This window comes from Amphibalanus amphitrite, unplaced genomic scaffold (genome assembly GCF_019059575.1).
Source record: "Amphibalanus amphitrite isolate SeventyFive unplaced genomic scaffold, NRLGWU_Aamphi_draft 000203F_arrow, whole genome shotgun sequence".
In the NCBI taxonomy this organism is placed as follows: domain Eukaryota; kingdom Metazoa; phylum Arthropoda; class Thecostraca; order Balanomorpha; family Balanidae; genus Amphibalanus; species Amphibalanus amphitrite.
Window position 1 is genome coordinate 482,387 of NW_024881698.1, and position 144,179 is coordinate 626,565.

The 144,179-nt window shown below is 49.1% G+C and overlaps 2 protein-coding genes and 1 long non-coding RNA gene across 6 annotated transcripts in view; 1 reads left to right on the forward strand and 2 right to left on the reverse strand.

Moving 5' to 3' along the window:
* LOC122384931 overlaps positions 1 to 14,434 on the forward strand; it is a 14,688-nt gene extending 254 nt beyond the window's left edge. Inside the window, exons 2-3 of the long non-coding RNA XR_006257122.1 lie at positions 3,798 to 3,881; positions 12,817 to 14,434. This is a non-coding gene — a long non-coding RNA (uncharacterized LOC122384931). The remainder of the gene's footprint in view (positions 1 to 3,797; positions 3,882 to 12,816) is intronic.
* Positions 14,435 to 19,177: 4,743 nt separating this feature from the next.
* LOC122384927 (enhancer of mRNA-decapping protein 3-like) lies at positions 19,178 to 79,554 on the reverse strand. Of its 4 annotated transcripts, none has more exons than XM_043372763.1 (10): positions 79,503 to 79,554; positions 40,565 to 40,740; positions 33,870 to 33,965; positions 32,706 to 32,806; positions 25,915 to 26,045; positions 24,842 to 25,025; positions 23,871 to 24,024; positions 23,589 to 23,662; positions 22,987 to 23,130; positions 19,178 to 20,212 (listed from the first exon to the last, which is right to left on the reverse strand). In XM_043372763.1, the coding sequence occupies exons 2-10, from the start codon at positions 40,723 to 40,725 to the stop codon at positions 19,854 to 19,856; spliced, it is 1,404 nt and encodes a 467-aa protein (XP_043228698.1). In that variant the 5' UTR covers positions 40,726 to 40,740; positions 79,503 to 79,554; the 3' UTR covers positions 19,178 to 19,853. The 4 variants fall into 4 exon arrangements, with proteins under 4 accessions (XP_043228698.1, XP_043228696.1, XP_043228697.1 ...); XM_043372761.1 differs by lacking the exon at positions 79,503 to 79,554 and adding an exon at positions 43,054 to 43,136; XM_043372762.1 differs by lacking the exon at positions 79,503 to 79,554 and adding an exon at positions 43,016 to 43,034 and having other exon boundaries at positions 40,565 to 40,752.
* A 39,189-nt stretch (positions 79,555 to 118,743) lies between these two features.
* LOC122384910 lies at positions 118,744 to 137,607 on the reverse strand. The gene is made up of 5 exons (XM_043372721.1): positions 137,250 to 137,607; positions 123,202 to 123,342; positions 121,804 to 122,053; positions 121,254 to 121,485; positions 118,744 to 120,107 (listed from the first exon to the last, which is right to left on the reverse strand). The coding sequence occupies exons 1-5, from the start codon at positions 137,389 to 137,391 to the stop codon at positions 119,697 to 119,699; spliced, it is 1,176 nt and encodes a 391-aa protein (XP_043228656.1). The 5' UTR covers positions 137,392 to 137,607; the 3' UTR covers positions 118,744 to 119,696.
* Positions 137,608 to 144,179: the final 6,572 nt, after the last annotated feature.

Sequence of the window (144,179 nt, forward strand, 5' to 3'; positions counted from 1 at the left end):
CTTTGATTCCAAGTGGCCACAGTGCCAGTTGACGTGTATTATTTTTCGTTCTGAAGTCATCACTCATCAGCATTTTGAAAATAATAAATTTCAGGCCATATGAAGCATTACTTGAATAACGCTTTTGTAAATTATCATTTATGCATGCACAAAATAAAAATTATCCTTGGAACTGGAAACTATGTACAACCCTTTGCAAACTTCGTGGTAGGTATTCTTTTTTCGACAAAACCGAGAATAGCGCGAATACTCTGCAATCGGTCACTCGGAAATCGTAAGAGTAAGACGCGCGAGACTCCGCACCTTAGATTGGTATTATCATCGTATTCATTTTCCATCCAGTTTGGCAGCAAAACCCAAAATTTTATATTTGCCCCCAAAACAAACTTTTGCCTTTTGTTGCCACACAAGGCGCGTTAGGCGGCACGGGCGGACATCGATAGCAGCGCCTCTATCGGTCACTAGGGAAAGCTGGGCTGTAGGCGACGAAATACCGGCTGAGTTGTCACAAGTTAAATAGGTTTATAGACATCCGTCTTGTGAAAAAGTTGAACTTTTGCCTTCAATATTTTTACAGGCAATTTTAGTAGTGCCCTCACATAGATTACAAAACCGTTTAAATTATTTTATTCACTTCAAGCCTTCCCTATTGTTCTTGATGATGCGGGAACTATTTCTAATTAGTGTTTCTAGCTTAGTAAAAGAACATATTGTGCAAACGATGAAAAAAGCATAAATGGAAGATTTTAAATGCAATTTTCTGTAACAAATAATGGTAAATTCTCTACACATCAAGGAAAAGGTGCATGCTAACTGATAATTTAAAGTTCTTGGGGCCAGTTGGTTTCTTCTTTTCTTACGTCGCCCCAATGGCCGCGAATACACTTGTGATAACGCCTATCGGTATACCTACTTTGTTTAGTGATAGACCCAATCGAAGGGGTGGAGCATGGCGCTTCTATTTGCGGTGAGTTCCGACCGAATAATAACAGCCTTTTAGTTATTATCGGTTTTGTCGAAAAAAAGATACCTACCACGCAGTCTGCTGAGGGCTGTACACCATGCCACATTTAGGCGAACCGCTACCAATATACGGGCAGGTCACATCCCACTGACCGGGAGCATTACTCGGCGGTGACGCTGTCTATACATATTTGTCCTGTCCACAGGAATGTCTCGGCAGTGATGCTGTCTATGTCTGCTCCACGAATATATGTATGCACGAATGTATGAACTATGAAGGTATGAATGTCTCCTCAATGAATGTATCGATAGTGGTGCTGCCTATGTCTGTCTGCAGCACATAATGTATCGGTACTGCTGCTATCTATGTCCGCTCTGTGTACAGTTATATATCGGCAATGATGCTGCCTGTGTCTGCCGTGTCTGCAGGAATATGTCGGCAGTAAAGCTGCCTGTCTGTTCTGTAAAGAGGGAAGTACCGGCAGTGAAGTTGCCTGTCGGTTCTGTGTGCACGGTGCAGGACTGTCTCGGCAATAATGTTTATTATGTCTGCAAGACTGTCTCGGCAGTGCAGTGATGCTGTGCGTCTATCTCTGTCTGCAGGAATGTCCCGGCAGTGATGATGTGCGTCTATCTCTGTCTGCAGGAATGTCTCGGCAGTGATGCTGTGCGTCTATCTCTGTCTACAGGAATGTCCCGGCAGTGATGCTGTGCGTCTATCTCTGTCTGCAGGAATGTCCCGGCAGTGATGATGTGCGTCTATCTCTGTCTACAGGAATGTCTCGGCAGTGATGATGTGCGTCTATCTCTGTCTACAGGAATGTCCCGGCAGTGATGATGTGCGTCTATCTCTGTCTACAGGAATGTCCCGGCAGTGATGCTGTGCGTCTATCTCTGTCTACAGGAATGTCCCGGCAGTGATGCTGTGCGTCTATCTCTGTCTACAGGAATGTCCCGGCAGTGCAGTGATGCTGTGCGTCTATCTCTGTCTACAGGAATGTCCCGGCAGTGATGCTGTGCGTCTATCTCTGTCTACAGGAATGTCCCGGCAGTGCAGTGATGCTGTGCGTCTATCTCTGTCTACAGGAATGTCCCGGCAGTGATGCTGTGCGTCTATCTCTGTCTACAGGAATGTCCCGGCAGTGCAGTGATGCTGTGCGTCTATCTCTGTCTACAGGAATGTCCCGGCAGTGATGCTGTGCGTCTATCTCTGTCTACAGGAATGTCTCGGCAGTGATGATGTGCGTCTATCTCTGTCTACAGGAATGTCCCGGCACTCGGCAGTGATGCTGTGCGTCTATCTCTGTCTACAGGAATGTCCCGGCAGTGCAGTGATGCTGTGCTTCTATCTCTGTCTACAGGAATGTCTCGGCAGTGATGCTGTGCGTCTATCTCTGTCTACAGGAATGTCCCGGCAGTGATGCTGTGCGTCTATCTCTGTCTACAGGAATGTCTCGGCAGTGATGATGTGCGTCTATCTCTGTCTACAGGAATGTCCCGGCAGTGATGCTGTGCGTCTATCTCTGTCTACAGGAATGTCCCGGCAGTGATGCTGTGCGTCTATCTCTGTCTGCAGGAATGTCCCGGCAGTGATGATGTGCGTCTATCTCTGTCTGCAGGAATGTCTCGGCAGTGATGCTGTGCGTCTATCTCTGTCTACAGGAATGTCCCGGCAGTGATGCTGTGCGTCTATCTCTGTCTGCAGGAATGTCCCGGCAGTGATGATGTGCGTCTATCTCTGTCTACAGGAATGTCTCGGCAGTGATGATGTGCGTCTATCTCTGTCTACAGGAATGTCCCGGCAGTGATGATGTGCGTCTATCTCTGTCTACAGGAATGTCCCGGCAGTGATGCTGTGCGTCTATCTCTGTCTACAGGAATGTCCCGGCAGTGATGCTGTGCGTCTATCTCTGTCTACAGGAATGTCCCGGCAGTGCAGTGATGCTGTGCGTCTATCTCTGTCTACAGGAATGTCCCGGCAGTGATGCTGTGCGTCTATCTCTGTCTACAGGAATGTCCCGGCAGTGCAGTGATGCTGTGCGTCTATCTCTGTCTACAGGAATGTCCCGGCAGTGATGCTGTGCGTCTATCTCTGTCTACAGGAATGTCCCGGCAGTGCAGTGATGCTGTGCGTCTATCTCTGTCTACAGGAATGTCCCGGCAGTGATGCTGTGCGTCTATCTCTGTCTACAGGAATGTCTCGGCAGTGATGATGTGCGTCTATCTCTGTCTACAGGAATGTCCCGGCACTCGGCAGTGATGCTGTGCGTCTATCTCTGTCTACAGGAATGTCCCGGCAGTGCAGTGATGCTGTGCTTCTATCTCTGTCTACAGGAATGTCTCGGCAGTGATGCTGTGCGTCTATCTCTGTCTACAGGAATGTCCCGGCAGTGATGCTGTGCGTCTATCTCTGTCTACAGGAATGTCTCGGCAGTGATGATGTGCGTCTATCTCTGTCTACAGGAATGTCCCGGCAGTGATGCTGTGCGTCTATCTCTGTCTACAGGAATGTCCCGGCAGTGATGCTGTGCGTCTATCTCTGTCTACAGGAATGTCCCGGCAGTGCAGTGATGCTGTGCGTCTATCTCTGTCTACAGGAATGTCCCGGCAGTGATGCTGTGCGTCTATCTCTGTCTACAGGAATGTCCCGGCAGTGCAGTGATGCTGTGCGTCTATCTCTGTCTACAGGAATGTCCCGGCAGTGATGCTGTGCGTCTATCTCTGTCTACAGGAATGTCCCGGCAGGATTCGGCTATCTCTGTCTATCTCTATCTCTGTCTGCAGGAATGTCTCGGCACTCGGCAGTGATGCTGTGCGTCTGTCTCTGTCTACAGGAATGTCCCGGCAGGATTCGGCCATGGTGGTGGGCGTGCCCGGCGCCCAAGGTGACCTGATCACACCGTACCAGCAGGCCACAGGTGAGACGACTACACGACACTCAGCACCGCGCCCGGTGGTAACCCCTGCATCTGCTGCTTATGTAGAAATGCGCGTGCAATTGGTCTGGGTGTACTTGTTCCATGGGACGTTCCCAAAATGGTGATTCATTGATTCCAAATATAGCTGTAAGGCAACCAATGGTTTTTGTTGTCTATGAGTGCCTTGACCATTAACCCGTGACCCGTTGGGGGGGGGGGATGGGGGCAAAAGCCCCCGCCGTGGTTTTTCGCAGATAACTCACAAACGGCCGCCAATTTCGACTTAAAACTGTCAGTGCCTCTCCGGGCATCAATTCTACACCACTCCTGAAAAAATAAGGTCCAAGGTCATCTAAGGTCACGAGCTATAGAGGTAAAACTGAGGTCATGTTCATTTTTCGTCAAAAAGTCATTCACGAAGAAAAATCGCAGAAAATCAGAGCTTCAGAGACTTAAAAATCGGACTGTAGGTATAAAAAGCAAAGCATGGTAAACAACATGGCTGTCTCGAAATTTTCCAAATACAAAAATATCAAGATCTAGGGATTTTTAGATAATAATTTAGATTTCTTGAAATGATTTTAAAATTTGGGGAAATTTTCGAAAATATCGAAACGTCATGTCAGAGAACCCCTTAGAGAGAGAGAGAGAGAGAGAGAGAGAGAGAGAGAGAGAGAGAGAGAGAGAGAGAGAGAGAGAGAGAGAGAGAGAGAGAGAGAGAGAGAGAGAGAGAGAGAGAGAGAGAGAACTGTATTTACGGACTCATGGTCCAATTGTAAATGAGACAGAACCACTTTACACTGCCAACAGTGCCCGATTCCACACAGCCCTATATCTAGAGCGTATGCTCACATCACTGTTCACAAGAGCGCTCAAAACAGTGTTTTTGGTCAAACCGAGCCTTCGGAGAAATATCCATGATGACTTTCTGAACATAACATCAAAGCTATCAATGCCTTCGCGAACATGCATTGCAGAAGCACTACAGAATCTCTCGTAGCCAAAAAACATTCGAGCAGCATTATTCAGGCAAACCTTAAACTTGTTGATAACAGACACATTGAACACGTGCCAAAGGTGAAGGCAATATACAGTGGCACAATAGGACATATACAGAAACTTCTTTACCTGATACGAGCACATCGAGAATTTCCGAATCAGCGAGTTCGTTCGACAGCACAGTAAACGATATTGCTGCTGGATTTCCAAATTGTCAGTTGAGTCTTCAGAAATATTAAAACCTAAATATTTATAGCTATTCACATATTTCAGAGTTTCACCGCAAAGAGTAAGCTGTGGCAAACACATATTCTTGAACATTTTTGGGCGCAAGCACATACACACAGTCTTTTTCGTATTATAAACAATGTCATGTTCATTCGCATATTTTTCACATGTGTTTAGTAGGACCTGAAGGCCAAACGGCGTGGGTGACAAAAGAATCATATCATCAGCATATGCTATGTGGTTCATACTACCTAGGTAGCGACAGCCAACACCAGTGTTATCAAGGCTCACAGACAAAGAATCAACATACAGATTAAACAAAAATGGTGAAAGAATGCCCCCCTGTCTGACCCCATTGCAAACAGTGAAGCCACTTGTAACGTACTGTCCCCATTGCGTATGAAATGATTGTGTACCATACCATTCCACGAGAAGATTTACAAGGTGAGCATCCATTCCCCTACGCAAAAGCTTGTCAAACAATTTCCAATGATTAACTCGATCAAACGCCTTTTTAGCATCAAGGAAGCACAAGAACACTGGGCTATTGTTTCGCAAGTAGTACTCAGATAATTCCTTTACAGCATATATGGCCATGTTAGTAGAGTGTGACGGCTTAAAACCAAACTGATGGTCACTGGTACAAAAGACGTCACGGCTACGATTTAAAACGATTGACTCCAGCACTTTGGAGCTGACACTCGCTAAGGCAATCGGCCGGTAATTATCCTTATCAGAAATATTCCCAGTTTTGTCCTTCACTATGGGAACAATCACAACTTTGGTCAAACTTTTGGGCAGGTAGCCATGTTTTAACATCATGGTGAAACACAAGGACAAGTGGGTGAGACACATATGACCAGCATGCTTAAAGTGCTCTGCACTTAAGCCATCATGACCACTGCTCCGTCCTGACGCCAGGTCTCGCAAAGAGTTAGACACTTCCTGCACAGAAATGTTATGCACAACACCCATGTTCTCTCTCACTCGATGAAGTACAGATTCCTTTAACGTATCATCACAAACTGAATTCAGTATACCAGAAAAATGGTCTTTCCACATGTGTGCAATGTCTTTCGTCCCGCTCACAGCATTCACTGTTGTAGCAAGAGGAGGGGAGCTATTCAGATTTCTGACCTCCTTCCAAAAGGAAGCGGGATCACGTGGGTACCTTGCGAGCTTATCAGCTAAGTTCCTAGCCCGAAGATCCTTATCATTGCGAATGCACCATCGCAGGGAGTATTTGAAACGAGCCTTTGCTAAACGCAGCTGATCATAGATGTAGCCGGTCTTGGGCTTTCCGACAATAGCCCACAGACAATATATGTCACCAAGCGTCGAGTGAGCCTTCTGTACAAACTCACTCCAGCCCGGCACCGGCTTATGTCCGCCGCGCACCTCTCTAGCTATACTGTGGCGAGATGATTCATGCAAGCAAGATATTATTTCACTATAATATCTATCAATATCTGAACAGTGATCAACACAGTGCGTATCGTTACAATTTAGAACATTAAGAGGAGCATTTATCTCGTTTAGCCTTTCATTCACACCCGCAGTGTACAGTTCAAGGCGTGCACGATCGACCGTTGACCAGTCAACCACCCATTTGAAATCCTCTCTGTCTAGGGCATCTGGCGATACTGAAACCCCACTGGGGATCCTGAGCTCAGCAGTCATAGGGAAATGGTCAGAGCTAGAAATAGAGTAGCGAATATCGATTGCCTGAATTAGCCCATACGCACCTTTCGTGCACACAATATGATCCAACCAAGACTCTGTACCATGAGCGTCATTTACATGAGTCACAGATCCCCTTCCCAGGAACACTGGATCAGCAACAATAAGGTCAGACTCCTGGCAAAATGAATCTAGTTCTTTACCAAAAGAGGTCTGCCTCTCTATATCAGCATTGAAGTCACCGAAGACGAAAACGTAGGGCGAATCAAACTCATCAATAATTGACCTAATTTTACCGAGAGAAAATACAAACTCATCAAAATTATGAGTTGCGTTATGAGGCAAATACACTCCCAATAACAGCATTTTGATACCATTAAAACAACATTCCAGTCCAATTATTCTCCGATCATCAAAACTGATGGGTTTCACCTGAGATGTTAAGTCCTTTCTCCACATAACTGCTACACCACCGTACGGGCGTCCTAGCACAATACCATCGGATACATCAATGGATGAAGTTCCAAATGTCATGAAATCTTTGTGCAAGGTATTAAGGCTGGGAAGATCAAAAGGATAGAGCCAGTGCTCCTGCAGCAAAACTATATCTGAAACATCGCAAAGCAATTTGATTCCTCCAATGTTACGTTTAGAAGACTGGCAGTTATATGAACTTATCCGCATCTGATTGTAAAATATGTGGGACAGTACAGCATGAACCAGACAGATGGAGAGGACGCCAGAATAACAAGTCATCGAGAAGATACAGGTCTACGGGGCTCCGATGAATCGGGATCAGATCTTTTCACGAAATAACGGCGCACGAGAAGGCCCTGTGCCCATATCTCTGGCTCCAGGACGTCATCCACTGACGGATCGGTCACATCGAGACGATAGGATTCATAAGAGTCATACCTAGTCTCCAGTTTGGTTGCCACCACTTCTGACGCTCCTACCTGCTCCTTGGCACTACATGCACCTTAGGTACTACATGCCAAAAATTAACTAATATCTCTAAAACTGCGAAAGATATAGCCATTTGAATGACTGAAAAAGTAGCGATTGTTCTCATGACGTCACAATACTTTCAGTATTTGGCTTGAAATCAGCCAGAAATAATATTTGTTATAGGTACCTATTAACCCTCGCCCGCACATGGGGGGGGGGGGGTGGTTGCCACCCCCCCCAGGTAGTCTTTCTGCTCTGCACTCAACATTTTTTGAGCTAGAAGGCTGATTTTTCGTATAGTTGCTCCTCTATCCTTTCTTGATGTCCACTGAAAATTTCAAGTTTCCGTGATTTTTGGTTTCGGAGATATGACCTTGTTTTTCAGGTCATGTCATGACCCAAATGGCCAATTCTCAACATCTTGCGTTTGCCATGGGCCTTATGAGCTTTTGACAGCCTGATTTCGGCCTTTTTTGCCAGTCTTACCTCCTACCTATCATGGAACATGTTGTTCGACGATGTACAGGGGTCAAGGTCAGGGTCAAGGTCAACCTAGGTCACCTAAGATAATTGCGTTTTAGGCAAGCTGAATTTACTTTTTTTGAAGTTTTTTGACTGCATTTTTGGTAAAAGCTTCTCAGATCATGATTTCATGTAATATGGACCCAAAAACAATCGGAACACACATCAGTATTACACACAGACACACACAGACATACAAACACATATAATTGACCTTGACTAACTTGACCTGAAATGACCTCAGCAGCAAAATTCTGGTCGGGTAGTGTGACAAAGAGGTTCTAGCTGGCTTGGCACCAGAAAACAGCATCGTCATCGGTATTTGATAAGCAGCACACTTGATATCCAACGGTGACCCAAAACAGCAACATTTTTTAGTTTGACCTGACCTGGAAGGTCAATGACTGACCTGAGAAGGTAAAACTGGGTATCATTGGATTCGTCTCTTCCCAAAGAATCTTTTTGGTCTTTACTGCTAAGCTCTATCTCCAACAGGAACAAAATGGCGCGGGGGGGGTGGCAACCACCCCCCCCCCATGTGCGTTCTAGGATGGGAAAATGGCATGTGCGGGCGAGGGTTAACCTCTTCCTAACTGAATATGATCTTTTATACGTGATTAAAGTCACTTTTACGTAAGTAAACAATTATTTTTCGTTGAAAATCGGTATATTTTGACCTTTTTGACATTCCTGTGACGTCATAGGTCCAAGAAATATGGTCCAGGATGTTTCTGTGGCTGCATACATACCTACGACATGTCTTCACAAAGACTCTAATATTTACAATTTAACCCTATTCCTGGCGGGGGGGGGGGGCCCCTGAGGTTTTTTGGTTATATCTCCCAAACGCTTTGAGCTAGGAAGCTCAAATTTTCTGACTTTTTCTAAAAGGCTTTTACGCAACATTTCTGAAAATTTTGAGTTGATCTGACCTCAGGTCAGGTCACCAGAGGCGGTTTGGTGACCCTACCTCAGAAAAGTTTGCAATCACGCCAGAGCTAGAGTTTTTGACCATTCAATTTCTTCTCTTCAGGCTTTAGTTAGGGTACCAGTATGTGCAATTTGTATATCTCAGAATTTTCATATCTGTGACCTGAGGTCAGGCCAGACTCGTGACCTTTACATTGCAAGCCTATGGGGAAATATTGAAACGCCTCCTGCTTCGTGTAAACGAGTCAAAACCACCCAGTTCTTTCAGTATTATGGAAGATTATCTCATCGGTGATGATCCTGGTGCCGCTAATTGACAGGGGCACCGGCAAAGGTCATCTGAGGTCATGTGACGTCATAAATCGTTTTTCTGTCAATAAATCACGACAAGATGGTGCTAAAGACTTGTAAAGTGGTACCAAACTGCTCGCCTGATCAAGGCGCGTCGTTTGGTATGCAGCATGACCATATACCCCACAACCTCATTGATGAATGACCTGACCTTGACCTCAGGTCAAATTTTAAATTGACATACTTATTTCGCATCCCCTCGGTTTTATGTCTCTATGTTTCTTAGTTTAAAAGTTATATAGGTAACTAATTCCAAAACATTTTATCGTTGATGACCTCTGGTGACCTCAATATTGACCTGACCTGAAAATGTTTTATGTAAAAGTTGTAGATCTTTAAACGACCTATCAAACGCCGTTCGCCGTTTGTCGCTGCGATGTGTAGTTTTTGAGATCTGAAGGGGGGCCGAATCGGCCCCCCCCCGCCAGTTTCTTGTCCCGGCGGAGCCCGCCAGGAATAGGGTTAATGCCTTTCCTTGCGATTCACGTGATTTCTGATTCCTCGATTCCCTTGTTGTGACGTCGCAGGTCATCATCCATTCAGGTGACTATCCACATGCCAGATCTATCATGTGCATCATATCCAGACTCATGTTGGAAACCTAGATTTCTTTTTTATGACCGACTTCTCCTCATTGTAAATTGGACTGACATGACCTTGTTTGACCTCCCTGTGACGTCACAGGTCAAATATCAAGATCATTGCTATCCTTTCTTATGCAATATGCATCTCGATGAGCTCTATCGAATTCCGTTTGAGTTTTTCCGATCCGGCTATTGGATCCGGAGATATGAAGCTCTTAGCTACCCCCCTCCCCTCCCCCCAACAGGACGTGGAACCTGCCAGACCTCAACGGGGCGCGGGTTAATTTTTTGTACCTACATGTTTGCTACTTAGTGTGCATTAGCGTGATTTCATCTCGGCTGCAAAGTAAAATGTTCATGATTCTATTAGCGTTACCATCCAAAATCAAATTGTTCATCTACCTCTGATGAAAATATTTTTTTTGTGACTGTTAGTTTTATTTCCTTTCAAACAGGGTTAATGGTTATGCGTGTTTATTTTGCACTTGATGATTTGGCTCCGGTTAATTGTGTGTTTTCTGCACCTGATTGGCATGGCGGGTCCACTGTCGTTAGCTCGCGGGTTTAGTGTGTGCGTGTGCCGCAGTTCCGCAGGGAGGTCAGTACGGCGCGCCGCTCGGGCCCGGGTCGGCCAGCTACCCGCCGCTGGAGGTGGTCGGCCCCGCCGGTCCCGGCACCATCGGTACGACTGTCGACCGGCGACGGCGCTCGCCGTCCGCCCGGCTACCCGACCCCCCCCCCCCGCCGACATCACAGCCAGCCGACCCCCCCCCCCCCTCCCGACAGCAGACACACGCACACGGCGCCGGAGGCTGGCGTCCAACTATCCACTGCTCAATGCTAATCGTTTGTAAGCTGTATAATCAATTATCAATGATGTGCGATAAAACAAGACATGCAAGATTATAACTAAAACATTTTGCAAGCACTTGCTTGCCCATATAAATCGGTAGATGGCCGTCGTGTCTAAATCTCTAAATGCATGCTGCGCAGCACTGCATCATCTATACCTACCAGATAGGTAACTGCACTATTTCATCGAGCTCCGCCGCACACAGGAAGGAGGCAGGCAGACACCTGTAGGTAACTGATGAAAGCCACGCCACAACACACTGTTCGGCAGGATGAAAGGCATAGTTTGGCTAACTTGGCATAGCTTGCAGACATTCAGTTTGAATCGTGTGTAGAATCTTCGACCCCAGGTCACCTAAGGTCTGGTCACCATTAAGTTAGATAATCATGCCTCTCGTGAATAATGATATATGTTCAATCATTTCGCAACAGGAACCTTTAATTGTGCGCGTGCGGCCCACCGTTTTCCAACTACATATACTAGCGCGACGAAGAATGTGGGTCTCTAGCAACCACCCCTAGCAAGTCGCCGGTTAGTTACAACTTAGTTAATAAGGTGCCGATCTATTTCTATAGAAATACATGTGGATCGTGAAATGTATACATTACACGATCCACATGGCACATGTGTACATACTAACTACATACAACAGTCTGAAATGTGAGGAATGGAAAATCCTTGATTGACACACACTAACTACATACAGCAGTCTGAAATGTGAAGAATGAAAAATCCTTGATTGACACACATTATTGGCGTGGAGCAGTCAACTCAACTATCGCCCCACCCAGTGGGATGACCCAAGCATGGTGGCATATCTACCTTATGACGAGCAGTGGCAAATGCATCAGTGAACGAGCTAGGGAATTGCATGCAAGCATTAGTGAACTTTAAGATCATTAACAATACAAATAATCGAGTTAAGAGTTTTGTTTTACCTATCACAGGGAGGTAGGTATGTATGAATGAGTAGCAATATTGACATATGCTCCCACTGGCACAGCTCGCCAGTGCAGTGGATGCGGGCATGGGCACTGAGCAGTGTCGGAATATACGCTGGCAGGTCAACGCACTGGCGGCTGACAGCCAACGACCTCTCACAGGCCCAACGTAGCCAACCATGCTCTGCATGTGCATGAGCACGGCTTTGCTACCCAAGGCATGCCGTTCAACAGTGCACCCTCGATAGTGACCTGTTATGACCTCGGTCGACGATGTCATCAGCTTTCCGGTGGTCGTCGGATGTATGGCAGCCTGCGGCGATCTGGGCTCGTATTTGACCTTCTCTGAGCTTTATGTCACCACAACAATCACATAAAATAACTTCACTTTTGGATTACCTGGTTATATCTCTGTCAGCCTGTGTTCATTTATGCAGTCACGAGACCTCTACCGAGATATGTTCAGTCTGGTGACCTCTGGTGAACTGTTCTTTACATGCTGACCTCCGCTGACCTGTGCCCCACCCGGTGACCCCTACTTACATCTGGATAAGTTATGATCCTGGTGACAGCTGGATAACTTGTGCTCCCTCTGGCGACCTTTTTAGATCTGTGTTTCGTCTGGTGACCTCTGGTGACCTGAACCCATCAGGGGCCTTGTTTCACGGCACGCCGCTACGATGCGCTATAGTAATGGTGCGGCGTTTGAGACGAATTCGCCTCGACGCTTCAGCATTGCGAGCGTCCGAGTTTGTTGATGTTTTCATAGAAACCTAATACACCGATGCGCGTAGCGCGCTGTAGCGTCGTGCCGTGAAACAGGGCCTTGGCCCTTGGTGGCCTCTGGTGACCTGTGCTACCCTGGTTATCTCTGTGACCTGTTCTCGGCGCCGTTTCAGGTGTGTACACACTGCCTGCCAGTAACCATCCGGTGCAATACATCGGCGGCTCGCAGTGTCCCCTGCGCGAGTACGGGCCGCTGCAGCCGGCCTATCCGGGACGCCCCCTGCCGGGCGTCACAGAGGTCAGGTGATCACGTGACTCAGCCGCCGGCGCGCGGTCACCGATCACGTGACCGGCGGCGGTGGCGGCGCGCGGGCCACGTCGCCGGAACTGGCTGCCTTTGAGTGCCTTATCGCGCTGGCGTGGGAGCTAGACAACGCGGTACCTTCAGCTGTTGGATTGCTGCTCGACGGCTGCTGCACGGCTGTTGGATTGCTGCTGGACGGCTACTGCACGGCTGTTGGATTGCTGCTGCACGGCTGATGGACGGCTGATGGACGGTGTTAAACAGCTGACGGACGCCGTTATACGGCTGAAGGTCAGCGTTATACGGCTCAAGGTCAGCGTTATACGGCTGACAGACGGCGTTATACAGCTGAAGGTCAGCGTTATATAGCTGACGGACGGCGTTATACGACTGATGGGAGGCGTTATACGATGTACGGCTGACGAACGGCGTTATACAGCTGAAGGTCAGCGTTATACGGCTGATGGGCGGTGTTATGTACGGCTGACGGACGGCATTATACAGCTGAAGGTCAGCGTTATACGGCTGATGGTCGGCGTCAGCAGGCTAAAGGTAGCTTTGGGCGGCAGCTGAACGATTTTTGGACACTGTTTGAGACTGTTGGACAGCTTTGGGCGGCAGCCGGCCCCACTGGTGGCCCAATGCCCCCTGTTCGCGGCCTGCCTAGCTGACATCGGCCATCAGAAGTTGCTACAAAGCTGCATGGCTGTCGAGATCAGCCACCAGGCTGAGGCTGACCAGCGGAGCGCTGTGCTTGCACGTCGCGTGATATTACCCCATGTTAGGGTCGTTGTTGCAGACATACCTATATACAGGTCACATTTTCACAGGAACTGCCAAAGCGCCGTGGTAGTTTAAGTTTGAAATAGCGAAGACATCTGTAAGTAAATAAAACGCAAGGCTCATAGTCGTAGCCAGTAGGCATCAAGTGAGATAATGGATCAGTACCTATTGCTAACCTCTGTTGTGGACATCAATATCGCATATTCGTGAGTGCGGGAATATCAGACACTTACAATGCGTGTCATTGCTACATGATAGCAGACCGTGCAGCAGAACAACGTGGCAGAACAATGCAAGAACAATGTGTCCGCCATACCTTTACCATCCCGGACACACCGTCCGACATACAGGTGTGTACAAACCATTCGTTAGCGCCACTATGCATTTTCAGACTGAGGTGGCAATTATGACTATGTCATGCTATGTCAATTAATATATCCGACGATTCTGTCACCCATTCAGACACCTGTCCTAGAATTACCAGCTCTTAACGACAATGGATGATACAACTAGCTTCATTGTTTATAGGGATGTTGATGTAAAGTGCGTCTATACCTAAGTAATGCATACTGAATACCTAATATCTAGTCCCAGTGCAGTATCAGCTCTGCATTCTGCATGGGAGCAAACGTGTAGTGAACACAAAACTGTGATGTTAAGTGCTCTTCAATATCTAAATATATTCCTATTTGTTGTTGCTTGCATTTTATATCTTTATTACATGACCAGAGATATCGCTACGGAATTTGTGTGTGCGTGTGTGTGTGTCTAACCTTAACCCTGGTGGGATAGGAGTTTTTGGCCGCACTCCCAGTTTATTGAGCGTATAATGAAAATCACTGCGCGCAGTGCCTCAAGATTTGGTATGGTTTATACTACGTAATAATTGCATCGTGTGTGAGAATTTAGCCACAGGTCACCTAAGGTTAGCTCACAATGACAAGTTAACGTCGCCAGAAATGATCCCGGATATGCAATTTTGACATGCCATGCCATCGTGCGGTTGTCATGGTATACTGCACGTCGAAGGCTATACAACATACCTACATTCCCACTGTTGTTTGTTAGGTGAGGTAAATTACCAATGGTGTTGACATTGGGTCAAAGTCAGGTCAAAGCCACTCAGGTTGCGAAGTATGATCGAATGAAGTAACATTGCGTATCATTCGATTCGGCAGATGTTTCTGAGTCAATCCGTGGCTTCCCCGTCAATAACTCCCAGTTTGCTCGGGAGTTATTGACGAAAAACCCCTATGACCGTGAGGTTATAAATATGTCTTACAAGGTCAGCAATACAAAAATTAAGCAGCGGACCTTTCCAGGAGTGTATGAAATCACCACTCCATTCCATGTGTTTGACATGGGATGAGCCTTGGATCATGTCTGACGCCAAAATAACGGCTTCCATTTTTACCCATTGACTTATCATGGCGAGGTCACGTGACCGACCTGACCTCAGTTGACCTTTATGAAAACCCGAGACACAGTTACACCGTGCCGGCACCGGCGCTGCCATTTGGAGGTCGGCCTTCCTGGAACTGGCGGGCGGGAGGGGGGGAGGGAGGAACCCACGCGGTACACACGGCGCTGCGGCGGCACACAAAGACGGCGCCCGTGCACGGCAGCGCCGCTGATCGACCAGGCGCGTCACAACCGCCGCTAACGAGCCGCCGGCAGCCGCCGGTGGAGTACCAGGGTGCTTGGGTATAACACGCATGCATTGTAATATAGTGCGCACTGAACACGCCCGGACGTACGAAATCGGACATTTTATACATATGTTACAGGCAAAGTGAAAACTCGGGCATTTTGCAAAATGCCTAGGCAATTTGCAAAATGCCTGACCCGCCAGGCATTTTGCAAAATGCCCAGGCAGTTTGCAAACTGCCTGACCCACCAGACATTTTGCAAACTGCCTAGGCATTTTACAAAATGCCTGACCCGCCAGGCATTTTGCAAAATGCCTGGGAGTGGGTTTTCATATATTCCACCGTTTTTGTTGACTACAGGCGTTGATCATAAACGTTCCACTGTGACTGACCCCACAACACATTTCACATGTGTTGTGGGCACATGTGACACATTCCACGGTCACGAATACAGGGTGTCACGAAATTGTTGCGAGATGTTGTGCTTGTGTCCCGAAATGTATTGCATCGTAGTTGCGTTAGTGTTCTCCAGCACCTCGCTGACAAGTTATCAGCGGCCACATGGTCTGTCCCCGCGGCACCTGGTGAAGCTCAAATAGGCCTCTGTAGCCCATCATGCCCCAAACGAGAATCCCCAGTCACCAGTGCCCAGTGAGTGCTTCACCGTCTCGACGGTGCAGCGCGGCGCCTCTGAGCTGCTGTTGGCCCAGAACTGCTTGTCGGGACGGTTAGTGACTAAGAAGAGCTCTAATAGCCGTTTTCACGACGGGCTATCCGGTGAGTGCACCTAATTTGACCAAATCTGCACCTAATCTCTTTTACAGCAAATATATTTATTTTATGAATTTATTTCCGTGTTTTAACCGATGATGCTCTCTAATAGTATGACAAAGGAGGCATATAAGCAATTAGTAGGCCTACAACCCTAGCTGATAGCTACTAAGAGACACTGAAGTCTGAACCTCATTTGACCAAATATGCACTTAATCTGCACCAGATGTTAACTAAATGTGTAGGGGAGAGTGGGGCAAAGCGGCCACCCTAACGTTTCTCACGATGCCAACGCTTGATTTTTAAACTTGGAAAGATTATTTCTATACCAATGTGATCCCTAGTAAGTTGCCTTTTATTTCAACTGCGTTTTATTTCCAAAGGCGTTCACATATGAAAGATATTGACAAAACTTTAAACCTATGCATATTGGCCACTTTGCCCCATACCCTGGGGCAAAGCGGCCACCGGCGTCTTCTCAAGTCCCGATATGAGAAACAAAATAGTTGCCTCGTGTACGACTATTGTATTTGATGGTGACAAGGTTAATCGAGGATGGATGTTTACTTTATCATCTTCCACCTGTAGGTAAACAAAGAAAGGATTTTCATGAAAATAAACATTTAATTGCATTATTTGGTAACTCATGCAGCTGAAAAGTGGCCAAGATGAATGCATGACGACACATTTCAATATAAATAATGTTTTTTATCCAGATGGAAGCAACTTATGGCCAATTGGGGGGTGGCCACTTTGCCCCGGCCACTTTGCCCCGCGCATACCGTCCGAGACAAAAATATTCCAGCTTAGCTATTAGTGGGGTAAAAAACATTAGAATAGGTAGAATACATGTACGATAACCATGCAATGCATGGACAAGAACGCTTATAAAAATTCCAAAACGGTTATGGAATAACATAACATTTAAAAATTGTAAACATAGTTGGTAACCTGGCAAGAAAGGCTTTTCCGTGTTTCACAGAACAATGGTGATGGCCGATGGGCCTGAAACCCCGGTCTGGCTCATTCGAACGACCGTGAAGAGAAGTATAATTGGAAACCATAAATTGGAACTGACGCCAGCTATGAAGGGCTAAAACGATGGGTGGCCGCTTTGCCCCGGGTGGCCGCTTTGCCCCACTCTCCCCTACCAGATGGCCGTCGTGAAAACGGCTAATATCGCCTCACGGCCTCATCATTAAAAAGTCTGAATCTCTAGTCTTGAGTGGTCCAGATTTGGTGGGTTTTGTCGAAATCCAGCTGCACCACTAATGGATGACGATAAGTCAGGGTTGCAGCCTGATGTTGAGCGGCTTCAGCTTCATGGTAAAATCTTCAGATACCGGGGGATGGCCGATTTAGATGCCCTGGTGCCGGACCCGTTCAAATTACATCCATTCAGCACTCAGGAGGGGCATGGAGGGACAAGACCGCGTCAACCGCGTATCAAATTCGTGACACTCTGAATACCTACGTGTCGAGATGGAGCCAACGCTGAATGGACATGAGCCACCGTCTCCGTACCTTTCGTATAGGTATACGGAGTTGTAGCCGTGTGTATAAATGCTGCGATGTCCAGTATTCTGCCCTCGTGGGCAACTGTTCCGGCAGAGACGATTGATAATGTACGCAAACGTGTAACAATCAAATTTTCGCAAATTGGAAGAGTTGATCAATATCCAACCATAGTATTTTCAAAAAGCCACCAAGAGCTCTTAGAAACAGTACAATCATTGTACCGAGCGCGTGTTTACCCACGAAACCACGCCCGGTGCTCGGCACCCGACGGCCGCTGGGGCTCAGTGACCTGAACTCGGCTGCGCTACCCGGAGAACGCAGTGTCCCCACTCCCCTCGCTTGGTGCGCATTGACAGCAATGAACTTTTGTAAGCGGCAGTTACAAATGATGCTTACCTATACATCGTCGCTAGTGCGAGTTTGATGCCAGGCATTTTGCAAAATGCCTGGGAAAATATTTCAGGCAGTTTGCAAAATGCCTGGTGGGTCAGGCAGTTTGCAAACTGCCTGGGCATTTTGCAAAATGCCTGGCCGGTCAGGCATTTTGCAAATTGCCTAGGCATTTTGCAAAATGCCCGAGTTTTCACTTTGCCTGTAACACATACACAGAACACTATTGGGGACGGTTGTAATCACCTTTCCAAACAAATAAAGACACAGCTTTGCAGCAGTAAATAGCACTATTCTAAGCTCTTATTTCGAAAATCATTGATTAAAGTAGAACATCCAACATTTTACCTTTAGCGTTAAAAGAAAAAAAATACATTTTTAGACACCTTCATCTCCAGACAAGGCTGTGGAATCGCACTCGGAATCAGATGCCTACAAATGACCCGGATCTCGGGATCAAAATTTAACAACGGGATGCCAAATTTATGTTTATATCAACGTCAAACTTTATGGCGCTATGCGCCACGGTTTCCTATATGCGTGGAACGATAACGATTGAAAGACGTAAAATTGACTCCGTCGGCCCTCCCACAACAGGCCAGAGGACTGTTGTCATCACCGGCGGGCGACACTGACTCTGGCCGCCGGGTAATGACGCCGTCGTGTGACCCGCGGGCGCGCGGGCGCGGCCCCCTCAGTGGGGACCACAAGAGTAACGATCGGTGTGCACTGTGCCGCTCCGGTGAATGGCCCCGTGCCGCGGCAGAAGGTACGCCACCGACCACAGAGCCGGACTCGTGAAGACGGCGACAGGAAAAAGGCCCGGGGCCTAGGACTACTCCTCAGTCCGTGCTGTTGCATGCAGTGGCGGGACAATTGTCCGAGACTTTGTTCCACGTCGTCCCGGCTGTGGGCTGAGGTCGTCCTTCCCTGAACTAAGAGTTCAGTGGCAGCCCATGCCCGCCACTGCACTGGGCACTGGGCAGCTCATCTCCTGCAAAACATACTAAACACGCGCCGCGTGAAGATTTTCCCAGACCCTGCCTACCGTTAACGGGAGCAGTTCGTCTCCACCCCCACAATCTCGAAATGCTACCCAACAATTCTAAATAATCGAACTATGAGACATTATGTTTATTGTCTTTCGAGCAGCAATTTGACACAGATTCGGTCTGTATCACCGTCGACTGGCAAGAGTTCCGCACAGATCCATCGCCCCGCACAGGCGCGGCGATCCACTCACAGATCCATCGCCCCACAATGGGTGCGGAGATCCAATCGCAGACCTAGATACCTAGACATCTTGGTCCGACCGCACACACAACAGTACACAGGGCGGAACACTGAGCAATCGACCTGTCCGCTCCACGCCAATACAAAACTACAGCAACACAGATCAGAGCAGATACACTGAGAGCGGCCGGAGCCACAAAGGCCCATTCCCTCCCTAAAACAGCTATCCATTGCCCGCTCCCCGATAAGTCTCCAGGAGATTAGTCAGGAGGGAGGACCCGTCACCAGCTCTGCTGCTGACGTCCCGGCCGGACGTCCGCCACCCTTTCGTCCCCGGGCACGAACTCGGTGCCCCGTCTCAGTCGGGATCCCACCGACAGGACGCCACCGGGACTCTACTCCAGCTGCCGCACCCTGGGGTCCAGCGGCGGACGGTGGAACGGGACGGGGCGCTGGCCATCCCGACCCGGCGGCGCCTTCAGTCGACGCCAATAACAACGCCAGTCGACGTCAGTGTCCGGCGCCACCACGTCAGTCGACGTCAGTGTCCGGCGCCACCACGTCAGTCGACGTCGCGCGCGTGCAGCGGTATGACGATGCGCGGCCCGAACGGCGACACGTACTCGATGCGCTGGCTGCGGAACACCTCGGTGGGCACGTTCAGGTTGCAGAGGTAGACGGCGCCCTGCTGCGCGCCGTAGCCCAGCGGCAGCACGGCGCCCAGCGTGTACTTGCACTCGATGGCGGCGGGCGCGGCGGCGGCCGGCGGCGGCGGCGCCGGCGGGTCCAGCGCCAGCACCGGCGCCCGGCTGCCGTTGGCCCAGGCCACAGCCGACCGGTGCCACGGCTGGAAGGCCAGCTGCGAGCTCAGCTCGTGGTCGTCCAGCGTGCACACGATCAGGTCCACCGTCTCGGGCAGGTCTGCAGGGAACGGGGACGGGCGGGCGTCACTCCTCACCGGCCGCTGAGCGGGCACCGGGCAGCAATTACAGAAACCAAACCGAACTACCATAGGCGACAAGCAATAAGCACAACGATCAGCGATGGCATTGACCTGTACTTATGAATGTCACTGGTTTGCTGTTCAGTATTCGAAAGTAAAATAATGTGCAACGCAAATAAGACGACATACGGTGCAGCCAAAATGGAATCAGCCCTAGTGGCCAAAATGGAATCAGCCCTAGTGGCAGACTGACAGCGGACAGTGGACGGCGCACGAAGCGTGCGACGGGAGCCGGCGCGGTGTGCAGCGATCAAACTAGCACGTGCGTCACACCTGAACTTTACCGAGTCTTAACACACTTAGGCCACCAGTTTAGGACGGCGTTTCTACAAAACAAACCATCAGCGCTGGCCTAAATGCCGGACTGAACAGCGGCGTCATGTTATCGACCCGAGCGACACTCACAGTGAGGGCTCACTGGGTGCTGAAGGTCTAGCGGCCGTCAGTTCAGAAAGGAAATGTGCAGTAATCAAATAGTAACTAGCCGCAGCCGGTTGAGCACCTGGCAATGTCACGTCACGGTACATTTTTAATCAGCACTAAACAAACGGAGCCGCGCAGTGGTTGAATGGCACTTACATTTACGGGGTATGAAGCATGAATAATTTGCAATGCCATAAGAAGTAGCGCAAGGCCAAATGTCGAGCCGACACAAGGACGACCTCACGCAGGAGTTGAAGGCAACCAAAATTTCAACAGAAATAGAAAGGGTTCACTCATACGTCCTACTTCAGTACCCGGAACTTTTCAGCTGGTCTTTTGTTTATCACGCCTCTCCAGTACCTGTTATCCTATGAAGGTGCTCCTTTTTCTGTTACCTTTTCAAGCTGGAGGGGCATTCATTCTGGCCGTTGTTCACAATGTCCGGGGATCACATGGTCCAAATGTGGCCAACGGGCTGCAGATAGGGTATGTTCAAATTATCCCAAAGAGGCCGGTGCGTAACATTTAGGCCAGGGTTCATAATGTCCAGGGCACAGTGTGTCCAGTGTTCGAAATGGCCAGTGTCTTGAATAAGGGCGTATTATTTAGGCCAGGATTCATAATGCTCTGAGCACGATGTGTCCAGCGTTCGAAATGGCTAGTGCCTTGAGTGGGCCAAAGTTCACAATGTCCAGGGATTACATGGTCCAAATATGGCCATCTGGCTGCAGATTAAGTATATTCGAAGAGGCCAGTGTTCACTGTTCATGCTATCCAAAACAGGCCAAAGGAAGTAACCTAGCAACCCAACCTAACCTAACCTAACCTAACCGAACCTAGCCTAACTGACTCCCCTTGGCCTCTTATGGACAGCATGAACACTGGCCTCTTTGACTATACCCTATCTGCAGCCAGTTGGCCACATTTCGACTATGTAATCCCTGGACATTATGCCCATTCAAGGCACTGGCTATATCGAACACTGGACACTGGACACATCGTGCCCTGAACATTATGACTCCTGGCCTAAATAATACGCACCCGCTGAGCGCTGTGAGCGCACTGTTTCCCGGCTGCAGCACTGGCGCGGCCAATCACCCAGTCATAACACCGGTGGAATTGCGAGCCAGAGCAACGCAACAAACTACAGAGGGCATTTCAATAACAATTCCCTTGTTAATGAAAGCATAATGAGCAATGGAGTTAGAAAAACGTCAGCACGTAAGGTAACTATAGAGAGCCAAGCCAAGCCAATAAATCAATGCGTCAGGAACACTGTAAGCTTTATATATTTGCTCTGCCAACAGCAGACCACAAATGGAATTTCTGTCCGCACGGTAATAGCTGGATTGAGTCCCATTCTGACAGGCACCTGAGACAATATTGCCAGCGGCAGCCTCGCCGAGCCGATGGGTCGCGTCTCGGCTCCGACCCACCGGCGCGAGGCGCTGGTCAGCGCAGTCTTCGGGGTTTTGGAACGCGTAGACGGCAAGGTCCTTCAGCGCCCGTGGTTGGCTCATTTACCAACCTCCTAATCTAAATAAAGTCCTCAGCCAAGTTCACGAAGTATTTACCTGTATTGAGGGCACCATCTTTTCTTTACCACCATCCAAACTACGCCCCGCTCCCCTATTCCTGTCCCGCCCCCCATCGCCGTCATCCACGGCACCCAGCCGTAATTCTCTCTTCCTCGTCCCCATCGAAAGCCCAGACTTACCGGTGAATCTGAGAACAGGACCAGGCGGGACAGAATCTCCCGTGTGTCTGGAAAATATCTATCAGTGTGTAAAAGTGCATGTGTGTGGGGGAGGGGGGGGGTGAACACGAAACAGTCTGCCTGTTGCGTGTCTGGGGCAGTCCCCGTGGCTGGCTGGTGTGTGTTCCGGGGCAGTGCCCGTGGCTGGCTGGTAACTGTCTCGGGCAGTCCCCGTGGCTGGCTGGTAAGTGTCTGGGGCAATCCCTGTGATAGACTGGCTAGTAAGTGTCTGGGGCAGTTCCCGTGGCTGGCTGGTGTGTGTTCCGGGGCAGTCCCCGTGGCTGGCTGGTGTGTGTTCCGGGGCAGTCCCTGTGACAATCTGGCTGGTACGTGTCTGAGGCAGTCTCCGTGGCTGGCTGGTGTGTGTCTCGGGCAGTCCCTGTGATATAGTGGCGCCCTCCAAACCACCAACCCGAGACGCTGAGGTCAGCCGACAGCCGGGCTGTGTATCACCAGTATAACGTGTAGGAGTGTGTGTGTGTGTGTGTGTGGAGAGAGGCGTCTGTGACCCACCTGATACGGTGTGCGTCAGCCGACAGCCGGTGAGCCGGTACAGCTGCAGCTCGGTGCTCAGCGCGCGGCACGTCAGCGCCAGGTCCGGCAGGAACACAGTCACCTGCACGCCGTGGCCGGCCAGCTGGCGCGCCGCGTTCAGCCCTGCGCGCGGACACAGGCGGAGGGGCGTCAGAACAGGATGAAGCCGCCGCACAGCACGGCAACACAAGGAAGGGGTCCGTAACTACACTGTTTTTGGATTTGGGTCTATAATTTCCGCTGCCCTGAAGGTTCATTCACTACATCAGCCATGACATGAGCAATGAGCATACACGACGCTGAGGTAGGGAGTTCGCAGACTTCATGGTTCAGAGACTGAAACCTATGCTCTTTTGCATTCACACATTCATAGTCTTTGCTCCCCGGTGGCACCCCGAGAGTAGGGTTCGTAAACTGTACAGCACTGTATGTACACTCACACACTCTCCACTCACCGGCCGCTCCCTGAGAGTAGGGTTCACACACTCTACACTCTAAACTGTAAACTCACCGGCCGCTCCCTGAGAGTGGGGTCCACACATTCTACACCCTACACTCCACGCTCCACAATGTCCACTCACCGGCCGCTCCCTGAGAGTGGGGTCCGCACAGACAGGCTACCCGCGGCGCCTGGTGCAGGTTCTCCGGCATCAGCCTGCCGGAGATGGACGGAGCGGACGTCAGATGGGCACAGACATCTATGTCAGATGGGCACGTCAGAGTGAACGTCACGTCTGGGCACTGGACTGTCAGAGTGACTTGTCACTGGCCAGAAATGACAGACCCCATCACTGCCGCAGTTAACCATCGTTAGCGGCCATGGCCATTGTTGACTGAAGTAGCCCGGGGTGCAGTTGGCTCACCTGGCGTGACTGCCGACCAGCTGGAGCGCCATTTCCGTGCAGCCGCGGCCCAGCATCTCCTGCTGGCGGCCGATGGTGAGGCCGTGCCGCTGCGCCGCCTGCAGCAGCGTGTCTCGCGCCCGAGACGTCACCGAGGGCACCACCAGGCCGGTGTCTGGCGGTACAGGCGCGGCAGGTCAGAGCGGGCGGGGCACTACCAAACCCCAGTCTGCACGGTACAGGCGCAGCAGGTCAGAACAGGGCGGGTCACGGCAGGGCAAAGGCCCGTGCCTGGCACACACATGTCGGAGCAGGTCCCAGCTACCCTTCTGATAAACACTACCCGTACCCACTCAGGTCACAGAGCGCACCGTCCGACGGCGGAAAGGAGTACCGACGGCGGTTTCCGAGAGACCGCAGTCCCGTAACAGGCGACAAGCACGCTGTTTACAACTGGTCCTATCAACGACATTGTTCCACTCACTCAGTTACTCAGGCACGGCCCTCCAGCAATAGAGTGGTTGGTTAGCCGATGTGTTTTGGGTACAATAATTTTGAATGACAGAGCCAGTTCAGTAAAATGACTCGATAGAAATGAGAAGATGGCTCGTGCCAACACTTCGGCAATGGTTTGCAATAGCCATTAGATGTATTCATCAATACAGATCGATTATTGTGATGTTAGCAACCAACCACTTAATACCTGGAGGGCCGTACCTGGTATTTCACAAAAAGTATACTTGATAACACGCCAACGAAGGTGAGCCACGAGTGGAAATACTGGTCAATACCGGCGTGTTGTGAATGCCGGTGCGCTCAATCACCATCCACGTTCCCCGAAACGACATCAACGACATCAACACACATCAGCTATCCAGCCATTCGCCCACCTAACCGGCTGACGTAAGCCGTAAGTTCCGAGCCTGGAACTGCCCCTGCCCCTGCCCATGTCCCGTCCCCGCCGCCGCTGCCCCGCCCGGCCGGCCGCTCACCTGTGACATACTCGACCTCTGGCGTCTCCGGCACGGCGATGCGGTTGTAGCGCACTGGCGCCGAATGCAGCACGTTCTGGTCGTGCCGGTACTTGGCCTCTGTGCGGCCGCCGCGGCGCCGGTTCGTGTCTACCAGTCGCACCACGTCCGGCTGCTGGCTGCTGTCGATCTCCTCAAACACGGCCTGCGCGCGCCGCCGCCGTCAGTGATACAGGCACGGTACCGCCGTCAGTGATACAGGTCTGCCCGGCGCCGCCGTCAGTGATACACGCACGGTACCGCCGTCAGCGATACAGGTCTGCCCGGCGCCGCCGTCAGTGATACATGCCTACCCGGTGGCGCCGTCAGTGATACATGCCTACCTCTGCCGTGCAAATGCAAAAACCATTATGTCGGGTCAGAGGCCATTACCTCAGGTCAGAGGTCATCCGAACATAATGGGCTTTGCCTTTATACGGCAGACCTGGCACCGCCGTCAGTGATACACGCACGGTGCCGCCGTCAGTGATACATGCCTACCCGGCACCGCCGTCAGTGATACATGCCTACCAGCTGGCACCGCCGTCAGTGATACAGGCACGGTGCCGCCGTCAGTGATACATGCCTAACCGGTGGCGCCGTCAGTGATACAGGAATACCCGGCGCCATGGGCGTAGGAACGGCTGGAACATTGTGGGTGCATGGGTGCAGAAATTCGGTCAGTGCCGGTGAAGCGGGGGGGGGGGGGGCAGGGGTGGAAAGCGGTACTGGGTACCGTGTTTTCTCTCGATTTTGGTATTTATCGCAACCGATATTAGAAAACGGTTTCAGGCGTGAGGTATCGTCGGTATCGTTTTCTAATATCGGTTGGTATTTCAACCATAACGGTTTACTTTGAAATCAAACGTTATTGTGTTATCTTTAGTAACGCAAGTCTACGTTATTTGTTGCGGTTGTATACATAAACTCTACAATCTGTCAACGTACAATGAAAAAGTGTTAAAAGAGAGTAAATGAGGAGAGGTGGACCCCTCCCCCCCTTCCATACACACACATTGCTAGGTAGCAGATGCAAGAAAGGGCTGAAAACCAACCTGTTTATCAAACAGAGCCAAATTCTTCTCGAAGTCAAATTCTTCATTTTTGAACTTTTCAGCCGGCGTCGAAAAGCAGAGGTCGTTCTTGGACTGCTGCTGATTACGCCTGGATTTCACGTTGCTTCCACCTGGCAACAAGCATACACCCAATATATGTCTGACATAATGATAATATTCGTCTGTGATAATTTCCCTCTAGCAGGTATGTCGTGTATTTAGACTCCCGCGCCGTGCCGGGTTGGGGGCGTTTTTACGTCTTCCCCTCAAGGTTTTCGCGAAGCACCGCCATTTTTGGCTCATCTTATCATGCATCTTTTCTGAATATGTTGTGAACGTGTCAGGCCCCGGTCGTTTAAGGTCTAGCCACCATAGAAAAAGGTAGAATGCTCGTCATAGCTGAACCGACTGAGCGATCGCCTTGAAACATTCAGGGCGATAAACATAAAAAGAATTTAAAGATGCAGTATGTATAAACTATAAAATATATATCTCGGAATTTTGATGTAGGTATATGACCCAAGGTCAGATTAATTTTGCGACCTCTTCATTTTAACCCGCGCATGACTGGGGCATCTTCCATAACGCGAGTGACTGGGGTGGGGGGAGGCTCCCCAGAGTCCCCCCCCCCCCTATCTCCAAAACTACTGGGCCGATCGTCAAAATTTTCAAACGGCGTCTGATAGGCCTGGAAAAACTGTCAAGCGAAACCTATTTTCATTGAACTCGAGGTCAATGATGACGTCACAGGTCAGGTCAAAGAAAAAATTATCAGTATTTTTGCTTGTTCACAATTTAGGTACCGCCAGCTCTGACCGCCAGCTGACAAGTCCGATCAGGCTCATTTTTGGTTTACGCACTCCTTGATATATGCCTTAGATACCCTGAGGGTACCGAACATTTGCTTTGAATTTTTCAGGTCAATGCCAGGTCATCCTAGGTCACGAAAATTGTATATCATGTATCCGTCACGTGACGAATGTTTTATGGTCCATTTTACTCGCAGATTTCGAAAACAGTGTCGGCTGTGTCCTTTGAGGTCATTTTCAGCTGAACTTACCGGAGGTCAGGTTACTTTCAGGTCAGAAAAGGTCAAATTTTAAAAATGAATTTTTCAACAAAAAAGGTCCTTTCAGATGCAGTTTGAGCTCAGGAACACGACGGTGCCATTTATTTTGCTGTACAATGTAAAAAAAAAGGTTTTCAAAAATATATAATTGTAAAATTTTGACAATAATGCAAATAACTTGGCTGTTTTTGACGCTATTGGGCTAAAACTTGCTAGTGTAGTTCATCAGTGTGTGTTTTATCACAAATATTCCGGTTTTTGCGATGAATGAAAAACATTTTTTTATAATAAATAAAAATGTTTTTTAGTATTTGTCAAAACATTTTTTTTTAATGTTCAGAATTTTGAAAATTCCAGATAGTAGTTTGATAGCTACGTGTATTTGTAGTCCATTGATGCAAAGAAATTGGATCTAGCTTTAACACTAAGCTCTTGAGAGTGTTTGCCGTAATTCAATATTTTGCATCAAAATCGGCCGACATGACGTCACTCTGACGTCATTTCCGGCCAAACTACGGTAGCTAGAAAGTTGAAATTTTATCATACGATGTCAAATTAATGCTGCTGAGGGTACCGCAAGTTTCGTGTTAATCCGGCAAACGGTTAAGACGATATTGCAGAAAAACGGGAGGGGGCTCTGGAGAGCCCCCCCCCCCCCCCCCAGTCATGCGCGGGTTAACCCTCGCCGGACCTATTGGTTTTCTACATACACGCCGGCCGAGGGGGGGGGGGGGCGGGTACGACCCCCCCCCCTCGCCGTTTCGCCCCTGGTGGAGCTAGCGCGTCGCGGGAAAAACGAGCGTGTGCGCCGTTACGAGACGCAGAGATTGGTACCCGATTTTAAGGTCCTAGGTCAACCGGTGACCTCTGAGGTCAGGTCAAGTGCCCCAAGGTACGGTTCAGTTTTTGGTGAATAACTTCGCAAAAAACGGCCGCAGAGCCGCGATTTTGGCAGCATCGTGTTCGCCTCGCTCAGGCGCGTCGAATGGTATACTTTTTGTCCGGGTCAGGTCAACTTCGGGTGTTGACCTCAGGTCAAGGTCAGGTGAGCACCCCCAGGTCACGAAGCTGGTCGAAAGAGGTCATGTCGCATATCATTCGATTGGGCAGGTCTTCCTGAGTACATTGGTGGCTTTCCCGACTCGCTAGCTCAATTTGACCAAGAGTTATTGACGAAAAACTAATATGACCTTGATGACGTCATAAATGACGTCACGCAAGGTCAACATTGCAAAAGTGACGCACCCGACCTTGCAAGGAGTGCATCAAATCACGATTCTGTGTGCTTGAAATAGTTGGAGATCGTTCCCGGCGCCAGAATAGCAGTTTTCATTTTTCCCCATTGACTTATAATGGTGAGGTCACGAAAATGACCTGACCTCATATGACCTTTAGGAAAAATCCGAGATATCAAATTGTGAGACTCATAATGGATACTAGATCCTGCAAGTTTCATTTCCCTGTGACATTCCCTCTGGCAGTGAGGGCGTTGCGAAGTTGCGACATCTGAAGACCGTGCAGAGGTTCACTTATGACGTCATAGGTCAGTGACCTGACCTAACCCAAAAATGCGGTTGGTGTCAAAAGATCCGGCTTGAATCAAAGGTCAGGTATGCCAAGTTTCAGCTCTCTATCGTCAGCGTGTTCGGAGCTATCGCGAAAAAACCCTATGGGGGGGGGCGGCACCCCCCCCCCCCCTCGGCCGGCGAGGGTTAAGTCAATGGGAAAATTTGAAATGCGCTTCTTTTGCAGATGAACGTCGTTCTATACACTTTCAAACATCGGTTTCCATGTAAACATGACACACTGAATCGGAAAATTGTACCCGTGACTCCTCTTTGTGCCCCTGAGGTCGTCACAGGTCAGGAAAGGTCCCCAGCAATTTTTTGAAAATCACTTTTGGTAGACATGCTAGAGCAATGGAAATACCTCAGCTGTGATCAGCTCGACAATAAGGTACCAACTGATATGCCATATGATCTTTACCGATCAAGTCATGACCTTGACGTGAGATCAAATTTTCGAAATGACCTGTCAAGGTCAAATCATAGTTCATTCGACACGTCTCGGCGAGGGGTGCACGATGCTGGCAAAATACATGTCGTGTCTTTCTTCAGTCAACAAGTACTACAAAAAAGTTTTTCTTAAAAACGTCATTTTTAGTGTTTGGCCTCTGAAGGCTAAACCGTTGATCTTAGGTTCAATCTCAGGACACGGTTACGAATGAGCGTTAAAGGGACCCTCTCACCTTCAAAAAAGTTAATGAATTGGCATGAAAGTGATGTCACTCGGTTCAGAAAGAGCGAAAACGAAGATCCACTAAATTTCACCGAAAAATATTCACCGGTTTTCAAGATATTAGACTTTTACTTTTGTTTACTTTTTGGATCTCTCCTGTTTCTAGCGACTTTATTTGGAAACAATAATTTGGCAGCCTTGAAGTATGGCAGACGTTGCGCGCAAAGCAGCGTATACCACCACGTGTTAACGATGGTTTTCGTCTAAGATTTAAAAATCGTTAGATCTCCGCTGACGTCACAAATTCTATGGGGGCATTCCAATGCATTAGCCCCTTAGAATCCAAAAACTGCAAGTTTGAAATTCCATATCTCCGAATTAAAGCTTTTTCGATGTTGTTGAGTGCCCAAACCTGTATTTGCAGGCCATGGCCACCAATTTGGCTATCTCAACTCAAAACTAATGTTAAGGTGGGATGGTCACTTTAATAGAGCTATTGAATGCGCTTTTACGCGGCGCTGTAGCTCTATTGGTTCTCGAGTTATGCGCCAGTTTGTCGAAAAACATTGGAATAGGCAAAATTTGACCTTAAATGACCTCTGGTTACCTGACCTTTGCGCTCACCTGAAAAAAACGACTAGTTATTCCCTCATCATTCTAACGCTCTTTGAAATGCCTCTTACCGCGTGTCGCCCGCTAATCGAGGAACCGTTAGACGGGGGGGGGGCAGAAACGACATTGGAAAGTCAGACCACCAGCACGGCGCGGGATAACTCACTGCTAGAGAAAGAAGAAAAAACGCCCTGCGTCATCTCTCAATATTTCCTAAAGCAGTACCGATATCGCCAACTTGCAGTGTCCCTTTCCACATCAATCACAAATGCAAAAAAAGAGAGGATGTGAAAACATGCGTTTGAGTGCGTCGCAAGTCACAACTATTGATTCTGATCCCGCAACTCCCTTTATAGTAGACGAAGTTCCTGTTAACGGTCTGCTGAATAAATACAGATAGGTACAGTCCACAGCAAAAGTAATGTGCGGTTTCAGTCATGGGTATGTTCTGCTTCTGAAGCTTAGGAACGATTAGCCAGAGTACAGTGAAATTTTGAATGTAGCTTATATGTATCGTCACCCTTGCAGCTGCAACTTTAGCTATTGACATCTTCTTTTCGATCGCTCCGCATTAAACAATCGCCAGTCAAAGCCAACCGTTGAGATTGGTAAAACCCTACATTACTTTAGCGGTGGGCTGTACAAACCAGTAAAACGCCTTTTGGGCGAAGAACGAGCGAGCGAGATAGTGAGCCTTGCACGTGCAGAAGGGCGAGAGGGTACTTCCAACGGGCTTGTGCAAAGCACCCTTCTAACCGGTCGCTAGCGGTGTACCAAATTTGAACGCAATCGGCCCAGCCGTTCCTGAGATCTGGAAGCGGCATTCTGCACGTGCGCACGTGCAAACGGGGTCCAAAATGACTTTTGCACGGCACCCTACTAACCGGTCCCCAACCGTGTACCAAATTTTAGCGTAATCGGCCCAGCCGTTCTCGAGATCTGGAAACGCTCCCTGCACGTGCGCACGTGCAGTAGCACCCTAACCGCAACACATGGGAATGCATTGCCTGGTGGGTGCCTACCTGTATGCCAAGTTTCAGCGAAATCCCCCAGTAATTACCGAGTTACTGAAATGGGAACAAATTTGGCACCTCTTATTGTTGTATTTTGCACGTGCAGTGGGGGTCACTCACATAGATGAAGAGTATCCGACCTTTGGTAGAAGGGATGCAGCTACCCTATAAAAATGACCGCAAGACAATCGCTCAAGCCGCTGCTGAGATATGGGCCTCTCAAAATCATTACTTTTGCAAAACTGCTTGAACACCCTTGACTTTTCACGTGGCACGTGCCACGACGGTCAATGAGATGTATCAAAAGTATGTATTCAATTACGGGGTAGAAGGGATGGGGCTACCCAGCAAAAAAGACCGCAGGCCATTCGGTCCAGCGGTTGCTGAGATATAAGCCTCTCAAAAGCGTTACAGGCCGGGCCGGGCCGGGCCGCTCATACTGAGATTTTCCCGTTATATTGAAAAGACTTCGCTTCGCTCGCTGCGCTCGCTCGCTCGTAACAAGAACGGACATAACCCGGCAGGCGGTGGGCCTCCCGGCGACCTTCCGCGCGGGGGATTTTTTGCCCCTTCTCCCCCCGTATCTCCAAAACTACTGGACGGATCCGTAAAATTCAAACGACGTTCGATAGACCTGTCAAATCTGTCGAAAGAAATCCAATTTCATTGAACTCGGGGTCACCGATGACGTCACAGGTCAGGTCAGATAAAAGGTTTCACCGTTCACGGGTCTTCTAGGAAATGAGCTATAACATCGAGTAAAACGCATTTTGTAGAAAATCAGCGATGGGAAGTCAGTTGCCTAGTATACATATTGCTATTAGTGGTCACTGATAATACTAGGTCAGGTCACAGGTCAGGTCACCAAGGGTCAGCATATGAACTCAACTTTACTAGGGTTGTGCGATCAGCGATGCATGTTTTATTGACCAATTTTTTTTTTTCACTTCCAACTGAATGGTGTTGGTTATAAGACCATCAGTTACGATTAAAGTCACTTTCTGGTGGAGGTCAGGTCAATGTCAGGTCAAAGAAGGTCAAAATTCAAAGTTGACAGTTTTGCATAAAATGGGTATTGATTCGATGCAGCTCGTCACGGAGAGTCTAATGGTGGTCTTTGTTTTGCGCTACTTGATCTAGAATGGCTAAAACTTAAGTTTGAAAAGTTGATGTCATGAATTTTGAACAGTTCTTTTTCTATAGCTTAGCCAAAAAAGAAGTATCGACCTAAAATTTGGTGTGTGAATAGAAGTCAATAGAGGCTGTTGCATATATTCCGTTTTTTTCGGAAATCGAAAAAAAACCTTTGGGATTTTTGGCTATTACATCCATTTTTTAATTTTTGGGGGTTAAATTCCCAAATTTTCAAAATTTCGATATATCGGTATAATAGCCATGGTATTTCTACACATTTTATGACTTAAACATTTTTCTGTATCAGATAAATAAAAGAAGTTGACCTTTTCCTCGACATCAAAAATGTAAAAAGCCGAATAATATATTTTAATAATATATTTTAAATTTTTCTGTATCATCAAAGCTATATGCCTGACAGCTCTTCCCACGAAACCTTTTTTGGGTCGAAAATGGCAGAAATGACGTCACTCCGACGTTATTAGCGGCCGACCAATCATATCATAGCCTTTGGAAAAACTTTGGGCAAAAAGTGTAAAAGTGATGCACGGGAGGGCACTGAAAGTTTGGTGTCGACAGGCGCAGCGGTTCTGGAGATATGAGAAAAAAAATAAAGGGCGGGGGCAAAAAATACCCCTCCCCACCGCCTGGAAGGTTAACTTTCAGTTTCTCGGACCCAGTCAAAAGCTTCCAGCTGGTTCTCTGATATGTGCGGTATTGTCTACCTGCAACCTCTCGCTCGGATTTTTTCGGCGTCTGGAAGGCCTTCTTGGGAGAGCTTCTGGCGTCCGGCATCAGCTGAGTCTTCATCTGTTCCCCAATGTTTCTGAAAACGAGCATGCATGGATTGTTCACAATGGATCGCAGAGTTCAGAGTTCTGACCACTTACAGATTGAGTCAACATGGCTTTGTGACGCTAAGGGCAGTCTTAGGATGCACTGTTCACACATTTTGACCAAATGTTAACATTAGTGAAAAAGTGACAAATAAAATCTGCATAATTTTGCGAGAAAAAAAAGAGTCTATCACAATGATACAAAGGTTGTCGTCTCGTCCCAGAAGAAAATTGTCATCCTGGCAACTATAGCCGTTATCATGATTATCGTCATATAGAGTTGACCCGGCAGGCAGTGGGCCTCCCAGCCACCTTCTGCGCGGTGAGGGAGGGGGGGGGGGGCATTTTTTTGCCCTCCTCGTATCTCCGAAACTACATGACGAATCCGTACAATTCAAACGGCGTTCGATAGCCCTGTTAAATTTGTCAATAGCATTCCAATTCCATTGACCTCGACGTCACCGATGACGTCACAGGTCAGGTCAAAGATAATATGTTGGAAAACCGCCTGGAAGGTTATTATATCCATCGTTCTTAAATTCGTCATTGGGTTTACAATGCAGATATATTTTCATCTCGCACTACTCAGCGACGGAGATAATATTTCGCTATCTTTGCATCGAACTGAGATGCAAAGATAAAGTCGCGGGGCCTTTATCCAAAATCAAGTGTTCAAGTGATCAAAGGGCACAGTCGAAACATTGTTGGAAGTTGTTTGTAATGAGCTTTTGAAGTCAGATCACAGCTAGGATCCATTCCGTTGCATAAATAAATATATATTAATGCAATATTTTAATTACCTAGAAATATATACGATCCCGCATGGCTCACTCATGCAAGATCAGATATCTTCTCCGCGCGCGTTCCAAAAAACCACTTGGAAAAGACATCCTTATCTTCCACTCTGAGTCATGAAGAATCCTTCGTATCTTCTACGCCACAGTGAATCACAAGCCAGAATAAAATGCGAAAAATACTCATATTAACTAAATTATCAATACATAGACATATGAGACAATATATATGATTCATTTTTGCCTGTCACTCACTTACCTTGCTTTTTTGGGCAGGAGAGGAACGCTCGACTTCTGCACAACTACCGGGTCCGGAGTGAGGCTGATAATCTCCAGCTTTCTTACGTCTTGAGCACTGTAAACAGACAAGATCCGTAAGAGCTATACAACAGCACAGCACAACAAAACGACAAGCTTTCTAGTTAAAAATGCAGCAAAGAGTAAGAAGAGCACATTTAAAAACATGTGCTTGTTACCTCCAGAAGAAATAATAAAAACTAAAAGGCGATTATATTTCAATGAAAGGCAGATTAGCCCACGCCCCGTTGGGGAAGGATCCGAAACGGAATAACTCTCTTCAAGTGCCTAAGTAAAAGTGTCATTTCGGGTTTTTGAAAATGTTATATTTTGACCCCCCCCCAAAAAAAAAAAAGAAAAAAGGAAAGGAAAAAGGAAAAAAGGTGCGGAGTCTTGTTGAAACACGTAGGTAATCCACCCCTCCGGTGACCTGCTCTATCCACGGCTTCACCCTGTGCCCCAGAGCGTGCAGATAAACATCAGCAGTGACCTCTTCTCCGGAACCTAGGGCGGCATCACATGCCCATCGCTTCACACCGCTCTCAGAACCATCGTTTTTTTTTTCGCACGAAGGGTCAGAGAACTGTTTTTCCTGGTCTGTCTGCTTGTCTCCGCATCCCTAGTTACCCTGACAACCCATATAGCGATTTCGTTTTTCTTATACTGTACTTTTCGGCAAATTAAAAACTTGACAATATCGACAGGTCGTTGTCCGGCGCGAAGTGCAGAGAGCACTGCTGACCTCTGCTGGTACTCCCTGCCAGGAGGCGACATATTCGTAACAAAAATTGTGTCACATCATATCCGACGGACAGATCACTCAAGTGGATGACCTCATTCAGTCAATTTTCTTAGCACGTGTACGTGCGATGACCCAAAATTATTCCGGATTTCACTGCCCCACCTTGTACATCATATGGAACCTAAGGTCATCACATCACATCACATCAGGCGCGGATACAAGGGGGGGGGGCCATGGGGGCCATGGCCCCCCCTTGGCCGATTTTTTTCAAAAATAAAATAAAAAGTTAAAAAGTTAAAAAGCTGAAAAGGGGGCCTCCTGAAAATAAAGTGGCCGAAATCCGATGAGTTTTTTTTTAACCTACCCACTTAGTTATTTCTTAGAAGACTAGCTGAGAAGACTTCTTTGTTAGAAGATTGGTAAAGCTTTTCATAACTTGGAGGTCTCTTATACTCACAGAGATGACCACTTTTACAGGGCCTCCTAACCTGCACAGAGGGCCTCCAAGCCTGCACAGATGTTGAGATGTTGCCTGAACAGCTAGATAAGCTCAATAGACGCAGTTTTTTTTGGGGGGGGGGCCAACAAGTGGGAAGATGGGGCCTCCAACAGGTGGGATTATGGGGGGGGCCTCCTGGTTTCTAATGGCCCCTCCCTTGGAGATTTTCTGGATCCGCCCCTGCATCACATTCCAAATTTAAGATCGATAACTCCATTTTTGGCATCATATGACAGAAAACTACCCCAAATTGGTGACGTGCCACAAATTGGAGCACAATGAACTCAGCACGTCCGTGCGCATCGAATGGTATACTTCGTTACCAGTTTAAGTGAGCTTAAAATTTTCCTAACTTCTAAGTGAGCTAAAATTAATTAGGTACAAGTTAACCAAAGAGCATCATATCGCATATCATTCGATTCAGCTCTAGCCTCATTGTGTGCCAAGTTACTGGCAAAACGTAGTTTGACCTCATTTGACTAATTTATCCCTGAACAGATTGCTAATGAACACATTTATCCCTGATGTTCCATGATAGGTGGGAGGTAGGACTGGCAAAAAAGGCCGAAATCAAGGTGTCAAAAGCTCACAAGGCCCAAAGCCAACGCAAGATGTTGAGAATTGGTCATTTGAGTCATGGCATGACCTAAAAACACGGTCATATCTCCGAAACCAAAAACCACAGAAACTTGAAATTTTCAGTGGAAATCAAGAAAGGATAGAGGAGCAGCTATACGAAAAATCAGGCTTCTAGCTCTAAAAATGTTGAGTGCAGAGCATAAAGACTACGGGGGGGGGGGCAACCACCACTCCCCCCCCCCCATGTGCGGGCGAGGGTTATATCGTGAGTTATTGGCGAAAAATAGGTGGGGTTGGCGAAATCCGTCCCTTCCACCGCCCGTGCTACGTTGCACTACTTGTTGCTATATCATCCAAAGTTATCGTTGGCCCAATCTAATTTTCTCAGCACGTATGCCTTACGTGTAGTGGAAGACAATATCTAAATTTGAGCAAAATCGAAGGGTACCCATTTTTCACAAATTACATTTTAAGAAAAAAAATCAAAATAAAATAAATTCAAAATCACAAAAAATGTTAAAATTGCCATATTTAGCTAGCATAACTCCTAATGTACACGTTTCAGTTGGCTTGAAATCAATGACTTCAAAAATATTGAAGCTATAGATCTTTCAAAATTGCAATACACGTCCAACTCTGCTCAAAAAGCAGAAGCCAACCCAGCAGGCGTTGGGCCTCCCGGCCACCTTCCACGCAGTGGGGGGGGGGACATTATTTTGCCCCCCCCGTACCTCCGAAACTACTGGATGGATCCGTAAAATTAAAACAACGTTCGATAGTCCTGTCAAATTTGGCGAAGGAAACCAAATTTCATTGACCTCAGGGTCACCGATGACGTCACAGGTCAGGTCAAAGATGAAATGTTTCACCGTTCACGGGTATTCTTGGGAATGCGTTTAAACACCGAGGAAAACGCATTTTATCGAAAATCAGCGATAGGGCGTCAGTTGCGTAGTACATATGTTGCTATAAGAGGTCACTGACAATACCAGGTCAGGTCACAGGTCAGGTCACCAAGAGTCAGCACATGAACCCAACTTTACTAAGGTTGTGCGATGCATGTTATATGGCCAATTTTTCATTTCCAACTCAATGGTGTAGGTTATAAGACCATCAGGTACGGTTTAAGTCACTTTCTGGTGGAGGTCAGGTCAAGGTCAGGTCAAAAAAGGTCAAATTTCAAAGTTGATAGTTTTGCAAAAAAAAAATGGGTATTGATTCGATGCAGCTCGTCACGTGGAGTCTAATAATGGTCTTTGTTTTGCGCTACGACGTCTAGAACTGCTAACAATTGAGTTTGAAAATATGACGTCATCAATTTTGAACAGTTTCTTCGCTATAACTTGGCCAAAAAAAAAGAGGTATCGATCTCAAATTTGGTATCTGGATAGAAGGCGGTAAGGACTATCACATTAATTCCGTTTTTCGAAATTCAAATTTTTTTTTTTGGATTTTTCGGCTATTATATTAACAAATATATTGTTTTATTTTTGGGGGTCAAAATAAAAAAAAAATAAAAAATCCGAGATAGCAGTTTTGTAGCCCTGTTAATTCTGCACCTTTTATGTCTGAAACATTTTTTTGTATCTCTAAAGCTGTAGGCCTGACAGCTCTTCCCGCGAAACCTTTCTTGGGTCGAAAATGGCAGAAATGACGTCACTCCGACATCATTGGCGGCCAACCTATTGTCCTATTATAGCCTTCGGAAAAAAAAAAATTTTGGTCACAATGTGCAATAGCTATTCACGGGAGGGTACTGAAAGTTTGGTGACGATCGGCGCAGCGGTTCTGGAGATACATAAAAAACTAAAGGGGGCAAAAAATGCCCCCCCCCCCACCGCCTGGAAGGTTAACCTTCGCCCCAGTGGGGGGGGGCATATGTTACCACCCTGTCGCGTTTTTTGCGTGTGAATAAAAAACCGTGGCGCGTAGCGCCGCGCCGCTTGGGGTAGCTTTTGGTACATCAATTTTGGACAATGTATTAAATTTTTGACCCCAGGTCATGTCAGGTCAGGTCACCAGGTCAAGTTAACTGACCAAGCCTAAAAAAGTTTGCAGTCATGTCCAGCCTGCAGTGTTTGCCAGACAGGTTTTAAACTTGGTGGATTGCATGCTGTTATGGGCGCCTACAATTTGTATATCTCGGATTTTTATACCCGTGACCTAAGGTCAGGTCAGTGACGTGACCTCTCCATTACAAGTCAATGGAGAAAAATGGAAATGCCTCTAGATCCGTGTGTACGCATAGGAACAGTCCAAATATTTCAGAATCACAATGATTTGGACCACCCGTGATGATCTAGGTGTCATTTTTGCTGATAGCCTCTAGAAAGGTCATCCGAGGTCATTTGAGGCTACAAACAGATTGTTTGCCAATAACTCGCGATTGGTAAGAGATAGAACGCTAGGGATGGTCTCATTGTGTTTGTCTTGTTGAAACGCATCCACTGATATGCAACATGACCTTTTCCGGTCAGGTCATGACCTTGACCTGAGGTCAAATTTTCAAGTTGACCTTTCAAGGTCAAATTATAGTTCAATCGACGCGTCTCGGCGAGAGGTACACGATTCTGGCAATAGAAATATCGTGGCTTTTTGTAGTCAAAAGTTATTGTCGAAGAACACTTCGTAAAAACAGCTGTTTTGGAGTTTTTGCCCTCCGGAGGCTAAACCGTTGACCTGAGGCCAATTTTGATAATGACCTTATCAAAAGAAGAAATCAAAAGCTATCGATTGCTGTTCCATGCGTTTTTCTAGCTACCATAGTTCCTGAGATAACGGCATGTTTTCCGAAAAATATGACAATTGGCAAATTTTGACCTTTGATGACCTCTGGTGACCCCAATATTGCTCTAAGATGAAAAATGACCGAAATACTTTCAAACGTACGCATTGAGAGCTATCGACTGCTTTTTACCGCGTCTTTCTAGCCCTCTTAGTTTTTGAGTTAGAGGTGGGTGGTAACATATGCCCCCCTCCCCCACTAGGGCGAAGTTGGCTGAGACCGCCACCGGGGCGCGGGTTAAGCGACTTGTATCTCTGTAGCACGAGGCCGGCATGTGACAAAATCCATTCACCCTCAGAGGTTTCACGCAATAGCCAATAAGTACACTAAGTTTGAACAAAATCGCAGAGGTGGCCGATTTTGGCCGTCCCGGTTGACATGGAATTGGTGTTTTTCCAGCCGCGAGCGTATAAGCCCCCCCCCCCCCCTCCCTTGCCGCTTCGCCCCTGATCAGGGCTGCGGAGTCGGAGTCGGAGTCGGAGTCGGAGTCGGAGTCGGAGTCGGTCGGAGTCGACAGTTGTGACCGGAGTCGGAGTCGGAGTCGGAGTCGATTTTAGAAACCCGAGCCGGAGTCGGAGTCGGAGTCACCGAAAATCTGTCGACTCCGCAGCCCTGCTAGGTCTGCGGAGTTGGAGTCGGGAGTTGGAGTCGGTCGGAGTCGACAATTCTGCCCGGAGTCGGAGTCGGAGCTGGTTTTTGAAAGCCGGAGTCGGAGTCGGAGTCGGAGTCGCCGAAAATCCATCGACTCCGCAGCCCTGCGGCCCTGATCGAGCTAGAGTTCCGCGGAAAAAACGAGCGTTTTGCCCGTGAAGAGAGGAAGCCATTTATACCCAATTTTAAGGTCCTAGGTCATTGGTTGACCTTCCAGGTCAGGTTAATGACTCAGAAGTCGGGAAAATCGGGACCTGTTAGAAGGTCATAAAGTGTGGCTACTATGGGATGTTTCGGGGTGCTGATGACGAATATCACGTTAGTTTTGATCACAGATGATGTCTTCATGCATTTAGGCCAGGTCGGGTTAGGTAAGGTCACCCAGTAAGGGTCCTGCCGGGTATTCGTAGTAGGTGTCAACCAGGGGTGCGGAGCCGGAACCGAAGCTGGAGCCGGAGCCGGCATATTTTGCCCGGAGCCGGAGCCGTGAAACAATATAGTTCGGAGCCGGAGCCGTCAAAAAAGAGTCAAAGAGTCAAAAAAAGAGTCAAAAAAGACTTTCGAAGAGGAATAAATGGTTGACCTAGTTCGGTTTGACAGTACAAGGCAGTGGCAGTACCTACATGTGGTATTCAAAGTAGCCTTGTTATGCAAATACAGCAGAAGCAATGTGTACCAATCCCATCGTCTTTTTTGTTCCAACCGTATTTAATTGCATAGGGGATGTACTGAGCACTGGAGCCGGAGCCAGACCATTTTACTCGGAGCCGGAGCCGCCCTGACATTTCACCCGGAGCCGGAGCAGATTTTTTCTGCGGAGCCGGAGCCGTCTGAAATTTCCACGGCTCCGCATCCCTGGTGTCAACCACCTCTGACAGCTTCGTTACATGTTACGAAGGCACCAAAACTACTTCGTAAATGTTCATATGGTTGCTAGATTCGAATTCAGCTCCAAAAACTAGCCCAGAAACATGTAGAACTCGAAAAAGTGAACCGAGGTCATCAAAGGTCAATGACCTGACCTGACCTTCAGGTGACCTTGACACCCACCCTAATGCATGGGGGCAACATCATATCACATGTCTGAACACTTGAAACCACGAAAAGACTGCAAACGCGCGGCTAATGCGAGCCGACATACGCCGAATCGCGATTCCGACCAAACATCGTCTCGAAAAGTAGGTCACAGGTCAAAGGTCATTGGGGTCAGGGTTATGAAATTTTCAGGGTAGGTGTAAAATTGATCAACACGAGGGAACTGTAAGTTTTGTCGTGATCGGCCGCTTTTTACGCGAGTTATTCGCGAAAAACCGAGGGATGGGGTCCGTTCGACCCCCCCCCCCCCCCCCCGCCTATACGGGCGAGGGTTAACTTTGATAGCCTGTAACATCAAACCCTTACCTGAAAGTGAGCTCCGACATGGTGCACGGGACTCCATTTCTGAACGGCTTTGAGATAGTGAGGGTCTGGTCTTGATTGTTGATGGTGGACACCTCTCCTTGGTAATGACCCAGTGCCGGCCCACAGTCCAGGCTCACAATGGCTCCTATGTATTCTTCCATTCTCAGTCTGGGTTCCTGCAAGTCAAACTGCATCATAGATAGGTAGGTACCATTTTAAAGACTTTATTCCTCACATCAAAAAGAAATAATCACAACAATGGTAAATAGTATATTTTGAGCTGTGCTCAAAATTATCAGTAAACAAGTGCTTTGCTTAAGCTTTTTTAACTTACAGGATAAGGTCATTAAAATAAAATGTTTTAAATGTGAGCCTTGCACAAGCATAAAGAAACTTGAAAATATACATAGGCACCTACCAGTTAATTTATACTGAAATGGCAATAAAAATGATGGTAACAACTTGCAATTATTATAGGGACCCTCCTACCTTCAAAAAAGTAAATGAATTGGCATAAAAGTGGTGAAGCTTGGTTCAGAGTGAGTAAAACATCTACCTAAATCTGAGTAGGTATCTGCCATATTTCATTGAAAATATTAACTGATTTTTGAGATATCAGACAAAATTTTTCTGGGCCTTTGCTGTTCCTTTGATGTCATTTGGAAGCAATAATTTGGTATATTAAAAGTGCTGCAAATGTTGTGCACAAACAGCATATACCACCACAGCTTCACAACGATGCTAGCATAAGATTTTAGAATCGCTAGATCTGTGCTGACATCACAAATTCAGAGGGGTATTCAAATGCATTAGCCCCTCTGAATCCAATGTAAAGCCTTTCTCTATGTTGTGAGTGCCCAAACCAGTAAGTGCAAGCCAGGGATCCCAGTTTGGCTATCTGAACTTAAAAATAATGTTAAGGTGGTGGGATGGTCACTTTAAGTTGAGTTAGGGTCAATGAGTTGAATGTGGGCAGGCTCTATCAGGCCAATTACTCTAATCAAGCAAAAGCGTTGCCGGGCCTTGTTAACAACTGGATACTATCAGCTGGCTGGCCAAGTAGTGTCATACGATATCCATTAATATAGATATAAACATGGTAGTATATGGACCTTAACATGTAAAATGGCACAAATATGAAAAACTTTAAGTAGATATTTAGTCTTTTATATCAAGCAGTTTATAATGGCAAGCTCTGCTAACGCCAGCATACGGCGCCAGCTGGGAAAGTCCAGTTATTAGCACAGCCTGCTTCGCTTTGATAGTATGCTTGCCATGTCATACTCCGCTACTGTCTCAAACAAGGTCACATCCCGTCACCTCCCTTTAGCTCATAGGTGTTTACAGGGAAGTGTGACGCCTGCTTGACAACTGACAAAAAATTGCCAAAGAAGAATGCTTGTCCTGTAATGAGAATTTTCAATTTTATAAATAGGTATAAACTTGCACAGCATTCAACAGTAACTTAATCTTACAATGATAGCTCAGAGCAAGGCGGTATATACCGCTCAGAGATAAAAAAGCACTATAACAAAATGGTGTAAAGCAAGCATAGATACCAAGGCTATCAGTTGGGGAAACTACGAGGCGAATGTCAAAAAATGGATTGGTCAATAAATGGACTTTTGATGACCATATATGGGCATAAATGCAGCCCCCGCTACTAAGGGTGAAAAACGGTATAACAAGCCGGTACTTGCGGTATCGCGTCCACTTATTGGAGAGAAAAGGCTTCCATTTTTCACTAGGAATTAGTGTGATTCGATTAAATTCGGCGAATTTACTCGAAAATGGCGATAGGAAAACGGCTTTTCTGCAGGTTCTGGGCGTCACAATCAGCTGGCCATTCAATAAATGGATTGGTTTTATGAAAGAAAATTGTTAAAAGATTTAATTTAATTACAATAAACAAAAAGATTTAATTCTAAAATAATAACTTAACTACAATTAGAAAAACCATAAACAAAATAATAAAAATAATGACATTTTTTAACCACGGTACTGCTTACATTTTTTGGCGCGTCTGTTTCAATCCACCATATTTGCCAATCACGGATTGACCTTGCGTTGTAACTCTGCGATTTAGAGCCGCCTGTCAATTATGCACCGGGTGAGTGTAGGCCTTGTGTGGTTAAAACACATTCTTATGCCTTATTTTTTCATTTGAATGCTTAAATTCATTGAAAAGATGAAGTTGTCTGATTTTATGACCATATATGGTCATCGCCCCGCCCACTCCAGCCGCTGATTGGCTAATCCAATTTTTGTTTGGCTCCTCGTAGTTTCCCCAACTGCTATGTAAACCGTGTAAACCTAACCAAGGCTATGATAGGCCCAAGGCAGTATATTGATATCAAGGCCGGTTTTAGTTTGGGTTTTAGGGCCTTGGGTACCACGGCACATAGAGAACTTTGGTATCTGCATCTGTAATAATGATAATAATATATGTACTGTAAGAATTTTGGATTTGGCAGGCTTTGGCTACTTACTCGTGGTTACTTGTGGTGTAGGACGTATAGCCTCGTTGAGGCAGGCTTTACGGTCAGCATGCGTCGGTTTTATCTCAATCTCGTCACAAAGACAGCAGCAGAAAGCACTAATCTACTGCCACGTTTGTCAATTCAGCAGCAACGAATATCACCCTCACAGCAGCGTATTTCGGGCTGTCTCCGGCACGCAGGGCCTCCTCGATGCGCTGATTCCAAATATGTAACTCTAGGGGTTTGTATTTTGCACTGATAACGAATGGCACGTTAACATCAGCAGCATATATGCATTTCAGCAGCATATTGCGGGCCTTTCGACCTAAATGAAAATTGTTGTACAGGATGTCCTCGATGTGCTGCGGCTGATTCCGAAAATGTGCCGTTTTAGGGTGGCATTTTGCACTGTTAAGTGTTAACGAATTAACGGCCCGTTAATATTTCAACAACATATTACGGGGTCTTTCGATTTGGCTTGGCACGTTAACATCAGCAGCATATATACACATAGACCCGGGAACAGGGGGGGGGGGCAGCGGGGGCGCTTGCCCCCCCCCCCCAACTTGGGAGCCGAGGGGGCGGCGCCCCCTCAACATTGAGGCAGCGAGAAAGTATCTTTCCTCCCTTTTCCGGACTTCTTTCCTTCTTGTTTCCTTCATGCATCTAAACATCAACACACGGCCTTTTCCTTGCCATCTGAATGGTTTCTGCTGATTGGTACAGTATCGATTTGACAACATCTGCTATTGTCATCCCACTTTGGTTTAAGCCTGACCTTGGCCATAAGTTTGACAGGCCAGATTTTATAATGGACCATTTTGAGTCAACTTTGAGAAATACATATGACGTACATACAACGGTGGTAAAATCGTTGCTATTATAGGTACCTAAGTAACACAGTTTACCCGCTCCGGGTGTGAGGAAGGGGAGTAGGGCAATGAGTGCACTGACGTGGCGCCAGGGGCGCGGGAACTACTTTCAGACTGTGGGGGCACACCATGATAGAGATCAACCTAGGGTACCCCAAATTTAGTTTTCTCGCCGGTTTTCGGCCACTTATTTTTCATCCCTTGGCTTTTTCAACAAAAAAGGAAAACATTTGCAAAAAAAGTGCGGTATTCCGTCTCAAAGTTGTGGGGGCACCGCCCCCACGGCCATAGAGTTGGGGGGGCAAGCTGCCCCCACTGCCCCCCCCGGTTCCCGCGCCCATGCGTGGCGCCCTCGGAGGGCCGGTATGGGATTAAAGCTCAGTGACACTATAAGGGCTTGTGTGGTGCCTTCGTTTATCGGTAGCACCTTCAAAATCGCCGGCGCAGGGCCCTCAGAGCCGCCGGTAAGGGGCTTTAAGAGTTTAGAGGCACTGGTGTGGGGCCGTCATGCAGGTGCCGGCAGGGGCGGTCGCAGACTTGGAGTTTGGGGGGGGGGCCAACTTGGCAAAGGGGCCCCTGCGCTGACCCGGGGGGGCCCGGTGCTAGCTTAAAGGGGCCCACGGGCGTAGTGCACGGGTGCAGAAATCCAGGCCATGGCCGGTGAAGCGGGGGAAGGGGTAGGGAGCGGCACCCGAGCGGAGGCTCATTGCGAGCTTTGAGGATGTTCCATGTCGAAAAGGTACCGATAAGTGCATTTTAAAGCATTGATAATGCCAATAACTCACGCAAATGTGAATGGACTACCGCAAAAGTAAAGACGGCTAACTTTGCCATTTTCTGAGATCATCGTGCTAAAACTTTTGACAGTGGGTCATCGGTATCTGTTCACTGTTCAATCACACGTGTTCCGTTTCATTTTTGTTTTTTAGGTACTTGAGCACAAATGTAAGTTTTGAAGACCATTAGGGTAGACCGGGGCAAGTCGCCTCGCCGAGGTAAAACGCCTCACCGATGTTTCTCGGAACTGGCAAGGTTCTGGAAGAACATCATCTCTTCTATAAAACGTGCACTATATGATCATTATATGAGCAGACTGGAAAGAAATTGTGATGACTCTTTAGGGAGATATAGCCAAAAATGTGTTTTTGGAGTGATTTTTATGTTTTGTTGTCAGCTTATGCATCATGGCGTTCTTTTATGGTTCACATCAGTTTAACGAATTTTATGTATTTTGAACAACTTTATCTAACGCTTATAATACCGGCTTGGTTCGTGTTAAATTATGCCTTGCTGGAGTGCAAGGCGTTGTTCGCTGACCGAACTACGTGATGGGGTAAAACGCCCCAGTAGGTCGCGGGGCAAAACGCCCCATGGGGCGTTTTACCTCATGTGTTGTTCGGACTACCCACTTCCTAGTGTTCGGTAGCTGGCTAACAGTAAGTTTCCATGCATTTATATGTACTTTTCTCAGCAACTGGATGGCAAAGGAAGTATTTTGTTAAGATTTCCATTGCAATAATTTATTACTTGGCCTTATGAGGCAGGTGAAAAACCTGCTCATACAATAGTGTCATAGCTGAACACCTGATAGGGTGGAAGGAGCTAACTTCAGTGCCGTGCTTCCCAAAGTCTAACAGACCTCTCATATAAGATTTAAGTCAACTAGCATGTTTAATCTTTAATCTAGAGTATGGGGCTTCTTGCCCCAGGCCGTGGGGCGTTTTGCCCTGGGGTTGGGGCAAAATGCCCCATTTGCAGTTGCTTCACAAATCACTTCCTACCTAGGAGTCCGATCATAAGTGAATGAAGTTGAGGGGTGGAATTTATAGTAAAATGTCCAAAGAACGCATTGAGCACAAATTTGGCCTTCCAGGTGATGTGGGACAAAAGTTATGTAGCAAAATAAATTATCTGGGGCGTCTTGCCCCAGGCTACCCTACAGTAAAATGCTTCGAAAGATGGATAGTGGGCAAAATATCCTAAATTTGTCGTGCTGCATGGAAAGTAGTGTTGCTGAGAAAAGGGGGTTTGTTCCAGATTATTGTGGATGCAGAATACATTGTCTGCACCCTATGCAGAATTATTGTTGGTGCAACTGCGCCCACTGCACCCATGGTTCCTACACTTATGGGCCCATCGATAGCGCTTCGGCGATACCTATCGCCTAGATGCTGCAATGGGGCCCTTATAGTACGGTGTCAGACCCCCAGACGCCGGCGTTGGATCCAAGGGTTAGCGAAGGGCCTCAAAGGCCCCAGGTAGGGCCCCAGAGGCTGATGTGGGCCTTCAGAGGCAAGTGCGTGACGTCCAAAGGTAAGGCTTGAGCCCCCAGAGAACATAATAGGGCCATCAGTGGCCGGTGTAGAGACCTCATAGGCCAGTTTTGGGCCCCCTCAGAGGCTAGTGTGGGGCCTCAGGTGTCGGTATGAGGCACCGTTATGGGTCCTCAGAAACCGGCATCGATCCTTCAGAAGCCAGTACGGGGCCCTCAGAGGCACATAAGGGTCAGTTTGGGTCCCAGAGACAGAAATGGGACCATCAGAGGCCGGTGTGGGACCTTTAGAGACTGGTTTGGGCCCTTAGGGGCCAGTTTAGGGCCCTCAGAGACCAGTACAGGGCCTCCAAAGGGCAGTTTGAGACCATCAGAGACCGAATTGGGCACTCAGAGGCTAATCTAATGTGGGTCTTTACAGGCCAGCATGGAGCCCTCAGAGGTTAGCGTGGGGCCATAAAAGACCGACATGGGCCGGCGTTGGACCCCAGAGGCCAGTAGAGGGCCCTTAAAGGCCAAGATGGGCCCTCAGAGGCCGATGCGGGCCCTTAGAGGCCGGCATCAGGTCTTCAGAAGCCCGTGCGGGGCCCTCAGAGGCTAAGGTGGGTGTTTACAGGACAGCACGGGCCCTCAGAAGTCAGTGTGGGGCCCTAAAAGATCGGCATGGGCCGGCGTTGGACTCCAGAGGCCAACAGAAGGCCCTCAAAGACCAAGCCGATGCTGACCCTTAGAGGCCGGCATCGGGTCTTCAGATTCCAGTGCGGGGGGCCCTCAGAGGCTAATGTGGGCCTTTACAGGCCAGCATGGGGCCCTCAAAGGTCAGAATGGGACCCTAAAAGACTGGCATTGGCCGGCTTTGGACCCCAGAGGCCATCAGAGGGCCCTCAAAGGCCAAGATGGGCCCTCAGAGTCCGATGCGAACCCTTATAGGCCGGCATCGGGTCTTCAGAATCCAGTGCGGGGCCCATAGAGGCTAATGTGTGTCCTTACAGGCCAGCATGGGGCCCTCAGGTCAATGTGGGGCCCTAAAAGACCGGTATGGGCCGGCGTTGGACCCCAGAGGCCAGCGGAGGGCCCTCAAAGGCCAAGATGGGCCCTCAGACGCCGATGCGGGCCCTGAGCGGCCGGCATTGGGTCTTCAGAATCCAGTGCGGGGGCCCTTAGAGGCTAATGTGGGTCCTTACAGACCAGCATGGGGCCCTTAGAGGTCAGTGTAGGGCCCTAAAAGGCCGGCATGGGCCGGCGTTGGACCCCAGAGACCAGCGGAGGGCCCTCAACGGCCAAGATGGGCCCCAGAGGCCGATGCGGGCTCTCAGAGGCCGACATCGGGTCTTCAGAATCCAGTGCGGGGCCCTCAGAGACACTTAAAGGTTAGTCTTGGGACTCGAGAGACAGAAATGAGGCCACCAGAGGCCGGTTGGGCCCCTGAGGCCGGTTTAGGGACCCTCAAAGGCCAGCGGAGGGCCCTCAGAGGTCAATGTGGGTCCTCAGCGGTCAATGTGGACGCTTGACCGCCACTGAAGGGCCCTCAGAGGTCAGTGTAGGACCCTCAAAGACTGGTATGGGAGCTGTTAATGGCTGGCGTGGGTTTCTCGAGCCTCGTGACAATCGAATACGGGCCAGGGCCCCATACGGCCATGGGGGCCCATCGGTTGTTTGGGGGGGGCCAAATGATATGATGGCCCCCCTGATTTGCCTTTGGGAGGGGCCATGGCCCTGATGGCCCCCCCCCCCCCTGCGACCGCCACTGGGTGCCGGTGTGGGCACTCAGAGGTGCTAGTGTGATTCTCTCAGAGGCGCCGGTGAGGGTCCTTACAGGCGTTGCTGTAGGCCCTCATAGACGCTGGTGTGGAGCCGTTACAGACGGGTGTGGGACCTTAAGAGCTGCTGACGCGAGCTCTCTACAAGCCGGCAGGGGGTCTCAGTGACCGGCAAGGGGCCCTTAGGCCGACAGAAGAAGTCCTGTGGGGTCCTTAGAGACCGACATGGTACTGTCAGACGCCGGTGGGGCTCTCAGAGCCATCGGTGTGGGGCCCTCAAAAGTCACCAGTGGATGGCCTTTAGATGCGCAGGTGTTGGTTGGGTCCTCGGAGCCGCCAATATAGGGCTTTTAGGCACTGGTGTAGACTGTAGGCACTCAGAGTTGGGGGCGTGAAACCCTCAGAGACACCGATATGGCCGTGGGCCCTCATAGGCGCCGATGAGGGCCCCACAGTTGCCGTTATGGGGCCCTCAGAAAAATAAGTGCGGGACCATCACAGGCGGGAAATGCCCCTAGAAGTGGCCCCTCATAGGCCGGCAAGAACTCTCAAGAGGCCAGTAACGGGCCTTTAGAGATCCACCGAGGGGCCCCTAAAAGTCATAAGAGGCACTCAGAAGCCGGCGTGGGGCCCTTATGGAGATCTTAGTGTGGCTATTTGGGGTCCATGAGGTACTCTAACGAGCCCCATGGGGCCCTTCTAAGTCAAAATATGGCAATCGTTAGCCCTCAGCGGTTAAATGGCGCCGCCGGGCCCCTCGGACCCGAGGGTCCCTTTGAACCCGATGGGGGGGGGGGGGAGGGGTACGTGTCCCCTTAGTCCCCAGGCTACGCCACTGTTTCATATGCATCATGTCAGGTATTTTAGGCTCGCCCCCCCCCCCCAACTTGAAAATCGTTCCCGGCAGGGCCTCGTCTAAGGAATTTTCACTGGGGGGGCAGAGACTGAAGGAGCCAAACCTAGCCCGCGCCCGGCTGGGGGTCCTGGATTTCCACGCCCTGCTGGGGGGGGGGGTGTTTTGAACACCCCCCCCTTGTAACTCTGCTCCTGGGCCACGTAGCGATACGCGGAAGGCGGCGTTCGAAAGAGCGTCAAAAATAATGACGAAATCACTTCGGTCAATTTTTTGGTCAGGTCAAAGGTCAGGTCACCAGAGGTCATTGAAGGCAAAATTTCGCCGATTTCCAGGTCGAATAGCGAAAATTTCCAAGAAGCCAACGCATAACTCGGGAACCAATAGAGCTACAGCGCCGCGGAAAAGCGCATTCGATAGCCCTATTAACGCCCTTTCTGAGTAATTCTCTCAGATTTGACCTAACGTCAACGGTTTTGCCTGCAGGGGGCAAAAACTGCAAAAATAGCCGATTTTTTTCGGAAACAGTTTTTCTGCAATAACTTTTGACCCAAGCCCTGTACGAGCTTACTTTTACCGGCATCGTGTTCCTCTCGTCAAGACGCATCGAATGAACTATAACTTGACCTTGAAAGGTCAACTTGAAAATTTAACCTCAGGTCAAGGTCATGACCTGACCGGAAAGGGTCATGTTGCATATCAGTCGATCCGTATCGTCGAGCTGAACACATCTAAGGCGCTTTCATCGCTCTAGCATGCCTCTATCAAAAGTTATTTGCGAAAAACTGTTAGATACCATTCGTGACCTAAGATGACCTCAGGGCATAAACAAGGGTCACGGACACCATTTTCATGTTCAGTGTGTCTAAACCACTTGTAATTCGTTGTTTGGGAGTGTTTATAATGTCTTTCATCCAAAAGAGGCGCATTTCAATTTTCTCCCATTGACTTATAGGGGAAGTTGGGGGAACGCCGAATACTTTTTTTCTGACGCCCGTAGCACGCAAGGTAGACAACATAAGCTATTCTTGTTGGCGTCATTCGAGAGGCCAGTCTTTTGTCTTTCAAACATACCAGGCGCATTTGATGAATTCGCATACCGTTAAGCGCAAAAACTAAAAATATCAAAGAACTGACTTTTTCGGCGTTGCCCCGGACTGCGGGAAAAGCCGAAAATGGGATAAATGATCTACGAGGAATGCCGACATTGATGTTTTGCCAATTTATCTCAAACTTTATCCAAAATTCATCAAAGCTGACACGCGTTTTAAGAGCTTGAGGACGCTTGGTGCACACTGGAAGTTATAATTGTGTGATATAATAAGAAAATGCCAGGTAAATCATTCCTTATAGGTAACAGGCCGTTGTGCCGGCTGAAAGTGTAATTTGTTTGACTAAAAATACGCGTTGCTATTCTACAGCAGAAAAGTCCACGTAGCGTGCTTTAACGTGCGTAATTGCACGTTTTCGGCATTACCCCAGCCAGCCATACTTTCATTTGCAGGCCCATAACTTTTAAACGTGCTGTATAAATTTCAAATAGGCAGCACACTTATGCAAAGACATGCTGAAGATTACTTGACCGAATTGGCCAGACAAACGGTAGCATAATGAGAAAGAAATGCAGCTTCAAAGGCGCATGTAGTACAAGGGAAACGTACCTTGAAAACGCTTTTGGCGCCCTCACAGCCGAAGTATTCCAAATGACGATTCGTAACAAACATGCGATAATTGTAGTCACTTAAGCTTCAGAGCATCACTGAGACGTGGCATCCATGCTGTACGGTTTTAGAAATACCTCGAATTTCGGCTTTGCCCCAACTCCGGCATTGCCCCAACTTCCCCTAATGGGGAGGTCGCAAAATTGACCTGACCTTAGGTCATCGATATCAAAATTCTGAGATATACATTTTGTACATGCTATTGCTCTTAGCAATCGCTGAAAGTTTCAAAGCGATCGGTCACTCGGTGTAGCTATGACAGACATTGAAACTTTTTATGAGGTAAGGTCACTTCAAGTGACCTGGTGACCTGACCTAGAATGACCTTGGTCTGAAATTTTCACAACATGTGTAGAATTGATGTATGATAAGGTGTACCAAAAACGGCGGCGCTCCGCGCCGCCGTTTTTGAGATATTCGCGAAAAACCACAAGGGGGGGGGGGTGTTCAAACACCCCCCCCCCCAGCAGGGCGCGGGCTAGGGTACCCCCAAAACCTGTTTTCTCACCGGATTTAGGCCACTTGTTTTTCGTCACAGCCCTGAGACCATGATTTTTTTTTACAAAAAACAATAAAAAACAGGCAATCCGAGCCATGTGTAGGGAAGGGGAGGGGGATCGGACGGACCCCCCATAGGTTTTCGCAAAAAACTCGCGCAAAAAGCGGTTGACCGCGACCAAACTTTCAGTACCCTCGAGCTAATCAATTTTACACCCACTCTAAAAATTTTCATGGCCCTGACCAAAATGACTTTTGACCTGTGGCATATTTCTCGAGACCATGTTTGGCCGGAATCGCGATTTAGCGTGTCAGCTCACATTGTCCGCTTGTTTCCAGTCTTTTTGTGATTGTAAACGTCCAAACATGTGAAATGCTGTTCTTTCCATGCATTACAGTTGGTGTCAAGGTCACGTGAAGGTCAGGGCAAGGTCATTGACCTTTGATGAGCTTGGTTCACTTTTTCGAGTTTTACATGTTTCTAGAGTAGTTTTTAGGGCTGATTTCGAATTAAGCATCCATTTGAACATTTATAAAGTAGGTAGTTTTAGTGCCTTCGTAACATGTTACGACGCCGTCAGTTATAGTTAACACCTAGGTACTATTGATAGCCGGTAGGACGCCTACTTGTTGACCTGACCTGACCGACTGGGGGTGCTCGAGCTCTCCTAATTCCACGCCGGCTTGGCTTTGGAGCCGCAGCAGGCGGCGCGGGTCAAGGTCACCGCTAGGCGGTGGTGGATTTGCTGCGCCCGAGCACCCCCGGCTGAGCACAATGCTCCACCATATGACTGACCTGACCCGACCTGGCCTAAATGCATGAAGGAAGACATCATCTGTGATCAAAACTAACATGAAATAGTGATCACCACCCCGAAAAAACAACAGTTTCACTATATTAAGTTCTAGCAGGTCCCGAATTTCCCGACCTTTGGGTCATTGACCTGACCTGGAAGGTCAACCAATGACCCAGGACCTTAAAATTGGCTATTATCGTCTTCCTCTCGTCACGGGCAACACGCTCGTTTTTTCCGCGAAGCTCTAGCTCGATCAGGGGCAAACGGCAGGGGGGGGGGTCCAAACGACCCCTCCCCTACACGTTAGACGCTGGCGAACACCGCACACATGCGAGGGTTAACATTAGTGTGCTACGCCCTCACATTGCCCCACCAAACAGTGACAAACATACTTATCCGTGTTGGGCGTTTGATTGAGTGTGGGGAGGGGGCAAACACGAGTTTTTTTTTTATAAATTTAGCTCGAATGTTTGAATGGACGGATTGACAGAGCCGCAGCCCACGCTAAGCAGAGCTTGTTGCGTAGACCCCGACCCCTACCGTCCGATCGCGCAATTCCGGATAACGGGAGAATTTAGATGCCAAAGTTTAACGTGCCCTTCAAAGCCGGACACGGCCTGCCCCACTCAACTGACTTCAACTGGCTGCGGCTGCTCCCACCAACCGCAGACCATCCCCATCAGGAATCTCAAATAACGAGCGCCGGAGCGTCTCGAACCCGGGCTCTCACTACCGGGAGTCCAATGCTCTACCAACTGAGCTACGGGACAGGCAAAGTTGGTTCACTGGCCAGCTGCCAACTGACAATTTACTTCTTGGCGCTCTCAGCTCTGAAAATCACAAAACTCTGTTTTTCCCCGTAGCCATGAACAGTTACCTATTGAACAAATAATTGTTTGATATTTCCGTGAAATCCATGTAAGACTCCTAACAAAAACGTACCTATTGCAGAGAAGGTAATTTTGTTAGAAGTTCACGTTTTGACTGGGGGGGCAAATGGTGGTCACTGGGGGGGGGACAATCCGCTCGACTGGGGAGGCAATTGCCCCCCCCCCCAGTTAACATGTTAGACGAGGCCCTGGTTCCCGGGCCCCTGTATATACATTTCAGCAGCATATTCCGGGCCTTTCGACTTAAATGAAAATTGTTGTACAGGATCTCCTCGATGTGCTGCGGCTGATTCCGAAAATGTGCCGTTTTAGGGTGGCATTTTGCACTGTTAACGAATTAACGGCCCGTTAATATTTCAACAACATATTACGGGGTCTTTCGATTTGGCTGAACATCGGACGGAATACAGCCGGCTTCCTCGATGCACTGATTCCGAAAATGTAACTCTTTAGGGTGGTATTTTGCACCGTTAACGAGTTAACCCGGCAGGCGGTGGGCCTCCCAGCCACCTTCCGCGCGGTGGGGGGGGGGGCATTTTTTGCCCCCCCCCGTATCTCCGAAACTACTGGACGGGTCCGGAAAATTCAAATGGCGTTCGATAGCCCTGTCAAATTTGTCGAAGGAAACCAAATTTCATTGACCTCGGGGTCACCGATGACGTCACAGGTCAGGTCAAAGATAAAATGTTTCACCGTTCACGGGGCTTCTAGGGAAAGCGCTATAACACCAAGTAAAACGCATTTTGTCGAAAATCAGCGATAAGGCGTCAGTTGTCCAGTACATATTAGTGGTGTCAATCGGAACTTGAATCTTCGGAATTCCGATTTTGTCCAATGTCCAATTCGGAATTCGGTTGGACAATGACAACAGGCTTTGGACAACTTTGGACAATCGCTTGTTACACCTCAACATTTTTATAAAGTAATCGTGTTTAACATTGATTGGCAATTAGAAAGCTCAGCTTTCGATATGATTACCACTTTTGAGCTGGTAACGATGCATTAAAAGCAAATTAAATAACGGTGTTGAGTGTAAACTACTGCGTAGATGTCGGACATCTTTGGACAAATGGTTGGCTTGGACATTTTTGGACGGACGGTCGACGTAAGTCTTGGACATTGGACAGACATTGGACATATGTTTTCTGAAATTGACATCACTAGTACATATGTTGCTATTAGAGGTCACTGGTCATACCAGGTCAGGTCACAGGTCGGGTCACCAAAGGTCACCAAGGGTCACCACATGAGCCCAACTTTTCTAAGGTTATGCGATACATGTTTTATGGCCAGTTTTTCATTTCCAACTCAATGGTGTTGGAATCAAATGACGAAGCACTCTGGTGAACAGCATTATATGTAATATATTTAATGGAATAACCTTCTGTTCAAAATTCTAAAAATTGCCAAAAGTTACCAAAAACACTTGAATATATTTCGGAGGTGTTGCCTCCGAAATATATTCAATAGAAAATACATGTTGCCTCCCGGTAGCATCGTCTTCAGCGTGGACGTAACCAACTTGTACGGCAACATACCTTACAACGAGGCAATCGACAGCGCAAGAAAACTTCTGGAACTCCACCATCAAAACATAGACATGTTTGGCCTGGACTTGGATGCGCTAAGTCCCCTATATCCAATCGCTAAATATTTACCACGTGACATCCTAAACCAGATATACAGCACCTATATACTTCCAATATTTGACTACAGTGACATTGTATACGACGGACTAATAACGACCAAAGACAAACTACGACTAGAACGACTACACGCAAGGGCAGCACGTCTAGTGACGGGTGCGTTATTTAACACATCTCATAACAAGCTCCTTTTAGACCTAGGCTGGGACACCTTAGAAACACGACGAAAAAAACACCGACTGATATTTTACAACAAGCTGATAAATCATTTCGCTGACTTGCCGCAATACATAAGGGACATACTACCACAAACCAGACAAGACAACACGGGTCGTGCTCTTCGCAATGCCACCAATCTCACACTCCCAAACAACAGAACATCACTTTTTAAACAATCTTTTATTCCTAAGACGACCAGAGATTGGAACATTTTACCAGAATCCATCAGAACCGATCCCAGCCTCAAATCCTTCCAACGAGCGATAGAGACCAGACTTTGTGCAGGGACCGTCCCACCATATAATAATACTGGATCAAAGTTTGGAAACATTCAGCATGCAAGACTTAGGTTGAACGCAACTGTCCTAAAAGCTCATCTCTACCAAATCCAAAAATCTTCTTCTCCCTGCTGTGAGTGTGGGAGCCCAAAAGAGACTGTAGCACATTTCGTTCTAAATTGTCCCCGTTTCCAAGTGCTACGCTCTGAACTTTTCGGACAAGTTTCAATAATTATACCCATATTTAACAACTGTAACAGCGTATCTAAACTTAACCCGCGCACCGACGGGGGGGGGCGGATATCCGCCCCCCCTGAGGTTTTTCGCAGATAGCGGGAAAACCGCGGCGCGTAGCGCCGCGAAATTTGGTATGACTATTCTCTTATCAATTTTACACATGGTGTGCAAGTTTGAACCTCCTAACTTTTAAGGGCAGGTCACCAGGTCACTTTGAATGACCCAACCTCAAGTCACTTTTTTGCAAATTTGTCACCGTGCCAGAGCTACAGTAGATGTCGGAGGCCTTTGAAAGTCGCAGGATGTTATTAGGTCATTAGTAGCTACAATTTGTATATCTCGGAATTTTGATGTCGGTGACCTAAGGTCAGGTCAATTTCGCGACTTCCCCATTATAAGTCAATGGGGGAAAAATCAACTCCCTGTTTTTACCACTAAAACGGGTCGGAATGGCCCCATATACCATACATGACTTCACACACGATCAACCTTCACTACCTTGAGGTCTGTTTTGCTGTTGGGCAGCTGTAAGGTCATGTGACGTCATCAAAGGTCACCAAAGGTTTTTTGCCAATAACTCCTTACAGGAACAAGATACAGCCGCGCGGATGGTCTCATTGTGTTCAGCTCGTCAAGACGCATCGAATGATATACATGATGACCTCAAGGTCACGTGACCTGAGGTCAACCTTTGACCTTGACCTTTCGAGGTCAACATATATATCATTCGATGCGGATTGACGAGAGGATCACGATGATGCCCTTAGTTTGTTCCTATCTTGACTACTTCGAAAGCTATTCGAGAAAAACCCTCTCCATATCTAGCGCCGCCATTTTGACTTTTTCGACCCCTGTGACGTCATCTTTGACCTGACCTGAAAATGACCTCAGTAAAAATTGTAGACCTTGTCCGTGCGTATCCGATGCCGTTTATCGCTTGTCGCTATCTTGCTTCGTTCTCGAGATCTCAGGGGGGGGGGGCGGTCATCCGCCCCCCCCCCCCCCCGTCGGTACTAAGTTGGCGCAGACCCCCGTCGGTGCGCGGGTTAACTTATTGCTGTATGGTAGAGGCCTCAACAAAAACGATCAGATCAAAGTAGCGAAATTATTCCAAAATTATATTATCAAAACTAAAAGATTCCAGAACCAATAGCATCCAGCGGCGGACGGCGGGCCGGACGGTTCGTCGTGTCGCCTGGGGGTAGCAACTTTAATTTCAACCAGCGAGCGGTGGGTGTGGCGCGGCTTGGCGGTGGTCAAACAGACTTGTTTTCATATTATGTTGTGTTTTTTATGTAATACTCATGTTTATTTTATACTGATTGATTAAGAGAGGTGCTTTAATTTAAGAATTTTTATTCTTTTGCACCAATCTTATAATATTTTTGTGTATGTTTTGCTCATTTGTAATGTTGAAAATAAATGTGTATGTATGTATGTATGTATGTACGTCACCCGCCTCCTGCGCCACTGTCTGTCAAACAACTACCTTCGTTTTGGGGACAAGTACTACCGTCAAACAACCGGATTAGCCATGGGTAGCAGAGTTGCCCCTCCGCTCGCGATCATCTTCATGGACCAGCTCGAGCAGCGCTTCAACGCACTATGTTTTAACTCTGGACCAAAACTGGCCAGGGCTCGTAACTAAGAAACTATACGAAATACAGACGTGTTTTTGGGCTCAAACGAAACGTTGGAGACTAACGATCATTTAAAGTGCAAAATGTGTCGGACCAGATGCTTATGCACTTGTTTATGACGTCACAAGTATTACGAAACATATTAAAAAATATGGCTATGTTCTCAGTTCTAGCTATTATTGCACGAGCATTTAGGTATCTGTATATTTAAAATAATCGTAGGTCTGAGCAAGGCTCATCGATGAGGCAAGTCAAGGTTGAGGACATGACCTTGTTAATTAGCGTTGATGACCTCAGGTGACCTTGAATGCTCTTATATATGACTTATTCATATAGGCCCTACAATCTTTATATTTATTTCAAAAACATTTCAAACGTGTGTTTTGATATCAAATTGATGTTAACCCTGACCCCACTTAAGTAAGTCCAGAGTCTTGTATGTTTTACGTCACATGACGTCAGGGGCGGATCCAGCTTATCCGTTTGGAGAGGGCAAAAGTTCCCGAACCATTCGGTGACCCCGACCGACCGCCGCGCCGGTGACTTAACAACGCTACACGACATCTGCAATCTGCATGTGTGCAGTTCAGGGAGTTCCATCTGTTATCAGCATACCGACCTAAATCATAAGCAGCGAGCGGTCAGCTCCATCCTTCAGAATGGTTGTGACGGAAAGACCTGCTATTCGTCCAGGCAGGCATCGACGCTGTATTATATTTTCTCACATTCAAAAAAAGTGTTCACCCCCAACACCGGCGCACTCAGGCGCAGCTGAAATTTTTAGGACATGTAGACAACTTCTTGACCCACAGTGTGGTGGTAGTCCAAGACCGTACACTAGCGTACAATTTTTTGTAGCTCTATTAGAACATTGACATTTTTCAAAAAATTGTGCCAATGTAGGGGCTGACGGAAATCAATAAAAGTAACACCTATATGCATTGTAATTATATGAATTATGGCTCAGTACAAAGCTAAAAGTTCGCGCTATCGTTTGGTACCCGAATTATATAGTTTGGTCAATCCAAAGCTCGAAGATGTTGACGTGAAGTAAGGCGACTGTTTCTGCGTTTGTTCGCCGAAGTTTAGCTTTTGAGAGTTGTCCGACTTTGTTGTACATTCTCAACGTTTTCAAAAGTGAAGAGAATAAAAGTTTCCGTCGTTAAAGATGCTCTGATCATTTTTGAACATGATAGTGGCCAAATGAAAACGTTTAAAAATAGTCGATATTTCGCGTCCTGGCCAGTTTTTGGCCAGCGTTAAAACACGGTGCAACGGTTCAGCAGCGTCCAAGCCTGACATATAACTATATGCGGTACATTGATGATGTACTCGGAGTAGGGGAGAGCGGGGAGAGTTGTATCATGTCCAAGTTGTATCAGGGCGAATTGTGCCAAACTTATCCAATAGATAGCGCTCGTGACACGACCAGCCGACGAGGTTTTCCGGGCGCCATCTTTCCCTGTTTTGTCGTGTGGCTGGGTGGACGCGTCTCGAGGTGAGAGCCGATTTTATGTTTTTTTAATGTCATTCTAAAAAATTGAGTTGCAAGAAAATGTGTGTTTTGGGCATTTAGATGTGCACGAATTTCAAAGATCACCGTAGCGGTGGTGAGGGTAGGTTCTAAGGCTGCGTTAGTGAAAATGGATTTCTCCAGCTGTCCGCTGTTTTTGAGCACGAGGATGTTTTTTCTAAGATGGCGGCGAGGTACATGTTGTATCAGAGCCGGGTGGGGTATGTTGTAACATGTATGTATGTATGGGTATGTTGCTTTTGATCGCGAAAGCTAAGCCCTGTCTCGCGTTTGTAGGTAGCTAGTCAATACTCGTTCCATTTCAGCACAATGTGTTGGCTTCTTTGCTCTTAGCGGGCCACTTTTGCATCAAGTCTGTTGATGTTTCGTTCGCTTCGATGTTTCGTTCGGATTGCATTGACCTAAGTTTGGTCTCATAAAAGTGAAGCCTTTGAGCATATACATTGTATTAACCCCATTTAATGTTGTTGTTATGTTCAAAACCAGTAGCAAGCACACTCCCTGAAACGTGAAATACCTAGTGATACAAATTACCCCACCATGTGATACAACTCACCCAAGCCATGGGGCAAGTTGTATCAAAAACATTAATCTATTCGGCAGACCGTAGAAGAAAAACTGGTAGAGGTAGCGGAAAAGTTACTTTGCACAAAAAAGCAAAAGAATCAAGGAAGGAGATAGTATGGAAATAATGAGTTTATCACGGATAGTTACGAGGTTATGGGTCTCGGAGTAAAAACTGATACAACCCACCCCACTCTCCCCTATGGACGACTGGACCAGACAACCTCCAACAATACCTACAGCACATCAATGACGCACACCCAGCGATACGTTTCACTATCGAAACAACGGAGAAGAGTGGGACCATCCCGTTCCTGGACACTGCCATCACAGTAGACGACAGTGGAAGATACGTCACCGAACTCCACATCAAACCCACGTCCGCTGGCATCATCATCCATGCGGACTCCGCACAGCCATGGAAGGTCAAGAAATCAGTCATCTATGCTCAAATACGACGTGCTCTTAAACTCTCAAGCAGCGAAGACGCACGGCAGCGTAGCATCGCACGGATCACACACCTTTTCACCGACAATGGATACAAGCTCAAGACAATCAACAGAGCCATTGAGGACTGTATGAAATCCACAGACCAAAGGAAAAGGAACATCAATCACCCGACTAGTTCTCCCCTTCATCGACGACCAGCTGACAAGATCCGTACAGGCGGTGCCGGTGGTGAGGGGCAGCGGCCAGCAGGATCTGGGAGTGGCCTGGACGAACGATAACACCATCAAACAACATCTGGTACGGTCAGCCCTCAAACCCCCACCCTGCCCGGGAGGAGCTCGCTGTCATGCGTGCGCGGCGGGTCTTCGAGGACGATGTCACACATCCGGAGTCATCTACCAACTGACGTGTACCCTCTGTCAGAAGACATACATTGGGGAAACCGGCAGAATGGTGCGACTCCGGTACAATGAACATTTACGAGACGCGAAAAACCAACGCAGAGATTCACCTCTCGGGGACCATTTCCGGGAAGATCACCGTGGCATACAACCGAGCCCATCACACGTGACAGCTGCAATAATACAAGTGTGCAAGACTGAGCGCGAGAGAAATATTAGGATCGTCGTTCGGCCTCTTCCGCGTCCACACGCCAGGTCCGGTCACCAGATACTGTATTCCCAGCACACCGCGCCGCGCGCCCAGCCCCTTTGCACCAGGTCACCGCCCGCGGGCACGCCGCCACACAGGCGGATCCAGGGCGGCCCGCCGCGCCGGCCGCACGAGCGACTCCAGGCCGGCCGGGGAGGGGGGGGGGACACGGGGTCGCATACCGCAACCCCTAACATCCTTCCCCCCTCGAAATGTGCGAATGCGAACAAATGCAGAACAATGCAACCAACAAAACAGAACAGAACCTTTTGCTTACATAGCCCCCCTTCCCGGTTCCGCCCGCTCACCCGCTGCCCCTCCGTCAGCCACACCCCCGGACAGCCGCACCGGTCAGACGGCATCCAGTCTTCCTCAGAGACCGCAGCGCCATCCACCTCCGGGTGATGCAGCTCGAGTTCCGCTATCCGCTCACTCGGATGGCTGACGCAGCTCGGCCAGCCAGGACGGGAGGCCGCTCAGCACCCTCCGCCGTCCCAGGTGGGTCAGGTGAACGCCGTCAGCCGAAAAGTAGCCGCGGTCCTCGTTCACCCAGTGCTGGCGCTTCCCCTCCTCATCTCGCCGTCCCATAACGCAGAGGGACCGTCCCACCGAAAAGAACCCGACCCTCGGCCCCGCCAGGGAGCTCAGCCGGCGGTCGAGGTCATAGGCTGCAGTTCTCTTCCACGCTGACTGAGCATCAACCTGGGGGGCGTGGCATGGGTCCGAGGAGAGCCACGAAATGGCGCGAGGCCACCTCCCTGACGGCCGTCACTATCATTGACCATGGAGCGTCCCGTGCCTGCCCGTTCCGAGTGTAGACGTCGTTCTGGCCCAGCCAAAACACCGCCAGGCCAGTCGGCATCCCACGACGCTCCGCCGCCTCCTCCCATCGCTGGATCACGGCCGCGATGGCCGGGGCCTGGCGAGCCCAGGTGTTCCCACTCACGGCCATGTTCATTGCCCGCACGCTCCCGAACAGACTTTTGGCGTGAGAGTCGCCGATGATCACATGGTAGCCCCGGATGGGGACAGCACCGTCCCCCCTCGCCATCAGCTCCAGTAGCGGAGGCTCGGGCGCTCCCTGGTCCACGATCGGGGGCGGGCTGTACCCGGCGGTCGGCAGCGGCACGGCAGCCGACCCAGGAATGCCCCAGAGGTAGTCTCCTCCGTCGGTCGGCTCGGCCGCCTCCAGACCCCGGGCCAGGGGCAGGCTGTGCACCAACGCAGTCGCCGGCCCGGCCGCCTGTGTGCCGCTTCCACCGCCCGTCTCCTCCGACCGGCAGAACCACGGCACGCCATCCGAGGTGATCTCCCCGACGCGGCCTGCCTCCGTCTCAAGGCGCTGCACTCGGTCCTCGAGCTGCCGGATCCGCGCCAGCCAGGCCACCCTGTCGCCTCCGACCAGGTCCAGGTCGACGCCCAACTCCTCCATATAATATGCCATGCCTGGAAAAGGAAGAAAAACGGCAGAACACCTACATCTGAGCGGCGTATCTGTTACGCGGCGTTTCCGATTAATGGATTGATATTTCGGTGTGATGAGGTGTCGATGCTGAATTTGGTTGTGGCGTTTCCTTCCTGTTTCCTTTGGTTCTGGTCGTGATGCTCTCAACTAGTCTTCCTGTTTTCTTTGTTCGACATCATCGCCGCCGCGTAACGCCTCTCACGCTCGCCCGTCAGTTTGTCGGCAGATCATTAAGCAGTTTAGATTCCCAAAGCCCAAAATGCATAAAAGCAACAAGCTGTCGTGACTGACTAATTTTGTTAAAGTCTGAATTGTGTCAATTTGCACTCTCATATCTCGGTAAACGTTCAGTGCCTACGCATCATAGGTAAATTAAACCAAACAAAGCGCACCAATAATGCCAGGAAAACTCAATAGCCCCATTTACTGTTCCGCTACAAGCACGTTACGGAACTGTGAAGAGAGAGGGAGGGAGAGGGAGAGTGAAAGAGAGAGAATAAGAGTGAGTGAGTGAGTGAGTGAGTGAGTGAGTGAGAGAGAGAGAGAGAGAGAGAGAGAGAGAGAGAGAGAGAGAGAGAGAGAGAGTGGGAAAGAGAGAGAGAGAGAGAGAGAGAGAGAGAGAGAGAGGGAGAGAGAGAGAGGAGGCTGTTTAGTTTCGACAACTATCGATTCGACGTTTATGCCATAAAACGGCTGGCGGACACGACGAGTGATCACGGCCACACTTGTCCAAGTACCAGTTTCCTCTCGAAACTTGTCGGCTTTGGTGACCTGACGAGACTTTGTTAGACGCGCGGAGAGAACAGGCTAAAGGCAAGTTACTAATTCGTTCGTTCCGAGCCAAAGTTGTATCAGTCAAGTACGTGGTGGTGACGCTTGTCAATTCTGTACTGGGTGGAACGAGACAACAATCACAATAAAATGACGCCTCGCCGGTCTTGCGGCGCGCGCGGCTCGGCACGGCTGTAAAACGATTACCGATTTGAATTGTTACCAAGCGATGGGTGCAGTGGCACCTGCACACTGTCGGTCGGCTGTACTGAGAGCTGTGCTATTCTCTCTGGATTGAGTATCGATTTCACTGTTCAGCGTCATAAACGAGCAGCTGGTGATGCTGTGCGACTGATGGACACGCCCGGGCAATACAGGCCCACTCGGAGCGGTCACAAACAATATCGATCAAGAGTAGTTCATCTGACTTTTTGGCAAGTGTTAAATGGTCGGGGTGGGCAGCTAGCATCATTATCTCTGGGCTTCCGCAACTGACATTATTACATGTATTCACCTCTCGTTCATTATCCAGGTCATCCTGGAAGCAACCTATAGCCGAAATTGACCACAGAGTCGGCCTACTCTGAGGGCAATTAGGAGCTTCCGGAACGAGCTAGTAATAATCACATTCGCACGACAACCATACTTCGGAAGTGGATCCCAGAAATTAGTAGCCCCCTCCAAGCGGCTAATCATGGCACCACCATGTAGCCCCGTTACATGAGATATCCTTTTGTCGTGATTCCTTAGACTCACGGAACTCTAACCACCTCGGGGTACGTCCGGAAAACCACAGCGGACTACTCCCGGAAACCGTAACGGGGTACGTCTGGAATACCACAGCAGACTACACCCGGAAAACCACATCGGGACTGTCCGGAATACCACAGCGGACTTAACCCAGCAACATAACGGGGAACGTCTGGAATACCACAGCAGACTACACCCAGAAAACCACATCGGGACTGTCCGGAATACCACAGCGGACTTGACCCGGCAACATAACGGGGTACGTCTGGAATACCACAGCAGACTACACCCAGAAAACCACATCGGGACTGTCCGGAATACCACAGCGGACTTGACCCGGCAACATAACGGGGTACGTCTGGAATACCACAGCAGACTACACCCGGAAAACCACATCGGGACTGTCCGGAATACCACAGCGGACTTAACCCGGCAACATAACGGGGTACGTCTGGAATACCACAGCAGACTACACCCGGAAAACCACATCGGGACTGTCCGGAATACCACAGCGGACTTAACCCGGCAACATAACGGGGTACGTCTGGAATACCACAGCAGACTACACCCGGAAACCCACATCGGGACTGTCCGGAATACCACAGCGGACTTAACCCGGCAACATAACGGGGTACGTCTGGAATACCACAGCAGACTACACCCGGAAAACCACATCGGGACCGTCCGGAATACCACAGCGGACTTCACCCGGATATCTATCAACGGCGTCAGCGTGATGCATCACCCTACATCCGGGTTAGCTAATCAGGCACGCAACCTGCACCGCCGCTTCTCACCAGCGGCAGCACAGGCAATCGAACAACGACGCCTGCCCGTTTCACTGCCGGCTCACGACAGTACGGGCCCCCAAACTGGATCTGACCTTCAGCCAGCCAATGGCACGTCTCCAACCATTCGAAAATGTGTGGAGGCATGCAAGTGGTATCTCCATGCAACGACCAACACTGCCTTAAGTACAATTGCACTACCTTGACCAGAACAGGGAGGACAGCACTTATTTCTCATTCCCCGACAATTGAAAAAGTGTAATCCAGTCGATTGTGTATACCGTACCAACACGCTTCAGCTCGCTTCCATGGAGAGGTAATTACGGCCACGCATGGCCAGCCGTCGCTGTCTCATTTATGGGGGGCAGTAAACCCAGCGCTCACAGAGCAGTCGGGAGATCTGGGTTGGTGCTGTAGAAACTTTACAGTAAATAGGCGTCACACACCATTACATGTGTCCTAGAAGTGGACTCGTCGCAGCTCTCACTGGTGCAGGGCATGATGTCGACAATGGCAATAAGTAGTAATAATCTACCCCATTCGATATAATGGTAACGACTGGACTATTTTCCTGGTAAGGGCGGCTGGTGTAACGCCAGGCCGTATGTCTCTCTTAACCACTACAATTGTTGTCCCGTAAATTAGTCGCTGAATAGAGGAATGGAGCCAACTGACAATGATTGTTTATCTTATTGACTTGGTCCCAAAATCGTTCGGTTATCTGCTGCACTAACAATTTACATAAATTATAACGATGCGGCGTCCCCTACCAAATGGCTGACGCTAAATAGGCGAACCGGCGCGCCTGGAATTCTGTTGAGTTTGGCGGAGTGATATTGACGTAGTTTACCAAATGTGCCAGACGCACTGAATGTCAATTAGGTGAATAGTCCTTAAGCAAGTATAGGACATTACTAAATGATAATGATACGGCGTCCCCGGAACTAAGCGGCTGCGACTAATTGGGTGAACGGCGCGTCTGGAGTTTACTGAATTAGGCAAAGTTATATTGACGTAGTTAACCAAATCTACCAGTCACACTGAATGACCATAAGAGGGTTCTTCAACCAGAACAACTGAACAAATTGACAATAGAATAAATTGACATCTACGTAATGCCCCATTGGCATCAATTTCACTGCTGAGAGTCACTGCACCGAAGGTATAATTCATCACAAAATTAAAGCGGGCATCGCGATTACGTTTTGAGGGAAAGCTAACCAGTAATAAAACTAGACACTATATCCGTTCCTAATCATGCGTCTTCTATGCCTGGGTTTCATCTAGGAAACGTGCCTTTACCGAGAATTATAGTAAGGTTGAAAACCAACATGCTCCGCACTTAACAATGCCTTATTATATGAAATAGAATGCAAAACCTTCGGCCGCAAAGCATTGAATGCGTGTATAGGGCGTAATTGACTGGCAGCATTGCGTAATTTGCTTTGTAGGAAACATACAGTCTAATTGATAGAAAAATTAATTCAGCCAGAATTGTTCATTGTTTTACATCACTGCCCGTTCATACGATTGTATCTATGGAAGAGCAGCACCAGGAGGATTTTCAGTTAATGGCGGAGATTATTTAATAAGTTTACTTGAAGTTACGAAACTTCGTATAACAGAGGGTTATATGGTTTCAATGCCAATTCACAAGGTATTCTTGGTAAAATAGTTAGTAATCTGTAAGCTTGTCGTAACTTGTTTGTAACATGTTCAGAGGTTTCGTGAATTGAAATCACAATTGCTAATAATTACGGCCTGTAACTCAATGTTTCATTACTTTTCGTTATTTACTTCAGTTCTCTCAAAATCAACCTTTGATTTTTTAATTCATCAATAATGAACTTACTGCAAGTTTCTGAGTGCCACGCTACTTTAAGGTATGCTAGTACAAAATGGAATATGGCTCTCATCAATGTAGGAGGGAATGTGGCGAAACATGTTTAGTTCGAACCGCGGAAATCAGAAAATCAGTAGGGCCGGTTACTTGAACGATTTTATTGCAACCATGGTATACTGGTTTCGATTTGGCTCAGTGAATTATAGTTGTACACAATCCATTGAATGACTTGTTGCAGATTTGAGAACCCCAAATTACTCGACAATATACGTTAATCCGTTAATGAGTCATCTACGAAAAACAAAACAGAAAAATCGAACGCTCAATCATTGCTTCAAATCTGGAAAGGTGTTTCATTTTGGACCTATTTGAGCTGCAATTGATGAATAAGCGAACTGAGACCTACTAGCAAGTAACAACTATCCGGATAATTGCGACTGCATACAGGAGAACTACCGTCAAATGGCATGCTGAGCTCTGAAGATTTTTTTTTTATTTACAGGATGTTGATTACTGAAATTATCTGGTATTGTCAGTTGACGTCATCCAAGCGTTAATATGAGCTAATGACGGCAGGTTAATAGCAAAGTAATAAGAGGACACCCCCAGATCCTCAACGCTCAAATCGACCCACTCCCCTTGATATTTGACCAAGATATATCATTTGTTAGCCTTGCTACCCAATTATAGACCACAATTTCCGAACCCCGTTCTACTCTACTCATCTACCCGACCTTGTCAACCCATCGCTTCGATCATTCCCCTTTCGTTATAGCCCCTCATTCACCATCATAGTCTAGTTTCGTCAGTGGGTTATATTGTATGTTACGTGCTAATTTCAGGAGGAGGGAGTAGGGGTGGTAGTGGGAGCACGACATATTTGACATGCACAATCCGTGTCATACACACGTGAATGCACACAGACATAAACTAACTTCAGAGCAAGCAAAGGTGTTATAGTGGGTACGAGATTTGCACATCTCTTTATGACGACGTTAACAGTACGCACACAAAAATGATGCAGAAGTCTGAACTCCACGAGTAAGTGACCATTTACCGAGATATTTGAATCAATTGACAGATTCAGATTTTATGTTAGTGGGCCAAAAATAAAGCATTCGATAGGCTGGAGAATCTAATGCCGCCGAATGACCGGCGACGCGCTGCCGGACTTACATGATAGTTGTCGGTCGCAGGGGGGGTCAAGAAGCCGACCAGTCAGCCCAGTATCGACGGCGATTCTCACACCGAACGATCACGCACCGCGAATGACTGACAGTCCTCCAGCGTGAGTGAACGAATGCGTAGTGTCCCCGCGTCCGCGTCGCTGCTGCTTTTATAGGGAGCAGCGAAGCGCATCGATTGGAATCGATCGGCCCACACGGCTTCGAGATAGGGCAGCGTGTTACATGAAACTCGGTTCGAAAGAAAGTACGGTGTGTCACATATCGTGACGGGGGTCGTACAGCTCTCCCACTGCGAGTGTGATACGGGATATTCGGCTTTTTGCCCATCTGCCCCAGCCATAGACTTTCTTCGGCCCTCTGCTGTGCCGTTGGTAGCTTACTTTGCCCAGGGTAAAGTTCTCCCTGACCCTGATTGACTCGGTCGTCTGGTTGTATGGCGACTCTGTCGCCGCCTGGGTTTCGCCTACTTATGAATGGTTTCAGTCTATTGTGATGTAATATAACCTCACCCCTTCGCGGCAGCTGTACTCGATATACCACCCCTTCATCGCCTCCTATTTTCTCTATCACCGTCCCTGGACCGGCGTAGGGTAAACCCAATTTCGTTTTTCCCCCCACCGCGGCTGTCGGGTCGGTCACTAGAACCAGGTCTCCCGGTCTGTACTGGACCTCCCGAACACGCCCCCGGTGCCGAGCTTCCATCTTTTCGTTCGCAGATCGGATATTTTCGCGGACCTTGGCGAACGCGCCCTGGATTCCGCGCGATCTGTCTTCCAGGAAACTCTGGACTGGCATGACGGGAGTGGGTGGGGAGGGTAGTGCATCGCCAGGAAGCCGCACTTCTCTGCCGTAGACCAAGAAATAAGGGGTGGTTTCGTGATAATATAGTCTCGCGTTGTGTATATTTAGTCGTTTAACTTAGTCATTGATCTTACGGTAGTAGGTCTCACAAATCTTAAATCAATCATGAATCATAAATGCAAATCTTAGCTTTATATTCTTCGGTTCTTTGATTCACACTTAATTCACAACATTTCATTGCCAAGTTCCCCATTTCCTCCTCATCTTCGACTTGGCCTCATTTTTGGCTTAAGTCTTTTTTCTTGCGGAGGACGGCTCGCGCTATAGAGGCAAGAGTACCGCTAAATGCTCGTAAACATTCTCCCCCACCTTGACCTTCTGCACCATGAAGGTCAATATACACAATGAATAGGCACAGTTGCAACTTGCAAGTTCACTCGATCACACCGCATTGCAGTTCGATAGTGTCGACGCCACAGTATGTTTAAGCCGTCCGTTTCACGGGCAGCCTTACGCCGGGGCAGATTCTAGATGCACCAGCTTCACCACGGGTCTCGTGTAGACCTTCCCTTTGCATTGGACATCTACCACCCTCACATGTCCATCAGCTCCAGGGTGCACCTTGATCACTCTGGCCAGCGGCCACTGACCCCTGGTGACCGATGACTCTGCCATCAGTACCACGTCCCCTACTGCCAGGTCTTCATGGGACGTCCTCCACTTTGTACGAGCTTGTAGCGAAAGCACATATTCTCGCTGCCATCTTTTCCAAAACGCTGCGACCAACTGTTGAACCAGACGCCACCTCTTCAAGTGACCTCTCGCGCCCTCGAGCCCGGTATCCGCTTGCAGCTGAATATGTCCCACCAAGAAGTGTGCAGGAGTCAGAGGCGGCTGATCAGTCGGGTCGGCTGACAGCGGAGTCAGCGGACGCGAGTTCAGAAGAGCCTCAGCGCGACATAAGGCGGACTGTAGCTCTTCATCGGTGATGCTTGTGGTCCGCAGAGTGCTGTACATAGCACGTTTCACGGACTTGATGAGGGATTCATAAACTCCTCCAAAATGAGGCGCAGCGGGAGGGTTGAAGTGCCAGCGGATACCTCTCGTGACTCCTTGCTTGTGGATTTTACGCCTGTCCAGAGCATCTGACGTTTTCTTCAGCTCTTTTTCGGCACTGACAAAGTTCCGGCCATTGTCACTCCAGATGTCCTCAGGAACACCCCTTCTTGAGGTGAATCTGTCCAAGGTGCACAAAAACGAGTCGGTGTCTAAACCATACGCCATTTCCAGGTGCACTGCTCTAGTTTGAAAGCAGGTGAAAAGACAGATGTATCGCTTTGTCTTCACTCTTCCTCTTTCGTTTTTTGTTTCCACTGGCCCAGCGAAGTCTACACCGCAGTGGAAAAATGCTCTGTACGTCGGCTTCAGCTGCTCTTTCTTCATCGGGGCCATTATTTGCGCTCCAGTCTTCTCGCGCCTTCGTTTGCACTCAGGACACGTCCGAATGCATCTCTTGATTTCTTCTCTTGCGCTGACCAACCAAAATGTCTGCCTCAGCTCGGCCAGATTGTGTTCTACCCCGAGCTCGTGGTCGAACTTATCGTGGATATGTCGCACGATGAGCGCAGACACTGCATGCCTCTTCGGGAGAACGTAGGGATGTCTTGTGTTGTACGGTAGATCTGCATGGCCTATTCTGCCTCCCACTCGTATGAGACCACTTTCGTCTATGAACGGGTTCAATCTTTGTAGGCGGCTTTCTTTTCCTCTTCCATCTCGCCGCTTCTTAGCGCGCCCTTGCGTGGTTTCTTCGTTCCTGTGGATTTCGAGCCAGCGACGTTCATCCTCGAAAGCATCTGTCTGTGCTAAACGCACCCAAAATACCTCGGCTGCGGTCACTTCTTCAACAGTCAGCTCGAACGTGCTGGAAAGGCTGCTTTGTCCTCCACGTTTTCTGTTGTTCTTCTTCGGCCTGCACTGTTTTTCTGCTTCGAACTTGTGCCGATCCTTTCCTTTTTTCACCCTTTCTCTCAGAATTTGAATGAATCTTTGGATCCATGCTGTCACTCTGACCAGTCTTGTCCAGCTGGAATATCGTTCTGGGCGCAATCGATCCAGCGAGCCTGGTACTGAGCTGCTTGAGGCGAGTGTCTTGTGCTGCTGACGCTCAGAACAGAACTCAGAACTATCGAAGTCCATTCTCGCGAGGACTGGCTGGGGCGGCCAGTCTCCAGTGATAAGGAAGGCCGGGCCCTCCCACCACACTGCTTCGGACATCAGCACGTCCGTTGTGCACCCTCTGGATGCCAGGTCAGCAGGATTGGATGCTCCAGGCACGTGTCGCCACTGGGACGCATCCGTGTCGCTCCGGATCTCAGCAATACGGTTCGCCACGAAAGTCTTAAACCTTCTGGTTTCGTTGCTTATCCAGCACAGGACGTCCGTTGAGTCGGTCCAAAAGGTGACGCTCTTCAGAGGTATCTCCAGAGCTTTACATGTCTTTTTAGCCAGCCGAAGGCCCATAACCGCGCCAATCAGCTCAAGTCGGGGAATGGTTTGTGTTTTCTTCCGCGGAGCTACCCTTGCTTTTGCCATGACAAGTCTGGAAATAATCTGGTTCTTCGTCGTCGTGACCATGTAACACACAGCTCCATAGGCTTTCTCTGAAGCATCCGTGAAGACGTGAAGTCGACTTTCTTTCACCGGACTACCGGGTCCAGCGTCGTGCAAACATCTTGGCATGCACGCCAGACTGAGGTGCATGAGGCTTTTACACCAGTTCATCCACTGACGCCGTATTGTACCGGTGATCTCTTCATCCCACGTCAGCTTCAGATCCCATGTTGACTGAAAAAGAATCTTTGCGACTATGACAAATGGGACCAAAAATCCGAGGGGTTCGAAAACTGAGGCGAGCTTCTTCAGACATGATCGTTTGGAGCACATCTGGTTCGGTTGTGTATCGTCCGCTACACTGACGGAGAACACATCTGACTCAGCATTCCACACAACACCCAGCGTCTTGACGCTAGGTAGCTCGTCCTGTTGGAGGTGTACGTGGGCACCAGGTGCTCTCTGGTCCTCTGGGATGGCTTTGAGTACGGACTTGCTATTTGTCAGCCACTTTCTCATCGTCATTCCGGCACCTTGCATGAGTTCATTTAGTTCGCGCTGCGCTTCCAAAGCGATATCTTCGTCTGTAAATGACGCCAATGCATCATCCATATATACGTTGTCCAAGATCACTCGGGAGGCGATCGGGTACTGTTCTTCGTATTTCTTCGCGTGCTCTCTCATGACGTACTGGGTGCAGAACGGGGCCGCCGCGTTCCCGAACAGCCAGCGTTGTGCTTCGAAGATGTCTGGATGCCGGCTGACGTCGAAGTTTCTCCACAGGACGCGGTGGTACTGACGATCTTCGGGCGGGAGCTCTACTTGCAGAAACATTTCAGCTACGTCTCCCACAAGAGCCACCGAATGTTGTCTGAAGCGTAGCAGGATCTCTGTGAGGTCCGTGTACAGAGAGGGTCCTGGATATATCTCTGAGTTCAGACTTTTCCCCTGGTTCGTCGCAGCCGCGTCATAGACGATACGGAGTTTCGTGGTTGATTTATCTTCTCTCACTACTGGAAAGTGAGGCAGAAACCAACCGCCGCCGCCGCCAGCCATCCACTCTTCGTAACTGTATTTCTTCATGTAGCCCTTTCTCTCATAGTCCTCAAGTATTTGGTTGTATCTTTCGGCAAGGTCACCACCCTTTTTCTTCAGCGAGTTTTCGGTTTTCTCAAGCCGCGAGGCGGCTGTTTCATAGTTGCAGTGCAGAGCTGGCCTCCCTCTTCTCCACGGTACTCCGATCTGGTAGCGTCCATCGGAAAACTGCAGACTGGCAGCTGCCTTTTCTTCTGCCATCCTATCTTCGTGTGATGTCGGCGTGCCGTCTTCGTTGTTGCCACCCATCCAGTCTATATCTGACATTCTGTCAAATGCCTGAATGATGTCTTCTTTGTCCAGCTGTGCAGCTTTCGTCCTTAGTGTGCGAGCAAAGTTGGAGATGTTGTTGCCATTTTCTTCTGCATGTCTCATCGGTCCGAACGCCACCCAACCGAGAGGCGTCTTTAGAGCTGCTGGTTCGCCATCTCTACCTTTCCTCGTTTCTTCTGGAACGAACAGACTCAGAGTTTGTGGACTGACTCCTATTAGCATGTCCACGCCCTGCCTTCTGGACACATTTGGGAAACTTATATCGCTCAGGTGAGGCCACTTCGTTTTCAGAGCTGCCCAATCAAAGACTTCAGACGTGCTTGCCAGATCTTTCGTAATGAGTGCGGTTATGTCTGCTTTGAACCGGCCATCGGTGCCTTGTATGGACACATTCGTCTTCTTCATGTTTACTGGCTCCTGACCACGAACGGTCGTCAGGTTGAGCACGCACTCCTCACCAGTCTCACCAATTTCAGCGGCCGCTGCTTCACTCACGTATGATGCATCCGAGCATGGGTCAAGCAATGCATTTACCACCAGGCTGTGCTTTCCTGCTTGCAGCACCACTGGCACTGTCTGGAAAACCACGGACTGCGTCGGGGAAGATGTTGCCAGGGCTCGATTGCTGTGGGAAGTTTCTCTGGGCCCGGCTCCTCGCTGGGGAGAGTTGATGACAGGATCGATCGCTTCTTCTTGCTTGGTGGTGTCTCGATAAGCTGCGTGCAACAAAGAGTGGTGGTTTCCTCTGCAGTCGCCCACTTCGCAGTTCTTAGATGCGGTGCAAGCTCGAGACATGTGCCGTTGTCCTAAACACCGGTAACAGAGACCTTTTTCTCTGCAGACGGCCAGCCTCTGAGGTAAGTTCATGGCATGGAACGTCTGACACTTCTCATGAGTATGCTGGCCACCACATACAGCACACAACAGCTCTGCTCCTCTCGCCTGATATGTTGCTGCTCGTCTTTGGGGAGCTCCAGCTCTTGGCGGTCGTCTTCCTCTCGTCTCAGATGCTTTCAACGTTTTAACTTCATCCGATAAGAATTTTCTCAAGTCGTCCAGCACCATTGTTTTTCGTCCTAGGTAACGAACGAGATTCTCCTTGGCTTTTACCGGCAGTTTCTCCATCATGACTGGGCACAGCATCCTTTCATATTCGCTGGCATGGACTTCCAGAGCCTCCAGTTCTCTAACATGAGCCTCCAGCTCAGTGCGGAATTCTTCGAGATCGCAGCATGAGTAGGCACCGCACTTCAGGTCCACAAAGGCTAGCATGTGGGCATCAATGATGACGTCTGTGTTTCCATATTTTTCCAGAAGAATATCTACTGCCACAGGATAGTTGTCTGCTGCCACTCTGAGCCCGGTTATGGTCTTCAATGCCGCTCCTTTTAGTTGTGCTCTCAAGTACTGGAACTTCTCTGCGTTGGTTATGTCGTGTCTGTCGTGGACAGCAGATTTAAAAAGGTCCCAGAAGGTGTAGAAATCCATGACATCACCCGAGAATGTTGGAAGCTCCAGCTTTGGCAAATTACTTAGCTGGCGATGTTGTGTTTCTTTGTTGGGGTTGGTGTTCGTAGGCGGCTGGGGGCTGCTATCGAAACTGGGTTCGCATGCTTTTTTAACTTGCAGCAGCACAAAGTCGTATCGTGCTATACACTCGCCAGCGTCTTGGATCTCTTCAAGTAAATCATCTTCAGCTGCCAACCCCTCGATCTCGTCGTCCAACGTCTTGATTTTTTCTCTCTGTTGCTCTAAACTGGCTGCCTTGACGAGCAGGGTGTCCCTGTCCAGCGACGCCTCACTTAAAAGGCCATCGATATCATCAATAATTCTCTGGCAGTAGGCTCGATGTCCTTGGCGGACTCTCTTCTTTCTTCGGGAAATATCAGCATTCATTGTGCGCTATTACGTTAATGACTCTTACGTTAATTTGAACTCAATATTAACTAAATATTGAACCCCGCATCCGGGTCACGGCACCAAATGGTTTCGTGATAATATAGTCTCGCGTTGTGTATATTTAGTCGTTTAACTTAGTCATTGATCTTACGGTAGTAGGTCTCACAAATCTTAAATCAATCATGAATCATAAATGCAAATCTTAGCTTTATATTCTTCGGTTCTTTGATTCACACTTAATTCACAACATTTCATTGCCAAGTTCCCCATTTCCTCCTCATCTTCGACTTGGCCTCATTTTTGGCTTAAGTCTTTTTTCTTGCGGAGGACGGCTCGCGCTATAGAGGCAAGAGTACCGCTAAATGCTCGTAAACAAGGGGTATAGCCTGTTGTGCTATGAGTGGATGAGTTGTAGGCCAGCATCAGAGCTCCGACGTCACGGTCCCAGTTTGAACCTTGGGGGTCGATATATTTTGAAATCATTGCCTTCAAAGTCCGGTTGAAACGTTCGACCATCCCGTCCCCTTCAGGATGGTAGGGAGTTGTGCGGTTTTTTTCCACTCCCAATCTACGGCACAGTTCCTTGAAAACAGTGGACTCAAACTGCCGTCCCTGATCGGAATGAATTCTCTCAGGCACTCCGTGCTCATAGACCCAACACAGAAGTTTGTCTGCTACCGTCTCCGCCTTCTTGTCGGGCATGGGGTACACTCGGACGAATTTTGAAAAATAATCCATAACTACTAAGGCACATCTATTCCCGCTGCTTGTGAGACTCATTTCGGTGATGTCCATTGCCACCCTTTCGAACGGCCCCCCGTATTGGTCTGTCTGAAGTGGGGCGCTCATCGCCGGTGCTGGTGAGTGACGCCTCTGGCGGTTCTGCGACACCTGAGCGAATGTCATTTCAGCGAACGACATTTGAGCGATACATTTTCAGCGATTATCAATTTAAGCGATTGGCTTTTTCAGCGATTGTCAAGTCGGCGAATTCAGTCGCAGCGATTATCAACTTAAGCGAGGACCAGAATCAGCGAAACCAGATTGAGCGAATATATGGTGGTCAGTGGGAGACCAACTGAGCGATGCAGTTACATCGAATGACCGAACGCGACGAAAGTCAATCATTTGCTACTTTTCGGAAATTATTGCACCTCTTTACGCATCATTTGAATTTTGAAGCACATAACTATGTATGTACATCGGACGACCAACAAGGGGTGCATGGGAGGGAAAGGAGGCGGGCAAAATTTGAATTGAAAATGCGGAACGTGAGAGATAGGGCGACGGAAGGAATGCCAAGGACCAATAATAAACTAGAGAGATGGCACAGGGGAATCCAGTCTATGTTTCAGGGACCTCACCCAAATATCTGGACATTCGTACGGTGCTTGGGGCAAGAACAAATTTACAACATGGGGAACTGATCCAAATTCAAGCGGGGCAATTTCGCGAAAAAAGCAAAAGCAATATTGATCTCTGAACAAACGTTTGGTCACCATTATTCACAAAGAGCAGGGTGGGTGGGGGTGGGGGGGGGGGTGAAATTGAACCGTTGGGAATTTTTGACAAATGTAGCATTAAATTTGGAGCTCAATCTCTGACCTTTGAACGCGCGACATCCGCCATCCAGTTCCGGATAACCATGAGAAATTCCGGAAACGGATACGCTCGCAAAAGAAAAAAAATCCACCGTTACAGGACGATGAAATGTTCCGCTGAACTGACAAACGCTCAAATTGTAGTCGACGAAATAGATGTCGCTGAAACATAGCTTTCGCTAAAACTGATAATCGCTATATTTGATAATCGATTAACTTGATAATCGCTGAATTGCCATTCGCTGAAAATGGTTCGCTCAAATGACGTTCGCTCAAATGACACTCGCTAAAGTCGCTCGCGTTTCGCACGACCTGCAATAGGCCTTAACGTCACCGAACATGCCCGGCCAGTAGCAACGCTTCGTGACTCGGTCCAATGTTCTGTGCGTCCCCAGGTGCCCAGCCGTGCTGTGGTCGTGGAACATCTCCAATATGACGGGCTGTTTCGACGAAGGAACCAGGGGTAGAAAGCTACACCCTCTGTCGTTCTTCCTCTTCAATCCCACTACTCCTTCCATTTCGGCTAAATCGTCGAAATTCCGTGCCATAATTCGTTCCCTCCAGTCTAATCGTCTACGAGCGTGCCCTGCTGGTGGCCTGCCCTGTTGAAGCCACTTGCGAATCTCGCCCGTCAGTGAATCATCCTTCTGAGCCGCCTTCAACCCCGCCTCCTGGTACCAGACCCCGCTCTCATTCCCCACCGAAGTCCCTGTTCCACAATGATGTTCATCTTGGCCCTGCTCGGGGAACAATGACTGAGACTGAGCCTGAGCAGACTGAAAATGATTGTGGCTGCTTGCCGGATCTGCTTCGGGGGACTGTGCTCTTACAGAGCGCCTACTCTGGGCTGCCGCGTGAGCTGCATCAGGGTTTGCCGACAGTTCCTGGATTCGGGTCTCGCTGACCGGCGATATGATCAGGGCCGGTTTGTCGGTGCCTGAGCCAAGAGACAGGTTTTTTTCTGCATTACCCGTCTGTGCAGGCAGCCTGGACAAAGCATCAGCGTTGCTGTGTTCGGCTCCCTTTTTGTAATGGGTCCTGAACTCGTAGGAACTCAGCTCCACTGCCCATCGACCCCGACGCCCCGTCGCGTCGTTCTCGACGACGATTGAATTCGGCAGATTCAAGAGAGGGCGATGGTCAGTCACCACATCGAATTCCGCTCCTACCAAGTACTGTCTGAAATGTCGCACCGACCATACGACCGCCCAAAGTTCCTTATCGTATGTCGGCCAGCGTCGCTCCGCCTTTGACAAGACTTTACTCGCGTAGGCCACCACCCGTTCTTGGTCTCCAACTGCCTCGACGAGGACCGACCCGACAGAACTGTTACATGCGTCAGTATACAGCCTGAATCGACCGCACATTGCCGGCAGTTTCAGGACCGGGGGAGAGATCAGCTTCTCCTTCAGCTCATGGAACGCTGTTCTCATGGCTTCCGACCACACCAGTGTGCCCTTTCCTGATGCGGCCTCCCTCAGAGGTTTGGAGACCTCTGCGTATCCCGGCACAAAACGCATATAGTACCCGCACAAACCGAGGAAGCTCAGCATCTCCGCGGCTGTTTGGGGTTCCGGCCACTGTCTCACTTTCTCTGTGTTTGATGGATCGGGAGCGATACCTTCCGCAGACACTCGATGCCCCAGGAAGGTCACTTCTCTCTTTCCCAGGTGGCATTTTTGTGGTTTCAGTTTCATCCGGGCCTGCCTGACTCTGGAGAAAACCTCTCTCAGGGTTGCGATGTGCTCGTCCTCTGAACGTCCGAACAATATAATATCGTCAATATAAACCAGACACTGTTTTGGGTCAACCCCTGCCAGCACCAGTTCCATGAGTTTTTGGAAAGAAGCCCCCGCATTTTTCAACCCAAAGCACATCAGTCTGAACTGGTCAAGCTGGTTGCCAGTGGAGAAAGCGGTTTTTTCTCGGTCTTTGGGTGCTAGCTCCACCTGCCAATATCCGGAGGCCATATCGAGAGTAGAGAAGTATTTTGCTCCGGCGAGCGAATCAAGCGCATCATCTACTCTGGGAAGGGGGTAGGCCATGCCCTTAGTGACTTTGTTAACCGCCCTCAGGTCCACACAAAATCTATAGGAACCGTCTTTCTTTTTGGCTAGCACAATGGGGGAGCACCACGGACTCGTGCTCGGCTCGATCACGCCGTCCCGCAGCATTTGCTGCCTTTGCTCCTCCACCTGCTCTCGCAGACGCAGCGGAACCCGCCGCGGTCTCTGCTTCACGGGCGGTGCATCCCCCGTCTCGATCTCATGTTGCATCAGGTGAGTTAGTCCCAAGTCGCCAGGGTGGCGGCTAAAAATATCGCTGAATTCCCTAACCAACGCACGCACCTGGTTCAGTCCCTTTTCACTCATCCCGGAATCAGATAAATCTACTGTGTTCACCGGGTCAACCGCCTCGTCTCCCGAACAGAGTGGGGGAGAATCCCCGCCGTCCTCTCCGTCGCTGACGTCGTAAATCCCCATGCCATCGTCCCGAATAGTGTACAGGGTTCCGATGTCAGTGTTCGCCAGGAGGCGTGCCTCACTGGTCGAGATATTTATGATCCTGACTGGTATCTGACCCCTTCCGTCAACGTCCGCGACGGCCCGAGACACTAGGAGATTATTAGAACAACCCTTTTCGTTTGGCTCCAGTACCCCCTCCAGCCTAACCCCCGGCCGCCACCTGTCATCCCCGTCTACTGCTTCAACAACGGCAGCGATCACAGTTTCACTGCGGGGCGGGACTGACACCGCAGCTCCCAGTCGGACCCGGCACCTGGATGGGCGGATGTCGTCGTATGTGGGTAAAGGTATCTCCATGTCTCCCAGCTTCAGGATCCCTCGCCTGTCGTCCAGGACCGTGCCGTACCGGCACGCAAAATCCCTGCCAAGTACCACGTCATAGATGAGGTGTTCCACTACCGCCATGGCGACGCTAAATTGTCTCTGTTCGATAAGCATCGGTATGTCGGCTACTGCTAGGATATGCAGCGGCTCGCCGCTGGCCCCCACCAAAGTACCCCTGGGACCTGACTCTTGTGCACTGACCCCCGCTCCCACGAAGCTGCGCGCCACCTTCGCTCTGACGAGTGAGAAATCTGCCCCGGAGTCAACCAGCGCCCATACCATTTGACCTCCGATGCTCACTCTTATCATGGCGGCCCTTTGTGGTGCGAGTGCACCACCCCTAGTCGATTCCTGCCGCGTGGAACCGACTCCGTCTAGTTTTCCGAATTCCTGGCGGAAACTCCTTCCACTGGAGCTGCGAAGTCGCGCACCCTCGCTGGATGTTGGGGACAGTGGGCCATCCAATGGCCCTCGGCTCCACAGCAATAGCAAAACGCCGGCCTACCAGCCTCGGCGTGCCGGAACTCTGTATTGGTGGGTCCCCGCCCGGGCCCTGTGCGTCTCCCCGCACTCAGCGGGCACCGCGCCATCCAGTGGCCCTCCACGCCACATAGATGGCACGCTGATGTGCCCGCTGATGTGGCCCGCCCTGCCCCCGAGGCTCGAGTCAGTTGCGGACAGTTCACACGGATGTGTCCGGGCGCCCCGCATTTCCAGCATCTCACAGGTCGACTGGGACCTGCACCTGTTGTAAACGATGCAGTGCCCATTTGCGAAAGAGATGTCTGAATGGCATCCACCTGCCTCTGGATCTGATCTAAACGCTCGTCTGCTCCCGGAGACGACCGGGATTCGAACCCTGCTGGAGATAACCGCAGCCCCTGCTCCTCGGTAGCGGGTCGACTGCGCACAGGAAGAGCGGCGCCATCACTGCCCCGCGCCCCCATAGCCTCCAATGCAGCGTGCTGACGCTGAATGTCACGGGCGTGGCTGAGTGCCTCATCCAGGGATGAGTGACCCTTCCCGAGGAGCCTCGCTTGTAAACCTGGTTCATTTAAGCCGCACACAAATTGTTGCAGGCTATTCGCCTCCGCACTGATTCGATCCGGATAAGCCTTACGGGCCAACTTTCGAACCCTTTCTGCAAAATCCTGAACCGCCTCCCCCGGTTCGCGAGAAGCCCGCGTGAACTCGGAATATGCGTGTGACTCGTTGACTTTTGTGTCGAATCTGTCGACAAGATGCTGTTTTATCTGCTTATAATCCTTGATGACCTTTTCTGGTAACCCAGCGCAGTATTCGAACGCTTTGCCTCCCAGTAGACCCAGCAAGAATCTAGCCTTCTCCCCATCCTTGCCATCCCTGTCCACCAATAATTCAAAACGGCTCAGCCAAGACTGCAAATCTTGCCCACCCTCACCCGTAAAAATCTCCAGGCGTGACAACAAGATTGTGCTCAATTGATCCATTTTGCTCTTGGTGCAAATATGCAATGATGTACAGAAAGAAAAATTGATGCTATTCCGTAATACAGAATGTGTTTTGAAGAGTCACCGGCTAACAGGTATAACACCATACACTACAGCGAAAGTAAATCAAATAATAAACCAGCCCAAAGAATACAGCAAAATAACAACTCACGTTCAGTAGAAGTACCGACCGACCGCGCCAGTATTAGGATCGTCGTTCGGCCTCTTCCGCGTCCACACGCCAGGTCCGGTCACCAGATACTGTATTCCCAGCACACCGCGCCGCGCGCCCAGCCCCTTTGCACCAGGTCACCACCCGCGGGCACGCCGCCACACAGGCGGATCCAGGGCGGCCCGCCGCGCCGGCCGCACGAGCGACTCCAGGCCGGCCGGGGAGGGGGGGGGGGACACGGGGTCGCATACCGCAACCCCTAACAGAAAGATTTATTTTATTCATTTATTTATTTATTTCAAAAGATCGCCGACGGGATAACCCATTGAGTGACGAAGTCAATATTTAAAACAGTTATAAAAGAACACATTTACAAGACCTTCACACTCATGCACCCTTGTGCGCGCGTGCTCACAGATCTTAAAAGTGTGATGAAAAGGTGATAAAGGTATAAACATAAAATGAGATGGCAATGCATGAAATACATAAAAAATAAAAAAAAATAAAAAAATAAACAAAAATAAAAATAAAAACATGAACAAATTAAAAATAAACATAAACAAAAACAAAAATAAACAAAAAAAAATAAAAATAAAATAAATTAAAAATAAAATAAAATTGCTGAATCTCTTCATATTAGAGACGAGCGACCAGCACTCAACACAAACGTGGCATCATGGACGATCGTGTAAACCGTCAAGTAGTGGTGTCCGTTACGGGTCCCCGGTAGGAGCTAGAATACCACACGGTTATTGATCATAGGCTCTGGTATAAGACGTGTTTCGATTTGTTGAACGACCCCCCCCCCCCCCCTCCCACACAGACACACTTCTTATGTGAAGCGATTATTATTGTGTGTATTTCTCTCTCTCTCTCTCTCTCTCTCTCTCTCTCTCTCTCTCTCTCTCTCCTCTCTCTCTCTCTCTCTCTCTCTCTCTCTCTCTCTCTCTCTCTCTCTCTCTCTCTCTCTCTCTCTCCTCTCTCTCTCTCTCTCTCTCTCTCTCTCTCTCTCTCCTCTCTCTCTCTCTCTCTCTCTCTCTCTCTCTCTCTCTCTCTCTCTCCTCTCTCTCTCTCTCTCTCTCTCTCTCTCTCTCTCTCTCTCTCTCTCTCTCTCTCTCTCTCCTCTCTCTCTCTCTCTCTCTCTCTCTCTCTCTCTCTCTCTCCTCTCTCTCTCTCTCTCTCTCTCTCTCTCTCTCTCTCTCTCTCTCTCTCTCTCTCTCTCTCTCTCTCTCTCTCTCTCTCTCTCTCTCTCTCTCTCTCTCTCTCTCTCTCTCTCTCTCTCTCTCTCTCTCTCTCTCTCTCTCTCTCTCTCTCTCTCTCTCTCTCTCTCTCTCTCTCTCTCTCTCTCTCTCTCTCTCTCTCTCTCTCTCTCTCTCTCTCTCTCTCTCTCTCTCTCTCTCTCTCTCTCTCTCTCTCTCTCTCTCTCTCTCTCTCTCTCTCTCTCTCTCTCTCTCTCTCTCTCTCTCTCTCTCTCTCTCTCTCTCTCTCTCTCTCTCTCTCTCTCTCTCTCTCTCTCTCTCTCTTATTCGACTGCTCACCTATAATATGCTTATGCCCCTCTCTTTCATACTTCATTCATTCGTGCATTCATTCAAGTCATTCATTCGTTTGCATACTTATTCATCCTGTCAGGCAGCGGTGTTTACTTTTGGTAGGCATAGTACTGATGTGACCTGCCTAGAATTCTCCCCCCCCCCTCATCCCTGCCCGCTTTCTCTCCCCCTATATTGTAACCTATTAACATTGTAAGTGTGAATAGTATCAACATTATGACCTATTAGCCTGTTAAGTGTAGGAGCTAATTTTGTTCGTACGCTGTATGTAAAGGTAATTCTGTCGATGTAAATTAGAAGACACATCTCAACCTAGACGCGAGATTTATATTTAAAAAACATGGATCAGATATGTTAACGGCAAATGTGGCGCTATAAATGTTTATCACTTGAACCGATGAAGGAACGCCTCCGAAATATATTCAAGTGTTTTTGGTAACTTTTGGCAATTTTTAGAATTTTGAACAGAAGATTATTCCATTAAATATATTACATCAATGGTGTTGGTTATAAGACCATCAGGTACGGTTTAGGTCACTTTCTGGTGGAGGTCAGGTCAAGGTCAGGTCAAAAAAGGTCAAATTTCAAAGTTGATATTTTTGCATAAAATGGGTATTGATTCGATGCAGCTCGTCACGGGGAGTCTAATAGTGGTCTTTGTTTTGCGCTACAAGGTCTAGAATTGCTAAAAATTGCGTTTGAAAATTTGACGTCATCAATTTTGAAGTTTTTTCGCTATAACTTGGCCAAAAAAAGAGGTATCGATCTCAAATTTGGTATGTAGATAGAAGGCGGTAGGGACTATCACATATATTCCGGTTTTTTCGAAATTCAAAAAACTTTTTGGATTTTTTGGCTATTATATTCATTTTTTTTATTTTTAGGGTCAAAATCCAAAAAAAATCGAAAAACCGAAATAGCAGTTTTGTAGCCCTTTTGATTCCACATCTTTTATGTCTCAAACATTTTTCTGTATCTCTAAAGCTGTAGGCCTGACAGCTCTTCCCGCGAAACCTTTTTTGGGTCGAAAATGGCAAAAATGACGTCACTCTGACGTCATTAGCGGCCAACCTATCATAGCCTTTGGAAAAAATTTGGTCACCATGTGCGCTAGCTGCTCCCGGGAGGGGACTGAAAGTTTTGTGACGATCGGCGCAGCGATTCTCGAGATATATTGAAAAAACTAAGGGGGGCAAAAAAATGCCTCCCCCCACCGCCTGGAAGGTTAACGGCCAATAATTAACATTTTAACGGGAAATGGCGAGGTCTTCGATTTGGCTGAAAATCAGTATACAGGGCCTCCTCGATGCAAAATAGCACCCCAAAGAGGTACATTTTCGGAATCAGCGCATCGAGGAGGCCCCGTATACCGATTTTCAGCCAAATCGAAAGACCCCGCCGTTTACCGTTAAAATATTAAATGGCCGTTAACTCGTTAACGGTACAAAATGCCACGCCAAAGAGGCACATATTCGGAATCAACGCATCGACGAGATCCTGTACAACAATTTTCACTAAAATCGAAAGACCCCGCAATATGCTGCTGAAATGTGAACTGCTGCTGAAATGTGAAAAATTTTGGTCACCATGTGCGCTAGCTGCTCCCGGGAGGGGACTGAAAGTTTGGTGACGATCGGCGCAGCGATTCTCGTTAACTCGTTAACTGTGCAAAATACTGCCTTAAAGAGGTACGTACATTTCCGGAATCAGCGCATTGAATAACATGCGCCCTATATACCGATTTTCAGCCAAATCGAAAGACCCCGCCGTTCCCGCTCAAATGTTAATTGGCCGTCTACTCGTTAACGGTGCAAAATACCACTCCAAAGAGGTACATTTTCGGAATCAGCACATCGAGGAGGCCCTGTAAGATTGTACACCGATTTTCAGCCAAATCGAAAGAACCAGCCGTTTCCCGTTAAAATGTTTTCGTTTAAGTGACCATCCCACCTTAACATTAGTTTTGAGTTGAGATAGCCAAATTGGTGGCCATGGCCTGCAAATACCGGTTTGGGCACTCACAACATCGAAAAATGCTTTAATTTCGGAGATATGGAATTTCAAACTTGCAGTTTTTGGATTCTAAGGGGCTAATACATTGGAATGCCTCCTTAAAATTTGTGACGTCAGCGCAGATCCCAAAAGTAAACAAAAGTTAAAGTTTAATATCTTGAAAACCGGAGAATATTTTTCGATGAAATTAGGTAGATATTCGTTTTTGCTCTTTCTAAATCGAGAGACATTCATGCCAATTCATTAACTTTTTTGAAGGTGGGAGGGTCCCTTTAATAGGGATCACATTGGTACAGAAAACATCTTAGTCAGGGGAAGGAGGCCCAATTTTGGGCCGAATAACGCAAAATTGGGTAGAGCTTAGCAAAGGGTGGTTTCTGGGACAAAAATGACCGCTGAACCCGAATCTGACCGGTGCGCACCTCCAACTGATGTTGCACCACTTCCAGAGCACGTGCAACTGCGTGGTTCTTCTTTTTTGAAGAATGGTACCCTTTTTATGTATTTTAAAATAAAATAAGTCGTGTAGTTGTGATGTATTCCAAAACTTTAATATTAGAGTCAAAATTCATTGCATTAATGAAAATTCTGGTTAACGCATATCGCACACAATCTGTGACGTCACTGTGACGTCATTTATTCGTAAACTGACGGGAAAATGAGGTGTGACAACAAAACATTTAACTTTATTCACAGGATACGCTCATTGGCGGGTTTAAAATGCATTGAGCATGCTCAGAAAATATCTCCCCGTTGCAAAAAGTAAAAATCGTCTGGATGGAGGTGCCATTTTGGCCTACAGGGAGCGAGATCCGCGGAGTGTGCGTTTTTACCCCAAATAGTTTTTGTACAATAACTTTTGATACAATGCTTGCATGTCGTCCATTTTACCATCGTTGTGATTCTCTCACCGAGACGCATCGAATGGTATGCAAATTGGCTTCGATTGGTTAAGATTATATTTTACCGCAGTTCATGGCCTCAGGTCGATTATCATGCCAGTGAAGGTTATGACCTGACTGGAAATGGTCATGTAGTTTACCAGTCGCTTTGGATTATCAAGATAACCGCATGGGAAATGCTTTCGTTGTTCTTATCATAGAGATCTCATATACATATATATAAGATCTCTATGGTTCTATGGTTGTATATAAGATCTCTATGGTTCTTATGTGGTTTGATCAGAAGTTATAGCTGAACAATTGCTGATAACGTTTTCAGGACGTAACATGACAAAATTCAAAGGTAGGTGTAGAAGTCGTTCATATATGTATGTATTGGCGCCGCAAAGCATTCGTAAAGCATGCAGTATGCTTGCGAGCTTGTAGAATTAGATGTGTGCTTAACAGGCGTAGTTTTAGTTTAATACGTTGGCATACGTACAACGTAATAAACTAAATATGCCCTAATAAGGTTGTACCTAATAAGGTGGGTGTAAATTTCGTCACAGAGGGTTTCACATGTGTTATGTCCCAAGTTCTTATCAATGTCTTGTGGTTATTCATGTTCTTAGACGTCACATACCCGAGCATTGAAGAACACGTATCAACTAACCGGAGAGAATTTGATTCTGGTTGGTTGTATTTACTTCTGGTATACACACACACGCACAGGCGAACACACATAATGTAGCACGGCTACTATCAGGAGGCGTTCGGTTGCCGGCCGCAGGCACGGTGACTCTGTGCACACTGGGCGGCGGCCTTCGCCCAGGACGTCTGCCTCGTCCATCTAGCGGACCGTCCCATCCTGTACCAAGGCTATAGAACTCCAGGTAAGGACACCAGCCGTTTGACCTTGAACGCCGCCGGCCGGCCGATGACGTCATTGGAGGCAAGCCGGCTCGGCGGACGCATCGAGCGAGCGTATAACGGAGGAGCGTTGGAACGTTGCGGGAGCCGGGCAGAGATTTTAAAGCGTTTGCATACCACCATTGTTATGTTGGTTGATCTAGACTGCATTCTTATAAAGCTCGACGCATCTTATGCCTGGATGGTGCGTACATTCGTAGAACGGTCCGACGTCCGTGGTCGAAGCTGTCTACTTTATATATACCAAAAGACGCCAAGACCGGTGCAATAACGGCGACCCGATCCCGTCTCTGGCGATTCTGGGACTCGTTAAGACACAGGCCGAGTCTGACCCGTCTACTTTTAGGGAAACGGGGTGGGTGAATTGACAACCGAATACCGATGGTTAGAATTGATCCCGTCGTCGAGCGATGGTTGATTGACAGACAAACAACACATGTTGTAGTGGGCGGATAAGCATCAGGGATAATGCCTGAACGTAGGCAAGCATAATTGGTCTGCCATATTGTTTACGAATATAAATCGTAACGGAGGTCCTTGAGGATATGATCTCTACCTACATAATTACTGTTAAACCCTCGGTCCGGGCAACTCCGGGGAGCTGCAGTACCTATCCAGCGGCCACCTCGTCGACTCGCAGGTCCTGTGGGCTTCCGTGATGATTCATTGCTTCGCCCAGAGGCACGGGTAGAGCAGTAGGATGTGGGGTAAGGTGTCTTTACGCCTCTTCATTGTAGGTACGACGCATACAGCACCCAGTCCCGCCGAAGCTCTATAATCGACCGTGACATTCTTAACTGGCGGATCCAGGAAGCGGTCTTGAACACATCGGGGGGCATATAGCCTAAAAAAGGTTTCTGTGAATTAAAAAAACATCGGATTTCCATTCCTTGTGCACTACTGTGCAGTTCGATCAATAAACTTTTCCTCAGAAAAGTTGTGAAGTTTTCGTTTTATTCTCGTAAAACGATTTCGGACGCTGCCCCGGATGTGGGCCTGTGGGGGATAACATTTGTCCCCTTGGATCCGCCAGCGGGTTGCCCCACCCTGAGCGTAACTAAAAACGTCTTAAAATCCCACCAGAGAGCCGAATCCGATAACTCATCTCTGTCTGCCCGTCTAAATTACTGCGCACCGTACGGCGCCCTGCCCCGTCGGAGCTCTGAACCGACCGTGATATTTTTGGTTTTCCCCCATCCCAAGCTCCATTAGGAACGTTCTCTCTCTCCATCCAATTGTTCATGTCATTTCAAATTCAATACCCACCTCATCTCTGTCTGCCCGCCCATTCATTGCACACCTTACGGCGCCCGGCCCCGCCAGAAGAATCCTAGCGCGCTGAGTGGTTGCCTCCAGCCGCGTCATCGCGAGGCCCCGCGAGGCCCGCAAATGAATACATTGAGTGAATAGCCGTGTCGCCCCCCTGTCCTGTACAGTACATGGCACACGCACATAGGTAGTATCCCGAGTGCTTGGAACAGCCGATAAATTGTACGACGCCAACCAGCCGGTACGTGAAGTCGCCGGCCAGGTCGACGGAGCAGAGCGACTCGTCGTTCTCGACGCAGGACTCGGATAGATGCGCCTGTTCCGATGCGTCAGCCGGCTCTCCCTTCTTCTTCTTCCGCCCACTGCCGGCCGTGCCCTAGGGCGCGGCAGACCGGGGCTGACCCACAGGTGGCGTGGTCCGCCCCACTCGGTCGAGGAACTCCGTGACGTATTTAGCCGGCCCCGAGAGCACATCCTAGAGGGTGGGGAGCGGCCCTCAGAGCCGGGTTCGCGTTCTTGCGCGGCCGGGCACTCGCATAGCAGGTGCGCGACCGTGTCTTCTTCGCCGCACTGTCCGCAGGGAGAGCTGGAGGCCAGGCCAATCCAAACTGGGCCCTGGAAGAGTGTGGCCCGGACCAGGGGTGAGCAGCCGCTGCGGATCTGCGGGACAGTGGTCTGTCCCCATCGGTCGAGGTCGTCGTGGCCAGGGGTGTTCTCCAGATGTGGGTGGTGCTTGGAGCGATCGAGGGTGAGCAGGCCGGTTCAGTGTCTGATGGCGGTGCGCGCACAGGCCAGGTCAACTGGGATCCGACGCTGGTCGCCTGACGTCGCCGCGATGTTTGCTAGGCGGTCCGCTTCTTCATTACCCTTGACCCCCGCGTGGCCCGGGATCCACTGGAGCTCTGCCCCCGGCCCCGGCAGAGTGCAGGAGAGCCAAGATGCCCTGTGTCAGGGCCGATTTCTGCGCTGCCGGGCTTCGGCTGAGCAGTTGGAGGCCGGACAGGGAGTCCGAGCAGAGCAGGACAGACCGAATGGCAGCGAGGGATGGCTCCGGCAGTCCCAGGAAACATTTTAACGCCTCCGCCATCGCCGCCAGCTTCGCCTGCATGCTGCTGCATACGACTTCTGCCGGTACGGTACATTCGATCTTGCGCCCCTCACGGTGCAGTTCGAGGAGGGCTCCTCCGCCGCCTTTCTTGGTACCGTCTAGGGCAGAGCCATCAGACCAGATTGTGAGGTCTGGATTTGAGTAAGCGGCCAGGGCCTCCAGGGTTGCAGCCTTCCGTAATTCTGGTGGGTCAGTCCTCTTGGTAGGTTTCGGAAGCTTTGTAACACGGCGGTTTCTCGTGCCCAGGGCGGGGCGCGCCGGTGTTGTTGTCAGCCCTTGCTAGAAGAGATGCTCTGCCGGTCCAGGTGTATTGTTTCACGAGCACAACACAGCGAGATGGTCAGCTACGGTGTCGGTCGAGACCGATGCAGAAACACGTCCGGCGTGGTCTGAGGCTGGGGGTCTTCCCTACACAAGCACGCGGAGCAGATGGTATGTGTCCAGCGGCTGTGGAGCTCGGAGGTCTCCTCGAGCGAGAGAGAGAGCACGTCCGACGCCGATGATGGCTCTGGGTCTTCTGCCAGTCCCCCCCGATCGGGTGACTTTAGCAGAACTATCCTACTCTAAGGGCGGTGGCCCTCTAACCCTGCGTGGCGACTTACTATTGGCCGTTCCATATATGGTTGCACAGTTGCGATTGGTCATCACCACGTCGTACGATCGAGAATCATGCGTCACGTGAGTGAGAGCGTCACACGCTGGTCTCGTGGTCCTAAGTGCATCCGGCTACGCAACGTTGCAAAGACATCAGACGGCACTTAGCAGGCAGCGGCTGACTCCTAGGTATAGAGTCTCTAGAGCGCGTTTGACAGAAGACAGACTAAAAGCTGACGTTTGTAGATAACACACCGGCGGCGCGGCGCAGAGTGCTGGAGACGATGAGTCACGATCATGAATAAACTATGACGCGTCGTCGGCCGGCCGCGGGGTCAGCTGCAGTGGGCTGAGCGCGAGCGGAGAGCGGTAAAGGTAATGAGCGTTGAAAATGCGAAATTGAAATATAGCCACCACGCAGGTATAATTAGACTACGAACTAATTAAGCCTAAACCCATAAAAATATAAGCAGCAATGAAATGCAAGGCGACGGCGATAAACAATGACACAACAATGACACGCACTTTACACACCTCCCCCACCCATGGCAAGAGCTTTGGCTAGGACAAAGCAGAGTCCGACGCCTGAAGGGCGAAGGACGCAGCAGGGGAGACAGACGACGAAACAACCGCGACGATAACGCGACACAGCGGGTGGGAGGGCGGGGAACGCGACGGACGAACGCGAAACGCAACGGACGAACGCGACGAATAGCACTGGGGCACTCGCTGCAGTGCACTGAAGCAGTGGGTGTAGTCCATGACATGAGTCATCGGAGCCCACGGAGTCAGGCGGTGACCCGGATCGTGAGCCGTCGAGTCAACTGGTGACCCGGATTGTTGGTGCGCGGGGCACTTCACTGGGTAGCGCACGGCTGCGCTCGGTGCGGTGCACTGAGTAGGTCAGTGACCCGGATAGTTCCTCGGTCCATTGTGATGCAGGCCCGGTGCCATGCATACACAAACACACACGTACACGGGGGAAAGGGGAATCAAAGAGGCCTCACACCTCTGGCGACAGCCGCAGAGACGGCGTCGGTCGGTGGCCGTACGTGGCCCGTCGCGGCATATCCGTTGTGGCACTAGGCTGAGCGCTGAGTGATGCCGGTGCATCGTCTACAGGGTCCATGTGCAGGCTCTGCTGGCTGCCCGGTGGGGCTGCTGGCGGGCTGAGCACAGGATGACGCTCGTCGAGTTCAATGGCTGGCTCACGAAGGTCTCGAGTAGCAGAAGCGGGTACAAAGCGGGGTAAGCGGTAGGCAGCCATGGAGCGAGGGCAGCAGTGTTTAATGCAGAAGCACATGCAGCAAGCGGCGAGAACGCTGATGATGATAATGAGTAGCCAAGTATAAGAGAATGCAGATGGTGTATCGTCAATAACCTGTTCAAGGGGAAGGGCTTCGACACGATTGAAGTAGTCATCGGCTGGCATACCGTCTACGTGAAGCTTTGGTATAGACGAGACGTTAGATTGCAGGGCCGTTGGAATAGCAGTGGCCCAGTGCGAACGCCAGATTGGGACCAGGGAAGAATCGTTGGAGATTGTGAACGTATCATCGAAATCAGGGAAGTCGAGGTGAGTCTCACTAGCATAGTAAGGAGGGAGATATAGAGAGTCGCTAGAGGCTGAGCATTCCATGGACAAGGTAAGAAGGCGAACAGGCGATGAAATGGATAGCGTGGTGCTATTGTACGGGCAGACGATAGTGATGGACAGAGGAGGGCGAGAAACTATTAGCCACGTGCCTCGGGAAAGGTAATGAGCTTTGGGAGCATCGTTCGTAGGGCGGACGATTGGAGCACAGAGACGAGAGATGGCCTGCTCGTCCCGACGGAAAAGAGCCACGACACACGAATCCGCATTTGCCGTGGAGTAAGCAGGTTCATGAAGGGGGCAGAACGGTTGCTTGATCAGAAGGCAGGCTTCGATCTCAGAGTCGACAGGCTGGATGTATTGCTGTCTGTTTTCTGATACAACCAGATAGCGGGGTTCGTTGGGAACATAGAGAAGGGAGATGTTATGGCTGTGAAGTGGGACCTGATAAGGGAAGAAGCGATAAACGTCAAACGCATGGAGCGTGTGGAGCAGTGGAACGTAGAAGAGGACGTGAAAAGCGTCATCGACTGGGATGAGCTTGGTTTTGACAATGCGAACATAGTCGCGAGTAGCCGAAGGCGGGAAAGGCAGCGCAAAATGTGCCGGGAGACTTTTGCTCACCTTACGAAGGACACGGTTGAGGTCACGTGAATGAATGAGGTCAGCGTGTAGGATTCCTACTTGAGCTAGAGCGAGTTTGCTAGAGAGCGACACCAACGAAGTATAAAGATGATTGAGACTCCTGGTAACTTGTCTTACATTCTCTGCAAGGTCGGCTACGCGGAGCGATACGGTGATGAGTGCCTCTGCATTGTCGGCGGCTCTGATCAGCTTCAAATGCGATGTGCTCATCGAGCTCATCGCTGATTGTAGAGTACGGAGAGCTTTACGATTTTGAGTAGTGGCAACTCTAGTAGAATTAATGACATTAAGCGTGCCGTTAAAAGTATGAGCCATAGCAACCTCTTTGGCATTGATGAGCTGTACGTTATGATCCAGATGTTTGATTTCACTTTCTGTGGCAGTTCCAAACAAAGACGACATTACGCTTCCAATGCCATCAATGAGTCCTCGCTTAACACGCTTGGAGCGTCCAGTCCGACGGATAGAGTTAGCCGAGCGTGCAGAGCTTCGTGGCTCATGCATGGACAGTAGGTCACGAAATGTGTCGACAAGATGGTTCTCCTCTGTTTGCAGCTGACTAATGGAGTGGGACAGATGTTTGAGCGATACAGTCAGTGAAGCATGAGCAGGGTCAGCAGCGGTAGCATTAGTAGGCGGCGAGTGGTTGGCGAGCAGCGCTCTTGCAGTGCGGGAGAGCTCATTAGTAGCGTCATTGATTTTACGGACATCTTTGCGATAGGGTTTCATGCTTATTGACAGGGTGATTGCCCATGAACTATAGCTTGGGTAAGTCTTGCCTAGCGGTATAAAGAGATGTCCGGGGTCAGTAGGGGGAGCAGCGCAATTGGCAATATTTAGCACGTTTGTTACCGTGAGCAGCATCAGCCATCGACACAGCATCGTTGTGACAGCCATGTTCTGAAACACAACGACCATTTATTACATTGAGCTAATAAGAGCCATACTCAATGCATAAACTATAGACAAAAGGGCTTTCGGTATCCAACCTGATGATTCACTGCGATCGTGGTGAGTCATCTCTGCAAATGGCTGCTGAACTTCAACATCATTTGGACCGCTAGCTATCACTGCCAGGCAGTCAGTTCCCGGTTGGACCTTAGGCCTTTTGTCTGGCGGGCACTCATCAAAACTGTCTTTTCGTTTCCTTACGTAAGGTCTCCGTACGTACTCATACCCTTCTAGAGGCTCGTTCGTTTGAGCTCGAGACCTGAGGTTGTATCCATGTAGCCTCTGTGGTAACGGCGGCAACTGACCAAGCTCTCCACTGTCCGGTAACGGTGGGGAGATTACAGTGGGGTCACCTAATGCTACTGAAGGGTTCTCAGGGCGAGGACCGTTGCCCTCCTCCTGGATATCTGGAGTGCCCTCTCTTGATTCATCTGTGGGGTTTGGTGTGCTCATAGAGGCAAACCAAGGTTGATCACCTAACGGTAACCTGGCCGCACGGAGCGGCTGCTGGCGAGTAGGCTCCTCTTCCGGACGGATACCTACCTGGAGGGGACGTTTCACTACATCGTAAACTCTATCCCAAACATCAGTTTCGTCCTTCCGACGTAGGTTCTCTGAATGTACTACCTTCGATTTGCCCGTTAACATGTTCTTAATGCAGTAGTTCTCAGGGCCTGATTTTGAAACTACTCGAAAATGGTTTTTCCATGGTAACGTGAATTTAGGAGTATCACCTGGTTGTACTGAAGGGTCAAAATAGTAAACAAGGTCACCGGGTGCAAAGTCTGAAGGGGTTGCGTTTTGTGCAATATGAGCTTTGTTTCGATCTCTAGCTTCCTGCATGTTTTCAACCACATGTGCGTAAGCATTATGCAAATGCTCGAACATGACTGGGACGTAGTCCTCGCCAAAGTACCGTAATCTAGGTTGCAGGAGCGTGTCGACTGGTAGAACGGGATCTCTACCATACATGATAAAGTAGGGCGAGTATTTAGTAGACTCATTCTTGCTCACCCTGTAAGCGCCTAAACATGGTTGTAAAACTTCATCCCATTTTGTTTGATCTTCGCTAATTTGTTTCCTAATCATGTCGTTCATGCACCTATGGAATCGCTCAGTCTTTCCGTTTGACTGGGGATGGTAGCTGGACGTTCTGACCCGTGCAATTCCTAATTCGCGATTGACTAGGTCCAGGAGTGCATTGCAATATTCCGTACCTTGATCACTAATGATGGTTCGCGGGCAGCCATGCCTCGGGATAAATTCTTCTAAAAGTAATTTTGCAATGGTATTTGCCGACTTGTCCGGAATTGCCCATGCTTCTGGCCATCCGCTAAAGTGATCAACGATCGTGCACACATATTTGTTCCCTTTGTCTGAGACGGGAAATGGACCACACGTGTCTATACCGATGATTTCCATGGGAGCTGAAGGCATAGGCATGTCCTGCATTGGCCGTCTTTCTTTGTTGAGCCTTTTCCTGTTGCACGTGTCGCATGACGAGACATATTGCATGACGTCTTTCAGCATCGAGGGCCAATAATACGATTTGAGCACTTTGTCAGTCGTTTTCTCGATTCCCAAATGGCCTCCAAAATAACCGTCATGAGCGCTCTGAAGGACTATTTTCCTAAACTCAGGTGGCAAAACAAGTTGGAGTTTAGTAAGTGGGCGGGTTTTCGTGCTTTTCTCTATGTGATAAAGGAGTCCGTCGTCTAAACAATACCTCTGGCTATTTGGGTTGCTTTCATCGTTTGACTGAAGGTCCGATATAATTTGTTTCAATTCTGGGTCGTTCCGTTGTGCTTTTCGTAAGGAATCTGCGTCGATACCGTGATAGTCTAGTGGTTTTTGGTTGACGTCATTTTCGTCTGCATCAATTTGTACCCGGTTGTCAACTACATTGACATCCATCGACCCTCCTTGCCAGTCGAGGTGCTCATTGTCGTTCAGTTCACCTGCTACTGGGGTATTGTGCAATCGCGACAGCATGTCGGCTGCTACGTTCTGAGGGCCGGAAATGTACTCGATTTTGCAACTGTATTCACCGAGGATAATAGCCCATCTTTGAATACGAGGATTTTTCATTTCACTCGTGAACAGATGCTTGAGCGGCTTGTGATCTGTATAAACGGTTATGTCGGTACCAATGATAATCGGTCGGAGTTTTTCCAAACTATAAACGATAGCGAACGCCTCGCGTTCGATAGTAGGCCATTTGAGTTTTGGCTCCGAAAACTGGTGTGAAATGTATTGAATGACCCGATTTTGACCGTCATGCTCTTGCATCAAAACTGCGCCTAAGGCATACTGAGAAGCATCTGTGTACAGTTTGAAAGGTTTGGTTATGTTTGGGAAAGCCAAGATCGGGGCCTGGAGAAGTGCTTGTTTGATTGACTCGAATGCGCTTTGCGCTCCGGGCGTCCAGTGGAATCTGGCATGTTTCTTTGTCAGTGAATTTAAGGGTTTTGCTAATTTACTGAAATTTGGAACAAACTTTCTGTAGTATGACGCCATGCCGAGGAAACTTCTGACATCTCGCACATTCTGGGGAGGTTGCATGTTTTGCATCGCTGAGACTTTTTGGGGGTCGACCGAAATTCCATCATTTGAAATGATATGACCTAAATAGTTGAGCTTGTCCTTGATGAATTCACATTTCGAAATTTTTAATTTTAGGTTGGCTTTTCGCAGCCTGGCGAATACTTCATCTAGGTGCTTCAGATGATCCTCAAGTGTTTCACTGAATACTATGATGTCATCTACAAACGCTAGGGCAAAATGACGGATATCTCCTAGAACAGCATTCATGCAATTTTGAAAAACGGCTGGCGAACCAGAAAGACCAAAAGCCATCCGGTTATATTCGAAAATGCCTGCATCTGTGCCAAAAGCAGTCTTTTCTTTGTCTTCTTCTCTGATAGGGATTTGCCAAAAACCTTGCTTCATATCCAGACAAGTGCGGAACTTTGATTTTCCGAGCGCAAAGAATATATCGTCAGCCGACGGGATGCTTGCAGCTGGCCTGACCGTAATAGCATTCAATTTTCGAAAGTCTACACAAAGTCTGAGAGAGCCATCCTTTTTGGGGACCAACAGAACAGGTGACATCCACGGTGAATTGCTCCGGCGGATAACATTTGCAGCTAGCATGTCCTGAATTTGCTTTTCTAGCGCCTCTCGATAAGCGAGTGGCGGTCGCCTTGGGGCCTGGTATGTTGGCGGATGATCTTGCGTATTGATCCTCATTTCTGTCACGTTGGTCATGGTCAATTCTGTGTCTTTTTCGACAAATATATCCATGTTACCAAGTAGAAGCGTTTTCAATTGGTCTCTTTGATCGTCTGGGATGTGATCTAACTTGAATGAACGAATTTTATCCTCTGAGCTTTCTTTCACGTTCTCCTCTGATTTCGCTATTGATGAAATATTTGGTTCAAGTTCTGAATCGGCAATTTTTGTAGCTACTCCAATAACTTGTCCTTTTCTGAAATGCAAATACCGACCCGTTTCGTTCACAATTGCCCAGGGGATATGGCGGTTTTTCGAGAGCTTGACAACGGCGTTTGGTAGCAGAATACCTGGTTCGTTTTCGAAACACGGAGACGAGGGGAGCTGAGTAACGACGAAGCCTTCACCTGGTTTATTTTTCTTTGTGACCGCACATTTCACCTGCAAGTCCGAACGAGGGAAGACGTCTACGTCCTCCGCGAGTCTCACTAAATTTGTTTCTTTAGCACTCTTTCCTTGTTTCGTTTTGAGCGGGTACACATACCTTCCGATGATCATGGTTTGGTTCTCAAAGTCTAGCAGCGCTTTCCTAACATTCAAGAAATCGATACCCAAAATCATATCATGGTTGAAGCCGTCTACTACAACAAAATCATGATACATGCGCACCTTTCCAAGAGTGATTCGTATTTTGACTGATCTGGTCGGTTTCAGTTTGTGTCCAGAGGCTGACACGAGGGTAACTTTTTGTTTTTCAGCTGGTCTCACCAGCGACGGTTCCAGTAATTCCACAAATTTTTCACTAACGAGCGAGAGCTGCGAGCCGGTATCCAAAAGTGTATGAAAGGGGTGCGTCCCAATAGAAATGTCAACATACGGGCAGTTCTCGTTAATTTTCAAAATTTGTGCGGTCTCTGTACCGCCTGTCGCTGAATCAGTGTGAGGCTTTACATGTTTCCCGGCTGCGGTTGACCTCTGCTTGGCCTACCTTGCTGTTGGTTTTGCGGTTGGTTTTGCGGACGCTGGACAGAAGCGTTCGCTGCCTGTCGCTTAAAACAGATACGTTGTACATGGCCTATTAGGCCGCAGTAGTAGCAGATCGGCCGGTGATCGGACGTCCATTGATATACCGGTTTGGGCCTAGAGTTCTGTCTAAAATTACCAGGGTTCTGACGCTGTTGGCCCGGCTGAGTGGGCTGTCGTTGGAAGAACTGACCCGGGGGCGGTTGATTGACCGGTGGTGGGTAGCTCTGATAAGCGCTCGGTTGTTGATAGCTTTGATGGACCTGTGGTCTGACTTTGAAGGAATCATCACTGCGCCTGACTAGAACTTCTAGTAGATCTCTGACCTCAGACAGGTCGCTATTTTGCGCAGGGGGCTCGAGAGCAGGTGTCACAGCACTGCAGTCCATTGGTTCTGGTTTTCCTTTCGAGTGATCTCGGTAAGTAGCTAGTTCTGTCATCAGTTTAATCTGGTCCATGGCTATGTGATATGCTTCTGTCGGGCTTTTAGGTCGGCGGGTCGCTATGCGTTCTTGTAATTTTCTGTCTGTGATTCCGTTGATGAAAGTCCTAGTAATTGCCTCTACGACACTGGATTCATCTATCTTTTCCTTGTAGGCCTGCCGGGAGAGCGCCTGAAGTCGCTCTGCATAGTGAGGTATTGATTCATTCGGCCTCTGCACGAAAGTCTGCAGTTTCTGTTTCGCTGTATCCGCGTCGTCTAGGTAGTGGTAACGTTGGGTCATGAGAGCTTTGAATCGTGCCCAAGAATCAATAGACGGAGACACCTCGTGGAAGTAATCAAGAGCTGTGCCTTTAAGTGTTTGACTAGCAGCCCAAAGAGTTTGTTCCTCATCGCCTTTTAGCGCCATGTGCAAGTTGTCCATTTCAGCTAGCCATTTGGTAAAATGCTCACCACTTGTGCCATCAAAATGATGTTTCCCCGACACCGACTGGTTAGTCATAAGTTGGTTCTTTAGAACACCGAAACCTTGCATCATTGCATTGATCATTTGGCTTGAGGAAGCAGAAGCGGGAGCATGCGAGCGAGACGATTCGTTTTGAGCCATCATTGAAGCGACAAGGAGCCAGAAATATCAAAAGCTAAAATGGGTATTTAGTATTTACGTTACGTTGATATTAACAGAAAACAAAACAAAATCAAATGCCACTCGGGAGATGTCGAGACGTACCTTTGATGGCGTCACCGAAGATGGGTTGTTCACTCGTTAACTATCACTCCACTATCACTTTCACTACGCGCCGCGGGGCGGATTGTTTCGATTACGCGCGAGAGTCTGTTGTAGCGCTGAGCGGGCGTTGAACGCCTTTGAAGCCACTCGATGAAGATGCCTCGCAGAATAGCGTCAGTTGACCTCTCTGATGACGTCAGTTGACCTCGTTGGAGAGCGCGAGTTGAACTCTCTTTCCTGTTAAACTTTGTCTCGATGACGAGAGACGGTCGGTTTGAGTTATCAGCGGCTTAGATCGAGCGCTGGTTGAGATGGCTGCCGTATAACTCGGGCAGATCGGGCCTGACTGGTACAGTTCGATTTCAGGGCCCTTTATGACTGGTACTTGTACGGGTACTTGTACCTTGAGCTGGCACTGATTAAGATAAACGGTGCCGAGCTTTGGCGTACTCACTTTCGGAGCGCTATTGTTCAGCGGCTCACAGTGAAGTGTCGGCAGATGTAGTAGCCGTGAGAGCTGGCTGGTAGCAGCTGGAGCGCAGTAGTGTTGAATAGGTGCTCGTCAGCGGCAGAGTTCGTCAGCGACAGAGTTCGTCAGCGGCAGAGTTCGGACTGAAGAGTCGGCGCACGAAGAAGGAGATGGAAGTGAGAAGACGGCTTCTTCGGCAGGTTCGATCCGACGTCAGCGGCACCAATGTAACACGGCGGTTTCTCGTGCCCAGGGCGGGGCGCGCCGGTGTTGTTGTCAGCCCTTGCTAGAAGAGATGCTCTGCCGGTCCAGGTGTATTGTTTCACGAGCACAACACAGCGAGATGGTCAGCTACGGTGTCGGTCGAGACCGATGCAGAAACACGTCCGGCGTGGTCTGAGGCTGGGGGTCTTCCCTACACAAGCACGCGGAGCAGATGGTATGTGTCCAGCGGCTGTGGAGCTCGGAGGTCTCCTCGAGCGAGAGAGAGAGCACGTCCGACGCCGATGATGGCTCTGGGTCTTCTGCCAGTCCCCCCCGATCGGGTGACTTTAGCAGAACTATCCTACTCTAAGGGCGGTGGCCCTCTAACCCTGCGTGGCGACTTACTATTGGCCGTTCCATATATGGTTGCACAGTTGCGATTGGTCATCACCACGTCGTACGATCGAGAATCATGCGTCACGTGAGTGAGAGCGTCACACGCTGGTCTCGTGGTCCTAAGTGCATCCGGCTACGCAACGTTGCAAAGACAGCAGACGGCACTTAGCAGGCAGCGGCTGACTCCTAGGTATAGAGTCTCTAGAGCGCGTTTGACAGAAGACAGACTAAAAGCTGACGTTTGTAGATAACACACCGGCGGCGCGGCGCAGAGTGCTGGAGACGATGAGTCACGATCATGAATAAACTATGACGCGTCGTCGGCCGGCCGCGGGGTCAGCTGCAGTGGGCTGAGCGCGAGCGGAGAGCGGTAAAGGTAATGAGCGTTGAAAATGCGAAATTGAAATATAGCCACCACGCAGGTATAATTAGACTACGAACTAATTAAGCCTAAACCCATAAAAATATAAGCAGCAATGAAATGCAAGGCGACGGCGATAAACAATGACACAACAATGACACGCACTTTACAGCTTCAAGCCGAAGTGGACGTTGGTGTTGTATTGCTTCTACGGCGGTTCTCCCTGGTGCAGTGTTAGTGGGGCTACGGGTACTCCATCCAGTCCAGCTTCCTCGCACACCCACTTCCCCACTCGTCGGAAACAGGGTCGATGCTGGAGGCCAGCAACGTCCTCATCTGGCGGCGACGGCGCCGGCACTTCCACCTCCTGGGCTTCCTGTTTCTTCCGCATCCAATGGAGGTGGGCTCTGTACTGCAGTCTAGGTGGCGGTGTCTTATCAATGAGCTTCCGAGCGGGATCGTCCGGAGGGAGTCGCGTCAGGCGTCCATACTCCCGGCCTGCCAGCTCCTTGGCCCGTACTGCCAGCTCCGGCTCTCCCTTCTCCAGCAGCCGCATGCTGGTACTATTCAATCTCTTTTGGACTCAGACGGGTGAGTCGGGAGAGCTCCATATTCAGCTCGTCGTGCCCGTCATCATCAATCTGCAGCTTTGTCTAAAACGGTTCCATGTGTGTTCCAAGAGCATCTGATAGTGTCGAGCCGCATGCATGTTGAAGGTGTCACCAAGCTTCAACTTTATAGGGCAATCACGAATTCATGCTTCTTTGATAGAAATGAATTTTCACTTGCAATGTAGTCCCAAGAAAATGCACTTCACACAAAACAGGTTTACGAGGAGGCATTCGGTTGTCAGATCTTTTTTTTTGTAGGTACTGTTTTGTTCCTGCATCGTCTATCGTGTGGTCTCGCTTCGATCTTAGATTGTTTTCCTCAAATATCCAAGATATTTCACTTTCCTACAAAGGTGATTTTTGCCCTTTTTGATAAACCACAGCTGTTTATTTTCTTTCCCAGTCTTCATGACAAGCACAGTTCTGGATCATTTTTTATCGCTACCCAAACGCGCGTAACGACTAGGCTGAACCCACGCTGACTTTCCGTTATTCATAGGAATGGATATTTACTTGAAATAGATAAAAAATATACAATTTGAACTATAAATAAGACCAAAGAAACGATATCTATATTACTATTTGAGGAGGGCGTAGTTTCTGTCTATTACGAAGGTCGCGACATGGTGCTACGTAGCGCGGGTTACAGATCACACCGTTGCACCTACCGCGCTGAAATTTGCGCAAGTTATAGAACAAGGATGGACAACGTGCCTTTGATGGGTCTCAGCTCGATCGGGTCGATAGCAAGCGCGTGGCGCGTGCCCAAAAAGTGCAAATTCGCGTCATAGACTTTACATGTATAAATCGGCTGGCAAAAACGGGCGAAAATGGCTAAATTTGCCCGACACGGGTCCGTTCCCCGTGCAATATCTCGGTAGCCGTGCGCCCGATCGGCACGGGGAAAACAGCATCGTGTAGAGAATCGAACGGGCAATCGAATAGTGTGCGGTGTAGGGGTGGCACGCGCCACGTGCACACGTGAGGGCAATTTCATTTCAAAAAGTGCCATTTTAAACGGATTTTGGAATTTATATTAATTTCAGGTGATCGTCAGACGGAATGAGTTGAAACAGCGCCTATTAGCAATAAAAATGTACCGCCTCTCATGGAAAAATTGTGAACAGCTAATTGATCAAAAACAAGGTGGAAAAAATCGCTGAATTAAAATGGTATTTGTCCATAATGTGCCACTAAAAAGTTACACGGGGTTTGCTGCTTAACCTGATACGTTTGACAATTGAAAATGCTATCATTAGAAAGAGCATTCAATTCTCTCCAAGATCCAATCATCACGTTTGCATGACTAGCAACAGTATTCTTAAAAATATAAATGTTTCAAAACTCTGCAAAACGATTTTCAGCGAAAATTATCTACGCCTTTCATTTGTCTTAAAACTACGCACCTCAATTATAAAGCACATTTGACAGATTCTGAAGTGGAAAGCATGCTTATCAGACACGGGCACCTCGATGCGGTGGATATTTTTTCCACAAACCAAAACGTTTAGCCGTCAAAAAGCAATCGACCGAAATGGATAGATAACCCAACTGTCAACTGACACAAGAACAACCAAACACCCGCCGATCGTAAATACCCCCTTTTCGCGTTGCGGAGCACGCGGGTCACCCTAGTTTAGTCTATTCAACGCCAACAGTATTCTTTTTTTTTTCTTTTTTTTTTTTTTTTGAAAGTAAGGTTAATTTATTTCTGAAGCTTACTGTTTTTTCAGGGTGTAGTTTTATGGCTAACAAATGTCACATTATTTACATTCACATAAACTGCATTACATATGGGATTCACACATCCCCGGCTTAAAGCGATCAACTGCCTACGTGTAGAGCAGAACGCATACAAAATTCACACTTTACATGAGCATTGAGCAGGCCACGGTCCGCTCAAATCCTGGACCTGCTGTTGAGAGTCGGACACGCGCACGCTCCGGGACAGCACAGGGAAGAGGACCGCGAGCGTGTCATGCGCAGCTCCTCTCGACAGCCGTCCGCAGGGGTCAGTGGTGGTGGGTGGTCCGGTGGGTCAGCCACTGAGTCCAGCGGCGGCCCCGCAGCAGACTCGTCATCCGGTGCCTCGATTGACGGAGTGCTCATGCTCGGGGTCAGCCTGGACGATGGCGTCGGTGACGGTCCCGTTCTGTTGGCCGCTGCTGGTTTAGCTGTGGCCAGCACGGAGGCAGCGTTGCCCCTTGCCACAGCGATTGAAACCCTTTGTGCCAGCCAGACTGTTTCTCGTTTGTCCCCGGTGCGGCACGTCAGCCGACGGCCAAGCTCCTTCATGAGACCTGTGGCCGCCGGACCCAGGACACCAGAAGTCTCAACCGCAAAAGGAATGAACACATATCTCTCACGGAGAGCGGCATAGCGGGCGCGCTTGCGTTCTTCTGCACAGCGGGCGGCGCTGCCGGGATTTAAGGCAGAGCTGATGACGGCAGTTGCTGAGAAGGTGTCACAGCAGGTGGCGTCCCATATAAGGCTCATTCCTCGGCTGAAAGGGAAGAGCGTTATCCCGTCAGGACGTCGACCGTCACCTCTGTCGAGGCCGGTGGGCTCCAAAACACTCTCGAGCCCTGTACTGCTGAGTGCCCGCCGCAGCACGTCATTGAGGTTAGCGTGACGCGCGTGGCGGCCAGCACTCTTGGTACAGGAGAGACCGTGGTGGCCCAGTCGGTCAACGGGGCGATGGCAGAGCTGACAGTTATGCGGTTCACATACCGACGCCCCGAGTCGCAGCGCCACTGCTACCCGCACAGTTTCATCATCCAGATGGAGTCCCACACTGGTGACGGGGAGTGCTTGCACCCAAGCGGCAGTGTGGGGCTCTGCAGCAGCCAGAAGACGCGCCCGGGCCACCTGGTTTGCCCCGTCCAGCAGGCGCTTCTGAGACATCTTACAGAACGTCTCATCCCAAGCACGCTGTTTGCACTCTTCTGACTGGGGCACCTGACGAGCGGCTTCACCGAGCTTGGCGACAATATCGGCCCTGGCACGCTGGAGTGCTTGGGTCGGCTGGCGAGGCTCGGTGGCAAACAGTATTCTGATTTAAATGCCGTCGCAGCGCCAGAACACGGTAAAAATGATATAAAAATATCCGGTTTCACGTGATTTATCAATCTGCTGTGCTACTTCATCCAGTTTGACCAAATCTGTCAGGTGGTGACTTGGATTGTCACGTTCTCAACGTGACTCACATGTACCTCTACAAAAACGATTTTAGCATAATCCGACTCAGAAATGTTCATAGATCATGTTTGATTATTTTCCCTTCTCTGATTTGCATACGACGGGAATAAAGTTAAATGCTTTAACCCGGCGGCCGCTGGGCCTCCGCGCCACCCGCCGGCCGCTGGGGGGGGCATATAGTTGCCCCCCCTTTACTTCGGCGACGATATCGTCGCAACGTGAGGAGACAGAGAAGCGAAACTTTGCACACATCTTTCTGAATACCTAGCCGAGGTTGTGTCCAAATTTGGTGTTGATCCCATTTGAAATGACGTCACAGTGACGTCATAAGTGAAATTATAGTTTTGCGACTCTCATATTCCTCACGATACATCAGATATATGGGACCGAATATAAAGGACCGATTATTGGTCAGAAACTAGATGGAAGTGTAGTTAGATGTTTGAGGATGACAGCAGGTGGTGTCTAGTTCATTTACAGTCGAGTTTCATGCTCAGCGTCGTCAGAAACGGTCCATATCGGAAAACGACAAAACTTTATGACGTCATTGTGACGTCATCTTAGGCGCTACAACCACCAAACTTTCCTCAAACATTGCCTAGGTATTCATTTGAAGCTATGCCAAGTTTCACGTTCGTAGCTCATTAGGTTTCGGAGATATTTCACAAAACGTAAAGGGGGGGGCAACTTTATGCCCCCCCCCCCCCAGCGGCTCGTGGGTTAAGGGCAAGACGACTTTTTCAACTCATTTATAGGTAAATGACGTCACAGTGACGTCATCGGTTGCCCGAACATTGCAAAACTTCAGCTTTCAATTACGTCATGTGTTTTTAGCACAGGGACAAAATCTCAAAACAATATCTCAAATATCAACGACGTTACACTGCAATTCATTAAAAAGGTACCATTCTCCAAAAAAGATGAGCCACGCAGTTGCACGTGCTCTGGAAGTGGTGCAACATTAGTTAGAGGTGCGCACCGGTCAGATTCGGGTTCAGCGGTCATTTTTGTCCCAGAAACCACCCTTTGCTAAGCTCTACCCAATTTTGCGTTATTCGGCCCAAAATTGGGCCTCCTTCCCCTGACTATCTTTACAAGTTTAAAAATCAAGCGTTGGCATCGTGAGAAGCGTTGGGTGGCCGCTTTGCCCCACTCTCCCCTACCTATAGGCCTAAGTCAATGGGAGAAATTGAAAGTGACACCTTTTTTAGACGAATGTCATTATAAACACTCTAAAACACTGAAATACTAGTATCTTTGACACACTGAATATAAAAATGGCACCCATGACTCCTTTGTAGGTATGTCCCTGAGGTCATCTCAGGTCACCAATGGTATCTGTTTTTCGCGAATAACTTATGATAGAGGCATGCCAGTGCAATGAAAACACCTTAGTTGTGTTTGGCTCGACGAAACGGATCGACTGATATGCAACCTGACCCTTACCGGTCAGGTCATGACCTTGACCTGAGGTCAAATTTTCAAATTGAGCTTTCAAGGTCAACTGATAGTTCATTCGACGCGTCTTGACGAGAGGAACACGATGCTGGTAAAAGAAAGTTCGTGCAAGGTTTGAGTCAAAAGTTATTGCAGAAAAACGGTTTCCGAAAAAGTCGGCTATTTTGGCAGTTTTTTGCCCCCTGGGCCTGCAGGCAAAACCGTTGAAGGTGGGTGAAATCTGAGAGAATTGCTCAGAAAGAACGTTAATAGGGCTATCAAATGCGCTTTTCCGCGGCGCTGTAGCTTTATTAGTTTCCTAGCTGTGCGTCGATTTGTTGAAAATTGTCAACATCTAACCTACAAATCGGCGAATTTTGGCCATCAATGACCTCTGGTGACCTGACCTTTGACCTGACTAAAACAGTGACCGATTTTATTTCTTCCTTATTTTTGACGCTCTTTCGAACGCCGCCTTTTCCGTAACGCTATACCTACGTGGCCCAGGAGCCGAGTTAGAAGGGGGTGTTCGTAAATAATCAGACATGATTCAGTTTTATTCACGATCGATGGCAACACAAGTCAAATTCCTAAAACCAGACGTTTCGGCCACAGGGTGCCTTCGTCAGTGGACACTAGTGATTAAATTAAAAACACATAGTATCAAAAACAATCGGTATAAATCGTTCGAAGTCGACACATCGGGCACAGGTTTCGAAATGCATTCTTTGGTTCAACATTAAAAACCTAAATTGAGAACGGCATTCATCACGCTATTGTTCTTGTCGCGTTCTTTTGATATGCTGAAAATTAAATTATATAATGAATGTACCTACAGGTCACAATGTAAATGTCGGAACGTTTGATTCGCTCGCCTTTTCTCAGAGTCTTTCAAAGTTCGCCAATCACCTTTCGTTTAGAAATCGTTTACGTTTTGTTTCCTAGTGCCATCATTGCAGCCGCTTTTGCCCAGGTAAAGAATCCAGGTTTTTCGTTCACTGTATCTTGGAAACAGATGTGAGCTGCTTCCAGAGCTTTTCTCACCGATTTTGACATGCCTTTTTCAATGACATGAGCACTGTTCCAGTTTGGTAAATGTTGACATTTTTTGATATGAAGGACGAGTGCGTTCGATCTATTGTGGTTCCGGACATCGCGTTTGTGTTCTTTCAGTCGTGTGTCGAGTCCTCTTCCAGTTTCTCCTATGTACGATTTGTTGCATGGGCCCGAGCAAGGAATTTTGTATACCACACTGTTACTATCTTTCTTTTCAGGCTTCGGCTGAGTCAGATTTTCCACTTTTCTTCCGGAAACTATCGTTACATTCGATCCATTTGATCGAATTGTTGTCGTGAAATCGAGTCGGCATGTGTTGAGTTCGGTATCGATATATATCGGCCACGTTTCTTCTCTTCTTGTCTTCGTTTTCGTTTCTCTTCGGCGCTTCTCCTTCTGATTTCTTCCGCTTTCTGTTTCATTCTTAGTAGGAACCCTTTTGGATAGTGAAGCCGGTCGAACGTATCGAAAATGTGCTTCATGGTTCGTCTTCTAAGAACTCCTCGCTACATATTCTAAATGCAAAAAAATATCATTCTTAGACACCCTTATCATGAGATGTGGACAGAAAGCAAAATTCACGGTTTATCGTAAGGTTACAAACAAAGAAGATTATGTCCATTTTTTATCAGCTCACAACGAACGAGTGAAAAGTGGGATCGTTATCGGATTTTTCTTACGAGCATTTAGAATATGTAGCGAGGAGTTCTTAGAAGACGAACTGAAGCACATTTTCGATACGTTCGACCGGCTTCACTATCCAAAAGGGTTCCTACTAAGAATGAAACAGAAAGCGGAAGAAATCAGAAGGAGAAGCGCCGAAGAGAAACGAAAACGAAGACAAGAAGAGAAGAAACGTGGCCGATATATATCGATACCGAACTCAACACATGCCGACTCGATTTCACGACAACTTCGATCAAATGGATCGAATGTAACGATAGTTTCCGGAAGAAAAGTGGAAAATCTGACTCAGCCGAAGCCTGAAAAGAAAGATAGTAACAGTGTGGTATACAAAATTCCTTGCTCGGGCCCATGCAACAAATCGTACATAGGAGAAACTGGAAGAGGACTCGACACACGACTGAAAGAACACAAACGCGATGTCCGGAACCACAATAGATCGAACGCACTCGTCCTTCATATCGAAAAATGTCAACATTTACCAAACTGGAACAGTGCTCATGTCATTGAAAAAGGCATGTCAAAATCGGTGAGAAAAGCTCTGGAAGCAGCTCACATCTGTTTCCAAGATACAGTGAACGAAAAACCTGGATTCTTTACCTGGGCAAAAGCGGCTGCAATGATGGCACTAGGAAACAAAACGTAAACGATTTCTAAACGAAAGGTGATTGGCGAACTTTGAAAGACTCTGAGAAAAGGCGAGCGAATCAAACGTTCCGACATTTACATTGTGACCTGTAGGTACATTCATTATATAATTTAATTTTCAGCATATCAAAAGAACGCGACAAGAACAATAGCGTGATGAATGCCGTTCTCAATTTAGGTTTTTAATGTTGAACCAAAGAATGCATTTCGAAACCTGTGCCCGATGTGTCGACTTCGAACGATTTATACCGATTGTTTTTGATACTATGTTTTTTTAATTTAATCACTAGTGTCCACTGACGAAGGCACCCTGTGGCCGAAACGTCTGGTTTTAGGAATTTGACTTGTGTTGCCATCGATCGTGAATAAAACTGAAGGGGGTGTTCAAACCCCCCCTCCCAGCAGGGCGTCGAAATCTAGGACCCCCAGCCGGGCGCGGGTTAACCCGGCACCGCCTGGGCTATTTCCGTACCCACGACAGCCTTGGGGGGGGGTCGGATCCGACCCCCCCTGTTATCTCGAGAACCAATGGTCGCATCGAGCCCCGCGAGGCGGCGTTAGAAAGGTCTCTACGAGACCTTCCCAAAGCACTCTTAAGATTTTAAGATTGAGGTCAACTTTCGGGTCAAGGTCAGTTCAAAGGTCAAATTCTGGGGTTTTGCATGATTAGGCTTACGGACAGCGGAATCGATAGCTGCTGCTCGAAACTCACCAAAAATGACCTCAAAGACCAAGCGAAGGTACCATGTGCGTATAGGGGTCATACTAAGTACGGGTCAAGGTCAGGTCAGGTCACGAAAGGTCACGGTTTTCACTTTCTACTACATGGGCGTACAACACATTCTTTATGGCTTATTTTTTCACGCCGAATCCGATGGTATTATTATTATTATTATTATATCGTTTATTCCACTAACCACGATCATCGGGTGGGCGTTACAGTGGAACATTGCCAATTCCAACACGTCTGTTCATGCGGTTAACAGTGAAGGTTGGTACATATAACGGTACACTACAGGGTACATACAAGTACATTCGCACACATTGGGTGAAACGTGGCCATCAGTTGTCAGTGTTTGCTTTTGCTAGGAGGTACTTTTTCAGTTCAAATTTTGAGGCATTCCTCATTCTAGTGGGCAAACTATTCCACAATTTAGAGCCATGATATGACAGTGAATATTTCATAAAATCTGTTCGCGGAGCAACCAGATCTAGGTTCTCCGACTGTCTTGTCTCACGGTCAGATCTTCTAGTTATAAAGAGCGAGGATATCAAAGGTGTTGTAATCTCCGGAAAAAGCAGACACTGACGAATTATATTCAATGCAGCAATGTCATGTTCGAAGGCTAAGTCTCTTCGCCATGCCACATTCGCACTCTCACGACCCGTGATACGCCGAGCAAATTTTACAATTTTAGATATCCTTTTCCCCTGTGTCAAGCCACAATTCCCCCATACAGAAACACAGAAACGGATATGTGGAAGAACTAACGAATTAACAAGCAGTGCAATAGTTTTCAAGGGCATAATGTGACGCAAGTGACTCAGGCGTATCAGCATGCCAATGCATTTGCCAACGACAGTGTCGATATGGCTACTCCACGTAAGACAGCTGTCTAAAGTAACGCCCAAACTAATTAGAGACGGCTTAACTTGTACCACAGTATCAAATACATGTACACTCTTCAAATTAATCTTTTTCAAAACACATCTAGTGCCAAAAACAGTGACTTGTGATTTGGCAGCATTTACAGAAAGGCGGTTCCGGGAGAACCACACCCCAAGCCTTTGAAGAAGGGTCTGAAGGCGACCTATCACAGTATCTAGTTCGTTTGGTGGTCCCGAAACCATCACCTGAGTGTCATCGGCGTATTGAATTATTGATCCTGATTCAGACGCAACGGTGGGTAAATCATTCATGTACAAGTTAAACAACATCGGACCCAACACACTTCCCTGTGGAACACCTGAGAGCACATCACCCTTCGCATCATTACAACCCCTCACATACTGGCGCCTACCAGAAAGATAGCTTTTGAACCATGGGTGTTCAATGCCATAGTGTGAGAGTTTCGCTAGCAATATACGATGATCTACACAATCAAACGCCTTGCTCAGATCTAGCGATACCAGAATGCAAATGTTTCCCTTATCAATAGAAGCCCTGATGGATTCCGTCAATGCAATCAGGGCATGTTCAACGGAATAGCGTGGTCGGAAACCAAACTGATTTTCTGACAACACATCGCAGTCATCTAGGTACGTACTTAGCTGAAGAGAGACAAGTCTCTCGAGAATTTTGGAAGCGACGCTTAAAAGGGATATAGGTCTAAAGCTAGACGCCTCCTTTGGGTCACCTTTTCCCTTGTAAATGGGAACTACTTCAGCTATTTTCCAACAGGATGGCAAAGTACCGCTGGTGATGGATGAGTTAAACACTCGTAGAAGCGATCCAAGAAGCCTGGAAGAGAAAGACTTGAATAAAAAAGCAGGGAGTCTATCTGGCCCACATGACGTGTGTGATTTTAAGGATCTAATAACTAAGCGTAATTCGTCCAATGTTGCTGGGCGAAGGTCGAATCTAGTTGATAATACTCTTGGGGGACCAAAAAACACCTCATCTGTACATGCACTGATATTTACTTTGCTAGCGAGGTTTCCACCTACTGAGCAGAAGAAATCATTGAATGAACGTGCCGTGCTTTCGTCCAATGACTGGGCGACTTTAGATTTGCCAAGCGTTGCATTTATTAAATTCCAGGTGTCTCTGCTGGACCTATGCGATCTGATACTAGACTCAAATTTTGCTCGTCGTTCAAAGCAAATGACTTTTTTAACCTGACGGCGCATATCCTTATAGAGGGTGATATCGGACTGAGCGTTGGTGCGTCTCGAAACACGTAACTGGGCCGTCGTTAGGCGGATAAGTTGCCTGGCGGCAGCTGAAATTCCAAATCCGGATTTGTGCTTAAGTGAGACAGTTACAAACGGAGCATGACGATCAATGACTGGAATGACTGCTTCTGTCCAGCATTTCCAACCCTCGCCGGGATCAAGGCCCTATATACCAGGTAGGGTCGTCCGGCGATTCTACCTGATCGTGACGTCAGCTCGTGACGTCATCTGGGGGCAAGTCTTGAAGTCCCGTTTAAGTCCTATGCAAATGGGCGATTTTTGAAGCGCTATAGAACAAACTCTGCTACAGCTAGCACAAAACTAAGTGCATCATCGGAAAGCCGAGACATTTTTCTTCGAATTATCTAAGAAGCATTTTTCACTAAACCCATTAGTTTTTTCCAAAAATGCGTAAAAAGCCCCCATGCCTCCGCAGCCTCCCTTCCGCCGGCCGCCACGCCGCCGCGGTGGTGTAGTGGTTAGGATGCTTGCGCCGTAATCCAAAGATCGTGTGTTCGAATCTAGGCGCGGGTCGTACTTAAATCGAAATTGCAAGCAGAATATGTGTTGTTTCTTGATAAATGACTTATATTACAGCTAACCGTTCATAAAGCTATCGATAACAATTGACTGAAACACAAAATATAGAATACATTCTAATAAAACAAATTCAAATATGGCGGCCGTTGCGCCAGGCTCCGCCCCCGACTCCGCCCCTTCGTGTGACGTCATCTGTGCACTTGGACACACAGGGAGATAGGGGACGACATGGGCCTGGCCGGGATCAGAAACATCAACCCCGGGGGCCCAGGGTATCGCGTCATGCAGGTCTCTGCAGAAGGATTGGAAATCAATATTTTTCCATCTGCGGAACGTTATTGGAAACGGTTTCAACTTTTTCCTCTTAACTTTCATTTTGACTATTACTAAATTATGATCAGATACGATACAATCTTCGGAAGTGCACCCTGTCACAAAAGAAAAATCACTTACAAGAACAATGTCAATGAGAGTCGATGAGGAACTAGCAATACGGGTCGGCAGTTGCACACACTGATGCAATCCAGTATTGCCAATGAGAGTTAGTAGTTGTCGAACATGTGGGAGGCTCGGTCGCAAGAGATCACAATTTAAGTCTCCGCATAAAACGACCTGCTTGCCCTCCGACAGCAAGGTCTGGACTGACAGCTCTAGTGCTTCGAGATCCTGTTTTATACAGTCATATATAGGTGGTCTATACACACAACCAACAACCAATGTCCGGTTGTGTCCACATTGTACGCTTACCCAAATTAATTCAAGACGCCCAGATTGTGACATTTTAGGGCCGGTGATCTTACTGAAAGTCAGATCACTGCGACAGTAAATGGCCACACCGCCACCTTTGCGTCCCCGATCAGCTCTGCCAGCTATCGTTAAATTAGCGATGGGGACATTTGGCTCACCCTTCCTTAGCCATGTCTCAGTAAAGCACATGACATCGATTTGGTGACGTTTTACATAGTCAGACACAAGGTCGGCTGAGGGTGTCAGTGACCTGACATTCAGATTGCCGATCGATAGCCCATATTTGGAAGTAGGTACATGGTGCGAGACGTTAAAACTAGCTGAGCAGGTGTCGCTACAATCAGTCACACTATTGGAAGGCCTCAGTCTAAAAAACCGTTTACCTCGCTCGACAGCATCTGCCAGACGTTTCTACAACCTGCTCTGTTCAAATTCAACCTGGACCTGTCTAAACCATTGTGGGCACATGGCACATTCATTGAGTCTGGTCGCAGGTCAATAAAACGAACACCTTCGCTGACGTACATTCTTTCGAGTTCATCATTCAAATGACTGCGTTTCATGGTGAGAAAGTTCTCTGTCGCATTTATGTCCTGAGGCACCGAGCATATCACAATGTCTCTTACCTTTTTGACTTGTTTGGCGGCCTTGATTACCTCGACTATGCAGTCAAGCGTATACTCCACGCTGTGCCGCGATAGATCATTTCCTCCCAGATGAAGGACGAGGTCAGCGGTTATCGCCCTGCAGCCGGCCACAGCGCCGTGAAGAGCAGACAGGGCGCTGCGAGCAGTTCCTCCCCGGATGCTGTCGAACACTACCTGAGCTCCAAGAAGAAACTCGTCTCTGGCCGCCGCGGCAATACGGCGCACGTTTTGACAGCCGAGCATGACTGCACCAACGCGCGGGACCGTACTGATTCTGGTGTCCATGCCTCTTTTCCGCAGACTGGAAACTGGTCGGGTCTTTCGATCATCAGCAGATGGTGATTGCGAAGCTGTTTTGACCACCGGCTTCTTCGTTTCTTTCGTTGCGCTGGATGCCGGTCTCGCAGACGATCGGTCGGGGGGAGTCGTCGGGGTTCGGTGAGGAGTCGAATAGGGACACACATTCGAAGTCATCGACGCAGGTGCTACATGCTTGCCATCTCCTGACGTGCCTGCTAGCATCATCATCATGCTGTTCACTTGTTTTGTAAGCTGATCAATTTGGAGCTGGCTGAGTCGAATTGCTTCCATTACGTCCATTAACGTTACGCCAGAGAAGGATGGGCCAGCAGGATGTTCATTCGAGGAATCAGGGCCCGGGTTCTGCTCCACACCTCCTATGACGAGAAGGGTGAGGATCAAGGCTATCCCCAGTGCAATGGAATTATGTTGAAATGATCTTGTTGATTTTGGTTTTAACCTTGCACGAATGTAGAACATTCCGATTCTCAGTCGGTAAGCTTGGTTGTCAATCATTGGCTTGATTTGAATACCTCACAATGGACGATATCGAAGTAGAGGATCACAGTGTCGGGCGTCACGATTGCCGCGCGAAAAATCGACTAAAATTCCGAGTGGCGCTGGAGCTATCAAAAAGCGAAAATTGTGGAAAAATAGGTTTTTATAATTCACCTATATCTTCTAGTTCCTTCTAGTTCACAAGTTTTCCACTTGGCCACTGGTAGAAAGATTACTTATCTTTCAAATGAATGCACTTTCAAGCCTAAGCGACGCTAAATATCATAATGTTTAGCATAAATCACGGAGCCTTCAGGGCACTGGTCGTCCCAACCGACGAACGATGACGTCGGTTGCTAAATACTATTTGAGTAAATACTATTTGTCTAAATACTATTTGAGTAGGATTTCGGGTTTTTTGAAGGGCTCAGTTTTGGTAATGGTTATATGTCAGACCCCAAGTCACTGTACTGGTGATAACTGTGCATTGAAAGCATAAAAAATCGTTTATACCATACATAACTAAACGAGGGCTAAGAAAAAAGGTCAATTTCTAAACGTTATATTTTTGACATAAAATTACACTTTTCTAGACGAGCTTTGTCCCAAGAATCTAGTGGTGCCATTTGTTTTCACATGCGATGTTTAAAAGTGCCTCTATTTCACGAAAATGCTTATGACGTCACCATGCCCTATGCATGTTGGAGATATTGTTTTACAATTTGGGGGTCAAAAATCAAGATAGGAAGTTGAAATTTGGGACATCTAATGTTCTAATAGAGCTCTATAACATATATTCCGTTTTTTGGAAATTTTAAAATTTTGGATTTTATAAGCTGTTTTCCAAAAAAAATAGTCAACTCTAAAGACATTATTCAGTAAGAGCTTCAAAAGAGCTATCGAATGCGTTGTTTTGCAACGCTGTAGCTCTATTGCTTTCCAGGTTGTGCGCCGATTGATAAAAGATCTTGAAATAAGACCTTTGATGAGATCTGGTGACCTGACCTTAAAGGGAATTATTCACTTTCCTGTAATTAGTTTTTCAAAATGGATTTATTTTTTTCTGCTCAAAATGATCAGAAAATAAAACAAAACCTTTTTTAAAGTAAGGATTATTTTCTATATTTCAATATAGGAAGAATTTTATTTTATTTAAAATAATGTTCGACACGGAAGCTTATTACCGCGTTGGCCAAAGGCGCACACAAGGGGGGGCACACGGGCCCGTGCCCCCCCCCCCCCCATTCGAGTTCGGGGGGCCCATTTGAGGCGGCCGAAGGCCGCCTCAAATCGGCCCCTAATCCTTAGACCGCCGAAGACTGTGTAAAAATGAGCTGAAATAATTATTGAAAAGACCGGGAGGGCCCGCCTCGTGCCCCAGTAGGTTCATATGAGTTCATAAAATACCCAGTAGCGCAGCCAATGTGAATGTGGTTAAATTTCAATGGCCCTCAAAACGCCTCAAAAGGCCTTCAGATGGTGTCACAGGGCCCCTAGATGGTCTCGAAGGGCCCTCATTTAGCGTCAAATGGCCCTCATCTGGTGTGAAAGGGCCCTCGGATCACAGATGGCCTCCAAGGGCCCTCAGATTGCCTCAAAGGGCCCTCAGCTGACATCAAACGGACCTCAGAAGGCCATAAAGGGCGTCAAAGGGCCCTGAGCTGGCGTCAGAGGGCCCCAGCTGATGTCAGCACGCCCTGAGCTGGCGGCAAACACCTTGGCTATCCTTAGGCCTTAGAGCCTAGAGGACCCTTAGCTGGTGTCAGAAGGCCCTTAGCTGGTGTCAGAGGGCCCTCAGCTGGCGTCAAATGAAAATCAGAAGGCCTCAAACGGTCTTCAGCTTGGAGTCCAACGGTCCACAGCTGGCGTCAAGCGGCCATCAAAAGGCCTCAAAGGGCCCTTAGAAGGCCTCAAAGGGTCCTTAGCTGACGCTAAACGGCCCTCAAAAGGCCTGAAAGGGCCCTCAGCTGGTGTCAAAGGGCTCTTACCTGACGTCAATAGCGGCTTGGCAACAACGGCCCTGAGAGACCTTGCCGGCCCCTGGTTATCTAAGGGACTCCTGCAGTTATCTGAGGGGGCCCCGGTTACTGAGGGTCCCCTGGTCACCTGGTGGGACCCTGATCAATTGAAAGCCCCTGGTCACTTGAGAGACCCCTGATTATCTAACAGGTCTCTGATCACTTGGAGTCAGTGGCATAGCCAAGGTGCAAGGGGCACGTGCCCGTTCTCGAGTTTAGGGCTCCCTCGGACCCGAGGGGCCCTGCGGCGCCAATTGGTGGCAGAGGGTCCGCGCTGGCCGCGCTTCAACTCGGAATGACACCACAGGGCTTGTGAGAGCACCTCATGGCCTCCTAAGTCCTATGTAGCCACACTTGTCTCCAGAAAGGCCCAATGCCGGTTTCTGAGAGACCTTGCCGGCCTCTGAGGGCCCTTGCCGGCCAATAAGGGATCAGCTGCAATGGCCCCACACCGTCTGTGATAGCCCCACTCGGCCCACACTAGTGTTTCTGAGGGCCCCCACACGACGGCACCTGCGAGGCCCCTCAGCCATCCCTAAGGGCCCTACACCAGTGCCTCTTAAAGGCCTACATCGGCGGCTCTGAGGACCCCTTTCCACATTTTCTGAGGGCCCTACGCTAACGCCTCTGACGGCCACGTACCATTGACTCTGAGGGCCTCTTATCAGCCTAGCCTCTGAATATCCTTTGCCGGTCAATAAAGGGCCACTTTCTACTTTCAGGCCACTTTCAGGGCCACAGACATGCCAATGATGGCTCCACCAGTGTCTCTAAGCCCTAAGGCCCCGCAACGGCGGCTGTGAGGACCCCACACCAGCGCATCTGACGACCTTTCACCTGAACCTCTGATCACCGGTGACTCTGAGGAGCTCGCTCGCTTTGCTCGCTCGTAAAATACCGTGCATATTAAGCACACTCATCGGGCAAAAATCATATTTTACCTGCCAATTTTCCACATTTTCCCAGGGCTAAGACCGTTTTAGAGAGGCCCGTCTGCAAGTGGGACCGGACCGACTGTGCCCCCTCCCATCGAAAGGTCCTGGATACGTCCCTGCCTGGGCTGACCCCGGGCCCCCGGGGGACTCGCGGGCCCCTTCGAGAGCAGGTGACCCCCTCCTGGGCAAAATCCTGGGTGTCGACGTACGTCGTACATAGTCCTGTTGATTTGATTTGTCGGTTGAACATTGAATATCTAGTTAGAACGCTGGATCTCTGGTCTGTGATCTCGCATCCGGTATCAGTTATAATGATTTTTCATATCAATATGCCTAATTATAGTGAAAATGATGTAAATACCAGTAAAACGCCTTTTGGGCGAAGAACGAGCGAGCGAGATAGTGAGCCCTGCACGTGCGGAAGGGCGAGAGGGTACTTCCAACGGGGCTTGTGCAAAGCACCCTTCTAACCGGTCGCTAGCGGTGTGCCAAATTTGAACGCAATCGGCCCAGCCGTTCCTGAGATCTGGAAGCGGCACTCTGCACGTGCGCACGTGCAAACGGGGTCCAAAATGACTTTTGCACTGCACCCTACTAACTGGTCCCCAACCGTGTACCAAATTTGAGCGCAATCGGCCCAGCCGTTCTCGAGATCTGGAAGCGCCCCCTGCACGTGCGCACGTGCAGTAGCACCCTTACCGCAACACATGGGAATGCATTGCCTGGTGGGTGCCTACCTGTATGCCAAGTTTCACCGAAATCGCCCCAGTAATTACCGAGTTATCAAAATGGGAACAAATTTGACACCTCTTATTGTTGTATTTTGCACGTGCACTGGGGGTGACCCACATGCATCGAGAGTATCCTATTTTTGGTAGAAGGGATGCTGCTACCCTACAAAAATTACCGCAAGTCAATCGCCCAAGCGGCTGCTGAGATATGAGCCTCTCAAAATCACTACTTTTGCAAAACAGCTTGAACACCCTTGACTTTTCACGTGGCACGTGCCACGACGGTCACTGAGATGTATCAAAAGTAGTCAATTACGGGGTGGAAGGGATGGGGCTACCCAACAAAAAAGACCGCAGGCCAATCGGTCCAGCGGTTGCTGAGATATAAGCCTCTCAAAAGCGTTACAGGCCGGGCCGCGAGTTACCTAAGTGTGGAACTACAAGTCGATTCTAGGGCTCTGATTGGTGACTTTGGTCGGGGGATGACGCTTATAGCATGACGTCACTCGCGTACTTGGCCGGACCAACGGCGCGGCGCAGGCGCGCCGAGCCAACCCAGAGGCTCTCAAACTGAATTGTACAGATTCTGCGCATTGAATGGCGAAACTTCGGCGAGTTCGCTTGAGTTTGGAAGCCCCTGCCAGAGAACTGGAGACGGCCGGATTATTTGCTGGACAGTGGGCAGCGCAGATGGCGATTGACGGTGCCAAAAAGATGATAGGGAAAAAGGGGTTGAGACTTGAGCAGTGAATTATAAGCCTGTTGCATAGCTGAGTGGTAAATTGTAAAATACTTAAGGTTTGAAGAGATGCAGTGTAGTTTAGCCGACTCAGGGGCATTCTGCCGAGTTATGTAAGGCGGAAGGGTCGCAACTCGCAAGTCGTTTGTTTACATGATTGCCTGATTAAAATGTAAAGCGTACCTAATGTTTAGTTAATAATACAGCGAGGTTGGGCATCTGCTCAATCCATTTCTTCTCTGCAATAGTGCATTCGCCACTGTATTCATTGTAAGAGGCACTGGGCTGCGCCGCCTGTTAGTTATTCCGAAACCACCAGTGAATTGTCACAGTCACTCACAACAATACGAATCGTTCAGTCGTGCGCTGGGGGTCCGCCAAGTTTGAGTGTGCTGCAGAATGCAGACTGGACCGCCGAGAATATAACACTTCCGTCTCCCTGGGCGAGCGGCGCATTGGAGCCGAAGGAAACTGCTTCAGTTTTTTTTTTTGTGGGGAAGATACCCATGTTTGAAAATTATGTTCTGGAATGATGCGATAAGGAAAAGGACGGTTTCTTGAATTGAGGGCTGTGGGGAAGAAGCAGATTTTCTCATTTGCTACCCGATACAACGCGAAAAGACGCAAATGTTGCACATTGGGCTTAATAAGTCTAATAAAAGATAAGGGACTTCGTGAGTCATGCCTAACTGACCGCGACCCAGTTATTTGCCACTGCAGGTAGGTACTAGGTAGGTAGGCAGATACTCATTTGTAAACAGAGCGTTCCACCAACCCTCGCCAGAAATTCAATCAGCAGTTGCTTATCTTAAAACGTTTGAGTGCACCTAACAACTTTTAAAAATGACGTCCTCCCTTTCAATGGTTCGTTCGAAGACACAAAGCCAGAATCAGCCAAGCAATATCGGAATCCATTGCGCAGTGTGTCGACTGTCGGATGTGCCCATCCACATAGCATAGCACACACTGCTAAATGCAGGTAGGGGAAGGTGGGGTAAGACGGCCCAGCGGGGCAAGACGGACCACCAGCCCTCCCGGCTGAACCGCTGCTGGTATCTACTGCTTTATGCACTCACTATGTTTGTTTTCCTTCGTAACAATGGCCACTTTGAGCTCATGCTGCTAGGATGTATAGCTTTTGAGTTATTGAGAAAAATGTTGTTTTTCGTCAAACCGATCTAATATAAGAGGTCTACGGGTGATTCAATTACGGCGCCTTTCTTGCATGATTAGTTTCTATTTTGCACTTAACTGTGAAGAACAAAGTTATAAACTTAGTTATAGTCACACTTTAGGAAAGGCAAGGTTTTGCAATGTTGGGCTATTTGACATACACTTCATGATAATGACAGAATTTAGATTTGGGGCAAGACGGACCACTGTGGTCCATCTTACCCTGTGGTGGTCCATTGTACCCTGCATATGGAAAGTTCTTTTCCAAAACATTGACACAAGTTTAAGTAAGCTAATTTTTTCAGGAAGGAGTCTTTGTTGCATGTGAGCCATGCATGCAAGTGCTCAGTTAGCATGCATTCATGCCAAACGACAATCAACACACATGTTCCCAGCTTTTAGCTGCACTTCCATCACACATGAGTAAAGAATAAAGGCTCATTTTGTTATTTTACCATTCTGGTTACTTTTTCTTACAAGAGTATAGAGCAGAAGTGTAACACACATGAACGGATAGCAGGCACTGCTGGGTGGTCCGTCTTACCCCACGTTTTTTCTTGTCTGAGTTTTTGACATGTCCCTCTTTAAGAGCATCCACCACCTAGATGTCTTTAATTTGGAATTTAGTCTTTACACATATCAACAGAGGAAGGATTGAGCATTCCGAAGACTATAAATAATATGAATTACGAGAGCAGTGTAGCAAGATATGCGGCCTCAAACCTTAGCTGGTCCGTCTTACCCCACCTTCCCCTACGCTCACCTACACATTAGGTATTCGAAGGACTTGATAGCTCATACACATGGAAGAAACGCATGAAATGTGATTAATAGCTGCAGCAGAAGTTTGGCGTCCGATGCCTCTTCGCCAAGTTAAGACCATGCCAATCTCGGCCAGTCTGCCGCCGCGCCGGCACTGGCCGTGGTGTGACGTCATCCGGCCGGCTCGGCGCTGGGTAGTTCCACACTTAGGTAACTCGCGGCCGGGCCGGGCCGGGCCGGGCCGGGCCGCTCATACTGAGATTTTTCCGTTATATTGAAAAGACTCACTTCGCTCGCTGCGCTCGCTCGCTCGTAATAACTGTACTAACAATGCTCATCACAGCCATCAATCATGCATGTTCTCGATATGCCTACATAAAGATGCGAATATACCTACGTGAAAAAGGAGTGTTGTCCCCGCTCCTACACATTCGGGGCAATAAGTGACCGGCCCTTGCTTCTAGCCAGCCGGGGCCGGTCGGCCGGTCGGCTGGCCGGCAGCCAGGCGCTACCCGGGGTCGATTCCTGAGGGCCTTGCAACTATGCTTATTAATGGAATGTTTTACGTGAAAATAAATATATTTACCGACTTTGAATCGCATTTGAATAAAACGTACCAGCGTAGAACGTAAATGTTTGAAAACAGGTACCGAAATAATTCTTTTACTATGCCTTGGCAAAAGCTGAAGCTTCACGTTAACCGAAATAAAAGCACGTAGGCCGTAGCGCATTTTTTTGGGGGGCCCTTCGGCATGGGGGGCCCAGTTCGCAGGTCGTGCCCCCCCCATTCAAAAATCCTGTGTGCGCGCCTGGCGTTGGCCAATCGTATTGCGTAGTTCAAACCTACGCATGCTGCTTTGGCTGTGAGCAGCATGCTGATTGGCTGACGATGACGTGGCTGCATTCCTTAGCAAGGCACTTATTCTTCTGCAAGACACTCTTTACGGAACGGGAAATTGAATATCTTCGTCTAGGGTGATCGTTGGGCCATGAAAGCTCCTGATTTGTGCTAGTCTCAGCTCAAGCTACGGAACTGCTAGTTACTCCAGTTCGAAATCCCACGTTAAAAGTCATCTATTTCTTTTAAAACGGGCAAGAAAACGTTAAAAAAAGACTCCGTTTAGTCCGATAGTGCCACATTGACATGTAGTCAGAATTGTGGCAGTTGAGCACTAAGCAGCGCTGCTGCTATAATGCCGAGCGGCAGTGTCTCGCACAGGTCTCTGACTCATCAGTTGACACTGTTTTTTATTGAACATTTCGTTCAGAATAAGAGCAACATATCGATCATGGTAACAGGCAAATTTGTTTTACGCTGTTACTATACAGTGATCACGGCGCATTCAAACCGTAGGCTACAACAATCTCAAGAATCATAACTTATTCCAAGCGTAAGTGGCAGCCTTACCATTGCATTATGCCTACTTTGGTCGCCACTGACTAAAATGACTTCCCACCCTGTCTTAAAAACAACAACAACAATAAACAGGAGAGATATTTGAGGTACATAAAATCTCCTTTCGGTGTTGAGCTCGGGTGATATTCATATCGAGACTCGCAAGCCCCACTCCAAAATACTGAGACTACGGACTAGGAAATCTTCAGTGAGCTATCGGGCTACATTATTAGCTAGTGATAGCACTTATCATGCCAATCCGGTACAGATATTGTGAACAAACCAACAATTCAATTGTGGTCTTCATGAATGACAGAGGGCGACATTCGACATTGTTGGTAGTTGCATGTTCCGGTAGCACAGTAGTACCCAAAATTCAGCGCTTCTCACCGTTGAGTTGCTGCATCACCGTCCCACACCCACCCTTTGTGACCCCCACAGACCGTATTTCACCGATATGTATGCACTGAGGAATCGAAATCGACAACCTTGTGAGCTGATCACTGATCACTGGCGGTCCGGAGCAGGCGAGCCCGCCGCTCCTCTGAGACTGACGGCAGAGTGTCCCCGCCGGAGCTCCGTCTGCCCTCCGGAGGGCCCGGAGCGCCGTCTGCGGGTGACCGGACTGCCCGGAGCTCCGTCTGCGGGTGGCCGGACTGCCCGGAGCGCCGTCTGCGGGTGACCGGTTGGCCCGGAGCTCCGTCTGCAGGTGACCAGTCGGCCCGGAGCTCCGTCTGCGGGTGACCGGACTGCCCGGAGCTCCGTCTGCGGGTGACCGGTCGGCCTCAGACGCTGCCGGTGCGCCGGAGAGGCGACTCGCCGGGCTGCGGCAGCGACGGTCCGCCGCCCTCCACCCGGGGCCGGGGCCGCCGCTGACTCGCTGCAGCGGCTGGCGCCACCCCCGAGAGCTGTATTCCAGCCGAGGCCGGCCCTGTGCCGGAGGAGGGTGCTCCTGGCTCCACGGACGTTCCAGTTCGCTCGGCCGCAGACGCCTCCACTTCAGTCGTCGGCTCCGGGGCCGACGCAGTAAACGTATCTGATCGTCCCCGTACAGCAGACGCTCCTATTCGTTCAGAAGACGTTTCTGTTCGTTCAGGAGGCGTTCCTGTATATTCAGGAGGAGTCGCTGCACTCCCAGGCGCCTGTCCTGCCGCCGCCGGCAACACAACATCCTCCATTTCGAATGCTACGTTGTCCTGCAATAGATATGCAGAAGGTGTTATTCATCAGAGATGTCACAGAGGTGTAAATTCCCGCCGACTCTCAAGCACCGAGGTAGGGTTAAAGTTAATGAAACGTGACAACGCCACATTCAGTTATCACGTTTCGTCTAGCATTAATTGTCGACAATTACTTCGGTCGACAGTTACTTAGGAGGTCGATTTACAGTACGTACATTAGGTGAGCGAATATTTATCAACCGTTAAGTTACCAGTATAACGCCTTTTGGGGCGACTAACGGAGCGAGCGAGACGGTGGGCCTTGCACGTGCGAAATTTCGAGGGGGTACCTCCAACTGACTTGTGCACGGCACCTTACTAGCCGGTTTCTAGCGATGTGCCAAATTTGAGCACATTCGGCCCAGCCGTTCTCGAGATCTGGAAGCGGCACCCTGCACGTGCGCACGTGCAAAATGGGTCCCAACTGACTTGTGCACGGCATCCTACTAACTGGTCTCTAACCGTGTACCAAATTTGAGCGCCATCGGTCCAGCCGTTCTCGAGATCTGGAAACGACCCCTGCACGTGCGCACGTGCAGCAGCACCCCAACTCTGGCACATGGATAGGCAGTGCCTAGTGGGTGCCTACCTACATGCCAACTTTCAGCGCAATCGGCCAAGTAGTTACCGAGATATTGCAACAATTACAAAACTGACACCTCTTCGTTTTGCACGTGGCACGTGCATAAGGGGTCACCCACATCCATCGGGAATAGTCCAATACTTGGTAAAAGGAATGAAGCTACCCTATAAAAATTACCGCGTGTAAATCGGTCAAGTGGTTGCTGAGATATAAGCCTCGCAAAAGCGTCCGCATGGCCGGCCGGCCGGCCGGCCGCTCATGCTCAGAAATTTCCGTTAATCTAAGGAAAGACTACGCTCGCTTCGCTCGCTCCGTAATCAACCGTTATGGACGTCACTGAAAACTCAATATTTAAAACTTGGGTCGATAAAAACGCATGGTAAGAATAGAAGTACTTAAATATCTGTAGTAGCTATGTGAAATCTGCTCGTCTTTGGCGCGCTATTATGGGCGCGGGTATGGCACGGCGGAAAAAAATGAGGGTGTCAGGTGACCTGTCATTCGTTGGGTGCCGGTGACGATCCCCGAGGTGCGCTCACCTGCTGCGCCACGGCCTCCTGGTAGGAGGGCAGCTTGCCCCAGTCGCCCGACGAGCGCGTGGTGAAGATGGGCACGTAGGGCGGCGGCGGCTCGTCGGGCTCGGCCTCCTCCGAGTAGCGCCGGGTCGGGTGGGCGCGCCGCTGCGCCGCCCGCCGCTGGCGCGCCAGGCGCTGCGCAGTCAGCAGCTGGTCCAGGTCGGCCCGGCGCCGGTAGTGCTGCTGGTATAGCCGCCTGCCGGCCGGACACGCGGGTACATATACAGCGGTAAACGGGCCGACATGGCATACAGGTGCCGGATCGGTAACCATCGGTTTGTTGAAGGTACTCGAACGAAAGATAACCTGGTATAGCAGTGTATGAAAGGTACGATTGCCATCCATTTTCAATGCGCATTTGTATATACTGCCCAGCTGAGAGACGTGATCCAATTTCAAATATAACGTAAGTCCTTTCAAGAATTAACCAAACAATGCAAATGGCATAACAAAGGAACTCACGGCGACGCCCGCTGATACCCCTCCCCCCCCCGCCGGCGCCCATTGCACCCACCTCTGCATGTTGCTGCGGATCTGCATGACGACGCCGATGGCGACGGCGGCGAACAGGATGCAGATGGACACGATGATGGTGGTGGTGAAGAAGGGCGACTGCACGCGCACGCAGCTGCGCCCGCCCGCGTCCGGGTAGTACTGCAGGTCGCACTTGCACATGTGTCCGTAGCCGCGCACGTACACGCAGCTGCTGTGCTCCAGCCGGCAGGAGTCGGGGTCGGACACGGAGCAGTTCTGGTCCAGACCGGCTGCGGACGGAAACAGCTCGGCGTTAGTGACCACAGACCCGGACACGTCCAGGACATCTCACCTTCGACCAGTCAATGTGGGCGACAGGACATCGTACTCCCGGTAGTGACGGCGCCGCTTTGAATCGCTGCCGCGCCCGATTTACACAGAGACTGACCAGGACAGTCAACTGACGGGGACCGGCTGCTGACGAGGACAGTCTGCTGACGGGGACACGACAGTCTACTGACGGGGACCGGCTGCTGACGGGACCGTCTGTTGACGAGGAGTCTGCTGACGGGGACAGTCTGCTGACGGGGACAGTCTGCTGACGGGGACAGTCTGCTGACGGGGACAGTCTGCTGACGGGGACCGGCTGCTGACGGGACCGGCTGCTGACGGGACCGTCTGTTGACGAGGAGTCTGCTGACGGGGACAGTCTGCTGACGGGGACCGCGGCTGCTGACGAGGACAGTCTGCTGACGGGGACCGGCTGCTGACGGGGATCGGCTGCTGACGGGGACCGGCTGCTGACGGGGACAGTCTGCTGACGGGGACCGGCTGCTGACGGGGACAGTCTGCTGACGGGGATCGGCTGCTGACGAAGAGTCTGTTGACGTGGGCCGTCTGCGGTTGGTGTCTGGTGAGAGAGGTCGCTGAGCAGAGAGACCATACCATATCAGTGAGTGCCTCCAGCGCTCGCAAAGCTTTCGTCTCTAGATTATCTAAGTCAAATAGTCTGGACTCTGAAACTCCCTAATTAGACGGCCAAGAACTGCGTGACAAGCTTGCTTGGCGCGAGTGCTGACTTAGTCATTTACTTTTTTAAGAGCTGCAGAAGTTATAAAAGAAAGTTGTCGATGTTTGTTATAGGCGATAGGTACAACCATAGGTATAACCAAATCACTAATACTTTTTATAATAATGGGTTCTAATAACGTTTATAGTGTAATAAACGTTATTTATTACACTATGGTACAACCATGTATATGTACAACCATGCATATTACCCAACCTGAGTGCGATAGCGTTCCGCTGCGTCCCGTCGATTCTACCCATGGACAGCAGCCGTCCGACGCAGGTTTTCGGGTGGTGTGAGGCCGCATAAATACCAAAAGGAAGGATTACAGGTTCAAGGCTGGCACGCGGAGCTCGCAGCTTGCCTTACCCTTTTCGACGCATGCGGCGGATGCGCTCTGCCAGTAGGCTTCTTCATAGCACATGCAGGTGAAGCCCACACACTCGCAGATATTCTTCTCCGCCTCGCAGCAGTCGCTCGTTGCGTTGCAGGGGTGATACTCGCCCTGAGCTGTCGGGAGCGCAGAAGACGGGACTGCAGTTTTCCTATTTACTACAGGCTTGAATGTAGCTAGGGCAGACTGACCAATGTTCATGTACAGCCCACCGCTAAAGTAATGTGTGGTTTTACCAATCTCAACGGATGGCTTTGACCGACGATTTTTAAATGCGGACTGATTGAAAAGAAGACGTCAATAGATAAAGTTGTAGCTGTAAGGGTGAAGATACATGTAAGCTACATTTAAAGTCTCGTTGCAGTCTGGCTAATCGTTCCTAGGCTTCAGAAGCAGAACATACCCATGACTGAAACCACAGTCACACATTACTTCTGCTGTGGACTGTACATTGCACTTCCTGGTCACTTAGTTTAGTTACACAAAGCAAAAGTAACGGAAACTAAGTTAACCCGCGAGTTGCTGGGGGGGGGCGTTAAACGCCCCCACTTTTTTCGCCGGGCCATAGCACAAAAACGGCGCGCCGCAGGCGCGCCAAATTTTGGGTACCTGTAGGGAATTGATTGAAGCTTATTGTGACAAAGTTTCAAAAAAATCGGTCGGAAAATTTTTGAGTTATCGAGGTTTCAGTGACGTCATGATTTCTGAGTTTTCGACCAAAAACGGCATATGTTCAAAAAATCATATAAAATCACAGAATAGACATACAGACATGCCGTAAACGCCGTTAGACTGCCAATACCATGTACAATCAAATGGCTGTCTTAGATTATTGATTATCCTTCCGCATTTTCCAAAATCTTGAACTGAATCTTGGCAATTTCTCGTGACTTCTTCACGACCCTGATACATGCATTTCTTAAATAGAACTTTTTTAGCCAAATACGTACACATATGATAAAATGAATGTCACCATCGTGTTCTACGCCCCAAATTACCCATAAAACCTGTGTCACAGGCTACGAATATCAGTTTTGATTCTCGGGGATATGTGCCTGCCCGGTTGACCTGACCTTGACCCTGACCTATGCTTGACTGACCCCTACATGGAGCTGACACTCTTGTAGGCCTTATATGATGGATTGTGCACCGTTTGGACAGAGTTTATGACGAGAGGCGCCCATTGCGAAGTCCTGAAGTCCATGCTACTGAAAGCCCGATTTCAGGTGTTTGACCTGACCTCGACCCGACCTGTGACCTCAAAATTCAACTTTGAAGTACTCATCTGAAGCGTCTCGTCGCGTTCTTTCGTTTGCCGCCTCGTGCGTTTCGCTGCGCCTATTGGTTCTCGAGTTATCGGCTGGGGGCGTTTAACGCCCCCCCCCAGCAAACGGTGGGTGGCGAAATACCCCAGCAACTGCCGGGTTAAAGGGACTATCCCACCTTTAACATGGGGTTTGAGTTGAGATAGCCAAGTTTGCGGCGAGGTTCAGAAACCACTATCTATCTAGGTTGCAACCCCCGCGGCCTCTTGGTGTTGAAGAAATTCGTTCCCTTCATTTGAAAATGGGCCTTGTACAAGGCCCTATCTTCAACATGGAGCGACCGTTAGTGTGACGTCACCTCGTTTAGTCATTCTGATTTAAATGGGGTTGTTCGTTGAAAAATCGCTTAAAACTTGGTCTGAACTTTGTTGTGGTGTCTACAGAGTAAAAAGAATCAGCTTTATGACAGTAATGTGGCCTGGGGAAGGAGGTAATTTTGGGCTGTGACGTCACATATTTGAAAGTTTGTGTTTGGAATATGGGAAGCCTAAGATGTTTAATGAAAAATAAATGCCAGAACCGTGTTCCTGGTCATCCAATCTATAAAGTCGGGCACAATTTAACTGGTTTTACCAACATTTTAGAAGGTGGGATAGTCCCTTTAACCCACGCCCCGGGCTATGGCCAGACCCTTCCACCCGTAGAGGGGGTTTCGGTTGGTATCGGTACCACGATTCTTTGCAATTGACATTACTAATTTGTGGTTGACCTACCATATTCACTGGAAAAGGTTTTGGCGAAAAGGTGTAAAATAGATGCCCAGAGGGGTCCCGAAAGTTTGGTGACGATATCCGCAATCATAGGCGTAGGAACAGGGGGGGCCGGGGGGCCATGGCCCCCCCACTTTCGGAGGTGGGGGGGCCAGCAATGTTAACTGGCCCCCCCCCCCCACTTTTTGCTGACTTAAGTGTCTGTCTGTACCTAACCTACCACCCGGTAACTTGACAACTATTCAGCTTGCCCTTTAATGAGGATTCCTTTTTGTTTCTACAGCGTTATTGACCGCAATTTCCTTCACTCAATGAAGGAAACCATATCAGAGACAAGACTGTGAGTCCTGGTGACAGCATTTTGTTGAATACGAGGCGCGGGACAGCGAGCACTAAAAAGGTATAGGCAATACTAAGACAATACTAGCACGGTGCAGGAGAATGCGTATACAAACGACCAACGCTTGACCTTATCTGCTTGGGGTCGGCATAGTTCGTCAAAGGCGTACTAGCTGGGGGCCAGGGTGACCGTGCCTCAGCCTCGGTTCAAACAGGCTGGGGGCCAGCAATGTCTGTTTCTGCCCCTCCCCCTTCCACTTTCAGTGCAGTGGCGGTCGCAGAGGGGGATCAGGGCCATGCCCTTCCCCCTCCAAAGGCTAATCAGGGGGCCATCATATCATTTGGCCCCCCCAAACAACCAATGGGCCCCCATGGGCGTATGGGGCTCTGTCCCTTATTCGATTGTCACGAGACTCAAGAATCCCACGCTAGCTATTAACAGCTCCCAAACCAGTCTTTGAGGGTCCTACACTGATCTCGGAGGGCCCTTCAGTGGCGGTCAAGCGCCCACATTGACCGCTGAGAACCCACATTGACCTCATTTGAGGGCCCCTAAACCGGCCTCAAGGGCCCAGCCGGCGTCTGAGGGCCTCACACCGGCCTCTGGTGGCCTCATTTCTGTCTCTGGGGTCCCAAGACTAGCCTTTAGGTGCCTTTGAGGGCCCCGCACTGAATTCTGAAGACCCGATGCCGGCCTCTAAGGGTCCGCATCGGCCTCTGAGGGTCCACCTTGGCCTGAGGGGTCCAACGCCGGCCCATGCCGGTCTTTTAGGGCCCCACACTGACCTCTAAGGGCCCATGCTGACCTGTAAGGACACGCATTAGTCTCTGAGAGTGAGGGCCTTGCACGGGATTCTGAAGACCTGATGCCGGCCTCTGAGGCCCATCTTGGTTTTTGAGGGTCTTCTGCTGGCCTCTGGGGTCCAACACCGGCCCATGCCGGCATTTTAGGGTCCCACACTGACCTCTGAGGGCCAATACTGGCCTGTAAGGACCCACATTAGCCTCTGATGGCCCAAGTCGGCATCTTAAGGTTCTCATCCTGCCCTTTGCAGGCCCTGTACTGGTCTCTGAGGGCCTTAACCCTCGCCGGCCGGGGGGGGGGGGGGCGGGTGCCGCCCCTCCATAGGTTTTTTTTCGCGATAGCTCCGAACACGCCGGCGATAGAGAGCTGAAGCTTGGCATACCTGACCTTTGAATCAAACGGGATCTTTTGACACCAACCGCATTTTCGGGTCAGATCAGGTCACTGACCCATGTGGTCATAAGTGAACCTCTGCACGGTCTTCAGATGTCGCAACTTCGCAACGCCCTCACTGCCAGAGGAGATTTCACAGGGAAATGAACCTTGGAGGACCTAGTATCCAATAGGAGTCTCTCAACTTGTATAATGTATATCTCGGATTTTTCCTAAAGTTCATATGAGGTCAGGTCATTTTCGTGACCTCACCATTAGGTATAAGTCAATGGGGATAAACTGAAAACTTTTTTCTGGCGCCGGGAACGATCGATCTCCAACTATCTCAAGCACACCGAATCGTGATTTGATGCACTCCTTGCAAGGTTCGATGCGTCACTTTTGCAATGTTGACCTTGCGCGACGTCATTTATGAAGTTATAAGGGTCTTATTAGTTTTTCGTCAATAACTAGGTACCGATCAAATTGAGCTAGCGAGTCGGGAAAGCCACCTATGGACTCAAGAAGACCTGCCGAATCGAATGATATGCGACATGACCTCCTTCGACCAATTTCATGACCTGGGGACGCCGACCTGACCGTGACCCGAGGTCAACACCCTAAGTTTACCTCACCCAAACAAAAAGTATATCATTCGACGCGCCTGAGAGAGGCGAACACGATGCTGGCAAAATCGCGGCTCTGCGGCCATTTTTTGCGAAGTTATTCACCAAAAACGGAACCGTGCCTTGAGGCACTTGACCTGACCTCAGAGGTCACCGGTTTTTGTTCGTTTTGTTGGGTTAGGCCCTTTCGGTCCAATGAGACCATTTCAGAGCCGGAAGGATGATAGGATATAGGGGGAGACATTGGTCTGGGCAGGCACCCTAGTGAGTCGCCGGGGCTGAGCCCGTCCAGAGGACAGGCCACCCAGCCCCAAGGCACTCACTGCAACCGGCTACGGGGTGCGCTCCCTCGGGAGCAGCGGTGCCGCTCCAAGGGAGCAGCCCGCATGAGATAAAGTTGCCTGTCCAGCCCGGAGGGGGTTGCGGTGTGGAGGAGAAGGATTTCGGTATCCTGAGGATAGAAGCACGGAACGGTGTCAGATGTCACCGGTTGACCTAGGACCATAAAATCGGGTATCGATCTCTGCGTCTCGTAACGGCGCACACGCTCGTTTTACCGCGACGCGCTAGCTCCACCTGGGGCGAAACAGCGAGGGGGGTCGTACCCGCCCCCCGCCCCCTCGGCCAGCGCGTATGTAGAAAACCTATAGGACCGGGCCGTGGAGGGTTAAACTGGCCTCTGAAGGCCCAGACCGTCTAAAAGTCCCACACCGGCCTCTGATAAGTGATAGTCAATCAGCCCAGTTGCAGTGGTCGCTGATATAAAACCTCTTAAAAACGTTATAGGCCTGGCTGAGCCTAGCTGGGCCGTTCATGCTGATTTTTATAGGTATATTGAAAAGACTCGCTTTGCACGTTTCACGCTTGCTCGTAATGAAAAAGTTGCTGGATGCCTCTGGAATTTGCATGGGTGCCAGCGGCTGCGGAGGACAGGGGAACGCGTCCATCAGTTTGAGTTTATGGACGGGAGACTCCCTGAAATTTCAACCAATGTTTTTCTTTTTTTGTCTCGATTTTTTTTTTTACCTCTGAGCATGTTTGCGAAAACAAAGTGGCCGAAATCCGAGGAGAAATCGGATTTTGGGGGTAGGTTAGGTTTTGGACCTCTGGGACCCTGGCCCCCCCACTTTCGAAAACGTTCCTACGCCTATGTCCGCAATATGTGAGGAGATATCGACGGAAAAGGAGAGGGGGTTGTTTCTGCCCCCCTTGCCGGCCGGGGGGGGGGGGCAGGTACCGCCTCCACGATTTTTTTTTGCGATAGCTCCAAGCGTGCTGGTGATAGCTGAAATTTGGCATACGTAACTCTCGATTCAAGTCGGATCTTGTAACACAAACTGACCTTCACCAAAACATAATCTCAACTGACCCCAAGTCGCCTGTCCCACACAATCGCATTTAGCATATAAAATGGACCATAAAACATGCATCACATGATATTTTTAATTTGTGACCCTTAGTGACCTGACCTCTGTGACCTGACCTGGTATCAGTGATCTCAAATAGCAAAATATGTGTTTGACGGACATTTCCCCATCGATGATTTTCAATGAAATGCATTTTACTCCATTTTACAACGCATTTCTTGAAATGCCTGTAAACGGTGAAAATTCGACCTTTGACCTGACCTGTGACGTCATCGGTTTGACCGAGGTCAATGAAATTGGGTCACAAGGTAGTTCCCCGTTGGGGCTATCCAACGCCGTTTGCCGCTTGTCGCTATGTTGCGTGGTTCTCGAGATCTTAGGGGGGGGGGGCAAAATGCCCCCCCCATCAGACCGCGTTGCTCGGCAGACCCCATCAGGACGCAGGTTAATGTTGCAATGTGCTTTTATTATCGGTACTCGATAAGGAATATGTGCATAGTTTCATGCATAGTTTCATACTTTTCATGCGTATGCACTGCATACGCATGAAAAGTTCGAAAAATAATCCCAAGGTATGATTTTTGAATGAAATACCAAAATGTTAACCTCTTTCCAGGCGCAGGCATTGAGCGCAGCGGGACGGAGCAAAACCTGTATAAGAAAATGTAAGTTAATGCATGTTGTAAATCTAGCAGAACAATTAACTTTCTTCGCAGGCATCCTGGATAAATTTGACAGCGCTATGGATCGTTAAACAAGCAAATATGACACTTGCTTAGCAGGACGAGACTCGAACGTTTCTCCCGTAGCCGGTCAGACGGTCTGCGAGTCAATAAGGGTCATTTCACGGTTCTGTGTGGCTGATCTTCATCCATCGTGACACTGAGTTGCTTGATCGCGCCTTGTTGCCGGCTGTGAGAGGCGCATATTAATACTTTATATATTTTTTCTTCATATTGTTCCTTTGGCATTCAGCTTTCACTGGATAATTTCAATAATATCCTGGACAGCTCGTTGGATAAAAAATTATGACGTTTTTACAAAAACGCAATTTTTTAAAAAGGCCATCGAACGATTTCGATAAAGATACATTTTTGGAATCAGCTCAACGTAAGCTTTCGAATGGTATATTTCGTTTGTTTTGTGGATGAAATGACTTTCCGACGAACCGTGCAAAGCAGAATATGTCCCGTGGCTCTTTGCGCCCCGCCTCGCCGCACCGCGGCGGGTCAGCCGACTGCGGCGGTTCCCGGTCAGTACGGGCTGGGGGGGGGGGGGGGAGGGAAGGGAGGGGTGGCATCATGTTTTGCTTTTTTAAATAAGCAACAAATATTTTTTTAGCCCTATATCAAGGACAATTTTCTGTTTGTTTTATAAGTGCGCAAGTACAACTAGTAGTAAAAACTGATAGTAAGAAGTTCGTATTTATATTCATGTGGCTACTTGACCAGGCGTGACCTGACCTGACCCGCCCACCACTATCCACCGCCATGTTTTAAACAAAGTGGTGTGGCCTGAGGAGCTTAGCGAGGCGTCGAGCAAGTGTTTTAAACGGCTGACCCTTTTCAGAGCCTCACTGGACGGCAAAGGCGTTGGTAAATGCTGTACTCAACGTGCTGGACGCTTTTGTGACCAGTTCGTTGCGTTGACTGGCCAGGAAGCGTCAGAGGATGCGATAAGAGATGTGAACCAGGTAAAGCCTATGCGAACAGGCAGCGCTGGGTCAGCTGTAGTCGCACCAAGTGGTGGTTCATGAGGGAGAATGCTGAATGGCTGGAGGACGTGACGACGTGCCTGTCACGGTGTGCCTGTCACGGCCCGTATGCCAGGCGGAGCCATCCACGTCACGCGGCACGGGACGGCCCAGTCTCCCATTTTCTGCGCAGAAGACGCACCGCACGAAGCTGAAAGTCACAGCCGTGCTGCGGAAGCGGCACAGTAGCCGGGAGCTGGTGTTCTCCGCCGCAGTTCCGGTTTCCATCAGTAGGGACGCCGGAAGGCTGCCAAGCTCGTTGCGGAGGCCGGCTCTTCCAGCCGGGGCCCACAACTAGCTGCGCAGCTCGCGTATGTATGTATGTATGTATGTATGTATGTATGTATTCATCTAAAATCCGTCCACATGATGGCTTTTCGGGATTTGCGTCAATACAAGATAGCACACTCATGGAACGACTGAATAAAACGAGACATTAGAGCAGACACTCGCCATATTCATAAAATACATAAAAAGGTGAAGGTTTAAAATGTGAGGCTAAAAGCGAAGACTTCGCACATTGTGTTGCATGAAATTTTAGCACAAAATGAATGCACTGTGTGACGAGAAGCAGCGACAGTTCTATGGCACTTTCTATCGAATAGCGCGTTTGAACTCTCGGGCAGATCTGATGTTGGTGACAGTTGGTGACAACATGTTCCACGTTGCCGCGGCACGATATCGAAATCCGCGCTCAGGCTGCTACAGCCGCAGGAGGAGGTGGTCTCCCAACGGAGCTCGGTGTAAGAGGAGAGCAGCCCCGATCTAAAGCTGACCTGCAATGGGGAGTGGACGGCTCCTATAGCCAGTATAAGCAGAGCGGCGTCCAACACGACAGCATTTTGTTTGTTGCCTGCGTGGTGCCGCGGCGACTGGATACGGAGAGCGGCCCTGTCGTGTGGGAGAACATGACGCCAGGTTCTCCTCGTATCTGCCGGTCTATCAATCAGTTTTAGCAACGAGACGCCGGCAGTGATCACGGAGACAAGCCGCATGAGGGAGGAGATCGCTGGAGGCTGCAGCCACTGCGGACTGCCTCGGCTATCGTTAACCATGCTCTGCACATGATGATGGTTGACGGCAAATGCATCAACGCTGCCACCAGCACGTCATCGACGCAGTCCTGCAGCATCTGCGCCACCACGCCCAGCATCATGAACTTTGACGTCGTATCTGTCCGAACTGAGTCAAACATAAAGTACGGCATCAGCAGCCTCCACTGTTGGATTCGGGTCATGGAGGGACTGCTACTTATCGCATACCGTCTCCAGCCGAGAAAGAACACAGCGGCGTCCCCGCAAGAAAAACAGCAGCTCTTGTTGTTTTGTTGTTTATTGGGGCTTTAGGGCGCGTCGACTGCAAAGGTCATTTTGCGCCCATAACGTCGCGCTAGTAAAACAAGTGTTTCAAAAGAAGAAACTTTCTAGATATCAAGACTAGAAAGTAGAAGACTTTATAAAAAAAGACAGGGTAAAATAAAACAACGCAAAAGCGTCGTAATAGACAACTGACTAGACAAGGAGACTAGAGAGGATTTGGGTCAGGTCGAGTAAATCGCTTGGAATTTGACTGCACGGATAAAGGAAAAGATGTTGCCAGATAAAACCCAGGGTGACTCGTCACCCAGCAGGTGGCGGACAGTGGTACCCGGAGCGATGCGGCCGAGGTAGCGCGTCCGGTCTGGTTCTAAAAGTGGACAAGATAAGAGCACGTGAGCGACGGTAAGAGGCGCGGAACAACCGTTGCAAATGGCCTGCTCGTCTCCGCGGAGGAGGTGGCCATGCGTGGCATATGTATGGCCGATTCGGAGCCTGCACAAGATCACCTCGTTGGACCGGTTGTCTTGCAAGCAAGACCTCCATGGCTCCAAAGTCGGCTTCACCTCACGGAGCTTTCCGCCTCCACGTAGGCTCCACTCTGCCTGCCACTCAGAGAGAATGAAAGATCGCACAGCCGAATAAAGGTCACGCGCCGGCAATGGCAGACGTCGAGTGCAGGAGGCCGCGGCCGCGCGCCTCGCGGCCGCATCTGCCAGCTCGTTGCCGTGTATGCCGACGTGGCTGGGAATCCAGCAGAACTGAACAAATTTTCCCGATTGTTCCACTGACTGAAGTCGAGCTAAAATGTCTTGAACGATCGGGTCAACTGGATTAAAACTCCGTAACGCCAAAAGGCTACTTAGGGAGTCCGATAAAATCAAGTAAGAAAGGCCGTCCGACACCTCGATAAAACACAGAGCCTTCTCGATGGCGACTAGCTCAGATGAAAACACCGAGGCAAAAGAAGGTAGAGAGAATGAGCGGGTATCGCGACCTGCGATAAAAGCACATCCCACTCCCTCAGGTGTTTTTGATCCGTCTGTAAAAACGGTGTTAAAACCATCGTACGAGACGATGTGTTGCAAGGCCCTGACTCGCGCCTCACAAGGCAGCAAGTCATCCTTCTTAACTTCGGAGAGTGAGAGATCTACTTGAGGTTTTGCGTGTTTCCAAGGCGGAGAGGACGTACCCCAGCTACGTCGTACGACACGTAAACCTATGTTGGCTGCGGAGAAGAGACCTCTCATGCGCGCTCCAAAGCAGAGCGATTGTCGCGCTCTGTCAAGTCGAGTATAGTAGGTGGAGAAGACGTACGGATACGTCGGATGCGTCGGGAACTGACGCAGTTTCAGCGCATAGCGCATGCCAAGCATCTGGCGGCGTAGGGATAGAGGCGGCTCGTGCGCCTCAGCAAGAAGGCTGCTGCTGGGCGAGGTGCGGAATGCTCCGGTGGCGACACGGATTGCAGCATGATGGACTGCGTCGAGGACCTTTTTGCTGGATTGGCTCGCTGAATCGTACACAAAAGAAGCGTAATCCAGCTTCGACCGAACTATCGATCGGTACAGGAGAAGAAGGGTCCTGCGGTCCGCCCCATAAGATGTGCGAGCAACACATTTTAAAACGTTCAGGGATTTAAAACACCGTTCCCGAAGCGTTCTAAAATGTTCCTTATACGTCAAGCGACTGTCAAAATAAATCCCAAGAAACTTCGCCACCGGCCGAGTGGGAATCACCTGTCCGTAGAGCTTGATTCCCAAAGCTAGGTCGTCACAACGTCGGCGGCAAAAGTGCATTGCCACGGTCTTCGCTGTGGAAAAACGAAGACCATTCTTACCGCTCCACCTCTCCAAACGTGTTACGGCGAGCTGCAGCTGTCCAGCCGCGTGTCGAGCGCTTGAAGCAGCAAACCAGATGGCAAAATCGTCGACAAAAAGCGATCTCCCGATGGAAACCGGGAGGTCGTCGACGATGTCATTGATTGCCACCGCGAACAACGCCACACTAAGCACCCCACCCTGGGGAACTCCGTTCTCCTGGGTAAAACTGCTCGAGAAATCACTGCCAACTCGGACTTTAAACCGACGACCCGATAAAAAATTATTGATAAAGAGGCCCATCCGGCCGCGTATGCCGTACTTATATACTTTGGAAAGTATGCTGTGTCGTAAGACTGTATCATAGGCCGCCTCAATATCAAAGAACAGTGCTCCAAGGTGCTTCTTTTCAGTAAAACAGGTGCGTATCTCGGTGTCAAGGGCTAAAATGTGGTCAACAGGGCTGCGGTGCTTTCTAAAACCGCACTGGGCGTTTGTAAAAACACCGTGATGTTCCAAAAACCAGCTAAGACGCACATTGACCATCTTCTCCATCAGCTTTGAAAGCGATGATGTGAGAGAGATGGGCCGATAGTGGAGAGGGTCATGTCCCGACTTGCCAGCCTTCAAGATAGGAATGATAGTGGCTTCCCGCCAGGTCTCAGGGAAAGTGCCAGTCTCCCAAAGCGAATTGAAAGTTGCTAGCAGCGCCTCGAGGGCAACTGCTGGGAGATGACGGAGCATGTCGTTGTGGACAGCATCCGGACCTTCTGAGACGCTGCGCAACGAGCTGATGGCAGACGTGAGCTCAGCCATAGAGAAAGGCTCATTGTACATCAAATTTTCAGCTGTGCTGAAGTCCACGGCGGCTGGTGCAGGTCGTGAGGACGGCTCTCCTCGGCAGCGCTGATAGAGTGCACGGCCTATCGTCTCTGCGACGTCTAAAGGGTGGGATATGTCCGTGTTGTTCACTCTTAAAACCGGAAGCGGAACAGAGCTGAACCGGCCTTCAATGCGCTTCATGCGTGCCCATATCTGGGTCGTAGGAGTAAAACGGTTTAAGGAACTCACGTACGTGCGCCATGAAACAGCCTTTGCCTCTTTTAAAACGCGACGGGCAAAAGCCCGCGCTTTCTTAAAAGCGATGAGGTTCTCAGTAGTACTACTCCGGTCAAACTTTCTAAAAGCGCGCTTCCTGGCACGAATCGCATCTCCGCATTCCTTGGTCCACCACGGGACCGGAGGACGACGAGGCTGACTCGACGTCTTGGGTATGCACCCGTTTGCGGAGTCAATGAGTAAACATGTAAAATCATCTGTAGACATCACAGAGGCGTCGGCTCTGGATAAAACCGTGGCCTCTACGGCGGCCTGGAATTCGCCCCAGTCGGCCTTCCGAACATTCCACCTAGGTGGACGGTTGCCTGACACTGGGGACTCCTGGTGCTCCAGCCACACTGGGAAGTGGTCGCTCCCGAGTGGGTCGTCATGGACGGACCAGGTAAAAAGCTGAGCTAGCCGCGGACTGACTAAGCTCAGGTCCAGAGCCGATGTTTGACCGGAGGGTGTTGTAAAATGGGTGCGCTGTCCTGTATTTAAAATACACAGCGCCTCATCGCGGATAAAAGATTCTAAAAGTCGACCACGAGTGCCAGTCGTGTCGCATCCCCACGCCAGGCTATGGGCATTAAAATCGCCGACTACCAGGACCGGAGGTGGAAGCTCATCGACAAGTCGATGCAGCTCAACCACCGGGAGCGCTATACCTGGTGGTAGGTATAAAGAGCACACTGTCAGTTCCCGGTGGTTGAAATCAACTCTGGCGGCCACCGCCTGCAGGGGAGTCTGCAGCGGCACCTGGCGAGCAGGTACGCTGTGGTGAACCGCCAGAAGCACACCTCCATGGGCAATGGTAGGGGTGTCCAGGTCTCTTCTAAAAACAGAGTAGCCCTTGATGGCAAAGGTAACGTTTGGCGCTAGCTTGGTCTCCTGGAGACCTAAAATAAGGGGTGTGCGCCAACGGATAAGAGACTGTAGGTCCTGGTAGTTGGCCCGGAGGCCAAACAGCAGCTCAAGGAAGCCAAACGACGGGTCCACGACAGCTTGAGGGAAGACTGGTCTTCGAGTGGACGAACCAAGGGGCGGCGGTGTAGGTAACTCACACGATAACACCGCTCGGCGCTTCTTTCAAGCTGCCGAAGACGTCGCTGCGTGCACGGGCCACGGACCTCGACCGGGACCTGATTCGGCGGCTGCTGATGTGATATTGCAGGCCGTGAGCAGCCGACACGCAGTGAACCCAGACGCACTGGCCAGCATCTGCAGGCAGCATCCCTGATGTACGTGGAGCTGTACAGCTGGTACAGCATGCCTGACACTGCACAGTGCACAAGCTCCTGATCCACTCGGCCACGGTCACCTGCTGGTATCTCCTGCCCATCGGGTGCATGTCGGAGGAGGCGCTGGAAGCGAGCCACAAGCAGCCACGCAACCTTACTATCCCACCTTCTAAAATGTTGTTAAAACCAGTTAAATTGTGCCTGTCTTTACAGATTGGATGACCAGGAACACGGCTCTGGCATTTATTTTTCATTAAACATCTTAGGCTTCCCATATTCCAAAAACAAACTTTCAAATATGTGACGTCACAGCCCAAAATTACCTCCTTCCCCAGTACATTACTGTCATAAAGCTGATTCTTCTTACTCTGTAGGCACCACAACAAAGTTCAGACCAAGTTTTAAGCGATTTTTCAACGAACAAACCCATTTAAATCAGAATGACTAAACGAGGTGACGTCACACTAACGGTCGCCCCATGTTGAAGATAGGGCCTTGCGCAAGGCCCATTTTCAAATGAAGGGAACGAATTTCTTCGACACCAAGAGGCCGCGGGGGTTGCAACCTAGATAGATAGTGGTTTCTGAACCTCGCCGCAAACTTGGCTATCTCAACTCAAACCCCATGTTAAAGGTGGGATAGTCCCTTTAAAGCACACGCGAAAGGACAGCCGCCTCCACAGCATGTCCTACCTCTTCGGATTCATGCTCGCAGTTCGTGAGCATGACCCGCTGCTGAGTAGCCTAGAGCTCAGCAGCAGGCGGCGCAAACGCGCAGCCAAACAAGGACGGCTTCTGCCGGAGACCCGTGCACTGTTCTCTGAGCCACGGCCACCTGGGCCCGGTCAAGGCGGTACAGTGACGGCAGTTTTTTAGACCTATCGGCTTTATTTACCTGACTTTTGGTCTGTTTTAAACCTCGCACTTACAGGAGGGTCGAAAGAACCTCCTGCAAGTGCGAGGGTTAAAACAGACCAAAGGTCACGTAAATTAGGCCGATAGGTCAGCAAAAAAAAAAACTTTGTATCTTTGCACGGTGATAAGATTGACATATACGGTGAGCTACAGAGGCATAATTGTTTTTTAGACATTTACCCATTTTTTATACAAATTTCGTCAATTGGTCCTTGCGTGATTGGCTTAACCTGTGTAAGATCAGTTCAGAAGTTCATTTCGGGGCCGGTATTTGACTGCCGCTGCTCTGGAGCCGCGGAGCGCGGTGTCGCTGTTAATGGCGCGGGGTCGGTCTCACCGATCATTAGCTGCGTGAGCTGCCGGTCCTCGGGCGAGTCGGTGTGCCCGACGGCCAGCATCCGGCCGCTCCAGTCGAGACCGGCCGTGACGGCCAGCGCCGACAGGCAGACCAGACCGACCGTCAGCCGGCCGGCGGCCATGGCGCCGGCCACACCGGGATGCCGAGCGGGGCACAGACTGCAACTCGCTATGGCGACCGTGCACGGCGGTGTACCGACGCCGTCGGCCCCGTTCGGCGGGCGCGGAGAAGGAGAGTGTTCCCCGCAGACCACCACTGGCAGCTCAGAGGCGGCGCGGCACCGGTCGGCTGCTGCGATCACAGACGCGTTCTGAGGTAACCACTTGGCCACTACATTGTCGATAGGCCGCCGGTGACCGGCCGACCGGTGTCGGTACAGGCCGATAGCGCCGCTGACGTCAGCCAGGGGCCACAGATAGGGCGCGCTATCTGCGCCGACCACAGCGCAGTGTCGCACAGTCACCGACCACCGCGACGTTTGCGTTATCACTCACCTGGCCTTGGACCATGCCAGTCACGCACTAACACCAATGTTGTCAATGTTGATCTACTCAGCATTCACTACCTACTGACCAGGCTTTATCGGGTTGTTGCTCAAACAGAATATAGGTTTGTTGATAACCATTGACAAAATGTGAGCATATCGTTCTTCCGACTATCGGTCGCCGGCCGGGGTAAGTTTTTCAAACATTCTCCATCCATGCTCAAAATTGATGACGCATTGGGACAGGTCTACATTATATGTATATAACCTTTCAAAGATGAGTTTCTAGCTGTCGTGAGGCTCATCATGCTAAGCCGATACATCAAAATTTTATCAGGATTAAACGAAAAAAAATGACACATGAATAACATTGAATTAAGGAAATGTCTAGTTGAAGTTACCTTAGGTAGGATAGGGCCGTCTGGAAGAGATTTTGACCATTTGCGAATGAGTAGGGCCTTTTGACAAAGTTCGTCATTTGAAAACGAATAAGGGTTTTGATTCATCCTAAACTACGCGTATTAACAACTCAGCTGTGATGCAACATCTGGAAAAATACGCACTTCCAACGCTGCACTTCCCAGCGGTAACGCTGCTGCTACCTACAGGGTGTCCCAGAATTACCCGGACCTTGTTAATTAGCGTATAAAATAAGGCAAACATGATTGCGCTTTTTTCTTTTTATCGTCCTATATAGTCAACTAGGGTGGCTGTGAAATAGCACATGCAATAGATACGCTTGTTACAAGATCAGCCGACAATGATTGAAAATGCCAGCCATTGCTGGCCTCAGTTGTTTTACGGCTCTCCCGAAACTGGGTGAAGGCCTGTTTCCTTTGACCTGTTGCCGGAGGATAATACGATCATATAAGATAAACTTAACATCAAAGTGTTGCCAGGTCATAAGGCATTATCCCCCAAAACAAAAATTGCTGCCTACACCACTTTTGCCGCGTTTTTTTACATCTGAAGTGGAGAAGCTCAATGTCTGAACATGGCGGGACCTTTGGCTTCCAACAGATTTGGTTTCCAAAACAAACCCGTTCATGGCCATTTGGTTTACGGCATCCAGTTTTTTTACTGGTAGAATATTACCGCAGTAGTACTCTGTGCTAACGGCTGTCGTTGGGCCATCATATCAAGCCGAATGAGTGCACGGTGGCTCAAAATGTCTCACAATTTGATTTTCGACGGGTGCCTGGCCGTCTCTGCTGTTGGGGCGTTGTAGCCATCTGACGTTCACACACGCCTTTTTCGGGCGGTTCAAATGACAGAATACCTTCGTTAGACCACAAAGTGTGCTTCAATATAATTTTTTGTTGTATATGTTATATTTTTGGGATGAATTGTAACGATTTTCGCTGCTTTTCCCGTAGTTTTCGCATATTTTTCAGACGAGGGACCCCAAATTCCAAAATTTTGCGAAGATAGTGGTGGAAAGTAGACTGATGTTCTTTAGATAATCCTGATCTATCGTTTAGCTAGTTTTTAGCTAGATCAGTGACGTTTGTTGTCCATGACAAGCAACCAGCCGTTTGACAACTGGTGCATGGCCCTTTTTGGCCGAGCCCAAGCTTGTCAATCAGGTTTATCTCTTGCTCTCTCTGGCTTCGTTAGCTGATATAATAGCGCTTTGCTCAATCCTAACTGCTTGCAGATGAGCTACTGAAGCTCTCCAGCAAAAATCATGCCGAATGTCCGTTTACAAAGTTGAAAACGGGAGTTGATTCACCATGGTTGCCTATTAGTGGCTTAAGCTGAAAACGGAAAAGGACTACTCTTACTTGACTCTGGATAATACTTGACTCGAGTCGTTACCGGTCACCAAAAGCACACAGTCCCCAAGCTCGATAGCTAAGGGATATCTTATAAAAGTATGATGCTTGTATATCATTAGAATCGGGCGCAATCGTACTTTTAGCCAGAAAATAAATGTCCGGGTAATTCTGGGACACCCTGTACATACCCAAGCGTTCGTCAACGAAATGAACCTATACGTCGCCGCGAAACGCAGAACACAAGTCAGCGAGTCGCAAGTTGCCGTCGCCGGAGTTTCCGGGCTGCGCCGTTTTATCGCCGCTCCCGTCCGACGCGGCAGGCGCTGTCCCGCAAGAGCTGGTCTGCTCCCATTCTGGCTGACAATTTGTGATCGATTTTGTTTAGAGAGAGAGAGAGAGAGAGAGAGAGAGAGAGAGAGAGAGAGAGAGAGAGAGAGAGAGAGAGAGAGAGAGAGAGAGAGAGAGAGAGAGAGAGAGAGAGAGAGAGAGAGAGAGAGAGAGAGAGAGAGGAGAGAGAGAGAGAGAGAGAGAGAGAGGAGAGAGAGAGAGAGAGAGAGAGAGAGAGAGAGAGAGAGAGGAGAGAGAGAGAGAGAGAGAGAGAGAGAGAGAGAGAGAGAGAGAGAGAGAGAGAGAGAGAGAGAGAGAGAGAGAGAGAGAGAGAGAGAGAGAGAGAGAGAGAGAGAGAGAGAGAGAGAGAGAGAGAGAGAGAGAGAGAGAGAGAGAGAGAGAGAGAGAGAGAGAGAGAGAGAGAGAGAGAGAGAGAGAGAGAGAGAGAGAGAGAGAGAGAGAGAGAGAGAGAGAGAGAGAGAGAGAGAGAGAGAGAGAGAGAGAGAGAGAGAGAGAGAGAGAGAGAGAGAGAGAGAGAGAGAGAGAGAGAGAGAGAGAGAGAGAGAGAGAGAGAGAGAGAGAGAGAGAGAGAGAGAGAGAGAGAGAGAGAGAGAGAGAGAGAGAGAGAGAGAGAGAGAGAGAGAGAGAGAGAGAGAGAGAGGAGAGAGAGAGAGAGAGAGAGAGAGAGAGAGAGAGAGAGAGAGAGAGAGAGAGAGAGAGAGAGAGAGAGAGAGAGAGAGAGAGAGAGAGAGAGAGAGAGAGAGGAGAGAGAGAGAGAGAGAGAGAGAGAGAGAGAGAGAGAGAGAGAGAGAGAGAGAGAGAGAGAGAGAGAGAGAGAGAGAGAGAGAGAGAGAGAGAGAGAGAGAGAGAGAGAGAGAGAGAGAGAGAGAGAGAGAGAGAGATCCCTTTATTGGCAGACTCTAGGTCCATAAACGAGGCATCACTCAGCTAGGGCACCAAGGCCCAATATAACACAATCTCAACTTCCATATAAGCTCTTGGATCATGCTTTCCTTATCAAGGAAGTGTAGGCCAAGTCACTAAAGAATAGTGACAACACAATCCTGTTGGAAGATCGTGCAAGACGTGACACAAAGTTCGGCACACTGATCTACGATACAGCGCGTCAAAGCCAGGTAAACACTCCTGAACAAACATATTAGACGCACTGCAAAACCTATCGTAGCCAAGAAACATCCTGGCAGCATTATTAAAACACACCATGAATTTCGTTAGAACAGATGCATGAAAGGAGTGCCAAAGGTGCATACAACTGACATTTGAACAGTAGGTAGTATACAGGTACTTCTTAACGGAGTATGAACACATTGCAAATTTTCGACTCAAAGAATTCGCACGACATCACAAATTACGGTATTGTTGATGAATTTCCATGTCATCAGCTCTGGTGCTTTTGTTAGTAAGCTGAAATCCAAGATACTTGCACGAGTCAACAAACTTCAATTCACTACCACCAAGAGTGACAGACGGTACGTACAGTTCTCGGAAATTCCTAGGAAGAATTGTCATACACACGGCTTTTTCGTATTGAACTTAATATCGACCATCTGCATACGTAACACAAAGATCCAGCATTTTCTGTAGTCCATACGTCGAAGGAGAAAGAAGGACCATATCGTCTGCATAATACAGGTGATTTATGCTACCGTGAAAGTGGCACCCAAAACCACATTGTGCGAGAAGCATTGATAAATCATCAGTATACACATTGAACAAAAAAGGAGATAAAATGCCCCCCTGCACACTGGTCGGAAACGCTCCAGCGAGAGGCCAGCGGCCTTTCCGCAAAAGTTTTTTGCTTGTTATTCCACAACTAGTGAAGCAAACTTCATGAAACTTTGCATACCTTCTCTGTCATATGTAAGCTATCATTTGGATGTCAAGCACTAAATATATGACGTGAATCTGTTAAGTTATGACGTCATAATTGAGTATAATACAGGATCTAGCACCACTTTAAGTCAACAAGGGAAATTGGGAGCTGCTATTCGGGCACCGGGAATGGTTTCATGCACTCCTTGCAAGGTCCAGTGCTTGACTTAAACATTGTGGACTTTGCGTGACGTCATTTATGACGTCACTAAGGCCATGTAAGTTTTTCGTCAATAACTCCTGATCAGATGGAGCTAGAGAGTCGGGAAAGCCACCATTGGACTCAGGAAGACCTGCCGAATCGAATGATATGCAATATGACCTCCTTCAACCATTTTCGTGACCTGAGCGGCTCCGACCTGACCTTGACCCGAGGTCAACACCTTAACCCTCGCCGGCACAGGGGGGCTGATGCAACCCCCCCCCCCCTAAGGGTTTTCGCGAATAACTCGCGTAAAAAGCGGCCGATCGCGACGACACTTTCAGTACCCTCGCATCAATCAATTTTACACTTAACCTGAAAATTTCATGACCCTGACCCCAATGACCTTTGACCTGTGACCTCTTTTCCGTGACCATGTTTGGCCGAAATCGCGATTCGGCGTATGTCGGCTCGCATTAGCCGCGCGTTTGCAAGCTTTTCGTGGTTTCAAACGTTCAAACATGTGATTTGATGTTGCTCCCATACATTAGGATGGGTGTCAAGGTCACCTGAAGGTCAGGTCAGGTCATTGACCTTTGGTGACCTCGGGTGACCTCGGTTCACTTTTTCGAGTTTTACATGTTTCGAGGCTAGTTTTTGGAGCTGAATTCTAATTTAGCAACCATTTGAACATTTATGAAGTAGTTTTGGCGCTTTCGTAACATGTTACGAAGCTGTCAGAGGCGGTTGACACGTATTACGAATATCCGTCACAACCCCTACCGGTTGACCTGACCTGACCTGACCTGGTCTAAATGCTTAAAGACATCATCTCTGATCAAAACTAATACGATATTCGTGATCAGCACCCCGGAAAACCACATAGCAGCCACAATTTACGACTTTCTAACAGGTCACGATTTTCCCGGTTTTCGGGTCATTGATCTGACCTGGAAGGTCACCCGATGACCTAGGACCTTAAAATTGGGTATCATCGGCTTCCTCTCGTGACGGGCAACACGCTCGTTCTTTCCGCGAGGCTCTAGCTCTATCAGGGGCCAAACGCGAGGGGGGTCGTACCAACCCTCCCCCTTGTGCCGTCGAAGGACGCAAAATGGCCTGTGCCGGCGAGGGTTAAGTTGACTTCACCCGAACACCAAGTATAGCATTCAACGCGCCTGAGCTAGACAAACACGATTATGCCAAAATCGCGGCAGTGCGACCATTTTTGGCAAAGTAATTAACCTAAAACCGAGCCCGTGCCTTGTGGCACTTACCTGACCTAAGAGGTCACTGGCTGACCTAAGACCTTAAAATCGGGTAGTACCTAATTTTTGCGTCTTATAACGGCACATAAGCTTGTTTTTTTTTCCGCGAGGCTCTAGCTCAATTAGAGGCGAAACGGCGAGGGAGTTGTACCAACCCTCCCCGGTCAATGTAGAAAACCAATCGGTCCGGCCAGGGTTAAATACCGGAATGGTGATCGTATGTAAAAAGACGGCCCAAGGTAACCCGACGTCAGTGACAGGTGTCCTATATTTGCAGCGTCTTATATTCACGAAGGTTTCAATTTCCACTTTCTTCAGCCGAGTGATGGTTGTCAATAGCAAGGCTCTCTAAATGCAAGCCGTAATCGCCACGCAATATGTGGAAGGCTTTTGATGTCAATACATACATAAATGCATACATAAAACGCGCTTTTCACAAAATTCATAAACTCAAGCGCATCTGTTTTTAATGACCAGTCAACTACGCATGGATGCGTGCAGGCCACACAGGTCAGCGTAAGCCGGGCGCGGCGGCCGAGCCGAAACTGGGGCGGGGCGGGCGGTAGTTGGGTAGAAAGAGCGGCTCCTGCAAATTTTGCGCAAATATGCGCAGTTAGCTTTTATGTTGCCCTGGTGTAAATTTAAATCCTACTTCATCTCACAAAAAATCAGAGTGGAACTAGATGGGACTTCCTGTTGTTTCCTTACCTAAACTTTGCAGTTATATTCCAGAATCACTGTAGGAGAGCCTTCATAAAAAAGCTATAGTACATCTTAGTTAGGGAAAAAGTATACCAAAAATTTTGCACTGACCAGTCGGCAACTTCATAACGAACACTTTGATGCATAATATGTGGGATTTCAATTTGGTGTCTATCAGCAATAAGACTCTGAATATCCGGCTCAAGAAACCTCTTGCTCCGCGTCAGTTTCCGAGTTCTGGGATACCCCATCTTCGGGGGCTGATTACAGCTATTTTTGGTCACCCGGATTAGTTTTTTTGGCCTAAGCATAATA

Bases quoted from the DNA above. Each gene is read 5' to 3' on its own strand.
- LOC122384910 (XM_043372721.1), bottom strand. From the start codon at position 137,391: ATGGCCGCCGGCCGGCTGACGGTCGGTCTGGTCTGCCTGTCGGCGCTG. The intron at 123,343-137,249 runs GTGAGACCGACC...CGCTCCCGACAG, and splicing joins GCTCACGCAGCTAATGATCG to CTCAGGGCGAGTATCACCCC. The intron at 121,486-121,803 runs GTGGGTGCAATG...TCCGGCCGGCAG, and splicing joins ATCCGCAGCAACATGCAGAG to GCGGCTATACCAGCAGCACT.
- LOC122384927 (XM_043372760.1), bottom strand. From the start codon at position 40,761: ATGATGCAGTTTGACTTGCAGGAACCCAGACTGAGAATGGAAGAATAC. The intron at 23,663-23,870 runs GTGAGCCAACTG...CATCTCCGGCAG, and splicing joins CTGGTCGGCAGTCACGCCAG to GCTGATGCCGGAGAACCTGC. The intron at 23,131-23,588 runs GTGAGTGGACAT...GTCCGCGCGCAG, and splicing joins CCACTCTCAGGGAGCGGCCG to GGCTGAACGCGGCGCGCCAG.